This window comes from Choloepus didactylus, chromosome 10, assembly GCF_015220235.1.
Source record: "Choloepus didactylus isolate mChoDid1 chromosome 10, mChoDid1.pri, whole genome shotgun sequence".
NCBI lineage: Eukaryota > Metazoa > Chordata > Mammalia > Pilosa > Megalonychidae > Choloepus > Choloepus didactylus.
This window is the reverse complement of record NC_051316.1, coordinates 21,862,327-22,006,505: the sequence shown is the minus strand read 5'-3', so window position 1 is coordinate 22,006,505 and position 144,179 is coordinate 21,862,327. Positions and strand designations below refer to the sequence as shown.

The window sequence follows — 144,179 nt, the reverse complement described above, 5'->3', positions numbered from 1 at the left end:
TCTGGTCTTTTGATTTGGGTGCTTGGGCTTGGGTTATCCATATCATCTGCTTTTTTCATATGCTTTATAATTTTCTGTTGTTTTTGGCCTCTTGGCATTTGTTGAACTTGATAGGGTTCTTTTAGGATGTGTAGACGAACTGAAGTCCTTATCTCTAATTTATCAGATCTACAGCTTCGTGGAGTACACTTTCTCTAACTAACCAGCAGGTGGCGTCCACGAGGCACCTGTTCTCCACAAGCCAGTTCTCCCCTGCTTAGCCTTTTTGGTGAGTGGGGGAGTGAGTCTTGTGGGGTCCAATTGGTGTACCAAGCTTGCGTGTGTAGTTGGTGTTGCCTGCCCTGTATATGGGGCGTGTTTCTGGGCAGTCAGGGAGGGGGGGTGGCTCTAACAATCAAATGTCCCTGGTGATCCTGGAGTTTTAAAGCTGCTGCAATAGTCTAATCCTTCAGTTCAGTCCTGCCACAGTTTGTCTCTGCCACTGACCCACAAGTCCTTGATATTGGCGTATGGCTCCTGAGACTTGCAAGTGGGCCCCTCTTCCAGGCCGTGCACCCCCTGGTCCTCTGTTGAGGGATGACTGTGCTATGTCACAGGTGAGTGCCGTCCCCCCAGGGCGGTTCTGGGCTGCTGGGCTGTGTAGGGAGGCTCCCAGTCTGCTGAAATTATGGCTGAATGGGGCTTTGTTAATTCACACTGCTCCACCTTCCCAACTCTGGGACAATCAGCTGAGATTGCTGGGAAGGCTAATGTCCACGCCCAGTTTTGTGGTGTGTGCCTGTTATTTTAAGCACTTCGTCACACTGTTGTCTGGGGCAGCTCTGGGCTATGGGGCTGGCGATGGGCAGGAGTGTTTCCTGTCCACTAGGATGATGTCTGTGAGCGGACACCCACCTTTTCTTGGGAAGTTGTGGTGTTTAGTGAATTTTCTCAGCAACTGGATTATTGCCTTTTGTCTCAGAGCTCTCTTAGTTCTGCTCTTGTCTTGACCTGCCCAAATTGCAAGTCTTTGAAGCTTTCTGTATCAGGCTTCTTAGAGTAATTGTTTTAGAAAAAGAAAAAAAGGATTAAAAAAAAGTGGGGGGCCCTCCTCCGAGATCTAATGGGTTATTGAAATGCTAAGAGACAAAGCAATTAGGGCCATTAAGGGAAGGTCCACAGGGCAGAGAGATCAGCTTTTCTTCGGGATTTGCATATGAGCCTCGGCCTGAGCTCTGCCCTTCCCCTTTCTGTGTTCACCAGAACTCCAAAAATCCTCCGCTTTTATTTTGGAATTTTTCGTGCTGTTTTTTTCTATGCCTGTCTCCTCTCTGCTGGGCTGGGTGCTCTCAGATTCTCTGGTGTCTGGTCTCAGTCTATCTATGGTTGGAGTTTGGATCAGTAGAATGAGTTTCCGATAAGGGCTGACACTGCAGTTCTCCCTTCTCCTTCCCGGAGCTGATGGCCCCTCCTCCCACGGGACTGAGTTTGGCAGTGAGGGGTGCGGGTCCCCTGGCCGCAAAAACTTACAGATTTCGCTGATCTCAGCAGGTCCATGTTTCCATGAGTGTTGTATGAAGTATGCCCAAAGTCAGATTTCTCTGTGGTGTCCAGTCCACGCAGTTCCTGGCTTTCTACGTACTTTCGTGGAGGAGTAACTAAAACAAACAGCTCACCAGTCCGCCATCTTGTCCCGCCTCCTCCTCTTACCGTTTTTATTCTTTATTTCTTGTGTGGCCTTGTTTTATTCCTAAATGTTTGATTCTTTTGGTGGCTATTGTAAGTAGGGATTTTTCTTGATTTTCTCCTCCTGTTCGACATTACTTGTGTATAGGAACACTTGTAGCATGCCACTTTGCTGTGTTCATTGATTAGTTGTAATTTACTGTGTATTTTTCTGACGTTTCTGCACATAAGATCATGTCATCTGCAAACAGTGAAAGTTTTACTTCTTCATCTCCAGTTTGGATGCCTTTTATTTTTTCACTGATTGCTCTAGCTAGAACTTCCAGTACAGTGTTGCATATCACTGGTGACAGTGGGAATCCCTGTCTTGTTCCTGATCCTAGAGGGAAAGTTTTCAGTCTTTCCCCATTTAGTTGATGTTAGCAGTGGTTTTTGATTTCTTGCCTTTGTTATATTGAGAAAGTTCCCTCCTGTTCCTATTCTTTGGAGTGTTTTCATCAAGGATGCATGTTGAATTTTGTCAAATGCCTTTTCTACATCGATCGAGATGATCATGTGGTTCTTCCACTTTGATTCATTGATGTGATGTATTACATTAATTGACTGTCTTGCAGTGAGCCACCCTTGCATAACTGGAATAAATCCCACATGGTCATGGTGTATAATTCTTTTAATGTCCTGCTGGATTTGTTCTGTGAGTGTTTTGTTGAGGATTTTTGCATCTGTGTTCATTAAAGATATTGGTCTATAATTTTCTTTTTTTGAAGAACCTTTGCCTGACTTTGTTATTATGGTGATGTTGGCTTCCTAGAATGAGTTAGGTAGCTTTCCCTCCTTTTCAATTTTTTTGAAGAGTTTGAGCAGGACTGGTAGTAATTCTTTCTTGAGTGCTTGGTAGAATGCACATATGAAGCCATCTGGTCCTGGGCTTTCCTATTTGGGGAGCTTTTTTATGACTGATTCAATCTCTTTAATTGATCAAAGAATAAATTTGATCAAAGAATAAATAAAAATCTATATTTTTCGATATCCAGATAGATACAAAAATCAAAATCATGGAAATTAGACCCTTTGAATAATAAGTAATGGAGAACTAAGAAGAAAATTTTTGACTAACATACTTACATTAAAAAGCGAGAAAGTTTTAAATGATAACTAAGCAAAATGAAGTAATCAAGATAAACTATGATATTATAAATTCCGAGACCAAAAGCAATTCTCAGAATCAAAATAATTATATAAAATAACTATCCTAAACTAGAAAAGGGAAAGTACTATGTTAGAAAAAAGTGTGATACATCTAGCAATACAGTGGTGAAAATATTTTGAAATAGGTATAATGAAAGACATATATCTAAATAATTTTTCTAAAAGTGTTTGAGAGGCATGAAACTAAACTGAAATAGAAGAATATAGCACATTCACAGATTGGGATATTGTATTTTAAAACTCACAGTTCTCTCTGATGTGTTTATATATTCAATATAATAGTAAACAAAATTCCAAAGGGACCTTGTAAGCATGAAAGAAGTTTTACGCAGGAAGGAAAACCTGGGATTTCTCTAGCCATTTTCCCTTTGTTCACCTGAATGGTGATTACAAGTTGTTAACCCTCTGCCATTTGTTGAAATGCATTTAAGAGTTTTATGCACATTTGTATTATTTTTGCTCATTTTTAAAAAGTTAGAATGACACAAACCAATAAGAGAGAGATATTTACTATAAGTATCCACAACTGTTTGCTACTATAATAGATAAAATGAATTTGATCTTGTCACAAGTGTCTTCTTCTCCGCTTGGCCTCCCATGACCACCTTGTTTAAAACAACACCCTCATCTCAGGCCATCTAGTTATCCCCCTTCCTCTGTTCTGTGCTTTTTCCAAAGTACTTATCAGCTCTTCTTCGCATCTAGCAAACCTTGTTTAAAGTGTTTTCTCCAGTGCCTGGAATGCAATAGCGTGCATTATAGGCTTCCACTGAATATTTCTTGAGGAAGTGAATTTATACCCACAGGCTCTTTCTTTTCCTGTGGTGTCTGTGTCTGAATGCCCTGTCCTCTGTGTTCTGCTCCTCTTATATGGTAAGTCTGTCTTTGCTTCATCCATCTTCAGACTTATGCTTTTTTGCTTTATCCTATACCACTACATTGTTACTTCCATATACTTTTCCCTATGTCAGCTCTCAAATGCAACATTTCCGTGCCTTTAGGGATCTCTTTTGGAGTATTATCATTATTTTTTTTCAGTATGGTAAAAACCACAAGTAAAATTTCTCTCATGAATCAAAATCTTCTGTCTTTCCTACTACCTCTTTAATTATTTTCCCTTACTGACTTTCTCCTCCAGTAATGGACAACCATGAAGTCATTTAAAATTTTTTTTAAGTCTTTTTTCTCTGTTATAATCTCTTACTGGTGTTTCAGTGCTTCCTGATGTTAGTTCCCTTTGTTACAAGATCTTTTCGTGTTCTCATTTCTCATGTTCTCACTGTCTAGTTATATTATCCAAAACTGTAGCTTTCTCTTCTTTCTCTAATTCCTAATTCATATTATGTTTTTACATGAAGTAACTATTTATCTTGCTATAGGCTGACAAATAAACCCATGTTTACCCCTTATAACTTAACATATGGTCTTGAGGTTTCCTATGTTTCAGTTATCACCATATTGTAAGCCTATCTTATATTATCAGATTTATTTCTTTCCCTTGCCTCTGTTCATGGCAAACCGCCTATCACCCAATCTCTTAAAAGTGATATATGACCTTTTACCTATATCATAACTTTTATCAATGTATGTTTCCCTGTATATAAATTGTGAAATGCTTCACTTCATTAAATTGCTTCATGTGCCTGGCATGTGGGGGAAGCTTCTTTTTTTGCTGTTTTTATTATTATGTACTTCACATTTTGGCTCAGATTCCCACTTATTCTAAAAAATTATATTAGAAGACTTGACCGATATTTTACTCTCCTTTTTAAACTCTGAACCCACTTAATAAGTGTGTCAGAATAAAATGAGACTTAATCACACAGTCTCTGCCACATAGCATGCAGTTATTAAATGAACTCCTTTCCCCCCAAAAGAATGGTCTCTTTTATTCTTCCATTCTGTGATATGTAATATATAATAAATATTTTTTAATTACATTGTGCATTACCCATAGTTAGGTGGGGAGAAGGATTTCATATTGACTCATTCAGGAACACTTTCCCTACCTGCAAATGCCAAAGTCACATTTCTAGACCTTTTGAAGCATTAGGTGTTGGTTTGTACTAGGTTTGAGCCATTATGTGTGAAAGAGCTCTGGGTCATTATATGGTTCATTGTTTTCTAAAGGTTGCTGGTTTAATTTATATTATATGCAAATGCAATTAAATCAGCATGAGGGTTGCATTTAGGAAAGGAGAGCAAAGCTGTGTAAAATACATTTTATCATATAAGTTGCTGTTGATTAAAAGGTAAACTGTTATTTAAGATACAGCCAAGGGAAAATGCTGCCCCATTTAACTGTGGACATGCCGTCATGTTTAAGATACATGTTGATTTCAGTGATGGTTATTTTGCTTAAAAATCTTGTATCTCAGATACACGAGTTCTCTCCTGATTCCATTACTACAAATGAACAACACAGATAGTAACTACTTTCATGTTTTAAAACAAATGGTGGTTAAATTACTAGGAACATACAAGAAGCTTTGAAAAAAAGTATTGTTAAACCTTTGGGAAAATAGCTTTGCTCTGAAGGGCATCTAGATTTAAGTAGTGCCCAAACTGAAAATGGATACCTAGAGAAAGAATATGAATGTAAGATAATTGTTGGAAATGAATTAGTGGGGACCAATAGCCTGTCGAAACTAGAGCAGAAAATACTGTGGACTAGTGGAACAGAAGTTAGAACACATAATGAACATGTAGTTAGTGGAAAGCTATTTTTCAGAATCATGTCTCTTCTGTCTTTCATCTGCTGGTACCTATGGAGTAGACTCAAGACCTGAAAATGTTTTTAGCATAGGCTTGACACTTTATCTCATGGAATGTGTGTTGCAGCAGGGTAATTGCAGTAAAATGTATACAAGATATTTATGATAAAGAAATATGGAGATACTTTTTAAGTTTCTAGAATCAGGTTGAAACATATGATCCTTAAGGTTCTCACAGTCAGTGAAAACTAGATATGTTGAAAAGTAGACGGAAAGCAGAATTAAGGATTAGACCGGAACAAAACTGGTTTTGGGGAAATGAGTGGGCAAATTAAAAGAAGGAATGTTAAGATTTGATGATCAAGACCAGTTCATTGATCCTTTATTTTTCAGAGAATTGCATTTTAAAATGCCAATACATTAAGTTTGAGAGTTATATTTAGAAGTGCCAAATAAATGTCAAATTTGGAGACTCATATTTTAAAATGCCAAATACATATGACCTTCATTTCCCTTCTCCTTTCCCTTTTTCCACTACATAAAGGTGTCCTTGGGCATGTTTCCTTTTTAAGAATAAACTGGAATATAAAGAATAAACATTTGGTATTTTTTTTGTTGGGTGATTGAGCCAGAAACCAAGGAGTCAAATAGATAATAGGGCATATGTATATAAACCCCATTCCATGTGAAGTGTGTTAAGCATCACAAAGTATGTTTAATTTTCTGATTTTTCAGAACACTACCAGCATGAGGAACTTAAAGACAAGAGCTCAGAAAACCGAGGCAAACATTGGTGCCAAGTTTTATTCACCAACAAAATGTTGACTCCAGAGCAAGAGAACATCTTGGGAACACCATGTAATCTGGGCATAAACACTTTTCTTTCAAGAATAATACGTTTTAAATGTGACATTCCAGGATCTACTTACCTTGATCTAAGTGCATTGGCCTCACACTGTCAGTATTCAAAAGAGGGTGCTGACGAGTTTAATGTATGTGAGAAGTGGATCCACAGTATTGATGGCAGAACACAAACTAGAGAGGAATATTTTCATTGTAATAAAAATGTGAAAGCCTTCAGTCAAAAAGAGGAAGTTATTCAGAATCAGCCAGTTCAGAGTTTGGGGCACCCTTTTGAAGATGCTGAATGTGGAAAATATTTCCTACAGAAAGCTGCCTTTTTTGCATCTGTGAATGCCCACAGAAATATGAAATCACATAAATACAATGAATGTGGAGAAAAGATGCCTGAAAAATCTGCTCTTCTCTCTCAGAGCATTCCTAAAGAACATAAGATTCACGATGAATTTAATGAATATAAATGTAGTGACAATGGGATAAATTTCAGTAGGATCACTCAACTTCAAAAAATTGATACAGGAGAGAAGACTTTCAACCAAAATTCACACTTTAGAGAACATCACAGAATTCATATAGTAGACGTGAAACCATTTGAATATGGAAAATTTTTCTGCCAGGATTCGGCCCTTCCGGAACTTTTTCAGCGAACTGGAAAAGGGGAAAAACCATATAAATGTGATGAATGTGGAAAACATTTCAAACTAAAGTCATACCTAGGAAAACATCTCAAAAATCACACAATGGAGAAACCGTATGAATGTAATCAATGTGGAAAAGCTTTCAGAGAGAATTCAGTTCTTAGATCACATCAGAGAACTCACACAGGAGAGAAACCCTATAATTGTAATCATTGTGGACAATCTTTTGGCCAGTATTCAAGTGTGAAAAGGCATGAGAGAATTCACACTGGTGAGAAACCCTATAAATGTGATGAATGTGGGAAATCTTTTAGGCGGAAATCACATGTCACAGCACATCAGAGAACTCACACAGGTGAGAGACCCTATGAATGTAATGAATGTGGAAAATGTTTCAGTCAAAGTTCAGGCCTAGTAAATCATAAGAGAACTCACACAGGAGAGAAACCCTATAATTGTAATCACTGTGGACAATGTTACAGACAGAGTTCAAGTCTCAAAACACACCAGAAAACTCACACTGGGGAGAAACCCCTTAAATTTCGGAAATATTTGGGCAGAAATTGAAAGGTACCCCAATTGCCAGAGACGAGAGACAACTGAGCGGTTCAGGCAAAAGCATTTATTCTGAGAGTGGAAAGGAGGCTGCCTGGGCAGTGCACAAAATGGCAACTGCCCTGACTGAGTGGATGAAACACATATTTATGCAGACCTGAGAGCAAGTTAGCTTTCCCTGGCAAGGAAGTTAGTTTTTGTGGGCTTTTTGTGGGCAGGGTTTCTGATGTTTAAGTTTCAGGCTCTTCATTTCCGTCTTTTTGGTTAGGGTAGGGAGGCGGTGGTGGTGGGACCAGGGGTGTTTTTTTTTTCTGTAGCTTCTTCCTGCTGGCAGGGGGCATAGGCATCTTCCGTTGCAAGGGGTTGATAGGGTAATAGTTGTGGCATAAGGATGAGCTGGGTGGTGATGGAGGTGGATATTCTTTTAGCACCATTTTCAGCTAGGTTGGTGTATTAGGGTTCTCTAGGTAAACAGAATCAGTGAGAAGTATCTATGAATATAAGATGGAAGTGACTCATGCAACTGTGGGTATGCATGAGTCCAGATTCTGTAGGGCAGTCAGCAAACTGTCAACTCCAATGAAGATGTCCGACGAGCTTCTCAGGAAACGAACTAGCAACTTCCACAAACTCCTCAGGAAATGAAGTGGGATCTTCAACAAACATGTTCAGTGAACTCCTCAGGAAACTAACTGGCAGCTTCGACGAACTCCTCAGGAAACACTTCGCTGGTCAGCCAAAGAAGAAGTGAAGGTCCTCTATCTGTCTCGCTCATACGTCTTCAGCTGATTAATTGGATTAAATCCAGCCAACTGCATTCTCTCACTGTGGAAGACGCCCTTTGGTGAGTCGTCAGTCACGGCTGCAGCCAGTTGACTGATAATTTAATAAAACAGCCTGTTGGTTTATTAACCAGCCACAAACGTCCTCACTGCAATTGTTAGGCCAGGGCTTGCTTGACCAAACACCTGGGTACCATCACCTGGCCAAGTTGGCACATGAACCTAACCATCACGGTCCACCCCTTATCCATTTAAAAAGCCGTTCCAGAGAAACTAAGATGGTGGCTAGGTTAGACAGGGCAAAGGGACACCTCCGTGAGAAACACTAGATAAGGACCAGAGAGTGACCCAGAATACCGGTTACAGCGATGCGCCAGCTGGACGAGATCTTCTAGTTCCCAGGGGCTGTATACTTGGTGAAACTGGGAGTCTGCATTCTGAAACAAGTGAGTAAGCTGGCTGGAAGTCCCGCAGCCGCGCGGCGATCTGGGTAAGCCAGGGTTTGGCATCTGGAGACCGACGGGCTCTTTTAATAAAAGAAATAATAATAATAAAAGGGAAAAACCCAGGAGCGGCTGCAGCTGCGATTCTGGGAACCATGCAGTAAAACACAGCAAGAGGGGGCTGGGCCAGCCTCTCGGTGTCTGGCCTGCCTGGCAGATAGCCCACTGCAGATATCTCTGGGGTTGGGGGAACGGAAGGGAGAGCCAGAAGCCAAAAGAAACCCCGCGGCTAGCAGCTCGCTCCCGGGAGGGCTGACATAGCACAGCATTCCCTCGACAGAATGCGTGGGCGTGGGGACCCACTCGGGAACCCAGGGACACTACGCCAGGTCTGGTGGTTTGTGGGACAGCGAGAGAGGGTCTGGGGCTGAAATTAAATGAAGGCTAGAACTCTTGCGACGGCCTTGAATCTCCGGGAACCAGGGGGATTTGAATATTGAGGCTGTCCTTCCTCCCTGGCCACCCGTACAAACACTTTGCATTCAGGGTGGAGGGCTCCAGCAACACACCCAGGGTGAGTTCTCCGGCTGGACCCCACAAGATTCATATCCCCACACACCACGGGGACAAGGTGGAGAACTGACTTGAGAGGTATATGTGACTCACAGACACCATCTGCTGGTTAGTTAGAGAAAGTGTACATCACCAAACTGCGTTTCTGAAAAATTAGATAGGATTTTTTTTACAAATTGAAAGAACCCTGTCGAGCAGAGCAAATGCCAAGAGGCCAAAAACAACAGAAAATCTCAGTGCATATGATAAAACCAGACGATATGGAGAATCCAACTTCAAACACACAAATTAACTTATCAGAAGAAACAAAGTTCCTCACAGAATTAATCAAAGAAACACAATCGAGGAATGAAAACATGGCAAAGGATTTAAAGGACATCAAGAAGACCATGGCTGAAGATATAAACTACATAAAGACGACCCTAGAAGAGCATAAAGCAGACATTGCAAGAGTAAATAAAAAAAAATAGGAGATCTTCTGGAAATAAAAGAAACTGTTGGCCAAATTAAAGAGACTCTGGATATTCACAATACAAGACTAGAGGAAGCTGAACAATGTCTCAGTGTCCTAGAAGTCCACAGAACAGAAAATGAAAGAAAGAAAGAATGAATGGAGAAAAAAATCGAAAAAATCGAAATGGATCTCAGGGAAAAAATAAAATAAAGTGTCCAGACTTAAGACTCATTGGTGTCCCAGAAGGGGAAGAGAAGTGTAAAGGTCTAGAAAGAGTATTCAAAGAAACTATTGGGGAAAACTTCCCCAACCTTCTACACAATATAAACACACAAAGTATAAATGCCCAGCGAACTCCAAATAGAATAAATCCAAATAAACCCACTCCAAGACATATTCTGATCAGAGTCTCAAATACCGAAGAGAAGGAGCAAGTTCTGAAAGCAGCAAGAGAAAAGCAATTCACCACATACAAAGGAGACAACATAAGACTAAGTAGTGACTACTCAGCGGCCACTATGGAGGTGAGAAGGCAGTGGCATGACATATTTAAAATTCTGAGTGAGAAAAATTTCCAACCAAGAATACTTTATCCAGCAAAGCTCTCCTTCAAATTTGAGGGAGAGCTTAGATTTTTCACAGACAGACAAATGCTGAGAGACTTTGCCAATAAAAGACCTGCCCTACTTCAGATACTAAAGGGAGCCTTATCAACAGAGAAACAACAGAAAGGAGAAAGAGATATAGACAGTTTTAACAGAAATATATAGTAGCTTACATCCCAAAGCACCAGGACACTCATTTTTCTCTAGTGATCACAGACCTTTCTCCAGAAGGGACCATAAGCTGGGACATAAAACAAGCCTCAAGAAATTTAAAAAAAAAAAAAAAAAAAAAAAAATTGAATATACTCAAAGCACATTCTCCAACCAAAATGGAATACAAATAGAAGTCAATAATTTTTGTACTGTAACTCCACTATTTACTTCCTACATGATATGAAGTACACAAGCTCTAATGACAAATCAGTGGTTTTGAACTCAATGTAAAATATTTTAGACAACTATATAAAGGTAGGGGAGTGGAGGAGTATAGGAACATAGGTTATGTGTCCTATTGAAGTGAAGGTGGTATCAAAGAAAAACAAGAATATAACCATAGAGATGAAATGTAGAGTTTGGGCTAAGAGAAATGGGGGAAGGGGCAATGGGGAGTTAAGAAATGAGGGTGGAATTGCTGTTTGAGGTGAAGGGAAATTTCTAGTAATGGATGGTGAGAAAAAGCGTTACAACATTCTAAATGTGATTAATCCCACTAATGGAAGGCTAGGGAGGGGGTGGAATGAGAAGATTTAGGCTGTATATATGTTCCCACAACTGAAAAATAAAAATAAAAATAAAAAAAAGACAGTCTAAATAGATGATGATTGAATGCCAAGGATGAACTTGGTGGGGATTGGAGGATAGAGGACAGGTGGCTCAGAGGAACACAGTTGAGACATAAGGTAAAAGAAATATAGAATGTAAGCTTTGTATCATTGTTGAATCTCTTGTACTTTTTAGCTGTGCTTAATGGGATTGCGTAAAAGAATGTTGTTCACAGAAAGTGTATACGTGAATTATAGTGTATGTTTAAGGATGTGTGCAGCTAGCTCTCCTGTTCAGAAGACAGAGCAATAGATGATGGATGTTAGGGAGGGAGGGAAAGAAATAGCGATGTGACAGAATGTTAAGGTTGGTGGATTGAGCTATCGGGGGGGGGGGGTCAGGGTATGATGGAATTCTTTGTATGGGGTTAGTATTGTTTTTGCAACTGTTCCTATAACTTTGAATTTATTTCAAAATAAAAAAAAATAAAAAAACATTCCAACATGTTTGGTATTTGCAAACTCAGCAGCGGAAGCACCCCACTCACTCCTGGTGCCAAAATCCGTTCTAGTTTGCTAATGCTGCTGGAATACAAAACACCAGAAATGGATTAGCTTTTATACAAGGGGGTTTTTTTGGTTACACAATTACAGTTTTAAGGCCATAAAGTGTCGAAGATAATGCATCAGCAATTGGGTACCTTCAGTGGAGGATGGCCAATGGCATCCAGAAAACCACTTTTAGCTGGGAAGGCATGTGGCCAGCGTCTGCTCCAGAGTTCTGCTTTCAAAATGGCTTTCTCCCAGGATGTTCCTCTCTTGGCTTCAGCTCCTCAAAGATGTCACTTTTAGTTGCACTTGGGGCATTTGTTCTCTCTCAGCTTCTCTGGAGCAAAAGTCTGCTTTCAAAAGCCATCTCCAAAATGTCTCTGTAAGCTGAAGCTCTTCTCTCAGTTTCCTGTACTTTCTTCAAAGTGTCCCTCTTGGCTGTAGCTCCTCTTTAAAATGCCACTCTCAGCTGCACTGAATTCCTTCTGTTTGTCAGTTCATTTATATGGCTTCAGTCACTTAGGTTAGACCCACCCTGAATGGGTGGGGCACACCTCCATGGAAATTATCCAATCAGAGGCATCACCCACAGTTGGGTGGGGCACATTTCCATGCAGACAACATAATCCAAACGTTCCAACTGAATCCCCACTAATAGGTCTGCCCCACAAGATTGCATCAAAGAATATGGCTTTTTCTGGGGGACATAATACATTCAAACCAGCACAGATGGTAAGCTTAATAAGACTGGGCAAATAGGAGAGCTAGGCTTTGTAGGATTATCGGGATTATGAAGGGGTGAATTCATTCTTGCCATTAAATAGAAAATGGGGAGCTGGTGCTCTCCTGGAGGTGGGTAGATTGCTCATGGAGTTTTGAGATGACTGTTATGATGAATACCGATTGGTTTGTGAAGAAGCAGCATTGTTCCTGTAATAGAGCACAAATGCCTCCACGGGCAGCTGTTAGAAGGTCCAGGCCTTGTCTGTTTTGGAGGACTGTTGAAGCCATGGAATCTAGTTGGTCTTGGAGGCATTCTAGGGCATTGGATACCTCTTTTAGCCCAAATACGAGTTCTTTTGAGAGGGCAGCTACTTGGTGTAGAAAGACTCCAATACCAGCAGCTCTGGTACTGGCTCCAGAGAGAATTCCCAGTGTGGGCAATAGGGGGATGAATTGGACTGCCCAGGGTACTTGGAGGTGAGTAGTTAGGGGTATGAGAATGGGGGTGTCAGGTGGAGCGATGGAGATTGAGGGGGTTATGTAGGTTAGGGTTCATGTTCCACTCCAGTTGGTGGAGAGCTGTAGGTCAGTGGGAGGTCCATAGCGCCAGAAAAACGCCGTGGGTGTGATGTAAATGACAGGTGAGGTGTATGGTATATGCTGTTTACACGTGTTGGAGGGGACCGGTGGGGCAGGCAGAGCACTTGAGTGGGGTATATTGGTCAAAGAAATGGAGGGTATGACTGAGGGTGGTGGATCTGAGGGGCTGGAGTGGGGAAGTGTTAGTGGAAACTGGAGGAGTTTCCTTCAGGAAGCGGAGTCGGTAGGTGTCTAGAAAGAACTTGGTGGTGTGATCTGGAACTAATTTGCATGACCGTGAGGGAGTTTCTGGGATCTGGGTGGGGAGGAGGGGGATGGGTGGTTGGTTGCTACGGCCTTGGCAGAATGCTGACGTGGTGCTGGAGCGATTTAGTGTTAGGAATGGTGGGCCAGTTATTTGTAGTTTATAGGGGCAGCGGGGTTTTGGTTGAGGGAAGTGACTGCGGGTATAATAGTTGCTGAGACTGTTGACAGTGATGGTGTTTTTGCAGGCTTGGGGCGGAAGGTGTTCAGTGGAGTTGCTGTTTGGGAATGGTGGTCATTGGATGCCAAGTGGTGCTTGGTAGGCTAGGGTGAGGTGGGTGGCTATGGGTCTGCAGAGGAATCTTTGGGGAGGATTGAGTGAGGTTAGAGAGTTTTTTAGTTGAAGGAAGATAATTTTTCAGGTAAGGGTATTGCCATCTGGCTCTGAGAATGGTAGGACAGGGAGAAAAGTGGTGTGGAGTCCGGTAGGGGTGGTAGTCCAGGGAATGATGGAGGTGGGGACTGCAAGGTTGGCTTCTTGTGAAAGGTGAAGACAGATCCAGCAAAAGGGTACTTGAGACAAGTTGGAGTTATGTAAGAGGGTGGAAGTGAGGTTAAGAGTTTTTTCTAGGTATGATGGAAGGGAGGGGACTTGGGATGGGAGCATTAGAGTGGGTAGGCAGGTTAGGTTTAGGAGGGGAAAGAAACAATTTGGATTTGGTTCCATGTGAAGTCCTGGAAGGTTCCTTGGTATTTTTCCCACAGGAAGATGAAGAGTTGTTCTTTTAGCTGATCCTGGAAGAAAGGGGAGTAGGGAGATGATTTCATTGGTTAGGCTGGAGGGCTGATGAGTTGGAGGTGGGTCCATTTTGTAGCTGGGTTATCTTGATGGTGGTAGGGCTTGATATGGTTTGATACAACTAAGGTGATGCTAAGTGTGTGGGAGCTCAGCTGTTGGACAGCTGTGGGAGTGGCTAGAGTGACAGTGTAGGAGCTGTTCCACTGGGGGTTAGATCTTTGGGAGGGGTGCATTGCTTTAGTAAGACCTGGTTGCTGGTTTGGATGGAGAGGGGGGTTTCAGGATTTGGGGCAGGAAGGACTGCATCAGCATGTGCTCAGAGAATGTTTCTGAGGTTTTTTTAGGAGGGGGAGGTCATTTCCTATTTGGGATGATACAGGGGGTAAATTTCCTAGGACAAATGGTCGCCCATACGTGAGCTTGAAGGGACTTAGGAGAGACAGTTGTCTTGGGAGTGCCCATAGGCATGTTAAGCACTACGGGGAGGAGCTGAGTCCATGGTAGGTGGAGTTCGCTTGAGAGTATGGTGAGGTGGGTTTTAAGGATGTGGTTGGCTTTTTCTACCTTTCCAGATGACTGGGGTAGGTATGGAATATGCAGTTTCCATGTTATTCCTTAGGTCCGGGAGACTTCTTGGGTTATTTGGGAGATAAAGGCAGGGCCCATTGTCTGATTGTAGCCTGTAGGGGGGTCCAAAGCGAGGAATAATGTTGGTTAGAAGTGTGGATACAGTATCTTGTGCCCTTTCTGATGATAAGGGGAGGGCTTCTGTCTACCCTGAGAACGTGTCTATAAGGGTGAGAAGGATTTTTGTGCGCTTGATGGGAGGCATGTGGGTGTAGTCTCTTTGCCAGTTTTTTTCTGGTAGGTGGCCTCGTGCTTGATGGACTCTCTGGCTGCAGCGAGTGCTCCCAGGTTAGAGGTAATGAGGCAGGTGGGACAAGATGAGATTTTTTTTTTTTTTTTTGGAAGGATGGTGAGGTGTGGATGGTGTAAAAGTGGGCAGAGGAAGGCGACTAGAGGTTTTGGGCTGGCATGAAAGAGATTGTGGAGGTCGGTAAGAATATGCTCTGCTTTGAGGCGGGGGAGGATTAGGCGATTGTTGATTGTAAACCAGCTGTGGGCGTTTGGGAGCTGCTGTGTTGTATATTGTTTAACTTCCTCAGGGGAGTATTTGGGGGCTGTGCTAGTTGGTATATTTATGTCCCCCAGAAAAAGCCATATTCTTTAATGCATTCTTGTGGGGGCAGATGTGTAAGTGTGGATTGGGTTGGAACCTATTGGTTCAGTGTCCATGGAGATGTGACCCACCCAACTATAGGTGATAACTCTGATTGGATAATTTCCATAGAGGTGTGGCCCTGCCCATTCAGCGTGGGCCTTGGTTGGTTCACTGGAGCTCTGTAAAATCTCAGACAGAAGGAACTCATAACTAGCTGGAGCTGAGACAGACATTTTGACGATGGCCATTGGAAGCTGATGCAGACATTTTGGAGAAAGCCATTTTGAAACGCAACCTAGGAGCAAGCAGATGCCAGCCATGTGCCTTCCCAGCTAACAGGTTTTCTGGATGCCAGTGTGGCCTTTCTCCAGTGAAGGTACCCTTTGCTGATGGACACTTTATGGCCTTAAGACTGTAACTGTGTAACCAAATAAACCCCCGTTTATAGAAACCAACCATTTCTGGTGTTTTGCATTCCAGCAGCATTAGCAAACTAGAACAGGGGTGATGGAAGGAAAAAGAGAAGCAAGGATTGGGGGAGGTGGGAGGAAAAGGGCGGCTTGAGCTGCTTGTTTTGCTCCTTTGTCCACTATTTTGTTTCCTTGCGTTATGAGGAAGGAGAGTGTTTGGTGGCCCTTGCAGTGTAGAAGAGCTATTTGTGTAGATAGTTGAGCCGCTTGAAGGAGTTTTAGGATGTGGGGCCCATTTATGATGGGGGTTCCATTTGCATTGAGCAGTCCCCTATTCAGCCCAGATGGGAGCATGGTTGTGGATGATGTGGAAGGCATATTTGGACTAAGTATATATATTGGTGGGAGTATTGCCAACCACTTTAAGGGCTTGAGCGAGCAACTAGTTCTGCTTTTTGTGACAAAGAGGGACCCTAAGTGGAGACTCCCTTGTTCAATTATTGTGTTGGGGGCTTGTACTATGGCGTAACTAGCTACTCTGTGACCTTGTGTAATGTAGGAGCTGCTGTCAAAGAAACTTTTGGGCAGGGAAGAGTAGGGGTTTGAGGAGATGTTGGGGAAACGAGTTTGGGTTTGGTTGATGATTTCTTCGCGGTTGTGTGTTACTTGGTTTGTGATGGGAAGGAAGGTGGCCAGGTTGAGCTTGGTTGGGTTACCAAGGCATGTATTTGGTCAGGTAATGAGTGTGAGATGGAATTATTGAGCTCTGGAAGGGGGTAGAAGGTTTAGGATTTTAGGAGAGGTTAGATCTTTAAGGTTATGCGGAGCGTGTACTGTGAGGGGAATGGTGAAGAATTATCTTGTTGGCTTCTTGTATAAGGAGGGCTGCTGCTGCCAGGGTTTTTAAATGCGCAGGCCAGCTGCAAGCGGTGGAGGGTGGAATTTGGGAGAGAAGGGTATATGGGTTGGGGATTATGGGGTGTACGGGGATTACAGCTTGGTTGATGGCCCTGAGGTCTTGGACTAGGCGGTATGTGCCGTTGGGCTTGCAGATGGGTAGAATGGGGTTGTTCAATGGAGAGTGGGTTAATTTTAAGAGGTTTCAGGTGAAAAGCTCTTGTATGATTGGTTTGAGGCCATGAAGGTGTGTGATAGATATGGGGTACTGGGGGATTGCGTGGTACTTATAGGGAGTTTTTAGTGCGATAGGGACAGGGGTGGGATGGATAGCGACGGGTTATCAGCGTCCCAGGCGAGTGGGTTTACAAGATGGTCGGGGAAGGAGAGGGAGCGAGCAGGATGGGAGGGGACTCCTGGAGGGTTAGTATTAGAGTGCTGGCAGGCATAGGAGTTTGAGCAGGCCGAAGGGTGTTAGTGGCCTGGAGGGTATTGAGAATGTCCCTTCCTAGTAATGGAGTGGGGCAATTGGAGATGAGGAGGAATGAGTATGTGAATGTTAGGTTCTCAAATTGGCAGAATAGAGGGGGTGTTTCTCTCGGGCTGAAAGGGGTTCCATTGACCCCCAAGACTTGTATGGAGGATCGGATGGTGTGTCCAGCTCAAGGTGGAGAAAGTGGCCCTGGTATCTAGGATGAATGAGACTGACTTACCGGCAACAGTTAGAATTACCCAGAGCTCCTGGTTGTTGATGGAGATGGGGCCCTCCAGTGTCCCTGGGCTTCATCAGTCCTCACAAGCAAGGTTTAGGAGGTCTGCAGTGGCTGTGGCTTGGGTGGGTGCCTGCGAACCTAGAGAGGTTTGGGGGCAGTCCATGTTCTAATGTCCCTCTTGTCCGCACACAGCATGTGGCTGGGTAGCAGGGCGTGGATTGGGGCACTGCTTGGCCCAGTGGCCAGTGCCTTTATATCTGAGCAGGTCCCCAGGGGGAGACGGGACGATCCTGCTCCTCCCTGTGCAGGTTTTGGGTATTCATGAGCGCTGCAGCTAGCATTTGACTTTTTGCTTGATCTCAGGCTCAGTTTTCCCCTTGGCCACTTCCTCTCTGTTTCTGAATACTTTAAAGGCTGTGGTCGTGAGGTCGCCTTGGGGGGTGAGGGGACCCTCTTTGAATATGTATATATTTTTTAATCTGTGGCTAATATCAGGAGTCGATTGTGAAATAAAGTAGGAATTTAACCATAGCTTGCCCTTGGGGCTTTCAGGGGCTAGGCTGGTGTTAGCTTGAAGGGCTTTAGTGAGGAGAGCCATGAACTGAGTAGGGTTATCGTTTTGTTCCTGAAAAATTTGTTTTAGTTTGTCAAAGTTAACTATTTTGAGGGAAGCTTTTTCAAGGCCTGCTAGGATAAGATGTTTGAAAGTGGTTGCATTTAGCAATGTCCCCGGAGCTGGGTTGGTACTGCCACTCAGGGTCGGACCGGGGGAAAGCCTGCTCTCCTGGGAGTTTGATGGGATCGGTGGCATTGAGGTCATCTGCATGCTGTCATGCTGCCTGCCAGACTCTTTCCTGCTCCTCCCGGAGGTGGGTGGAGGTGAGGGTGACATAGAGGTCTTGCCATGTCTTATTGTAGGACTGGATAAGGTATTTAAACTCTTTAATGTATTGGCCTGGGCTGATGGAGAAGGAGTCGAGTTGTTTTTCGATTTGGGAGATAGTGCCAAGTGAGAAGGGGACATGGACATGGACATGGACTATTCTTTCAGCGCCAGCGACCTCCTGGAGTTGGAGGAGTGGCCGTGCTGTGGGGCAGCGTTGAGGGCGGGTGTTGGCTTTGGAAGGGGTGGGGCTAGGGGATTGGCATCAAGCTCTGGAGGAGCAGGTTTTTTGAAGGTGGGTATTTTGGGGGATTGTGGTGGGGAACTGGGCGGAGGAGACGGTTGGGGTGAGGGAGGGGCCTTTGAGTGCGGATGAACATGTGGGCTGGAAAGGGGGGAGGAACTTGGAGAGCCGGGGCTGGAGGAGAGATTTGTAGGAGGTGGGGTGGTCCAAGGAGGGGCGACTATGTCCGCAGGGTCGAAGGTATCAGAGGGGATTTGATAAGGAAGGGGGGAGCTGAGGAGGTGTCGGTGGAGACAGGAAGAGGAGGAGGTTTGCAAGCCACCATGATGTTGTAGGTGGAGCAAGAGAAACAAAGGGAAGGACAAGCTCGTAAAGAAAAGAAGGCCTGAACGTAGGGAACCTCACCTCACTTGCCATTATGGTGTAAAAAATTGTCTAGGTCGTGCAGGAGATTATAATCGAAGGTGCCATTTTCAGGCCAAAATGAGCCATTGTCGAGTTTATATTGCAGCTAAGCGATATTGCAAAAAAAAAAAAAAAAAAAAATGCTGCAAACAACAGTATCTCCCTCTCTAATTAAGTTTCCATATAATTACGGCATTTGAGTAAACAGACCATACAAGTTAAATTATATATTGTGGTATAGAAAATAAAGATTTTTGCACCATAACCATCTCTTCCTTTGGTCCCACATAGAAGTCAAAGTTTTAAAACACGGTTAGTATCATTCTGAACCCTTTAGTTGGATCTATCCAAATCTCAACCAAGTCCATTTCGTTTATATCTCCAATCAAAGTGTGATCTCCTTTTCAGCCTCTTTAGCAGTTGATTCATGTGGCATTGCCAACATTCACAATTGCCGAAATCTGGCTCTGAGCCCCATGTGCCACACAGACACCCGAAGCTCTGGGGACTGACCACGTCACCCACAAACAGCTCAAAATCTCAAAATTTAGAAATAACTGTTACAACTCATGAATAAATGTGACTGCTGTAAGAGCTTAGAATCTAGGAGCTTTTATATAAGCCTTCACCTTATAGCCAGTGTTCCAACATTCAATTCTCAGAGTTTACACATTGTTAGTATTCTATGTTAGTGAGGCATTATAATGTTTGTCTTTTCATTTCTGGTTTATTTCCATCAACCTACTGTCCTCATGGTCCACTCACAAATTGCAACACAGGAATTTAAAAAAGCAAATAACTTAAAATAAGTTCACTGCTTCCAGCACGTTCCTACCATACCCCAAGAAAATTAACAACCCATAGTCATTCCTGAGCATTCCCGTGTCATTAAGGTTACTCTCAATATGTTATCTGTTCTTGTTATATTATCGTTCCCACCTTCACTAGTTACTGTCTATCTCTAGGTCCCCTACATTCTACAATATAAAATAGGCATTTTACATTTTTCACAGAATTCACATAAGTGGTAACATACAGTATCTCTTTTTGTGTTGGGCTTATGTCATTCAGCATTATGTCTTCAGGGTTCGTCCACGTCATACGTTTCACGACCTCATTCCTTCTTACTGACACTTAGAATTCCATTATTTACATACCACATTTTGTTTATCCACTCATTTATTGAAGGACAGTTGGCTTTGTTTCCATCCCTTGGCAACTGTGGATGATGCTGCTATGATCGTGTCACTCCTTTCAGACCTTTGGTGTATATACCGAAAAATGAAATTGGTGGATTGTAGGGTAAATTGATATCTACTTTTTTAAGGTAGTGTCAGACTGTCTTCAAGAGTTTGCATCTTCCTAGTAGCTAGTTTTTCTGGTTAGCTAATGCTGCCATTATGCAAAACACCAAAAATGGATTGGCTTTTATAAATAGGGTTTATTTGGTTACAAAGTTACAGTCTTAAGTCCATGAAGTATCCGAGGTAAGGCATCAACAACAGGTACCTTCACTGGAGAAAGGCCACTGGCATCCGGAAAATCTCTGTTAGCTTGGAAGGCACGTGGCTGGTGTCCACTTGCTCCCAGGTTGTGTTTCAAAATGGCATTCTCCAAAATATCAGTGTCAGCTTCCAACAGCCATCTTCAAAATATGTCTCTCAGCTGCTGCCAGCCCCTTCTGTCTGAGCTCTTATATAGGGCTCTAGTAAACTAATCAAGGCTCATGCTGAATGGGCAGGGTCACGCCTCCATGGAAATTATCTAATGAAGGGTCTTGCCCGCAGTTGATTGAGTCGTATCTCCATGGAAACACTGAATCAATAGATTCCAACCTAATAAACACTAATAAATCTGCCCCCACAAGATTGCATCAAAGATAATGGTGTTTTGGGAGACATGATATATCCAAACTTGCACATTAGTGAACATGAACATTTTTTCATATGTTTTTTAAACATGTCTATTTCCTCTTCAGAGAAATGCCTTTTCATATCTTTTGCACATTTTATACTTGGGCTGTCTGTACTATTGTCGTTGAGTTGTAAGATTCCTTTATATATGCAAGATAGTCTTTTATCAGATACATGGTTTCATAATATTTTTTTCCCATTGAGTTGGCTGTCTCTTCACATTTTTTGACAAATTCCTTTGAGGTGCAGAAGCTTTTAATTTTGAGGAGTTCCCATTTATCTATTTTTTTCTTCTGTTGCTTATGCTTTTTGTGTAAAGTCTAAGAAGTGACCTCCTAATACAAGGTCTTGAAGATGTTTCCCCACATTATCTTCTAGGAGTTTTATGGTACTGTCTCTTATATTGAGGTCTTTGATCCACTTTGAGTTAATTTTTGTGTAGGGTATGAGGTAGGGTTCCTCTTTCATTCTTTTGGATGTGAATATCCAGCTCTCCCAGCCCCATTTGTTGAAGAGACTGTTATGTCCCAGTTTAGTGGATTTGGGGGACTTATCAAAGATCAGTCAACCATAGATATGGGGGTCTGTTTCTGAATTCTCTATTCAATTCCATTGATTGATATGTCTATCTTTGTGCCAATACCATGCTGTTTTAATTACTGTAGCTATTTAGTAAGCTTCAAAGTCAGGAAGTGTAAGTCCTCCCACTTTGCTTTTCTTTTTTAGAATGTTTTTAGCAGTTAGAGGCATCTTTGCCTTCCAAATAAATTTCATTAGTGGCTTTTCCAAGTCTGTAAAGTAGGTTGTTGGAATTTTGATTGGAATTGCATTGACTCTGTAGAGTTTGGATAGAATTGACATCTTAATGACATTTAGCCTTCGTATCCATGAACATGGAATATTTTAAATCTTTTTAGGTCCCCTACTATTTCTTTTAGTAAAGTTATATAATTTTCTGTGTATAGGTCTTATACAACTTTGGTTAAATTTTTTCCTAGGTACTTGATTTTTTTAGTTGCTATTGGAAATGGAATCTTTTTCCTGAGTGTCTCTTCAGTTAGGTCATTTCTAGTGTATAGGAATGTTACTGAATTATGTGCATTAATGTGTGCTTCATGTTGTCCATCATTTCCCTGAGATCTACTTCATATTTTTTTTATTTTTTTCACCATTTGTTCTTTTGTTTTTCACTTTCTGTTATGCTATCTTCAAGTTCGCTTATTCTTTCCTCTAACTCTTCAAAATCTGGTCTTACATAACTCAATTTTTTTTTCCAGGATTGGAAAGTTACTATTTATTTGAAATAAAACTGAATTTAGGAAAGAAGTAGCAATAACTGCCACATATATTAATTTAAATTTTCAGTAAGCCCCAAGTAGAATAGTCCCCAATCTTTCTACCAGGAACCCCTTATTTTCAAAGATCTGTCTAAAACTTATTTAATCAGTTCAAGTTTTAATCAAGAAATCTAAAGCTGCCATACAGAGTTTCTAATTGTCACGAGATAACCAGGTTAACAACTTTGAAATGATACATGAGTAAAAGTTTTAAAAACTTTGTTTAACCAATGCATTCTAATTGAGGAGATATATTCAGTTTCTTGTTGTTTTGTTTTGTTTTGTTTTTTAGCATCCAAACAGGTGAATAGGTGTTGGTACCTTTGCCAGGGGTTCATTGGCTTCAGGCTGGGAATCACAGGCTTATATGCCAGACACTGTATATACGCAGCCATACAAATGAGTACTAAGGATTAAGTATAACAGGTAAATAATGTATGGTCTTTATATATTCAAAGGGGAATAGGGCATGCTTCTCATGGGCTTCAAAGCAGTAAAGGGTGGAGATACTAATCACTAAACCACGAGGGAGAAGCAAGCAAGGGTAGAATAGAGTTAAAAAGTGCAGAGCCCTGGGAAGGCAGAGAGGAGGGGTTTATGGACTAGGTGCCATCTGAGCCAGACCAGGAACAAGGAATAGGATGTTGTTGGGTGTGGGAAGGTGCCTTCAAGACTGGAGAAAGCAAACAAGCCAAGGTGCCAAATCACAGAAGCATGGGCCATTCAGAAGACAATGAAATGTTTGTTTTGGGTAGAGGGATGTAATTTAATGAGATTATATAAATCAGAGAACCAAAAACATCATCCAGCTAGCATCAGGGACAGTGCTGTTCTGTATTTCTCAATAATTCACCAGGGAACCTGAGAGGGCCTATGAAATAACAAGTGGGTAAGACAGTTCCCAGAGGCTGACTTGGCATGCTTTTTGTGGTGGTTAGAAATCTGAGAGCCACCTTGCTGCCCAACCCCCAGCCTGGGGCCCCAGACCATTGGAGTCAATACCATCCATCAGCAGGAAACTTCTTTAACAGAAATTGCATCTGAGGAGCCTGTCTCACAACCAAAATCCTGTATATGATCATTCAGGCCCAACCACAGGCACTTACAGAGGCTTTAGCAGGCATGCCTCCTGGGGGATGGGATAGGGAGAGAGAGCTTTCCTCCCCACAGTGATTTTGGAGCATAGCTGGAACATACAGCCTCTGAAGAGAGTTGTAGTCAAGGACTCAGTCCCCTGGCAGGCCATGCTTTTAGGCATATCTGCATTCCTTGCCCAGGTGCCTCCTCAGCAGGGAACCATCAGCCACAGCCTTCCCAGGAGTCTCTGCTGAGGCCTTTTTATGGTGGGGGGATGGGGAGTTGAAGATATTTTTCTTCACTGTCAGTATTCAGTACTTTTCCACTCCCAGCACTTGCCCCTCTCCCTCCTTTCTGGGTCCATAAAATGGCAGGAATCTTGTTTGGGGATCCCTCAGCTGTGAGACAACCCTCACATCTGTGTTGATCCACCTGACCCTTGCTCAGTGCCATCTCATGGGGAAAAATGGAACACTGGGGCAGCTGGTGCTCTCTCCTGTCTAGCCTCTTGCTTACACTATCACAGTAAGTGATGAAAGATTTGACTGTTAATTTCACCTTGGCTTCTTATCTTAATCAACTATCTCAATATGGCAGCTGAGCTTTCTCTCCTCAGCTCAGCTCTTGACAAACTGGCACACTGAGCAGGTTGGTGGGCTACACACAGTGCCATTGTGGATGAACAGAAGGTCTGAAATTCTGTGGGGGACTTCACTAAGGGGTACTGGTGGAGTCCCTGAGGTCTTCTACATGATGCTGGTGGATCCTTTGCAAGAGTCTGAGTGTCTGGTCAGGCACTTTGCCAGTTGGACTTGGGATGTGCTAATGGCAGCCGCAGGTCATTCTTGGAGAAACTAGCAGACTGTTTACAAAGCTATTTGGTTCCGAGGGTGACTACTGGTCCTTCTCTTTATCCCTGACTCCCCAGCCAAGTTCACCCAAGGGGCCAGATTAGAGATCCAACAGATGGGTCAAAAGAAAGCTGGAGAATCAGTTCCCTATACACTGCTTAAGGCCCTCCAACAATGGGACCAGGGGCGGGGAGGGGAAAATAGGGGTTTAAGAACCACCACCACCCCCCCCCCCCAAAAAAAAAAAAAAGAGTGTAAAGCAAAGCCCTTCAGGACCCAAGCCTGACAGGAACTGTTGCAGTTAGGGCCATTTTAGCAGGGCACATGGAAGACCATGAATCAACCTAGCTATGTTTTTGGTGACTCATAGACTGTGGCTAATAGGCTGCCCTTTTGGTCAGGCCACTGGCAAGCTTCAAACTGATATAAACCAAGCCTGCTTGTGGGGACAAAACATTTGGATAAAAGTCAGTTCTGCTCCTATGCATCCATGTGGATGCTTACCAGAAGGTAAGCTGACCAAGTGAAACATAACCAATGAGCAGACTGCACCTGTTCCTTAAAAGTGTAGACTGACTTGTCCTCTTCCCCAAAGCAAGCAGATGTGCAACCAGTCACCTCCTGGATCCACAAGATGGCCCATGGAAATTCAGAACCATCCTCAGCAGACCCACACACACATCATTGCCATTAGAAGATGCCAAAACAACATGGCAAAGCTGTCCCACGTGCCAGACCCTGGACCATGCTAAAAATACTGCCCAGGAACAGATTTCCTGAGCCAACTGGCTTGACTGATAATTTTCATTTTAGCTCATCATCTTAATCAACTACTTCAATATGTGGCAGCTCAACTCTCTCAGCTCAGGTCTGGACAGCTTGTACTCCAAAAAAGCAAAAATTAAACTAAACTGGACTAGCACAGCAACTTCAATCTATCACAATCACATGCCCCAACTGTCATCCAATGAGAGAACAGGGTTTGCCACATAACTTAATAACTGATTCATTTAGCATAACAAGATTTAGCATATCACCTCTTTTACTACTTTCCCCCTCCACCCAAACTTAAACACCACACAGAATAAACTCATCCCAAATAAAATGATCAACTTAAGGATCCTACTGTAAATCTACTACACTAACCTAGGATATTATAATACTCCTTCTACCTATTTATAAAATAGCTTCATTATGAGAGCTCCAGAAATATTGCAAACACTGCTAGATTCCTCTATTTGAGGTAGTTCAAAGTGCCAAAACAGCAAATTTACAGATTTTTTTGTACTACCACTGAGGACTATTATAAAAGGAAAATTCTCAGCTCCTGATTCCCAAGCTAGTTTTTTCTCCCTCATATTATACAAACTAATCTAAAAACCAGAAATACACACAAAAGATAAAAAATTTTCACAGAAAACCCAGAAAGCAATAAAAGCATAAAAGGAAATCTGTGTCTTCACACTGTGTAAACTTAGCTAAAGACAAAAAAAATTTTTTACTTGGTTTACTAAAGCATTTTAGAAAGTTCTGAAGAAATTAACAGCTTATAAAAATAGAGTAAAAATTTTACATAGAAGCATAAAACTGAAATCATCTCATTCCCAGTCAGAGTTCTTCCAAAATGCCATGCCCACAAGAACTCATGCTTTGCAAAACTGTTTTTAAGTTGAGTCAAACGTGAGATAATTTTTAGGCTTTCTTCTTTGCTCTTTTGATCAGGTTTGCTTCATAGGTGCATGGATATTAGCAGATGCCTGCTTGAGGTAGGTCAAGGACCCTTGAGAGATTTCAGCAGGCTTTTTGTGCTGCACATCGATGTCATCCAGCACCTGCTGCCAATGCCTCAGTTTCGTCAAATGTTTCTGGATCAGGGCATCCTTCCACTGTAATTCATTCCTTAGTTCTGAGACATCCTCTTTGATGACTTGTTCTGATTTCTGGACAGATAATTATAATCTTTTCTACAGGAAAAAACATTCTGTCTGTCTTGCAATATCCAGAAATTTCTGGATACACTGAATTTCCTCCTGATCAGTGCCATTGACATAGTCCTGACTCACCAGAGAAGAAAACAAGCCTCGAAAGATGACTCCAATTCATCTATCAAAGTACTGTTAGAGATTCTCAGAGCCCCTGGCATGGCCTGAAGAAGCAAAGCCTGGCCCGGGAGTCCCAGCGGGGGTGCCCGGGACCCCAGTGGCTGCCTAGAGAACATGCCTCCCAGCAGAGCCACCAGTCTGGAAAGGCTGGCTCAACAATCTTTTAAATTTGTTCGACAGAATCTTTTATTTCCATAAGATCCACTATTTTTTTTTCTTTACTCTTGCAAACTCTTCTTTATGCTCTTCTAGGGTCTTCATATCCTTTTATATCCTGAGCCATGATACTGATGTTGGTGAGTACTTCTTTGGCTCATTGCTCCAAATTCTGTGTCTCCTTTGGCTTTTTAACTTGTGTATTTGGATAATCTGTATCTTCTGGTTTCTTCATACGCATTATAATTTTCTGTTGTTTTTGGCCTCTTGGCATTTGTTTATCTTGATAGCATTCTTTTGGTATATGTAGGCCTATTGAACACTTATCTATAATTTGACAGAGCCTGGTGGAGTGCACTTTCCCTGAGTTATCAGATGTCCCTCCTCAGCCACCTCTTACCCTCTAGCCACTTGTCCCCAACTTCATCTGTGTACTAAGTGGGGGTCCAAACCTTATGGAAGTCCTATCAGTGCACTGATTTTCCGTGTGCAGTGGGGACCACCAGCCCTGTGGGCGGGGACTTGCCCAAAGCTGATTGGCAGGGAGACCTCTTCAGTACACCATGATCCCAGCCTTTCCCAGGGTTGCAGGTGGCGTACACTGGGGCTGCAGAACTGTGCGTCTCCCTCTCCAGTTCAAATGCCCCACAGTTCCTCTCTGTGAGGCACCCATGGAATTGGGGGAATGCTCCTGGCACTTCCGTGCAGCACCCTTGCCTCTAGGCTGTGCACACTGTGGGGTTCTGTGAAGGAAGGGTGGATGCCGTCACAAGCCCACTGAATCCTGAATTCCCTTAAGGAGGCTTTTCGCTCTGGTGCTGTGAAGGGGTGTCACCCAGCCACCTACAAAGATGGCTACATGAGGCATGGAGAGCTACCTTCTTCTGCTCTTCTTTGCCTTCTGCAATGGCCTGTCCCTGCCACGGGGGTTCTAGGTTGGGGGTCTGCTCATCTACAGCTTGGCTCCCTGCTCTTGCTCCCCATTGGCTTCCTGGCTGCTTTCTGGGGTGAACTCACCCACTTGTCTGCGGCCGGCTCAGCTCCCTGCTCCCTGGAGGTTTCCCGACAGCTTCCCAGTAGCTTTCTGTGCAAGCTCACCCACTTGTCTGTGGTGCAGCTGGGCTCTCTGCTCCCCACCAGCTTCCTGGTAGCTTCCTGGCAGCTTTCCAGGGTGAGCTAACCTGCTCATCAGCATGGCATGGCTTGGCTCCCCATTCCCTGCTCCCCGGGTGCTTTCTGGGCCTGACACTCACTTTTCTGCCTACTGATATTTCTTCTCTTTCTCTAACTTGGCTTTGGCAGGGTCTTTCTCAAGTCTGTATTTTAAAATATAGTCTAGAGTTTAAAACTATTCAGAATTGTCCTTTTTTTGGTTGAATCTCTGGAGAGAAGTTTTCAGCAGCTGTTTGTGTCACCATGTTGATGATGTCACCCTCCTTACATACGTTCTTAAGGATATTTATTTTGGTTTGTTTTTATGTGGTTCATTTTTTTTTCCTTTTTTAAACTTTATCTATCAAAAAATTAAAAAACAAAAAAATGTTTTGAACAAAGCCAAATCAGAGCAATAAGAAAAACAAATAACCTAAAATAACTGCATTGCTTCCAAAATGTTCCTACCCTACCCCAAGAAAATTAGAAAACCGTAACCAAACAAATAAGAAAAACAAATAACCTAAAATAACTACATTGCTTCCAACATGTTCCTACCAAACCCCCCAAAAATTAAAAAACCATAGTCATTCGTCAGCATTCCCATAACATTAAGATTACCCTCCATAACTTACCTGTTCTTGTTGGATTATTGTTCCCACTTTTGAGCTGGGAAAGGACAGCTTTGAAGTGTTTTAAAAGAATAACTCTGATTGAGACTGGAAGAGTGGTAGTGAGGCATTGGTGGTCATAATGGAAGCATGAGCAATATAGGAGGCTAATTCAGAAATTCTAGCAAGAAATGATGCTCTTAGGAGTGTTACCAGTTGTGTTAGTGTGAAATGGCAACACATCCCAAAGTAATTGGGGAAGAAAATAAAAATATATGTGCCGGGACCCCCTGAGGAGCTGGAGGAAAGTGCAGAAGTGTTGGGCTTCCTCACCTGGATTGTTGCTGATGTTCTCATGAACATTGAGGACTGGTGGTTTGATGTGCTGAGCCTTCTATGTTGGGCTTGCCCTTATGAAGCTCATTACTGCAAAGGAAAGGCTAAACCTGCTTATAATTGTGCCTAAGAGTCTTCCCCCTGAGTACCTCTTTGTTGCTCAGATGTAGCCCTCTCTCTCTAGCTAACTCAGTTCAGCAGGTGAACTCATTTCCCTGCCCCCTACATGGGATCTAAATCCCAGAGGTGTAAATCTCCCTGGAAACACAGGATATGACTCCCAAGGATGAATCAACCTGGCATCATGGGATTAAGAACATCTTCTTGATCAAAAAGGGGATGCAAAATGAAACAAAGTAAAGTTTCAGTGGCTGAGAGATATCAAATGGAGTTGAGAGGTCATTTTGGTAGGCACTCTTACACACTATATAGATAACCCTTTTTAGGTTTTAGTATATTGGAATGGTTAAAGGTAAATGCCTGAAAATGTCAAACTGCAACCCAGTGGCCTTGACTCTAGAAGACAATTGTATAACAATAACTTACAGAGGGTGATGGTAGGATTGTGAAAGCCTTGTGGATTGCACTCCTTTTATCCAGTGTATGGATGGATGAGTAGAAAAATGTAGACAAAAACTAAATGAAGGAGAACCTAAGATGGCGACTGGGAGAGAGGGCAAAAAAACACCTCTGTGAAAAATACTAGATAAAAGCCAGAAAGTGACCCAGACCACCAGTTCCAGTGATGCACCAGCTGGACAAGGTCTGCTAAACCCACAGGGACCATACACTTGGTGAAACCAGGAGTCTGCATTCTGCAATGAGTGAGTAAGCCGGCTGAATGTCCGGCAGCCATGCTGCAGTTTGGGGAAACCATGGGTTGGTGTTTGGAGGCAGACTAGTTCTTTTTTTAAAAAAAGAAAAAAAAAGCAGCTGCAGATACGGCAGTGAGAACTGCACAGTGAAGCATGGCAGGAATGGGCTGTGTGAACGCCTCAATATCTGGCATGGAAGATAGCCTTTTGCACACCAGCTGCTAACTGTCTCAGAGTGAGGCAGGCAGAGGTGAGCCAAAAGGGGAAAATAACCATGCCTCTTGCAGCCATCTTCCCAGTGGGCTGGCAACACTCCTGCCCGGTGCCAGAGCCACAGCTCAGAGCTGCACCAAAAAACCCAGTGCAGTGGGAAGTGTTTCCAGCAACACACACATGCCACAATATTGGCTGTGGACAGTAACCTTTTGTGCACCCACAGTTAATTGTCCCAGAGCTGGGAAGGCAGAGCTGTGCAAAAAGGGGGAAATTAATGTGCCCCATACAGCCATCCTTACAGCAGGTTGGGAACACACCTACATGGCCTGGCAGCCCAGAACTTCCCTTGAGGGACAGCGCACACTTGAGATGTAACACAACCTTCCCTCAATAGAGGCCATAGAAGGGCACAGCTTGGAAGAGGGACCCACTTGGAAATCCCAGGGACCATATACCAATACCAAGGATTTTTGGGTCAGCAGCAGAGACAATCTGTGGTGAGACTAAATGAAGGTTTAGACTCTTAGAACAGCTTTAAATCTCTTGGAACATCTGGGAGGTTTGATTATTAAAGCTGCCCTCCCTCCCTAACCACCCAGACACATGCCCCACATTCAGGGTTGACAGCACCAACAAACACCCAAACTTGGTGCACCAATTGGATCCCACAAGAATCAGACCCCCACACCCCACAAAGACAAAGCCGGGGAGAACTGACTTGAGGGGAATGGGTGACGTGCAGATGCCATCAGCTGGTTAGTTAGAGAAAGTGTACTCCACCAAGCTGTAGATCTGACAAATTAGAGATTAGGCTTTGAATAATCCTACATATCCTAAAAGAACCCTATCAAGTAAAGCAAATGCCAAGAGGCCAAAAACAACAGAAAATTTTAAAGCATATGAAAAAAACCAGATGATATGGATAACTCAAACCCAAACACCCAAATCAAAAGATAGAGGAGACACAGTATTTGGAGCAATTAATCAAAGAACTAAAGATAAACAATGAGAGCATAGCATAGGATATAAAGGACATGAAGAAGACCCATGGCACAGGATATAAAGGACATGAAGAAGACCCTAGAAGAGCATAAAGAAGAACTTGCAAGAGTAAATAAAAAATAGATGATCTTATGGAAATAAAAGAAGCTGTTGACCAAATTATAAAGATTCTGGATACTTTATAGTCCAATACTAGAGGAAGCTGAACAACAAATTAGCAACCTTGAGGGCCACAAAATGGAAAAGGAAAGAACAAAAGAAAGAATGGGGAAAAAAATCAAACAAATTGAAATGAATCTCAGGGATATGATAGATAAAATAAAATGAACAAATATAAGACTCATTGGTGTCCCAGAAGGAGAAGAGAATGGTAAATGTCTAGAAACAATATTCAAAGAAATTGTTGGGGAAAACTTCCCAAACCTTCTACACAATGTAAATACACAAAGTATAAATGCCCAGCAAACTCCAAATAGAATAAATCCAAATAAACCCACTCCAAGACATGTTCTTATCACACTGTCAAATACTGAAGAGAAGGAGCAAGTTCTGAAAGCAACAAGAGAAAAGCAATTCACCACATACAAAAGAAACAACATAAGACTAAGTAGTGACTACTCAGTGGCCACCATGGAGGCTAAAAGGCAGTAGCATGACATATTTAAAATTCTGAGAGAGAAAAATTTCCAACCAAGAATACTTTATCCAGCAAAACTCTCCTTCAGATTTGAGGGAGAGCTGAAATTTTTCACAAACGAATGTTGAGAGATTTTGCTAATAAAAGACCTGCCCTACTTCAGATACTAAAGGGGGCCCTATGAACAGAAACAGAAAGGAGAGAGAGATATGGAGAAAGGTTCAGTAATAAAGAGATTCAATACTGGTTCATTAAAGGACAATAAGAGAGAGGGAAAAAATATATCTGACAAACATAAACCAAAGGATAGGATGGCTGATTCAAGAAATGCCTTCACAGTAATAACATTGAACGTAAATGGATTAAACTCCCCAATTAAAAGATATAGATTGGCAGAATGGATCAAAAAATATGAAACATTAGTATGTTTCATACAAGAGACTCATCTTAGACACAGGGACACAAAGAAATTGAAAGTGAAAGGATGGAAAAAATATTTCATGCAAGCTACAGCCAAAAGAAAGCAGAGTAGCAATATTAATCTCAGATAAAATAGACTTTAAATGCAAGGATGTTATGAGAGACAAAGGAGGCCACTACATACTAATAAAAGGGGCAATTCAACAAGAAGAAATAACAATCATAAATGTTTATGCACCGAATCATGGTGCCACAAAATACGTGAGACAAACACTGGCAAAACTAAAGGAAGCAATGGATGTTTCCACAATAATTGTGGGAGACTTCAAGACATCACTCTCTCCTATAGATAGATCAACCAGACAGAAGACCAATAAGGAAATTGAAAACCCAATCTCATAAATGAATTGGATTTAACAGACATATATAGAACATTACATCACAAATCACCTGGATACACTTTCTTCTCTACTGACCATGGAACTTTCTCCAGAATAGGCCATATGCTGGGACATAAAACAAGCCTCAATAAATTTAAAAAACTTGAAATTATTCAAAGCACATTCTCTGACCACAGTGGAATACAATTAGAAGTCAATAACCATCAGAGACTTAGAAAATTCACAGACACCTGGAGGTTAAACACACTCCTAAACAATCAGTGGGCTAAAGAAGAAATAGCAAGAGAAATTGCTAAATATATAGAGGTGAATGACAATGAGAACACAACATATCAAAACCTATAGGATGCAGCAAAAGTAGTACTGAGGGGGAAATGTATAGCACTAAATGCATAGATCAAAAAGGCAGAAAGAGCTAAAATCAAAGAACTAATGGAGCAACTGAAGAAGGTAGAAAATGAACAACAACTAATCATAAACCAAGTAAAAGAAAAGAAATAACAAGGATTAAAGCAGAAATAATTGACATAGAGAACAAAAAAAAAAAAAGAAAAAAAAAAAAAAGAGGGAGAGAGAGAGAAGAAATAACACCAAAAGTTGGTTCTTTGGAAAGATCAACAAGACTGACAAGCCCCTAGCTACATTGACAAAATCAAAAAGAGAGGAGACCCATATAAACAAAGTAATGAATGAGAAAAGTGACATTACTGTGGATCTTGAAGAAATTTAAAGAATTATAAGAGGATACTATGAACAACTGTTTGCCAACAAACTGGATAATATAGAGGAAATGGACAATTTCCTGGAAACATGTGAACAACCTAGACTGACCAGAGAAGAAGTAGAAGACCTCAACCAACCAATCATAAGCAAAGAGATCCAGTCATCAAAAAACTTCCCACAAATATATGCCCAGGGCCACATGGCTTCACAGGGGAATTCTATCAAACTTTCTGAAAAGAATGGACACCAATCTTACTTAAACCCTTTCAAAACATTTAAGAAAATGGAACACTACCTAACACATTTTATGAAGCTAACATCAATCTAATACCAAAACCAGGCAAAGATGCTACAGAAAAGGAAAACTACAGGCCAATCTCCCTAATGAATATAGATGCAAAAATTCTCAAAAAAATACTTGCAAATTGTATACAAAGACATTAAAAAAAATCATACACCATGACCAAGTGGGGTTCATTCCAGGCATGCAAGGAGGTTAAACATAAGAAAATCAATGTATTACAATGATTAACAGATAAAAGAGAAAAATCAAAGGATCATCTCAGTAGATGCTGAAAAAGCATTCAACAAAATCCAACCTCCTTTTTTGATAAAAACACTTCAAAAGGTAGGAAATGAAGGAAACTTCCTCAATATGATAAAGAGCATATATGAAAACCACACAGCCAGCATAGTAGTCAATGGTGAGAGTCTGAAAGACTTTCTTCTAAGATCAGGAATGAGACAAGGATGCCCGTGTCACCACTGTTATTCAACATTGTGCTAGAAGTGCTAGCCAGGTCAACTCAGCAAGACAAAGAAATAAAAGGCATCCAAATTGGAAAGAAAGAAGTAAAACTGTAATTATTTATAGATGATATGATCTTATATCCGAAAACCCTGATAATTTGATGATACAGCTAGTAGAGCTAATAAACAAATTTAGGACAGTAGCAGGATACAAGATTAATGTACATAAGTCAGCGATGTTTCTATATGCTTGAAATGAACAGTGAAGAGACACTCAAGAAAAAGATACCATTTTCAATAGCAACTAAAAATATCAGGTACCTAGGAATAAACTTAACCAAAGATTTAAAAAACCTATACAAAGAAAACTACATAACTCTACTAAAAGAAATAGAAAGGGAACTTAAAAGATGGAAAAATATTCCATGTTGATGGATAAGAAGGCTAGATGTGATTAAGATGGGAATGCTACCCAAACTTATCTACAGATTCAATTCATCCCAATCAAAATTCCAACAACCTACTTTGCAGAGTTGGAAAAGCTAGTTATCAAATTTATTTGGAAAGGGAAGATGCCTTGAATTGCTAAAAACACTCTAAAAAAGAAAAATGAAGTGGGAGGGCTTGCACTCCCTGACTTTGAAACTTATTATAAAGCCACAGTAGTCAAAACAGTATGGTACTGGCACAAAGATAGACATATTGATCAATGGAATTGAATTGAGAATTCGGAGATAGACCCCATGTCTATGGCTGACTGATCTTTGATAAGGCCCCCAAAGCCACTGAACTAAGTCATAATAGTCTTTTCAACAAATGGGGCTGGAAGAGTTGGATATCCATATCCAAAAGAATGAAAGAGGACCCCTACCTCACACCCTACACAAAAATTAACTCAAAGTGGATCAAAGACCTCAATATAAAAGATAGTACCATAAAACTCCTAGAAGATAATGTAGGGGAACATCTTCAAGACCTTGTATTAGGCAGCCACTTCCTAGATCTTACACCCAAATCACAAGCAACAAAATAAAAGATAGATAAATAGGAACTCCTCATACTTAGAAGTTTCTGTACCTCAAAGGAATTTGTCCAAAAGGTGAAGAGACAGCCAACTCAATGAGAAAAAATTTTTGGAAACTATTTATCTGACAAAAGACTGATACCTTGCCTATATAAAGAAATCTTACAAGTTGTTCTGGTTTGCTAATGCTGCAGAATGCAAAACACCAGAGATGGATTGGCTTTTATAAAATGGGGGTTTATTTGGCTATGCAGTTACAGTCTTAAGGCCATAAAGTATCCAAGGTAACACATCAGTAATCGGGTACCTTCACTGGAGGATGGCCAATGGTGTCTGGAAAACCTCTGTTAGCTGGGAAGGCACATGGCTGGCGTCTGCTCCATAGTTCTGGTTTCAAAATGGCTTTCTCCCAGGACATTCCTCTCTAGCAATCTTGCTCCTCTTCAGAATGTCACTCACAGCTGCACTGAGTTCCCTCTCTTTGAGTCAGCTCATCTATATGGCTCCACTGATCAAGGCCCACCCTGAATGGGCGGGGCCATGCCTCCATGGGAATATCCCATCAGAGTCATCACCCACAGCTGGGTGGGGCACATTCCAAGCACATCTAATCAGCACTAAAACGTCAGCCCCACAAGACTACATCAAAGATAATGGCGTTTGGGGGACACAATACATTCAAACTGGCACACAACTCAATGACAATAGTACAGACAGCCCAATTAAAAAAATGGGCAAAAGATATGAAGAGACAGTTCTCTGAAGAGGAAATACAAATGGCCAGAAAACACATGAAAAAATGTTCAGCTTCACTAGCTATTAGAGAGACGCAAATTAAGACCACAACAAGATACCATCTCACACCAATTAGAATGGCTGTCATTAAACAAACAGGAAACTACAAATGCTAGAGAGGATGTGGAGACATTGGAACTCTTATTCATTGTTGGTGGGACTGTGTAATGGTTCAGCCACTCAGGAAGACAGTCTGGCAGTTCCTAAGAAAGCTAGATATAGAGTTACCATTTGATCCAGCAATTGCACTTCTCAGTATATACCTGGAAGATATGAAAGCAGTGACATGAACAGATATCTGCATGCCAATGTTCATAGCAGCATTATTCACAATGGCAAAGAGATGAAAACAACCCAAATGTCCTTCAACAGATGAATGGATAAATAAAATGTGGTATATACATGTGATGGAATACTGCATGGCAATAAGAAGGAACAATGTTGTGAAACATATGACAACATGGATGAACCTTGAAGACATAGTGCTGAGTGAAATAAGCCAGGTATAAAAAGAGAAATATTATATGCTACCACTAATGTGAACATTGAAAAATGTAAAATAAATGGTTTACAATGTAGAATGTAGGGGACCTAGCAATAGAGAGCAATTAGCGTAGGGGGAACAATAACCAATAAGAACAGATAAGCTATCATGGGTAGATTTAACGTTCCAGGAATGCCCATTTGACTATGGTTTGTTAATTTCTGGTGGTTATGGTAGGAATAGGTTCACAGAAATGTTGCTATATTAGGTTATTTTCTTGGAGTAAAATAAGAACATGTTGAAAGTAAAGTAGTTACTTTAGGTTAAAAAAAAAGCCAATCCATTTCTAGTATTTTGCATTTTGGCAGCCTTAGCAACCAGAACAGATTTTGGTACCAGGAGTGGAGTGCTGCTGAGTTTGCAAATAACAAACATATTGGAATGGCTTTTAAAGTGGATAATGGGAATATTCTGGAAGAATTTTGAGGAGCTTGTTACAAAAGGCTTAGACTGTTTAGAGTAGACTGTTGGAAGAAGAATGGACTCTAAATGTACTTTTGGTGAGGACTTAGAAATGATGAATGTGAATGAAACTTGAGGAAAGGTGATCCTTGTTTTATAGTGGCAGAGAATTTGGTAAAATTGAGTCCTGGTGTCTGATGGAATGCAGAATTTGAAAGCAATGAGCTGGGTTACTTAGCTGAACAGATTTTCAAACTAAATAAAAATTGCAGCCTGGCTTCTTGCACATTATAGTAAAATGTGAGAGTAAAGAGACAAGCTGAGAACTGAACACTTGTGTAAAAGGAAAGCAGAAATTCATGGTCTGGAAAATTCTGGGCTTCTAGAAAGTGAGATCCCAGAGGATAGTGCCCCATATGAAATATATATATATATATATATATATATATTTTTTTTTTTTTTTTCTTATTGCGATGGTTCACATACCATACAACTATCCAAGATCCAAAGTGTACAATCAGTTGCCCATGGTACCATCATACAGTTGTGAATCCATAACCACAATCAATTTTTTCAATTTTTAGAACAATTTCATTACTCCAGAGAAGAAATAAAGAGAGAAAAAGGAAACTCAAATCCTCCAATACCGCTAACCATGTCCCCCTCCATTATTGATTCATAGTTTTGGTAAGTGCATTTGTTTCTGTTGATGAAAGAATGTTAAAAGACTATTAACTGTAGTATATAGTTTTCAATAGGTATATATTTCTTTTCCTATATTTCTCTCTATTATTAAGTTCTAGTTATAGTGTCATACATTTCTTCTAGTTCATGAGAGAGATTTCTAATTTTTGTATAGTGAATCATAAACATTGTTCACAAGATTCAGTGTTTTATACATTCCAATCTTTTGACCTCAAACTTTCCTTCTGGTGACATAAGTGACTCTGAGCTTACCCTTTCCACCACCTTCACACACCTTTCAGCACTGTTAGTTATTGTCACAACGTGCTGCCATCACCCTTGTCCATTTCCAAACGTTTAAGTTCACCCTAGTTGAACATTCTGCTCATAATAAGCAACCGCTCCCCATTCTTTAGCCCCATTCTATATCCTGGTAACTTATATTTCATGTCTATGAGTTTACATATTATAATTAGTCCATGTCAGTGAGACCCTGCAATATTTGCCTTTATGTGTCTGTCTGATTTCACTCAATAGAGTGCCCTCAAGATTTCTTCATCAACCCATTTCTTTTAAGATGGTTTTGTTCACACACCATACATTCTGTCCTAAGTAAACAATCATTGGTTCTCTGTATTATCATGTATTTATGTATTCAGCACCATTGCCACTATCTAAATAAGGACATCTCCAGTTCTTCCACAAAGAAGAAGGAAGAGTCAAAGAAGGCATAGAGACAAGAAAACAACAAAAGAGAAAGAAGAGAGAAAAAAACAAGGGGAAAAAAAAAAGAAAACATGACAGCTAGAAAGCAACCGAAGGAAAGATAGCATTAACCCAAAGTAGAATAAAGAGTCAGACAACATCACCAATGCCAGGAGTCCCATACCCTTCCCATATCCCCCACCCATATGCATTTAGCTTTGGTATACTGCCTTTGTTATATTAAAAGAAGCATAATACAATGTTTCCATTAATTGTAGTCTGTAGTTTGCGTTGATTGTATTTTGCCCCCAATCCCACCCTACTTTTAACACCTTGCAATGTTGACATTCATTTATTCTACCTCATGTAAAAACATACTTGTACCTTTTATTACAATTGTTGAGCACCCTAGGTTTCCCTGAGTTACAGAGTCCCAGTCTTTATCCTTCATCTTTTGTTCTTGTGTCCCACATGGTCCCAACCTTCCTCTTTCAACCATACTCACAGTCATCTTTGTTCGGTGTACTTACATTGCTGTGCTACTATCTCCCAAACTTGTTTTCCAAACCTCTTACTCCTGTGTTTTCCTTTCTGTCTGCAGTGCTTTCTTTAGTGTTTCCTGTAGAGCAGGTATCTTGTTCACAAATGCTGTCATTGTCTGTTTGCCAGAGAATATTTTAAGCTCTCCCTCATATTTGAAGGATAGTTTTGCTGGATATAGGTTTCTTCGTGGTTTTTCTCTTTCAGTATCTTAAATATATCATCCCACTTCCTTCTTGCCTCCATGGTGTCTACTGAGAAATCCACACATAGTCTTATCAAGCTTTCTTTGTATGTGGTGGATTGCTTTTCTCTTGCTGTTTTCAGGATTCTCTCTTTGTCTTTGACATTTGATAATCTGATTATTAAGTGTCTTGGTATAGGCCTATTCAGATCTATTCTGATTGGGGTATGCTGTACTTCTTGGATCCGTAGTTTTACGTCTTTCATAAGACATGGGAAGTTTTCATTGATTTTTTCCTCTATTTTTGCTTCTGTCCCTTTCCTTTCTCTTCTCCTTCTCGGACACCAATGACACGTACATTCTTGCTTTTCATTTTATCCTTAAGTTCCTGGAGATGTTGCTCATATTTTTCCATTCTTTTCTCTATCTGTTCTTTTGTGTGTAGGCTTTCAGGTGCCTTGTTCTCCAGTTCCTGAGTGTTTTCTTCTGCCTCTTGAGGTCTGCTGTTGTATGTTTCCATTGTGTCTTTCATCTCTTGTGTTGTGCCTTTCATTTCCATAGATTCTGCCAGTTGGTATTTCAGACTTTCAATTTCTACCTTGTGTACGCCCAGTGTTTTCATTATATGGTTCATCTTTTTTGCCATATCTTCTCTAAACTTTTTGAATTGACTTAGTATTAGTTGTTTAAACTCCTGTATCTCAGTTGACGTATAAGTTTGTTCCTTTGACTGGGCCATAACTTTGTTTTTCTTAGTGTAGGTTGTAGTTGTCTGTTGTCTAGGCATGGTTTCCTTGGTTACCCCAGTCAGGTTTTCCCAGGCCAAAATGGGCTCCAGTCCCAGAAGGAAGAACTATTCAGTATCTAGTTTCCCTAAGGGTGTATCTTAGAAAATTGATACACCCTGTGAGGCCTCAGGTCACTGTGCTTTTCTGCCCAGCAGGTGGTGCCTGTCAGCCTGTAACTCCAGTCTGGTTTAAGGAGGTATGGCCCATGGCTTTTTTCCCCCAGGCTCTGGGGTCTGGTTCTGAATGGAAGGTGAGTGGTAGAGCTGGGCCCCACCTCTTTCCTCTTAGGGAAGATAGACCCTGTAGGGAGAGGTCATTAGCATTTGAATGATCTCTCTCTGCCTGTGCTGTCTCCACCCTTGTCTGGGTCAGAGCACTGGGAACTGAAAACAGCTGAGGCTTTCTCCACTGAGCTGAAACAGGGACAGAAAGCCCCCTTCAAAGCCAGTCCATGGCCACCCTCCAGCTCTCCAAGGTCAGTCATCACCCAAAGCCTCTGTCTTGTTGGGGATTCACAGTTTGTATTGATTCACATTTGTTAATTAAAACCCTAGTTGAGGCTCAGCTGAGCTGTATTCACTTGCCTGAGGAGAGCTGCTCTCTAGCACCATGAGGCTTTGCAGCTCGGGCTGTGGAGGGAGGGGGTCCTGCGTTGGATTTGCAATTTTTACTTACAGATTTTGTGCTGCAATCTCAGGCATTCCTCCCAATTCAGGTTGGTGTATGATGAGTGGACAGTCACATTTATCCCCCCACAGTTATTCCAGATTATTTACTAGTTCCTGGTTTTTTATTAGTTGTTCCAGGGGGACTAACTAGCTTCCACTCTGCTCTATGCTGCCATCTTAGATCAGCCTCCCACATGAAGTTTTAACCACACACAGAACCTGACAGCCAATTCAGTACAAGCCAGGACTGGAGATGAGGTTATCCAGGAAGGATTTGTGGAAAGTCCTATTGTCTTACACTTTTGACCCCTGTGTGCTGTATGCCAAGCCAACAAATTTTTTGCAAGATCTATATAAACAGAGCCACTGCCAATCTGGAGTTAAAGGGACAGAAAAGGGACAGATTGAAGGAAAAAATTCTTCTAAGGTAGAACCATGGAAGCTGAGGTCTGAAGTTAAGAAAGTTCAGGGCAGAACCTTTGACCCACCCATGCATGTGGAGAAGTTGATTTTGCCCCACAGTTTTAAAGAGGATGGAGCACATTTCCCACAGTCTGGTGAGAGTGTCATGGGTTTATCTCCTTACACCTCACACCCACGATCTCTGTTAGAAAAGGCCTGAGCCTAATCAGGTCATGATTTGGTTGGTTTGAGCTTTGTCAAGTAACATCCCACTCAATTAAGAGTATAGTGACAGATAATGGTTTAAAAGTTAAGAGCTCTGAAGACAAGAATTCACCTTTAACACATTTTTAGTAAAGGAGCACTTAAGGTAAAAGGAACAAGTTTACAATATAAAAATTACTTTATACATTGGGGAGGGGCAAGGTGGTGGCATAGAGGGTTGTGGAATTTAGATAGGCTCCTGGAACAACTAATAAACATCCACAAACAACCACTGGGTGACAACTGTGACTGTCCATGCATCATACACTAACCTGGATTAGGTGGAATGGCTGAGATCTAAGCATAAAATCTGTAAGTAAAAACCGTAGAACCGTGCTGGAAGCCCCCTTCCCCCATGGCAGGCTGAGCTGTAAGACCTCGCTGTAGGAGAAAGCAGAATTCCCAGAACAAGTGAATATAACTCAGCCCAGCTCCAAACAGGGTTTTAATTAACAAATATGGACTGCTTAATACAAGCTACAAACATAGAAAAACTCCTGGCAAGCAGCAAAGTAACCTGAGGTAGCTCCCAGTGGAGAGGAAGTGTGGTTAAAGGAAAAAAAAAATATATTTTTTGTTGATTAAAAAAAAGAGAAAGAAAAACGCAGAGGCTTTTAGAGGTGACTGGCCTTAAAGAGCCAGAATACTCTTTAGTATTTAGGAAAGGGAGCCCAGAAGACCAGTCCTCTCCCTGACTGATGGGCAAAACTGGGGGCCATGGACTGGCTCTGAAAGGGGCTTTGTTTCCCTTTTTCTCTCTCTCAACCTGAGTGGCTCAGTGGAGAGAGCCTCAGCTATTGTCAATTTCGAGCACTCTGACCCAGACAGGGATGGAATAACAGAGTCAGAGAGAAAAGGAGTAATTCAAATACAGAAGATAGCTCCCTTCCATAAGAGGATTGAGATGGGGCCCAGCTCTAGTGAGATGGGGCCCAGCTCTAGTGCTTGCCTTCCCTTCAGAACCCAGACCCCAGGGCCTGCAGGAAAACAGCCCAAACAGAAACAACCCAAGCTGAGAACTAAAGGGGTCACACCTCCTTACAGCAGTTGAAAGTGACAGGCTGACAGGTGCCACCTGCTGGGCATGTAAGGAAAAGCACAGGAGCTAGAGGCCTCACAGGAAAGTCTGCCAATCTTCTAAGACACACCCTCAGGGAAACTTGACACTGAATGTAACCCCATTCTGAGACCTGAACCCATTCAGGCATGAGAAAATCTGATTGGAATGACCAAGGAAACCAGATGCCTAGACAACAGAAAACTATAAATTACACTAGGAAAAAATGAAGATATGGCCCAAAGGAACAAACTTACACCTCAATTGAGATACAATTGGGATAGTTTCACTTTAATGAAACAATCAATTAAAGATTTTCAAAGAAATATACTAAATCAATTCAAAAACCAAATCATTGAGTTCAGGGAAGATATGGCAAAAGAGATGAAGGCTATAAAGAAAACACTGGGTGAACATAAGGTAGAAATCAAAAGTTTGAAAAAACAACTGGCAGAATCTATGGATAGGAAAGGCAAAACACAAGAGATGAAAAACACAATGGAGACATACAACAGCAGATTTCAAGAAGCAGAAGAAAAAATTCAGGAACTGGAGAACAAGTCACCTGAAATCCTACACACAAAAGAGCAGATAGGGGAAAGAATGGAAGAATATGAGCAATGTCTCAGGGAACTGAATGAGAACATGAAGCACATGAATGTACATGTCTTGTGTGTCCCAGAAGGAGAAGAGAAGGGAAAACATGCAAAAGCAATAATAGAGGAAATAATCAATGAAAATTTCCCATCTCTTATGAAAGGTATAAAATTACAAATCCAAGAAGTACAGCATACCCCAAACAAAATACATCTGAATAGACCCATGCCAAGGTACTTAATAATCAGATTGTCGAATGTCAAAGATAAAGAGAGAATCCTGAAAGCAGCAAGAGAAAAGTGATACATCGCATGCAAAGGAAGTTTGATAAGACTAAGTGTTTATTTCTCAATGGAAACCATGGAGGCAAGAAGGAAGTGGTGTGATACATTTAAGACACAGAAAGAGAAAAACTGCCCACCAAGTATCCTATATCCAGGAAAACTACCCTTCAAATATGAGCGAGAGTTTAAAATATTCTCTGACAAACCAGCAATGAGAGAGTTTGTGAACAAGATACCTGCTCTGCAGGAAATACTGAAGTGAGCACTACAGACAGATAAGAAGAGACAGGAGTGAGAGATTTGGAACACAGTTTTGGATGATGGTAGCACAGCAATGTAAGTACACTGAAAAAGATGACTGTGAGAGTATGGTTGAAAGAGGAAGGTTAGGAGCATGTGGGACACCAGAAGGAAAGAGGAAAGATAAAGACTGGGACTGTATAACTCAGTGAAACCTAGAGTGCTCAGCAGTTGTGATAAAATGTACAAATATGCTTTTACATGAGGGATAACATGAATATCAACCTTGCAAGGTGTTAAAAATGGGGTGGTATTGGCAGAAAATATAATCAATGCAAACTAGAGTCTATAGTAACAGAAACATTGTATTATACTTCCTTTAATGTATCAAAGGCAATATACCATAGCTAAATGCCTATAAGAGTAGGACATAAGGGAGTGGTATGGGACTCTTGGCATTGGTGATGTTGTCTGACTCTCATTGTACTTTAGTTTAATTCCTCCTTTCCTTTTGTTGTTTTTTAGCTATCACTTTTTCTTTCTTTTTCTTTTTGTTTTTCTTTTGTCTCTCTACCTTCTTTGACTCTTCCTCCTCCTTTGTGGAAGAAATGGAGATGTCCTCATATAGATAGTGGAGATGGGGATGAATGAATAAATATGTGATTATACAGAGAACCACTGATTGTTTATTTAGGATGGAATGAATGGTGGGTGAACAAAACCATCTTACAGAAAATAATGAGTTGATCAAGAAACCTTGAGGGCACTATATTAAGTGAAATAGGTCAGATACATAGAGACAAAGGTTGTATGATCTCACTGATATGAACTAATTATAAGACATGAAATATAAGTTACCAAGATATAGAATGGGGAAGAATGGGGAGCGGTTGCTTATTACGAGCAGAATGTTTAACTAGGTTGAACTTAAGTGTTTGGAAATGGACAGAGGAGATGGTAACACATTATTGTGAGAATAACTAACAGTACTGAATGGTGTGTGAATGTGGTGGAAAGGGGAAGTTTAGAGTCACATATGTCACCAGAAGGAAAGGAAGGAAAGTTGGAGGTTAAAATATGGGAATGTATAAAACATGAATCTTGTGGTGAACAATGTGCATGATTAACTGTACAAATATTAGAAATCTCTTTCATGAACTAGAACAAATGTATGACACTTATAACTAGAAGTTAATAATAGTGGGGTATGTAGGGAAAATATACCTATTGCAAACTATGTACTACAGTTAGTATTGTTTTAACATTATTTCATCAACAGTAACAAATGTACTATACCAATACTATGAGTCAATAATGGATGGGGCATGTTTCAGGCTATGGGAGTATTTCAGTTCCCTTTTTTGTTTTTATTTCTTTTCTAGAGTAATGAAAATGTTCTAAAAATTGAAAAAAATGTTAATTGTGGTGACGGATGCGCAGCTGTATTATGGTGCCATGGGCAATTGATTGTATAATTTGGAGGATTGTATGCTATATGAATATATCTCAATAAAACTGAATTAAAAAATTAGTTGATACATTACCAAGCCTGGGAGCCCCCACTCCTCCAGATGCAGCTGAACATGGGTTCAGAGAGCTCCCCCTTGTTTGAGTTACAGAAAATTTGTAACCTCTTGATTTGCATAACTTTAAGTCATATTCTATTTTTACATTAAATGATGCTTTAAGAACATGAACGTCTCACAAAGTGAAGCATCTCAATCCATGAGTGGTTGGAGATCAAAGGAAGGCATCCACGTTATCAGAGACTTAGCCTTGAATACCTGTAAAACTCTACTGATAATGTTTTTACTAATTAAGCTATGATTTCTGTAACAGCAATGTAACATACTTTTTCTTGTATAAAAATTAGAAAAGATATTACTATTACTTGTCTCTACCTTGTTAATACAGTGTTTTCACTTTGTTCTATTGATTAGTTTAGCCATTAGATCATATTGAAAAACATACATTTGTTTAGGACTGTATTCAACCTTGCTACATTATTTACAGCTTCTCTGTGATTAAAGTAAGAGTTGCAGCCCATCCTATTTTCACAAAGGACTAGGTGATTACATGTTATCTATATCTAAGAAGTATGAGAGGGCATTTCTGCTTTCTTGAAAATATTCACAGTTTTTTTAAACTGTTTATTTTCTCCTTCAGTATAATTTTCTAATATTGGACTTGAAGGGTTTGAAACATCTGTCCCAGTTATTATAGTAATGGCTTTCCACTTTTTATCATTTGGAAATTGTACTTGAGTGTTTTTAGGTAAAAGTTCTGTTAAATATGCTTCTATATCATAAGGAATAACTGGTTCTTCACTATCAGAACCAAACACATCAGGTGGTATATGAGAGCAGCTTGGAGAGAAGGAATCTGCATTCTCATTATCAGATTCCTCAGTAGAGATATTATCCTGTGATGCCCTCTCCTGCTGGTTTCTCTCTTCAAATTCTATATAACTCATTGCATCATTAATTTGATTAATATCTAGCTCTCCTTGTTTTCCTTTGTTTATTCCATAAGGGCTAATCAACTTTGCTCTCTGAAATTCTTGCCCTTTCAGAAATTGGCCATGCCCATGGGTAGGATGTGTTCAATTAGGGTCAGTAGCCAATTTATTTGAAATATAGACTGCATTATCCATATGTTCTGACAATAGAGTTTTATACCTGGATTAAAATCTAAAGGATATTTACAGTATTCTATTACTGGCTTATCCAATTCAAGGTGATTAATATCCAAATACCATATAATTGCTTTTTTCCCCCTCTTTGGGGAAGTTCCAAAACCAGTAAAGAGTGTATACAGCAAAATATTGTTCAGGATTACATTTAGATTTAAACTTTCCACTACACCAAGTTGTGTTTTTATAGCAAAGAAAAATCAAAGTTCCATGTTAGGTCAAAGTCATTACCACATCCCCAAATCCCAGTGAATTGAAGGCTATTGAGATCATTGTCCTGGAAGATCTCCTCCATGGTGATTGCTGTTATTGTATCTCCTAGAGCTCTACGTAGAAGGAAAGGTGACGGCAAGGCAAAGCATATATTATGACAATTTATCAAATGTCTCTTTAACTCTTGAATAGTAATCTGGGTGCTATATCCCATTTTTATTGGAAGGAAGCACTCAGAATTTGGATTGGTGTCATAAAACAAATATATTCTATACAGGAACTCTTCTGCATGTATTTTGCACATATATTTCAGACTAAGTTGGTTAGTCTTAGTTACAATAATGATAATGTCAAAATGATGTATTATATTCCTAACGGTATGAGGAGTATACAGAGTTAATAGAGCACATTGAAGTTTCCACTTACATTTTTCACTTCTAAGGCCTTGTAGTGAGGTTTTATGAAAATGCTATAAAACAGCAGTATTTCCTTGTCCCTCTTCATGGTCACTTATTCTTCCTTCTTTTTCTGAGAATTTGGAAGCCATGTCAGAATCCTGAAAATCAATGTTACAAGTATGGTAATAATTATTATGATGATTATGGCCTTAGCATAAGTTAATATATCAATTATTCCACCAAAGATGTCTTTGTTAGCAGTACTTACAAAACTGGCTGTTTTTGCAGCTGAGACAGCAGCAGGCCAGACATCCTCCAATGCTTCTCCTAATTGCTTGATCCACTCTGGAGCATCCCCTTCATGTAAATCCAGTCTGAGAAGGTCAGACTTTATATCTTCTATCTGCTCTTCAATGCTAACCTATATATCAGTGCCCTTGACTTCAATCTTCTTTAGCTTAGCTAAGATTCCAACCAGGTGTGGTAACCTCAGTTGTATTTTTGGTATATGAAAGTTACCCAAAACAACAGTTTGCTCTTTAGGCAAAGGTTTCTTTAATATTTTTTTCAAAGCATGTTACTGTATCATTGACAGTGACAGTTGAGGATTGATATGGAGGTATATTATAGTCTCTAGTATCTGACATAACTAAATAATTGCCATTCTTTAAAGGAATAAATTCTATGTAAGGAGATGAAATTGCTTTTCCAGTTACTGGACATTTACTCCCAGTTTTATTGCCACAATGTTGATGTAGATTAATTTCTTCACAAGTAAGATAATCTCTTTCTTCACATGTGGCCCTCTCTCTCTAGCTAAGCCAACTTGGCAGTTGAAATCACTGCCCTCCCCCCAACATGGGATCAGACACCCAAGGGAGTGAATCTCCCTGGCAACATGGAATATGACTTCCAGGGAGGAATGTAGACCTGGCATCATGGGATGGAGAATATCTTCTTGACCAAAAGGGGGATGTGAAAGGAAATGAAATAAGCTTCAGTGGCAGAGAGATTCCAAAAGGAGCCAAGAGGTCACTCTGGTGGGCACTCTTATGCACAATATAGACAACCCTTTTTAGGTTCTAGTGAATTGGAGTAGCTAGCAGTAAATACCTGAAACTACCAAACTACAACCCAGAACCCATGAATCTTGAAGATGATTGTATAAAAATGTAGCTTATGAGGGGTGACAATGTGATTGGGAAAGCCATAAGGACCACACTTCCCTTTGTCCGGTGTATGGATGGATGAGTAGAAAAATGGGGGAAGGGAAAAAACAAACAAAAGGCACCCAGTGTTCTTTTTAAATTTAATTGCCATTTTTCACTTTAATTTTTATTCTTGTTATTTTTGTGTGTGTGGTAATGAAGGTGTCAGGGATTGATTTTGGTGATGAATGCACACCTATGTGGTGGTTCTGTGAACAATTGAATGTACACTTTGTTTTGTGTGACTGCATGGTATGTGAATATATCTCAATAAAATGAATAAAAAAATTGACAAAAGGAAAAAAATCTCTTCACATCCTGTAGGCTCTAAATAATATAATTCAGAACCTTCTTGACTAATTGTGTATAAGTTTGATGTATCTTTATTAAAGTTGAGTTCCTGTTTTTACTAAATGTCCAATGTTTAATACTTGCCAGTTAGTATAGAATACTTTGTTGGGTGGAATTATTTGATAATAAATCCCTATTTCCCAGATACTTTTAATTGGAGATGTGTAAATTTTCTTTGTATCATATATAATGCTGCATGCTGTTGCTTAACTATTTGCATACCATGTTGAGGAATATTAAGACCTTCATTGGTTCATGTTCCATTTAATATTCTCCAGTCATTTCTCCCTTCTGTGGAGAGTATTCTGAAACTTTGTGTATAAGATAGTATTAACATGGCTGTAGTTAATTCATCTATATGCTGAGTGCCCTCCATAGTGGCTTTCAGGAGTGTGACCACATGGTCTTTTAACATATGTAATCCATCAGCTAACTGATCATCATTTAAGTCAGAAAGTTTAGATACTGTTGCTATTGAGTTAGCCATCGTAAGGCTAATTTTCTGAAGTCTTAGTGTTCGTGAGGCTTCTTCATCCTTGTTTTAAGGACAAGAATTTACTTCCTTTTGTTTACTCTTAATTTGTATGTTAGATATGTTGACTTCATTAATCCCCATATCTTAACTTCAGTTGGAAGTTCTTTAATATTAATAGTATTATTCTCTATTTGAGTTGTAAAAAGTTCATTTAATGAGTTAACCACGCTCTCTACATGATGTTTTTTTAGCTTCTGCAATGCACTTCTGATATAGTGAGTATACCTTATATTTAGGCTCCATAATTTTCCTTTCCTTTTTACATATTGGTGCAGGGAACATTTTACAATATGCTAATTGTCCCCATTCTGTTTTAATTTCAGAGACAGTCCATTTTGGGTACTAAAGGCAGAATTCACCTGGAGAAGACTGTGATTCACACTGACATTTAACTTGTTATTCGTGTATATTGTTTAGGTCAGGGAGTTGTCTCCAAAATTGACATGCATAAAGATGAATATTCTTAGCTTTAGTAAAGTTAACACATTCAGGTAATATGCTGCTTATATTCTTTTGAAAATAACCACAATCTCCTTTCCATAAGGAATAAGTAGTATATGTTGTATTTAGGAAGTAAATTAACTCTGAGTGATTTCAAAATTGAGTAATAATGGGAGATTTGAATAAACTATCTAAAGGGTCTCCATTAGACCCATCATTCTTTTTCCACTCTGAATGCAGGGCACAATCCTTCAATAGGCCAGTTATACTATTTTCAATCATTGGAAATAATTTCTTATCTAGAACTTGTTCAGTTGTAGTTCTAGCAACCTACCACCAACTGTCATACATATTGGTGGAACAAAAGATAGCCTGTTTATATGTAGCATTGCCTCCAGGCTTACTATATGCACCAGTATGTGCATAATTTTGATCAGCAATAGTCCAATTTCTTGGTCTCATTATTTGTGGTTGAATGTAATACTTCCAGGCATTCAGTCTGGTGGTATCAGAGATGCCCCTAGATGGAGGTATAAGGTAACGATCCTGGATAATTTCAGAAGTTGGCCAAATTCTATTTGAATTGTATTTTACTAAATAGCAATGCCCAAATTCTTGAAAACACCTCTTTTGTTGATATTGTTCCTGAGTGTATGGCTGATCTAGAGGTAAAGTAAAAAGCAAGAAAATTTCTTGCAATTGGGCAAATTCATTATCAATTAACTGAGTCAAGATTTTTTGTCCTTGAGTGGTATATATCTGATTATCTTGTGCAATACTAGAGGTACCTCACAAGAGGATTTGTGAAATACCCAGAGTTCAGTTCTTATGTATAATAGGCTTAGGGAATGTGTGCCGGTTTGAATGTATTATGTCCCCCAAAATGCCATTATCTTTGATGCAGTCTTGTTTGGGCAGGAAACTTATTGGTGTTGATTGGGTTGGAGACTTTTGATTGGTTGTTTCCGTGGAGATATGATGACTAAATTTGAGGGTGAGATCTTTCATTGGATAATTTCCATGGATTAGTTTACATGATTAGTTTACTAGAGCACTATATAAGCTCAGACAGAGGGAGCAAGCTTGCTACAGCCAAGAGGGACACTTTGAAGAAAGCACAGAAGCTGAGAGTAGCTGCAGATGAGAAACAGTTTGAAGACAGCTGTTGAAAGCAGACTCCTGCTCCGAAGAAGCTAAGAGAGGACAAAGACCCCAAGAGCAACTAAGAGTGACATTTTTTGAGGAACTGCAGCCTAGAGAGGAATGTCCTGGGAGAAAGCCATTTTGAAACCAGAATGTTGGAGCAGATGCCAGCCACGTGCCTTCCCAGCTAACAGAGGTTTTCCAGATGCCATTGGCCATCCTCCAGTGAAGGTATTTGATTGCTGATGCATTTCCTTGGACACTTTATGGACTTAAGACTGTAACTGTGTAACCACATAAACCCCCTTTTATAAAAGCCAATCCATTTCTAGTATTTTGCAAAAAGGCAGCATTAGCAAACCAGAACAGATTTCTTCTCTGAAGAATGACTGATAGTTTCCCAGAACACCTCTGTTAGCAGAGAAGTCATGTGGCTTGGGTCTGCTGATATTTGGTCCCAGGTTGCATTTCAAAATGGCATTCTCCTAAATGTCTCTGGGTTTCTGTTAGCTTCTCTCTCTCAGCTCCTGTGTGTTGTTGCTTCTTTCTCCCAGGATGTTTCTCTCTAAGCGTCTTAGCTTCTCCAGTACAAACTCTGAGCATCATCTCTTTGCTTAACATCTCAAAATGTCCTTCTATCTGCATCTCCAAGGATCTCTGAGCATCTCTGTTGGCTCCCAAGCATCTCATGTCTGTGTCAGTTTTTAGATCCTTTATGGACTCCAGTGATCTAATTTAGACCTACCCTGAATGGATGTGGTAACACCTCCAGGGAAATATTCTAATCAAAGTGTCACCTACACTTGGGTGAGTCACATCTCCATGGAAACAACCTAATCAAAAGATTAATAAATCTGCCCCAACAAGATTGTATTAAAGAACATGGTTTTTGTGGGAAACATAATATATCCAAACCAGCACAGCAGTCCAATATTGGGCTCTCAATAGATGGAGATTTACCTCAAGGATTGTGTCATATATGGTTTTGAATAAAAGGCTATCTTTAAGAGAGTCATCATGTCCCAAAACCTTCTATAAAATGATCACTGCACATATGAGAATACTGCCAATTACCACCTTCTCCCCCTTTTGCTGCTAGGAAGGACTCAGTGTGAAGATAAGTTCAAGATGAAGAAACATTTTTCCTTCACCCAGGTAGATTTACAAAGCAGCCAGGAAGCCAAGTGTTATCACCAGAAGCAATGGATATGGTCAAACATTTATCATTGGTTAGTCACAATAAATACTCTCTACTGTAGACACTTTGCCTTGGAAATTAGGCTTTTGAGGTTTACTAAGTAAGTAGGATTCCTTACTGTCGCTTGTCATAGTTCACCATCCCTGCCCATAGTTCGTCAAGAGCCCTTTTAATAAGACTGTTCTCAGTTGTTCCAATTGAGGATGACACCTGTTTCTTTGGGGAGCATGATTAAGGGGAGGGAATTTAATCTTTTATTTCATGTTATAATCCCAGCATCTGGGATGCTGTCTACTGTGTTTTCAATAACTATTCGTTGAATAAATTGACCGTTTTTTCTGTATTAGAGATCTTAATGTTAAGGGTTATTATAATTGACTTAATAAAACTTCACCGGTACTTTTGTAGTTATTATTTGTAATTGGTTAAAATTCTAAACATTGGGGAAAAGCAGGCAAATTTGTCACTATGTGCATGTAAATCCAAGATAATTAACAAAAGTTTGTTAAAACATTAAGAGAATTCAGCAAGAAACAAGGTTAACATATAAAAACCAACAGTTTTCCTATATGTTACCATCAGGAAAATACATTCCTAAACAGTCAGGCCTCCCTGACCCTGCATCAAACATAGAAAGAAGTCTCATAGGGGACTGGTGGTTTGATGGGTTGAGCCCTCTACCATAGGTTTTGCCCTTGGGAAGACGGTTGCTGTAAAGGAGAGGCTAGGCCTCCCTATAATTGTGCCTGAGAGCCTCCTCCCGAATGCCTCTTTGTTGCTCAGATGTGGCCCTGTCTCTCTAGCTAAGCCAACTTGAAAGGTGAAATCACTGCCCTCCCCCCTATGTGGGATCAGACACCCAGGGGAGTGAATCTCCCTGGCAACCTGGAATATGACTTCCGGGGAGGAACATAGACCTGGCATCGTGGGACGGAGAACATCTTCTTGACCAAAAGGGGGATGTGAAAGGAAATGAAATAAGCTTCAGTGGCAGAGAGATTCCAAAAGGAGCCGAGAGGTCACTCTGGTGGGCACTCTTACGCACAATTTAGACAGCCCTTTTTAGGTTCTAAAGAATTGGGGTAACTGGTGGTGGATACCTGAAACTATCAAACTACAACCCAGAACCCATGAATCTCAAAGACAATTGTATAAAAATGTAGCTTATGAGGGGTGACAATGGGATTGGGAAAGCCATAAGGACCACACTCCACTTTGTCTAGTTTATGGATGGATGAGTAGAAAAATAGGGGAAGGGAACAAAGAAACAAACAGACAAAGGCACCCAGTGTTCTTTTTTACTTTAATTGCTCTTTTTCACTTTAATAATTATTCTTGTTATTTTTGTGTGTGTGCTAATGAAGGTGTCAGGGATTGATTTAGGTGATGAATGTACAACTATGTAATGGTGCTGTGAACAATCCAATGTATGATTTGTTTTGTATGACTGCGTGGTATGTGAATATATCTCAATAAAATGAAGATTAAAAAAAAAAAGTCATCTCTTTGTTTTGGTGAGAAGGTGAGTTTATTGGCACTTGAGGAAAGAACTTTCCAAGACTGGTTCAGAGTGAGAAGAGTGGTTTGGGCTTTTATAACCCCAAGCAGACAAAGTAATGGCCAGGATCCAGAAGAAAGCAGAAGTTAAAAATATAGAAGAGAAAAAGCTGTTCAGTCAGATCTCCTGTTATCTTGAAGTCCTTACGTCATTCAGGCTTGTTTTACAAGAAGGCAGTGATTATCAGACCATATTGTGATATCCCTTGCAACCTCCTGCAGGCAATTCTGGGAAAGTGCCTGGAAACAGAGAGTAAGTTTTTTTGTGGTGTGGTTGGGATTAGAGCAACAGCAAGTTATTTTAACAAGGGCTATTTATGCTTAGAATAACTCAAGGCTGCTTGAGTGCAGTGATCTTAATAAATGGGGTTTTTGTTGTTTTTCTTTTGGCTATTGAAGACTACACTAAGCATTTTTCAACTAAAGAATTATATTGAGTATTTTCTATTTGTCCAGCAATCACATACGGTATAACTGCAGCACCAGACTCAGCCCTGGCTTAAAACCCTCAGGCTTGGCTCCCAGGCACCCAGTTCCTGGCTCAGGGGGGTCAATGGGTCCCGGGTTTGTAAAAAGAAAGGATCGAGGTCCCAGAGTGAAAATTTAGAAGTTAGGAAGTAAATATACAGATATAGATAGATATAGATTGTGTGTGTGTGTGTGTGTGTGTGTATACACATATATATACATTATACATCTATAATTTCATTCCTAAATACTCAAGTCACATCTTTAACAAGGCAAGTTTCCCCAATTCTCTCTAAATGTCTTTTAAGAAAAGCGGTTATTTCCATCATGATCTGTTCAGGACCAGCTTTTGTAGAGTTCAAGTTTCACCCTTAATCTCTGCTGGCTGTGCAGGAACTTGGAAGGGGGAGACCTTTAAGAATGTCAGCCCCCAACTTTTTATTACACAGAAACATCCTAAATATCAGTTCAAAGACGTTCGTGGAAACGTAGTCCGGAAGCTTACTCGCTCCCCGCACAGCACTCTGGGAACAAAATTCTGGGCTTCCTCTGCGCATGCGTACCGGGAGCCCCGTTTCCTCAAGACGCGCTCTCAGGCTTCACGGGGACCTTTCTGAGACCTCCCGGGTCTCTGCGGGTTAGAGGGTAAGTACTCGGGGTGAGAGCCGTGGGGAGCAGCCGGGAGAGGCGGGCTTGGGCTCGGGGAGCAGTAAAGGGAGTCCATGGGAACGACCCCGCCGCCTGGAGCCCGTGCGCGCACCCGGCGCGGCCGTCCGCCCCGGAAAGGCCAACGGGGGCGAATCCCCAGCTCCGCGCGCGCTCGGGGCGCCGGGGGTGCTGAGGCCTCCTGAGGGGAAGGTGCTTGGTACCAGCGGAGCTGCGGGAGCTTCTGCCCGTCCCAGGTGTAGCTTGACCGGGAAAAAGTCGACGCCGAAGGCAGGAGGTCAGTGTGTGTTTAAAACGTTGTAACATTAACTGTGAGCGTGGCGGGAAGAGCCGGCCATGGGTCTGTGGACTCGGGAGAGAGAAAGGCCTGAGTAAATTCCAGCGCTGTCACCGGAAACCAGGGGCGAAATGAGGAACTTGGGAAAGGGTTGGTTCGTCCATATGAAAATGAGGTTCTGGACATTGTTTTGAAAGTTAGTTAAGTTTCACACGTAATTATACAAATGCCAGGTATTAAGCACTGAGAAAGTGATAACTGCTTTTATATTTAGAAGACCCGTTGTTCTTTTCATTTAGTGGCTTATCGAAACCTCACAGCGACTTTATGATATCAGTGTAACCATATACACTAAAAATTAAAAACTGAGGTTCAAATTGGGGTGGTGTGCTCAGGTCACAAGCTAGCTGGTGGGGAAGCTTGGATGTAAAGGCAGGTGTGCTTTATCCCCAATCTCAGGTTTTTTCTAATTTCACATCTGCCTAAAACACAGGTTTGTAGCCATCACAGCACTTAACTGAGTGGTCTGTCCGAAAATCTCTGGTGATAATGTGTGAAGTGGATGTGAAGGGCATCCTGCTATGTAGTAAATGCATTCTGGGATCTGTAGTGTCTCTTCAGATTCCTTGGGTAAGACAACATTTCTGGGCCTTCCTGCACTGGCAGGCTATCTGCGTTTTAAGTCTGATACTACAGTGAGTTCCAAGAGTCATATTTTTTGCCCTCAAATGAATTTGCTTCCCAGGGCCCGATCTCTTAGGAAAAAGCACTAGTGAGGTAGGAAGCAGGAGGCCTCTGGGAACTGGGATCTTACCCGGAAGAGAATGATTCTCTTACTTTTCACCTTTCACCAGAGCTTCAGAGAAGAGGCTGAATTGCCCAGAAAGAAGCAGGTCCTGATTTGCTTAGCCAAAAGCACTTCTTGAACTGCCTGCCTAGAATGAAGCAAACTTCGTGATGTCACCACCTCCAGAAGCCACTACAAACTGTCTGACAGTGGAGGGTTTGGACCAGCTTTGAGAAGGGCGAGGTGAGCTGAGGAGGCCCAGAGGCAGGATGCTCAGCAAGGGCCACTTCACAGGAGAGCCTGTATGGGTGTGGTCTGGAGAGAGGGGATAACCTGTAGAACTGAGGGTATTCTGTCTCCACCCATCCCTAAAAGGTTCCTATGGTTTCATTTGCCACTCTATACAAATTATGCACGCTGTGACTCGTGTCTGTTACCACATGTGACAGTACTGACATTTTTCTAGGTTGTAGAATCCTAGAATGATGCTTCATGAAGGGTTTCCATGGATATCTCTCTTGGATTCTTGAAAGCTTTAAAGAAGGGGGTCCTGACGCCTTCAGTTACTTGTCCAGGGACATCTAGTTTGTTTGTGGCAGAGCCAGGAGGAAAACACAGTGCAGTTCTCTCTCACAGATAAGGCACCACAGGCATTTTATCACAAAGGCCTTTTGAGAAACTGCATCATGGTTAAAACAAATAATTAAAAATCCTTGCCATAAATCCCCGTTTCTTTTAGTCTGCTTCATATGGACTTATATGTAAAGTGATAAACACAATATTACTGGGAAAATAGATAAATGATGCATCTTGAGTATTTTTCTGTTAAGTTACCTTTCTTTAAAAACACAAAATAAATTTATTATGCCCTACATATAAAACAAAATATTTAGCTTTCAAAAATGTCACTATCAGGGTTTTAAAAAACATTTTATTTTGAAATAATTACAGATTCATTGGAAGCTGCAAAGAAATGTACAGGGAGGTCTGTGCACCCTTCATCCTGCCTAATCTTATGTTAACATCTTACACAACTAGTACAGTATCAAAATCAGGAAACTGACATTGGTCCAATAAATACAGCTTATTCCAGTTTCATCAGTTATTCATGTACTCGTGTGTGTGTGTGTGCATGTGTTTGTGTAGTTTCTGCTAAGTTACTTTTAATGAAAGAATAGTGTTTTATCCTTTGGTGTACTGTAATTCAACTAATCCTCTTTTGTTTTACTTCTTAGCTTTTTATCAGAGGGCCACAAATATTAGTTTTAAATCAATTGAGAAACATTTATATTTATCCAGTGAAGAACTGCAGGTTTAAGCCCCGGTATTCATTTCAGAGTTATACGTGGACAGATACTGTCATCTCAGCATCGTCTTTCTCATACCTTTTCAAGGCTCAAAGGGCCCTCTTCCCATAGGGAGGCTGCTCTCCAGCTGCAGTGCTAAGATCTGTGGGAGGTAAATCTGGGAGCTGGAAGGCAGGCCAGGTCTCATGACCTTTTTCTGTCCCCCCAGCTGAACTATCACAGGTCTCCACATTCTCCCAGGAGCCGTAGAAAATGAAGAAATCTCAGGTAAGCTCTTTATTCATTTCCCACTTTTCATTGTAATGGATATGTGAGTTTTATAAGGGTCCATGCATTAATTGGAAAAGAAGAACTAGAAATAAATCATGTGAAATTTGAGGGAAGATTGCCTCAATAACTCGGATGTTTGCTGTCAGCTTTTGGTAGGTAACTTATGTCAGCACAGGTAGCTTCCCTGCAATTATCAGTTTGCTGAGATGTCATGTTAGTCATGAATTTGCATTGAAAATTGTATTAAGTACTTTTTTTTGTATATCTGTTGAAAAACATAATTTCTTTAATCTATAAAAATTGTGAATAGCATAATCCATTTTCTAATGTTAATGTATTCTTAAATTCCTGTAGAGACTCTGCTTGCTAATAACTGTTGAGTTTTTCTTTTCTATGTTCCTAAGGGTTTTTATTTTGGTTTGTTTTTATGTGGTTCTTTCCTTCCTTCCTTCCTTCCTTCCTTCCTTCCTTCCTTCCTTCCTTCCTTCCTTCCTATATTCAGGATTTTTATTTCTGCATTAACAAATTAGATTAGACTATAATTTTCTTGTATACCTGTCTCATTATGATGTCAAGTTTAAAATGAAGTGGGACCCTTTCTGTTCTCATTTTCCTTTCTAGTAATTTAGATGCGAAAACTGTTATTTGTAGATTTTTGTGATTTATTTGAAACGGGGACTTTTTGCATGAAGATTTTGATTGAATTGATTTATGAAATAGTCATAAATTTATCCTGGATTTCTATTTTTTCTTGATTTAATTTTTGCCATTATAGTTTCATAGAGAATTATTTTTTTATTTTTTAAAATGTATTTTCATGGGCTTGTTTATAATATTCTCAATATTTTAGAGTCTATTCTGATGTATCAGTAATTCCTTTTTTGGTCTGTTTTAAAATTTTATTTTAGTTTTGCACCTGCTGATCAGAAAAGACAAAATATGTTCTAGTGGTCCAATCTGGAACTTACAGTTTCATGGTTCTGGGTCTTAACATTTTGTGTGCTGGCAGTGTTCTCTAAATATTTCAGTAGAGGGAACATACACTGAGCATATTTGTGCTCTACACCTCTGCACACCTGCCTGTCAGCACTGTTTGTTGACAGGAATATACTTTCTCCATTGAATTGCCTTGACACCTCTCTTTGAGGTACTGTATATAAGTGGTCTATTTCTGGGATCTGTTCATTTGTTTGATCAGGGTTTGTCCTTTGTTAACACCACACTGTCTTTATTAGTGTCTCTTTATAGCAAGTTTTGAAATGACGTGTCTCCTAACTTTGTTCTTATTTTTCAAAATTGTTTTGAATATTCCGGGTCCTTTGCTTCTTTATATCAATTTTTAAAAATAAGCTTGTCTAGCTCATAAAAGCTTGCCAAGATTTTGATTTTGATTTGATTGCATGACATTTGACCATATTGAGTCTGTCTGTTTATTTAAGTGATAGCAGATGGTTTTGAACTGAGAAAGGACAGCTTTGATGTGTTTTAAAAGAACAACTCTGATCGAGAATAGAAGAGGGGTACTCAGGCACTGGTGGTATTTATGGAAGCATGAACAACGTAGGAGTCTGTTTCAGTAATTCTAGTAAGAAATGATGCTCTTAGGGTGTTAGCAGTTATGGTACTTAGACATGGTCAGATTCTGGATATATTTTGAAGATAGAGTCAACTGGATCAGAGTACCTCTTCCCCACAGCCTGACAAATAGAATGTATACTGTGAAGCTTTTTGAGTTTTTACCAATGTGATAAGAACATGATATCTCTGATGAGTTTTATAAGCTTTTATCTTCCCATGATTGAGGTGGAACAGCTTTTTTTATTTGTGATTCCTTTGTATTTCTTTTTATTGAGTTGTCTCTTACCTGTTTTTCTTTTGATGTGCTGATCTTTTCATTATTGTATCCAGTATGTTTTTATAGCCCTATTCTGTGATATAAATTACACAATTTTCCTACAATTTTCCATTTATACTTTTGCCTTGCACGTTTTTTGTTTTTTTTTTTTTTTACCATAAAGTCATTTGATTTTTATGTTGTCAAATTTAAAAGTTTTTCTTTTATGATTCCTGGATTTTGAGTCATAGTTGAGCATTTTCTGTTGTAACATTGTAAAGAATCATCCTCTGTAGTCTTCTAGAATGTGATTGATTTTGTTTTCGATTCAGAGCTTTTATGTATTTGAATTTTGTCTTGCTCTGTGGTCTGGGACTTTTGTGTTCCAGAAGGTGATCTAGTTATCCATATGACATTCACATCCAGCCTTTCTCCACTCATTTTAAGATGTCACCTGCATTTCAGTTAGGAAATGGTGTATATTAGTGTTTATTTCTGAGTTTGTCTTCTGTTCCCTAGGTCAGTCCTTTGCATCATGTACAAAGACCATACTGTTTCAATTATCTAGCCTTTTAAAAAATATGTCTATATCCAGTAGGACAGGTTTATTATATTTGATGTTTTCCAGTCCTTTCTGGCTATATATGCCTGTTTAATTTTCCGTATCCATTTTTTGAGCTGAGATAAGGAAAACAAATTGATACATATTTAAAAAGATTAATATGTGATGTTGAGGTTACTGATGTTTGAGGAATTTAGTTTTGAGTTAATGAAACGTCAGTGTAATTCATGACAGTAGTAGAGTAAAGGAGAGAAATCATATACTCATGATTATATGTAGTTAATGAATTTGAGAATTTTTAATATCTACTCACGATAAGAGTTATATTAACATATTAGGAATAAAAGGGATCATTCTTCATCTGATATATAAAAATAACCTACTATGGTAACATTGTATGTTATACCTTAATACAGAAGACTTTTCTCCTGAGATTGAAAATGTAGTATTGGAAACTTTAAGCAGGGATGTAAAGAAAGAAAAAGTATAAAAGGTACGAGGATTAGAAATGAAGAAATAAAACTCCCATTTTTTAGACATAAAATGATTGTGTAGGTAGAAAATCCAGAACAGTTTGCACATTAACTATATGAATTAATAAAGCGAGTTAGAAAGTAGCTAGATGCAAGGTCAGTGTTTAAAAAAAATGAAAATAATTATATCTCAGCCACAAACAATTAGAAAACAAAAATTCATAGTGTCATATCTACAGAAGCATCATCAAATATTAAACATGAGAATTGCTCTGTGCTTCTCTCTTTGTCTGCTATATCCTTACCCCGAACCCCTGAAGCATTTTCCCTGACCTTGTGTGGAGAGCTCTCCTCATCAAGTTTTCCTGGAGTTAGGAGCATCCTAGGGATCCTTATAGCATTTTGTGTGAAACTGTCAACAGGAAAGATGATAAGAGTTGATTTCCTAAGGTGTTTTCCATGTCACTTGTTTCTGGACCCTTCTGATTGACCAGAAATGTGCTGTTACAGGCATCAGTGTCATTCAAGGACGTGGCTGTGGAGTTCACCCAGGAGGAGTGGCAGCACCTGGGCCCTGCTCAGAGGACCCTGTACAGAGATGTGATGCTGGAGATCTACAGCCACCTCGTCTCAGTGGGTGAGCAGATCCTAACATGTATCTCCCTGTCAAGTGCATTTTTGTTTTTTCTTGAGTTTAAATCATGCCTATTGAGGTGTTTTTAACAGAAAATAAAATTCAGAACTAGTCTGATGAGTTTTGAAAATTAGTTTACAGCTGATTACTACCACTAAATCATGATTTGGAATATTTCTCTCACTTCAGAAAGCTTCCTATAACCCTTTGCAGAAAGTTCTCTTCCTCCCTTCCTACCCCTTTTTCCCCGGCAGCCACTGATTTGCTTCCTATTACAATAATTTTGCCTTTTCTTGAATTTTATGTAAGTGGAATCGTAAGTATACACTTTCTTTTGTCTAACTTTTTTTAACTTAGTGTAATGTTTTGAGATTGATATATGTGTTTGTGTATATCAGTAGTTCATCCTTTTTATCCCAAGTAGTATTCCTTTGTACAAATATACCATAGTTTATCACTTCTCAGTTGATAGAGATATATTTTTTCCCAGTTTTGGGCTATTTATGAATGACGTTGCTGTGAAATTTGCCTACAACTCTTTGTGTGAACATCTTTTAGTAGGCTTGTTGGCTCTTTGTGTATGTATCTTTACAAAAAACTCTAAAATGTTTTCAAACTCGCACTATTTTTATGCCCATTAGCAGTGTCTGAGAGTTCTCATTGTTCTTTGGTTACCAATGTTTGCTTTGGTTCATCTTATTATTTTTAACCACTCTACTTGTATCTTTATTGAGTTTCAGTTTGATGGTTAACAATGTTCAACTTCTTTTCATGTGCTTTTGGTCATTCATAACTCTTTAGTGAAATCAGTCAACTCTTCAGTCCATTTCTTTGTTTAGTTTTTTTTCTATTGTCTTAATTTTGAGTTGAAAGATTTCAGATCTTTATCGTACACATGTTTTGCAAACTTTTTCTCTCCATTTTTGGCATTCCTTTTTTATTTTCTTAAATAGTGGGGCTTTTTTTTTGTAATTAAATTCAGTTTTATTGAAATACATTCACACACCATACAATCATCCATGATATACAATCAGCTGTCCACAGTATGATAACATAGTTATGCGTTCATCACCACAATCTATCTCTGAACATTTTCCTTACATCAAAAAGAACCAGAGGAGGCGGGGCAAGATGGCAGACTGGTGAGCTGTAAGTTTTAGTTACTCCTCCAGGAAAGTAGGTAAAAAGCCAGGAACTGCGTGGACTGGACACCACAGACCAATCTGTCTTTGGGCATACTTCATACAACACTCATGAAAACGTGGAACTGCTGAGATCAGCGAAATCTGTAAGTTTTTGCGGCCAGGGGACCCACGCCCCTCCCTGCCAGGCTCAGTCCCGGGGGAGGAGGGGCTCTCAGCTCCGGGAAGGAGAAGGGAGAACTGCAGTGGCTGCTCTGATCGGAAACTCATTCTACTGATTCAAACTCCAACCATAGATAGACTGAGAACAGACACCAGAGACTCTGAGAGCAGCCAGCCCAGCAGAGAGGAGACAGGCATAGAAAAAAAACAACACGAAAAACTCCAAAATAAAAGCAGAGGATTTTTGGAGTTCTGGTGAACACAGAAAGGGGAAGGGCGGAGCTCAGGCCTTGAGGCGCATATGCAAATCCCGAAGCAAAGCTGATCTCTCTGCCCTGTGGACCTTTCCTTAATGGCCCTGGTAGCTTTGTCTATTAGCATTTCAATAACCCATTAGATCTCTGAGGAGGGCCATTTTTTTTTTTGTTTGTTTGTTTTTTGTTTTTTTTTTATTTTTTTATTTTTTTAAATCCTTTTTTCTTTTTCTAAAACAATTACTCTAAGAAGCCCAATACAGAAAGCTTCAAAGAATTGCAATTTGGGCACGTCAAGTCAAGAGCAGAACTAAGAGAGCTCTGAGACAAAAGGCAATAATCCAGTGGCTGAGAAAATTCACTAAACAACACAACTTCCCAAGAAAAGGGGGGTGTCCGCTCACAGCCACCATCCTGGTGGACAGGAAACACTCCTGCCCATCGCCAGCCCCATAGCCCAGAGCTGCCCCAGACAACCCAGTGTGACGGAAGTGCTTCAAATAACAGGCACACACCACAAAACTGGGCGTGGACATTAGCCTTCACTGCAACCTCAGCTGAATGTCCCAGAGCTGGGAAGGTGGAGCAGTGTGAATTAACAAAGCCCCATTCAGCCATCATTTGAGCAGACTGGGAGCCTCCCTACACAGCCCAGCAGCCCAGAACTGCCCTGGGGGGACGGCACTCACCTGTGACATAGCACAGTCATCCCTCAACAGAGGACCCAGGGTGCACAGCCTGGAAGAGGGGCCCACTTGCAAGTCTCAGGAGCCATACGCCAATACCAAAGACTTGTGGGTCAGTGGCAGAGGCAAACTGTGGCAGGACTGAACTGAAGGATTAGACTATTGCAGCAGCTTTAAAACTCTAGGATCATCAGGGAGATTTGATTGTTAGGGCCACCCCCCCTCCCCGACTGCCCAGAAACACGCCCCACATACAGGGCAGGCAACACCAACTACACACGCAAGCTTGGTACACCAATTGGGCCCCACAAGACTCACTCCCCCACTCACCAAAAAGGCTAAGCAGGGGAGAACTGGCTTGTGGAGAACAGGTAGCTCGTGGACGCCACCTGCTGGTTAGTTAGAGAAAGTGTACTCCACGAAGCTGTAGATCTGATAAATTAGAGATAAGGACTTCAATAGGTCTACAAACCCTAAAAGAACCCTATCAAGTTCAGCAAATGCCACGAGGCCAAAAACAACAAAATTATAAAGCATATGAAAAAACCAGACGATATGGATAACCCAAGCCCAAGCACCCAAATCAAAAGACCAGAAGAGACACAGCCCCTAGAGCAGCTACTCAAAGAACTAAAGATGAACAATGAGACCATAGTACGGGATATGAAGGAAATCAAGAAGACCCTAGAAGAGCATAAAGAAGACATTGCAAGACTAAATAAAAAAATGGATGATCTTATGGAAATTAAAGAAACTGTTGACCAAATTAAAAAGATTCTGGACACTCATAGTACAAGACTAGAGGAAGTTGAACAACGAATCAGTGACCTGGAAGATGACAGAATGGAAAATGAAAGCATAAAAGAAAGAATGGGGAAAAAAATTGAAAAACTCGAAATGGACCTCAGGGATATGATAGATAATATGAAACGTCCGAATATAAGACTCATTGGTGTCCCAGAAGGGGAAGAAAAGGGTAAAGGTCTAGGAAGAGTATTCAAAGAAATTGTTGGGGAAAACTTCCCAAATCTTCTAAACAACATAAATACACAAATCATAAATGCTCAGCGAACTCCAAATAGAATAAATCCAAAAAAACCCACTCCGAGACATATACTGATCACACTGTCAAACATAGAAGAGAAGGAGCAAGTTCTGAAAGCAGCAAGAGAAAAGCAATTCACCACATACAAAGGAAACAGCATAAGACTAAGTAGTGACTACTCAGCAGCCACCATGGAGGCAAGAAGGCAGTGGCACGATATATTTAAAATTCTGAGTGAGAGGAATTTCCAGCCAAGAATACTTTATCCAGCAAAGCTCTCCTTCAAATTTGAGGGAGAGCTTAAATTTTTCACAGACAAAGAAATGCTGAGAGAATTTGCTAACAAGAGACCTGCCCTACTGGAGTTACTAAAGGGAGCCCTACAGACAGAGAAACAAAGACAGGACAGAGAGACTTGGAGAAAGGTTCAGTATTAAAGAGATTCGGTATGGGTACAATAAAGGATATTAATAGAGAGAGGGAAAAATATGGCAAACATAAACCAAAGGATAAGATGGCCGATTCAAGAAATGCCTTCACGGTTTTAACGTTGAATGTAAATGGATTAAACTCCCCAATTAAAAGATATAGATTCGCAGAATGGATCAAAAAAAATGAACCATCAATATGTTGCATACAAGAGACTCATCTTAGACACAGGGACACAAAGAAACTGAAAGTGAAAGGATGGAAAAAAATATTTCATGCAAGCTACAGCCAAAAGAAAGCAGGTGTAGCAATATTAATCTCAGATAAAATAGACTTCAAATGCAGGGATGTTTTGAGAGACAAAGAAGGCCACTACATACTAATAAAAGGGGCAATTCAGCAAGAAGAAATAACAATCGTAAATGTCTATGCACCCAATCAAGGTGCCACAAAATACATGAGAGAAACACTGGCAAAACTAAAGGAAGCAATTGATGTTTCCACAATAATTGTGGGAGACTTCAACACATCACTCTCTCCTATAGATAGATCAACCAGACAGAAGACCAATAAGGAAATTGAAAACCTAAACAATCTGATAAATGAATTAGATTTAACAGACATATACAGGACATTACATCCCAAATCACCAGGATACACATACTTTTCTAGTGCTCACGGAACTTTCTCCAGAATAGATCATATACTGGGACATAAAACAAGCCTCAATAAATTTAAAAAGATTGAAATTATTCAAAGCACATTCTCTGACCACAATGGAATACAATTAGAAGTCAATAACCATCAGAGACTTAGAAAATTCACAAATACCTGGAGGTTAAACAACACACTCCTAAACAATCAGTGGGTTAAAGAAGAAATAGCAAGAGAAATTGCTAATTATATAGAGACGAATGAAAATGAGAACACAACATACCAAAACCTATGGGATGCAGCAAAAGCAGTGCTAAGGGGGAAATTTATAGCACTAAACGCATATATTAAAAAGGAAGAAAGAGCCAAAATCAAAGAACTAATGGATCAACTGAAGAAGCTAGAAAATGAACAGCAAACCAATCCTAAACCAAGTAGAAGAAAAGAAATAACAAGGATTAAAGCAGAAATAAATGACATAGAGAACAAAAAAACAATAGAGAGGATAAATATCACCAAAAGTTGGTTCTTTGAGAAGATCAACAAGATTGACAAGCCCCTAGCTAGACTGACAAAATCAAAAAGAGAGAAGACCCATATAAACAAAATAATGAATGAAAAAGGTGACATAACTGCAGATCCTGAAGAAATTAAAAAAATTATAAGAGGATATTATGAACAACTGTATGGCAACAAGCTGGATAATGTAGAAGAAATGGACAATTTCCTGGAAACATATGAACAACCTAGACTGACCAGAGAAGAAATAGAAGACCTCAACCAACCCATCACAAGCAAAGAGATCCAATCAGTCATCAAAAATCTTCCCACAAATAAATGCCCAGGGCCAGATGGCTTCACAGGGGAATTCTACCAAACTTTCCAGAAAGAACTGACACCAATCTTACTCAAACTCTTTCAAAACATTGAAAAAAATGGAACACTACCTAACTCATTTTATGAAGCTAACATCAATCTAATACCAAAACCAGGCAAAGATGCTACAAAAATGGAAAACTACCGGCCAATCTCCCTAATGAATATAGATGCAAAAATCCTCAACAAAATACTTGCAAATCGAATCCAAAGACACATTAAAAAAATCATACACCATGACCAAGAGGGGTTCATTCCAGGCATGCAAGGATGGTTCAACATAAGAAAAACAATCAATGTATTACAACACATTAACAAGTCAAAAGGGAAAAATCAATTGATCATCTCAATAGATGCTGAAAAAGCATTTGACAAAATCCAACATCCCTTTTTGATAAAAACACTTCAAAAGGTGAGAATTGAAGGAAACTTCCTCAACATGATAAAGAGCATATATGAAAAACCCACAGCCAGCATAGTACTCAATGGTGAGAGACTGAAAGCCTTCCCTCTAAGATCAGGAACAAGACAAGGATGCCCGCTGTCACCACTGTTATTCAACATTGTGCTGGAAGTGCTAGCCAGGGCAATCCGGCAAGACAAAGAAATAAAAGGCATCCAAATTGGAAAAGAAGAAGTAAAACTGTCATTGTTTGCAGATGATATGATGTTATATCTAGAAAACCCTGAAAAATCAACGATACACCTACTAGAGCTAATAAACAAATTTAGCAAAGTAGCGGGATACAAGATTAATGCACATAAGTCAGTAATGTTTCTATATGCTAGAAATGAAGAAACTGAAGAGACACTCAAGAAAAAGATACCATTTTCAATAGCAACTAAAAAAATCAAATACCTAGGAATAAACTTAACCAAAGATGTAAAAGACCTATACAAAGAAAACTACATAACTCTACTAAAAGAAATAGAAGGGGACCTTAAAAGATGGAAAAATATTCCATGTTCATGGATAGGAAGGCTAAATGTCATTAAGATGTCAATTCTACCCAAACTCATCTACAGATTCAATGCAATCCCAATCAAGATTCCAACAACCTACTTTGCAGACTTGGAAAAGCTAGTTATCAAATTTATTTGGAAAGGGAAGATGCCTCGAATTGCTAAAGACACTCTAAAAAAGAAAAACGAAGTGGGAGGACTTACACTCCCTGACTTTGAAGCTTATTATAAAGCCACAGTTGCCAAAACAGCATGGTACTGGCAGAAAGATAGACATATAGATCAATGGAATCGAATTGAGAATTCAGAGATAGACCCTCAGATCTATGGCCGACTGATCTTTGATAAGGCCCCCAAAGTCACCGAACTGAGCCATAATGGTCTTTTCAACAAATGGGGCTGGGAGAGTTGGATATCCATATCCAAAAGAATGAAAGAGGACCCCTACCTCACCCCCTACACAAAAATTAACTCAAAATGGACCAAAGATCTCAATATAAAAGAAAGTACCATAAAACTCCTAGAAGATAATGTAGGAAAACATCTTCAAGACCTTGTATTAGGCGGCCACTTCCTAGACTTTACACCCAAAGCACAAGCAACAAAAGAGAAAATAGATAAATGGGAACTCCTCAAGCTTAGAAGTTTCTGCACCTCAAAGGAATTTCTCAAAAAGGTAAAGAGGCAGCCAACTCAATGGGAAAAAATTTTTGGAAACCATGTATCTGACAAAAGACTGATATCTTGCATATACAAAGAAATCCTACAACTCAATGACAATAGTACAGACAGCCCAATTATAAAATGGGCAAAAGATATGAAAAGACAGTTCTCTGAAGAGGAAATACAAATGGCCAAGAAACACATGAAAAAATGTTCAGCTTCACTAGCTATTAGAGAGATGCAAATTAAGACCACAATGAGATACCATCTAACACCGGTTAGAATGGCTGCCATTAAACAAACAGGAAACTACAAATGCTGGAGGGGATGTGGAGAAATTGGAACTCTTATTCATTGTTGGTGGGACTGTATAATGGTTCAGCCACTCTGGAAGTCAGTCTGGCAGTTCCTTAGAAAACCAGATATAGAGCTACCATTCGATCCAGCAATTGCACTTCTCGGTATATACCCGGAAGATCGGAAAGCAGTGACACAAACAGATATCTGCACGCCAATGTTCATAGCAGCATTATTCACAATTGCCAAGAGATGGAAACAACCCAAATGTCCTTCAACAGATGAGTGGATAAATAAAATGTGGTATATACACACGATGGAATACTACGCGGCAGTAAGAAGGAACGATCTGGTGAAACATATGACAACATGGATGAACCTTGAAGACATAATGCTGAGCGAAATAAGCCAGGCACAAAAAGACAAATATTATATGCTACCACTAATGTGAACTTTGAAAAATGTAAAACAAATGGTTTATAATGTAGAATGTAGGGGAACTAGCAGTAGAGAGCAATTAAGGAAGGGGGAACAATAATCCAAGAAGAACAGATAAGCTATTTAACGTTCTGGGGATGACCAGAAATGACTATGGTTTGTTAATTTCTGATGGATGTAGTAGGAACAAGTTCACTGAAATGTTGCTATATTATGTAACTTTCTTGGGGTAAAGTAGGAACATGTTGGAAGTAAAGCAGTTATCTTAGGTTAGTTGTCTTTTTCTTACTGCCTTGTTATGGTGTCTTTGAAATGTTCTTTTATTGTATGTTTGTTTTCTTTTTAACTTTTTTTTTCATACAGTTGATTTAAAAAAGAAGGGAAAGTTAAAAAAAAAAAAAAGAAAAGAAAAAAGACAAGGAAAAAAAAAAAAAAGATGTAGTGCCCCCTTGAGGAGCCTGTGGAGAATGCAGGGGTATTCGCCTACCCCACCTCCACGGTTGCTAACATGACCACAGACATAGGGGACTGGTGGTTTGATGGGTTGAGCCCTCTACCACAGGTTTTACCCTTGGGAAGACGGTTGCTGCAAAGGAGAGGCTAGGCCTCCCTATGGTTGTGCCTAAGAGCCTCCTCCCGAATGCCTCTTTGTTGCTCAGATGTGGCCCTCTCTCTCTGGCTAAGCCAACTTGAAAGGTGAAATCACTGCCCTCCCCCCTACGTGGGATCAGACACCCAGGGAAGTGAATCTCCCTGGCAACGTGGAATATGACTCCCGGGGAGGAATGTAGACCCGTCATCGTGGGATGGAGAACATCTTCTTGACCAAAAGGGGGATGTGAAAGGAAATGAAATAAGCTTGAGTGGCAGACAGATTCCAAAAGGAGCCGAGAGGTCACTCTGGTGGGCACTCTTACGCACACTTTAGACAACCCTTTTTAGGTTCTAAAGAATTGGGGTAGCTGGTGGTGGATACCTGAAACTATCAAACTACAACCCAGAACCCATGAATCTCGAAGAGAGTTGTATAAAAATGTAGCTTATGAGGGGTGTCAATGGGATTGGGAAAGCCATAAGGACCACACTCCACTTTGTCTAGTTTATGGATGGATGAGTAGAAAAATAGGGGAAGGAAACAAACAGACAAAGGTACCCAGTGTTCTTTTTTACTTCAATTGCTCTTTTTCACTCTAATTATTATTCTTGTTATTTTTGTGTGTGTGCTAATGAAGGTGTCAGGGATTTAGGTGATGAATGTACAACTATGTAATGGTACTGTGAACAATAGAAAGTACAATTTGTTTTGTATGACTGCGTGGTATGTGAATATATCTCAATAAAATGATGATTAAAAAAAAAAAAAAAAAAAAGAACCAGAACAAGAATAAAAAATAAAAGTAAAAAAAGAACACCCAAATCATCCCCCCCATCCCACCCCATTTGTCCTTTAGTTTTTATCCCCATTTTTCTACTCATCCATACACTAGATAAAGGGGGTGTGATCCACAAGGTCTTCACAATCACACTGTCTCCCCTTGTAATCTACATTTTTATATAATTGTCTTCAGGAGTCCAGACTGCTGGGTTGGAGTTTGGTAGTTTCAGGTATTTACTTCTAGCTATTCCAGTACATTAAAACCTAAGAGGTGTTATCTATATAGTGCACAAGAATGTCCACCAGAGCTACGTCTCGACTCCATTTGAAATCTCTCAGCCACTGAATCTATTTCGTCTCATTTTGCATCCCCTTTTTGGTCAAGGTCAAGAAGATACTCTCAGTCCCACGATGTTGGGTCCCACATAGGGGGGAGGGCAGCAAGTTCACCTGTCTAGGTGGCTCAGTTAAAGAGAGAGAGGGCCACATCTGAGCAACAAAGAGGTACTCAGGGGGAGACTCTTAGACACAATTATATGCAAGTTTAGCCTCTCCTTTGCAGTAACAAGCTTCATAAGGGCGTGTCAGTGGGGCTTTTTTGAAGAAGAAAACATTTTCAGGGTTTCTTGGGTTTTCTGCATATACGTTTTCTAAAAATTTTTTGTATTGAAATAATTGTAGACTTACAGGAATTATCCCAGTTTCCTCAGGTAGTTACATCTCATATAAGGATGACACAGCATCATCACCATTAAACTGACATTTGTACAATGTATGTGAATAGTTCTATGCCATTTTATTGCATGTGTAGATTTGTGGAAGCACCACCCCAGTCAAGGTACAGAACTATTCTATCACCACAAAGATTGTTCTCATGCTACCACCTTATAGTCACATCTATCTCCTCTCTCCCTCCAATCCTAATCTCTATCAACTACAAATTTTTTCCTACAATTTTTTCATTTCAAAAAGTTGTATAAATGGAATCATACAGTATATGATGTGTCGAGATCAGCTTTTTTCACTCAGCATAATGGTCTTGAGATTCATCCAAGTTGTTGTTTGTATTAAGTTCATTCCTATTATTACCACATCATTACCCTTGTATGAATTTTGGGCAGTTTGTTTAGTCATTCACCTATTGAAGGACATTTTGTTCATTTCAGTTTTTGGCTATTACAGATAATACTGCTGTGAACATTTATGGTCAGGTTTTCATTTCTGCAGGATGAATACCCAGGAGTGTAATTGATAAATTGTATGGTAAGTGAATATTTAGTTTTTAATGAAATTGACAACAATTATCTAAATTATCTAGTTTGTTGGCAGTTGTTCATATCCTGATGATTTTTTAAATTTCTTCGGGGTCCACAGTAATGACCTCCCTCTCATATATTGTTTTGTTTATTTGGGTCTTCTCTCTTTTTGACTTTGTCAGTCTAGCTAAGGGTTTGTCAATCTTGTTGATCTTCCCAAAGAACCAACTTTTGGTTTTATTTATTCCCTCTGTTGTTTTTTTTTAATTCTCTGTATCATTCTCTAAATCATTTCTGCTTTAATCCTTGTTATTTCTTTTCTTCTACTTGCTTTAGGATTAGTTTGCTGATCATTCTCTAGCTTCTTCAGTTCCATTTGTTCTTTGATTTTAGCTCTTTCTTCCTTTTTAATTTATGCTTTTAGAGCTATAAATTTCCCCCTCATTACTGCCTTTGCTTTGAATAATTTCAATCTTTGTAAATTTGTTGAGGCTTGTTTTATGCCCTAGCATATGATCTATCCTGGAGAAAGTTCGATGGCACTGGAGAAGAATGTATATCCTGATAATTTGGGATGTTATGCTCTATATATGCTTTTTAAGTCTAATTCATTTATCACATTGTGTAGGCTCTCAATTTCCTTATTGGTTCTCTGGTTGGTCTTTCTATAGGAGAGAGTGGTGTACTGAATTCTCTCACAATTAATGTAGAAACATCGATTGCTTCCTTCAGTTTTGCCAATGTTTGTCTCATATACTTTGGAGCATCTTGATTGGGTGCATAAACCTTTATGATTGTTATTTCTTCTTGGTGGATTGTCCTTTTTATTAATATGAGGTGTCCTTTATATCTTATGTTATGTTTGCACTTAAAGTCTATTTTACCTGGAATTAGTATTGCTACTCCTGCTTTCTTTTGGCTGTAGCTTGCATGGAATATTTTTTTCTATCCTTTCGTTTTCAATCTTTTTGCATCACTGAGTCTAAAATTTATCCCTTGTAAATAGCATATTGATGGTTCATATTTTTTAAATCCATTCAGCCTGTCTGTATCTTTTGATTGGGGAGTTTAATCCAGTCACATTCAGTGTTAGTACTCTGAAGGCAGTTTTTGAACCAGCCATCTTATCCTTCAGTTTTAGTTGTCGGATCTATTTTTCCCCCTCTCTTTATTTCCTTTAAGTTACCCTTATTAATATTCTTCAGTTCTGTGCCCTTCTCCAGGCTTCTGTCTCCTTTCTTATATTTGTCTGTGGTATTTCTTACAGGGCAGGTTGCTTATTAACAAATTTCCTCAGCATGTGTTTGTGAAAATTTTGAACTGTCCCTCAATTTTGAAGGAGAGCTTTGCTGGCTAAAGAATTCTTGGTTGGCAATTTTTCTCTTTCAGAATTTTGAATATGTCATACCATTGCCTTTTTGCCTCTATGGTGCCCGCTTAGTAGTCAGTGCTTAGTCTTACGTTGTTTCCCTGTGTGTGGTGAATCTGTTCTCTCTTGCTGTTTTTAGAACTTTCTCCTTCTCTTTAGCATTTGACAGTCTGATCAGAATATGTCTTGGGTTGGGTTTATTTGGATTTATCCTATTTGGAGTTTGGGCATCTTTAATTTGCGTATTTATGTCATTTATAAGGGTTGGGAAGTTTTCCCAAACAATGTCTTTGAATACTCTTCCTAGCCCTCTACCCTTCTCTCTGCCTTCTGGATCACCAATGATCCTTATATTGGTGTGCTCTATGTTGTCTGTCATTTCTTTGAGATGCATTTCAAATTTTTCAATTTTTTTTCACCATCTGTTTTCTTGTACTTTCGCATTCCATTGCCCGATCCTCAGATTGTTAGTTCTTCCCTTTTACTGTTCAAATCTGCTGTTTTGTGTCTCAAGTATATGTTTAATTTGATCCACAGTATCTTTTATTTCCTTCAGATATGGTATTTTTAAATTTACTCTTTCAAATTCTTTTTTATGCCTTCTAGGGTCTTTTTGATGTCCTTTATGTCCTTAGTCATCTCTTTGAAGTTGTTTTCTGATTTTGTTTAATTCTTTCATTAATTACGCCATGTTCTGTGTCTCCTTTGGCTTTTTAATTTGGTCATTTGTGTTGTTCATATCTTCCCATTTCTTCATATGCTTTATAACTTTCTGTTGTTGGCTTTGTGGCATTTGCATAAATTTTAGGATATGCAGGATTGTTTGAACAGTTATCTACAATTTTGTAGGACTGCAGCTTGGTGGAGTGAACTTTCCCTGTCCTACCAGCAGATGTCACTCTTGAGCCATTTATTACCCTCAAGCCAGTTCTCCCTCAACTTCCCTTGTGCACTGAATGGGGTCAAACTGTGTGGAAATCCAATCAGGGCACCAATTTTCCATATGTACTTGGAACTGCCCACCCTGTGGAGTGGGGTGGGTCCTGTGCAGTTTGGCAGGGTGTCTGCTCCAGGGCACGGTGATCCCAGCAATTCCCAGGCCTGTGGGCAGACTACTCTGGGGCTGTGGAGTTGCACATCTCATCTTCAGGCTGGAATACACCGTAGTCCTTGTATGCCGTGCACCCCCAAATCCCTGGGGTTGGGCTGGGGCTCCTGGCACTTCTGTGCAGTACCCTTGCCTCTTGGCTGTACACACCCCGGGCTTCCGTGGAGGAAGAGTGGTTGCAGTCACAAGCTTGCCATATCCCAAGTTCCATCGTAGGAGCTCTCAGGTGTGGGGCTGTGAAGGGTTATCACTCCAGGCAATTGCTGAGATGGGTGCATGGGACATAGAAAGCTGCCCCCTCTCACACCCATCCCCAGCGGCCTTCTAGGCCAACCATCTCTTCCCTTGATTCACATGGAAGTTGAAGTTTTAACACACAGTCAGTTTCAACTTTTACACTTTGGCTTGATTTGCCTTAGTCTTTACCAGATCTGCTTCATTCATATCTCTAAAGTCTGGGCTCTTTTTCAGCCTTTTTTAACAGTTGCTGTATGCATTGATACTGACATTCATATCTGCCAAGTTCTAGCTCTGAGTTTCACATGTCACACATACACCCAGTGTTCCAGGGAACAATCAGGTTATACACAAAGGGATCAGCATCTTAGAGTTGGGAGATAGCCACTACAATTCAGGAATAGATTTGACTGCTGTAAGAGCTTACAATCTAGGGACCATTGCAACAATTGTTTCCTTGTTAGGCTGTGCTCTAAGATTCATTTCTGAGTTTACACATTGTAGTTAGTCCATTTGGTGAGGTATTATAGTGTTTGCCTTTGTTTCTGGCATACTTCACTCAGAATGCTGTCTACAGGATCTGTTCACCTCATGGCATGTTTCACAGCTTCACTCCTTCTCATAGTTGCTTGATATTCCATTGTATGCATACACCACAGTTCACCATTCTGTTCCTCAGTAAGTGTACCTTTTGGCCACCTCCACCCATTGCAGATCTTGAATACTGCCTCCATAAACACCAGTGTGCAAATGTCCATTCATGTCTCTGCTCTCAGTTCTTCCAAGTACATACCCCATAATGAGGTTGCAGGAGCCCGTGACCCCCACAAAGTTAGCTTCTTGTGGAACCACCACACTGACCTCCAAGAAGGCTACACCATTCTGCCTCCTCATCAAGAGTAGATAGGTACATCTCTCTCTCTGTGTTTTCTCTAGCATTTTTACCTGTGTTTATATTTTTTCCTACAATTTTATAGAGATACATTCACATACCATACAACTGTGCACAGTGTACAGTCAGTTCACTTTATCATCATATACTTTATTGTCTTTTGACTTCCATGATTTCTGATAAGAAGTTGGCTTTCATTTTATCTTTGTTCCTCTGTACATATTATGCCTTTTTTCAGTCTGCTTAAGTTTTTCTCTTTTTAGTATATTGTAATATACTCTGGTGTCATTTTCTTCCTGTTTCTTCAGCCTGGTATTCATTTAGCTTCTTAGATCTGTGGGTTTATATGCATCAAAAAAATTGGAACACTTTGGACATTGTTTCTTAGTGGTTTTCTTCTATGCTCCTCCTCTTTTTCCTCTGGAAACCCAGTCATACACATGTTTGACTGCTTGATATTATCCCACAGGTCATAGATGCTGTGTTCATAAAATCGCCAATCTGTCGATGTCACTGATCTTTCCTTATGTTGTGTCTGCTGTTCCTAATCCTGTTCTCTGGTTTCTTGTTTGTTAGTTGGTTTCTTTGCTTTCTCATTTCAGATATTTTATTTTTATATCTAGAATTACAGTTTGGCACTTTTTATACCTTTTTTTTCCTCTTCTCATCATGTTCATGGTTTTCTCCGTCTTCATAAATATATGGAGTATAATAGCTATTTTAATGACCCTGACTGCTGATTTTATCCTATGTGTCATTTCTTATTCTGTTGCAGTTGGTTGATTTTTCTCCTTCTAGAGTCATATATCCTGCTTCTATTCCTACCTGGTAATTTTTGATTCTGTGCTTGATGTTTTTTTACTATTGTTGAGTGCTGGGATATGTGGTATTCTTTTAAATGTTTGGGGACCATTTCTGCAATGTAGTTAAGATACTTGGAATTACTTTGATCCTTTCAAGGTTTCCTTTTAAACTTTTTTGGATTCAGAACTCACTTTAGTTTAGTACTAATTAGACAGTTCCCTTCTGGTATTTGGAGGCCTTTCAACCTTGGCTGGCAAGAAGAGAAATATCCTATCTCTGTGTGTGCTTTAGTGATTTTTCTGCCTACTCCTTTCCAGCAGTTTTTCCCCCAACCTTGGGTAGTTTCCTTACATGCATGAATATTCCGGTTTGCTATTGCTGCCATTATGCAAAATACCAGAAATAGATTGGCTTTTATAACAAGGGTTTATTAGGTTGTAATTTCCAGTCTGGAGGCTATGAAAATGTCCAAATTAAGGCATTAACGAGAGGATACTTTCATTGAAGAACTACCGATGGCGTCATGAAAACCTCTGTTAGCTGCGAAGGCACATGGCTAGCGTCTGATGATCCTTTGCTCTGGGATCTGGTTTTATAATGGCTTTCTTCAAAATTCTCTGGGCTTGTCTCTCTTAGCTTCTCCAGAGCAAACTCTGGTCTAGCATCTCCAAACGTCTCCAAGCATCTCTAAGTGTTGGCGTCAGCTCTTAGCTTCTCTCCAAAATGTCCCTCTCAGCTGCTCTTTTTAAAGGACTCCAGTAAACTAATCAAGACCCACCCTGAATGCACGGGACCACACCTCCATGGAAATATTCTAATCAAAAGTATCCCCTACAGTTGGATGAGGCATATCTCCATGGAAACAGTCTAATCCAAATATCCCACAAGATTGGATGAAAATATGACTTTTAGGGGAACATAATATATCCAAGTTGACACAATGCCCAAGGCATTACCTAACCAAGACTCAAAGAGAACTTTCTGCAGATCTCTAAGATTCACTCTCTCAGTGCAACTCCTCTTCTCTGGTATTTTACCCCACAAATTCACTAAACCTCCAATCCTGTGTCCTCACTTATGGAGTCTGCCATGCTCTATTTTGGTAGTCCTTTATGTACTGTGTGTTAAAAACTTAGCAGTTATCTTTGATAATCATAAATCTCATGTTGTTTCCTAATTTTCAACAGTCCCTGTTTTGTACTGCCTGTTGGCCAGTGTCTAAAAGCTATTTATTCTTAACGTATATTTTGCATGGTTTTCTAGATGTCCATTATAGTGGGTTAAATCCTTCCTTGTCCTTCACCATCGCCAGAAATAGACATTCCCTGGAAATCCCTTCTATGAAACCCAACATGTTATCCTGTATTAAAATTTAGTATTATTTGGGTTTGTGACTCATGGATTTAAGGAGATTGGTCCTTTTGAGCAGAAGAAAACATTTTCTGTTGTCATTCCCTCCTCATTAAGAGTGAAATGAGCCTGTTCAGCGTGCCACTTCTGAACTGTGCTTTCCTTCACATTCAAAGACAGCGAAGCCCATGCAACTCAGTCAAGTTCTCAATCATTTTCAATTTACAGGGTACTGCTTTACAAAACCAGAATTGATCTTCACATTGGAAAAAGGAGAAGACTCATGTTTATTAGAGGAAGGATTTATAAACAGGAGCTATACAGGTGAGTTAGTGCTGACCAAAGGTATCCAAGGAAATTAGACCGAAAGTGATCCATTAGAGGTGGGCAGTTTGAAATACTTTTCAGCACTTTTCTTGTAGAAGCTTTTTTTGGAATGTTAGAAATAAAGTATCCAATAAAACATGGAAGGAAGATTTTACAAAAAGGATGGATGTAATCATGTTGATTTCCCATCTTGAAAATATAGGCATTAAGTTTATCATGTAAAGCTGAAAAATTAAGTGATTGGTTATATTTAAATAAAAATATAAAAACTAATGTTATTAAACCAACTAAATTGGTAGATAAAGACTCAGAAAGAGAAGAAACAATCTTATTATATAATACAGAATTGCTGGATACCACTTAAATGAATAGATGGTTGAGGAATTGCATAATATACTAATTATAAGGATAACTAATGGAGCCAAATCCAGCTTTCCTAATTATTAGAAGATAAATACATAGCAAAGGTACTAAAAATGTTTTTTTAGAAAGCTGTATCATGGTTTCCTAGGACCACACCCAGTTATTTATGATTCACAAGGGGGACTTACAGACTCAACAAATAATCATATTTATTGCTAAGATATATTAAAGAGAAAGGATACAAAGCAAAATCAACAAAAGGAAAAGACACGTGAGATGTAGTCCAGAGGAACCTAGGGAGACTTGAATACTTTCAAAAATAGCCATATGAACAGCAAAGCCTAAAACAATTACTGTCTGAGCCTTTACAGAAAAAGTTTTCTCACCATGGCTCTCAAAGTTATAAATACTGTATTTCAGAAAATGAATCTGATATGTTTCTTTCAAAGCTCTGTACTCTGAAAACAAAAAATAAACCTTCTATTACGTGACATTTGAACAGTCACAAAATGTAAAGGAATTTTAGGCAAACTTCAATAATTTCCACAAAATAAAAATATTATTGTTCAGTAAAACCTATAAATATGAGAAATATCAAAATGTCTGTCTTGAAACCAATATTGACTGTGTATCTTTTAAAAACATATTTGATCAAAGTATAAATAAAAATTAATATTGTAGAATATGCCATTAAAAATGAATATCGTGGGAATTAGATCCTTTGAATAATACATAAAGGAGATGTTAGAAGAAAATTTTTGGTTCACTTACTTGTATTAAAAAGCAAGAACTTTTTTAAAAGAAGACTAAGGAAAGTAAAAGAAATAATCAAGATAAGCTATGATGTTATAAATTGCGAGACCAAAAGTGGTTCTCAGAATAAAAATAATTATGTAAAATAACTATCCTTTGCTAGAAAAGGGAAAGTACTACATTAGAAAAAACTATGAAGATACACCTAGCAATACAGTGGTGAAAATATTTTGAAATAGACATAATGACAGACATGTAATATATCTAAATAATTTTTCTAAAAGTGTTTGGGAGGCATTAAACTAAAGTAAAATAGAAGAATATAGCAGATTCATAGATTGAGATATTGTATTTTAAAACTCACAATTCTAACAAATGTGTTTATATGTTCAGTATAATACTAAACAAAATCCCAGTTAGTTTTTTGAAACCTGAAAAGCTGATTCTAAAATCTATATGGAAATGCAAAGCACTAGTAATTGTTAAAGCACGTTTGAAAAAGAACAAGAGCAAGGTACGAGGATTTTTTCTCCCTCAGTCATTAAAGTATATTGTAAAATTCTTGTAAACAGTACAAAATGGTAGTATGTAGAGATAATTAAATAGACCAGTGAAACAGAATAGAAAGCACAGAGGCAAACATGTGCTTTAATGGCATTTGATGTATGAAAAAGGTGACACTGGAGAGTGCTGCAAAGCCATTAATATAAAAAATGACATTTCGTGCCTTGCTTTACGCTGTACCACAGAAGTCAGTTTGGAGGTCTTAAACGCTGAGTTTTTATGAGGCAAATTGTAAATATTTTGGAAGAAAATATAAGAACATTTTTATTACATTGGATAGGGAACAGTTAAAGACGAGAAAATCATTTATTATATGAGAAAATACATAAAGTGGAGTTTATTAAAATTCAGAATTTCTGTCTCTTCTGAGAACTTCTGGAAATCTATGAGGAAAAAAGTTGGCATCCCAGCATAAACATGGGCAAAAGACTTAACAAGGAGTGTTTCCACTGGAAATAGAGGTGCCCAGTAAACATGGGAAAAGCTGTTAAATCTCATTGTGAAATAATAGCAAAATACAACTGCAGCATATACAACAGCACAGTTGTTTATTCATAATATTGGCAGAAATGAGTCTGACAGAATCAGGAGTTGATGAGGATGTGGAACATCAGAGACTCTCATCACTGCTGTAGAACTGAAACTGGTGCAACCACTTCTGAAATCAGCAAGCCTTATTGAGTAAAGGCAAAGATACCCATACCCCGTATCAGACAGTTCTGGTCCTAGGATATTCTCTTGAGAATAGTGTACTGCTGTGCTACAGGATGTGTGTGAGAATTTTGTTCCAAAATGAAAACAAGCCAAATGCCCATCAATAGCTGAATGGAGAAATCAGTTGTAGTGCATTTATTGAAAGAAAAAATATACAGCAAGTGGTGTGTACCAAATGATGCCTGCAAGAAAACAACTGGATGAATCTCTCAATGTTGAGCACAGAAGTAAGATAACAATGAATATAGTAAGCTAGAGCAGTGATCCAGTCTAGATGGAGAAATGACTCACACACATCAGTTTTAGTCTTCCCCTGTACATTTGTGTTCCTGTGAATAAAATAAAGGAAGAATTAAAGCATGACCTACAGCATGAGGAAGCTGGTGCCATTATAAATTTGTTTTGGTGTTCATGTGTAGAATGGACACAGGGAACTCCAAAGGAAGCATGTGGATTGATTTTGAGAATTATATTTTAAAATGCCAATACATTAATTTTGAGAATTGTATTTTAAAATGCCAAATACATGCCAAAGTTTGAGAATAATATTTTAAAATGCCAAATAAATATGACATTGATTTCCACTTTCCTGTCCCTTTTTCTACTATATAATGGTTTTCTTGGGCATGTTTTCCTTTTAAAAATAAACTGGAATATAGGGAATAAACATTTGGTATTATTTTTTTGCTGGGAGATTGAGGTAGAAACAAAGGAGTCAAATAGATAATAGGGCATATGTATTTAAATGCCAATCCATAAGAAGTGTGTTAAGTATCATAAGTGTTTTTAATTTTCTGATTTTTAGAACACTACCAACATGAGGAACTCATAGAGAAGAATTCAGAAAACCGAGGCGAACACTCGCAGCAAGTTTTATTCACCAACAAAAGATTGACTACAGAGCAACAGAACATCTTGGCAACACCATGTAATCTGGGCATAAACACTTTTCCTTCAAGAATAATGCATTCTAAATGTGACACTGCAGGACTTACTTATCTTGATCTAAGCTTATTGGCCTCGCAGTGTCAGTATTCAAAAGAGAGGGCTGATGAGTTTAATGTGTCTGAGAAGGGAATCCTCAGTATTAACGATGGCGGAAGTAAAACTGGAGGGAAATATTTTCATTATAATGGAAATGTGCAAGTCTTCAGTCATGAGGAGGAAGTTATTGAGAATCAGACAGTTCAGAGTTTGGAACAAGCTTTTGAAGATGCTGAATGTGGAAAAGCTTTCCTAGAGAAAGCTGCCTGTGTTGCATCTAAGAATGCCGACACAAAAGTGGAATTTTATACATGTAATGAATATTGGGAAAACCTGTGTGAAAAATCTATTGTTATTGTCTCTCAGAACATTCCTAAAGAACGTAAGAGTCATGATGAACTTAATGAATATAAATGTAATGAAAAGGGTATAAATTTCAGTAGGATCTTTCAACTTCAAAAAATTGATACAGGAGGGAAAACTTTCAGCCAAAATTCACACTTTAGAGAACATCGCAGAATTCTTATAGAGGCGAAGCCATTTGAATATGGAAAAAAGTTCTGCCATGATTCAGCCCTTCCAGTGCATCAGAGAACTCACACAACAGGGAAAGCCTCTGATAATAACACATGTGGAGAGACATTCAGCTACCAGACAGCTCTTAGTGTTTATCAGAGGACTCACATAAGGGAAAACCCCTATGAGTGCAAGGAATTTGGAAAATCTTGTTCTGTGAATTTATGCACAATTAGGCCTCAGGTAAATTCCCAAGGAGAGAAACCCCATGAATGTGATGAATGTGAAAAAACCTTCAGTGAGAAATCACAGCTAAGGAAACACGTGAGAACTCACACAGGAGAGAAACACTACAAATGTGATGGATGTGAGAAAGCTTTTAGTGCAAAGTTCCATCGTAGAACACGTCAGAGAATTCACACAGGGGAGAGACTCTTTGAATGCAATGAATGTGGGAAATCTTTCAAGTATAAGTCAACCCTCATAGTACACCAAAGAACTCACACAGGGGAGAAACCCTTTGAATGTAATGAATGTGGGAAATCTTTCAAGTATAAGTCAACCCTCATAGTGCATCAAAGAACTCACACAGGGGAGAAACCCTTTGAATGTAATGAATGTGAGAAATCTTTCAGTAATATAGCCAATCTAAGGGATCATCAGCGAACTCACACTGGGGAAAGACCATATAAGTGTAATGAATGTGGGAAAGCTTTCAGACGGAAGTCATGCCTAAGAAACCATCATAGAACTCACACAGGGGAGAAACCCTTTGCTTGTAATGAATGTGAGAAATCTTTCAGTCATATTTCAAATCTAAGGAATCATCAGCGAACTCACAAAGAGGAAAGACCACATAAATGTGATGAATGTGGAAAACGTTTCAGACTGAAGGCGTGCCTAAAAAAACATCATAGAGTTCACACAAGGGAGAAACCCTATGAATGTACTGAATGTGCAAAAACATTCAGTGAGAAATCAGTTCTAAGAACACATCAGAGAATTCACACAGGAGAGAAACCCTATAAATGTGATGAATGTGGGAAATCTTTTAGGCAGAAATCACAACTCACAGGACATCAGAGAACTCACCCCAGTGAGAAACCCAGTGAATGTAATGAACGTGGAAAACTTTCCAGTGAGAATTCATTTCTAGGAATACATCAGAGAATTCACACAGGGGAGGGACTCTTTGAATGCAATGAATGTGGGAAATCTTTCAAATATAAGTCATCCCTCATAGTGCATCAGAGAACTCACACAGGGGAGAAACCCTTTGAATGTAATGAATGTGAGAAATCTTTCAGTCATGTATCAGACTTAAGGAATCATCAGCGAACTCACACAGGGGAAAGACCATATAAATGTGATTACTGTGGAAAAGCTTTCAGACAGAAGTCATGCCAAAGAAAACATCATAGAACTCACACAAGGGAGAAACCCTATGAATGTAATGAATGTGGAAAAGCTTTCAGCGAGATTTCATTTCTAAGAACACATCAGAGAACTCACAGGAGAGAAACCCTGTAATTGTAATCAGTGTGGAGAATCTTTTAGACAAAAATCATATCTCAGAATACATGAGAGAGCTCACACTGGGGAGAAACCCTATAAATGTGATGAATGTGGGAAATGTTTTATGCAGAAATCACATCTCACACTACATCAGGCACTCACACAGGTGAGAAACCCTAAGAGTGTCATGAATGTGGAAAAGCTTTCAGTGAGAGTTCAGTTCTAAGCAAATATCAGAGGACACACACAGAAGAGAAACCCTCTAATTGTAATCAGTGTGGGGAATCCTTTACCGAGGCATTAGGCCTCAGAATACATGAGAGAACTCACACTGGAGACCAACCCTATATAAATTTGATGAATGTGGGAAAACTTTCAGCCAGAAATCAAGTCTTAGAGAACATCAGAAAGCCCACACGGGATTAAACATATGAATGCTAATAATATGGGAAAACTCTGAGCTGGAAATCATACGCCACGAGACACCAGAGAACATGCACAGGAAGGAAATGTTTTGAATACATGAACATTGGAAGTTCCTCTGCAAAACATCAGCCTTCTTTAAATACCAGAAACCTTACATGGGCGAGAACTCCTTGAAATATATTTTCTACAGAATATCTTTCAGTGAGTATAGTCCTCACTGTATAGCAGAGAGTTCATCCAAGAATGAAACCCTGTAAACAATTAAAATGGGAAACATTCAGTTTGAACTCAACCTTCAGGAAAGTCATACTTTGGAAAAATTCTGAGAAAATAATAGTGTGAACACTTTGTGCCAGGATTCATAACTCTTTCATGATAAGAATCATCCAGTGAGAAAACCTAGAAAGTAATAAGTGGATGTTAACCCTATACCAAAAGCCAGCTTTCTGAGTACAGCAGAAAATAGCTTGAGTGTGGACCTCTGCGTGTATCAGAATAACAAGGAGACTCTGAAGTAATGGATATGGAAAAATCTTTCAGTATGTCCATGCTCAATTTGACTTACCCAGGGATGATATAGATGAGTATTGTCTATTAGTAACCATTTCCTCTTTGGCCTTCTGGCACACTAAGTTTCCCAACTTCTCCTTCATCAAAGTGGGATCATGTCACTAAGCTCTAACTAGTGGAATGCAAGAATCGGTGACCAGACCCATTAAACATATCTCTCAGAATTTCATTGTGTTCTCCAATCCTTTGTCAGAATGGAAAGCAGATTATGCAAAGGAAATCATGAGACTCATGCACTTATGAAGGGAAAGTACAAGTTGGAAGGAGCCAGAATCAGAGAGTGACTATGGAACAGTTTTCTCCTCCATGTACACAGGTAGAGTTAGTATGATGAGGAAATAAACTTGTTTCTGATGAATTTCTGCAGGTTTAGATACACTTGATACTGATATGCTCACTGTAGCTTAATAAAATTTACAAATATAACTTTTGGGAAACATGTAAATTCAGTGTATATCAGAAAATTCCACAGGACAAACCCCTGTTGACATTCTAAATATAATCTTAGAATTATCCTTTGCAAATCAGGTAAATATCAGTAGACATATCCAATATTTCAATACATATCAAAAATCTTTTACCAAAAAAATGACATCTTGAATAGCTGTTCATTGAGTTTGGATGTGTGAAAAGTTTCAGCTAATTGTCAAATATCACAGTTCTGAAGGAAAAATCTGTAAATTTGAGAAATATAAGTAAGCCTTATCTAGAGATTGCTCTCAAAACTCTTGTTTTATATGTAATGTCAATACTTCAATGAAATGTAACCATATTGATCCATAGAAATTCAGTAGACTAAGAAACTTCATAGATCAAGAAAAAAGTTGCATTCCCTGAAGAGAATGGCATTGAATGTGAATATTCTCTGCCCTTCAACCTGTTAATAATCTGTGTGAGTATGTCTGTGTATGCCAATAAAAGGTATCTCACATATGCACTGGAACTGAACCTCATCATAATTACATTATATACCCTTTACTTCATAACTGTTCTGACATCAGGTGCAATTTGACACATGTATATTAATAACAAACCTTTACAGGAAGTCTCTGAAAGTTCAAGATGTCATACCACATTCTCTGTCTCCTCCCATCTTCTGGCGTGTGAAGTAACCATTTCCTCTTTTGCCTCCTTTTGTTTCCTACATTTCTGTGTTGTTTCAATGTCACCAGTATATTTTAAATAAGCATATATACATACGTGCATGTACACCCACAGAGATCACATTCACAGTTTGAAAAATAACCTGATTGAATTTTTGATAGTGTCTGTAAGTAATGTTGCTTAGTAAGGAAAATATCCCTGTCTGCCACAGTTTTGATATGGCTCAGTGAGGTTGCTACATAAGATGAATTAGGCAACCTCTAATTCTTCATTAGATACGCATTATATTTGTGACATGGGACACGGATTCCAGGAGTGACCCTGATCCTGGCATTGAGAGATTGAGAATGCCTTTTTGACCAAAAGGGGGAAAAGAAAGGCAACAAAATAAGGTTTCAGTGGCTAAGAGAATTCAGATCGAGTCAAGAGGCTATCCTGGAGGCTATTCCTATACAAGCTTTACCTAGGTACACCAAATGATCACAGTATGTTAAGCCCAAGTCAACAGTAGTCCTGAAAACCTTAAAGAATACCCGGATCCCTATCTGAAACTTGATACAAGTTTCGCTTCCTAAGTTTATTCTTCAAAAACTTAAATCTTTCAGAGGTCTCCTATGGCAGCTAAATCCCAAAACCCAGAGGCAATATCCTCTTCAAGAACATCAACTAGAGGTGTCCCCTTTTCTCATAAATTGATACCCTTTTTAAACAAGTTAGGGTGGTCACTGGCTATGCATCCCTGAAGACTGGGAAAGTGATTAAACTGCAGGAAGGGGTAGCAATAGACATGGTGGAATTTAACAAAGGTTTATGAATACTGAATATATAATTTTCTTTTTCTTTGTTGCTGTGGTATTGGAATAGCTAGAGGGAAAAAATTGAAATGGTGGAACTGTAATACAGTATCGTTTGAAATGTGTTCTGTGGCTGCTTGTTAAATTATAATTTGGAAGATACCACTTCTTCATACTTATGTTATATTTCACAGTGACATGTCAGTTTCTTATGTTTCCAAATCTCTGACTTACCAGTCTGCCATTGGGCATAGAAAAGCTGTACTCTTAAGGGCTAACATGAGTAGATCAAACCCACATGAACAATCTTCTTATTTGAAGTTCAACCACACCGTATAACTTAACCATGGGAGTAATATCCCAACATATTTACATGTTCTAGGGATCAGGACATATTTGAGGCCATTTTAGGTTTCTACCTATCACAATAGTCTGCCCATAAGACCCATTTCACAGCTGCTCCATTCTGCCCTAATGCCATCTTAGAGGGCTGGATTCTGGGGAGAAAGGGCAGATCACAGGCAAAACCCCCATTTTGTGTCCTGTTTTCATACAGGGACTGTACTCCCCATGATTACCTCTCAATGCTTGTGAGGAGTAGGGCTTGTTCAAGTTCTTCCAGTGACAGTCTCAGGTATGTCTGCTGGCCCAATTCTTGCTGAAGGCTTCCTTTGCCATTGACTGAAAGATTGTATTTAGCTGGCTTCATGGCAGAAGCTATTACTATCAGGATATAAAGACCTTGATACAGAATCATCCTGCTTGTAGCTATGGAAATTTCTCCATTCTATATCATCAGTTAGAGGGTTATGTAGGCACATATGGCTCTATTTCCTTTAATTTTAACCATTAGAATGCTCAGTATAATTGATACAGGTATGATCCACTGATGAATGCTAGAATTACTGGATGACACTTTGGGAGAACTGAATATTTCAAAGTATCTCTGCAAATATTTATTAGTTAGTGTGATGGTTTTAACATAGGTCCCAAAATTCATTTGATCTTCCTCCCTTTTGGAGGTGATATTAACACACTGTCATCAACACCGAGTGTGTGGACTTGCTTTTAACAAATGTAGTGTAGAAAGGGAAAAATAGTAAGTTTACTGAGTAGAAACCTGGCAGACACCACTTTAACCAAGCGACTGAGGTTCCATCACCAGAAATAATCTATGTTAACGTGTACTCCCAACATAATGCTATGAGGAGGGTACATCACTCCTGAAATATTCTTCCCCAAACCTATAGCTGTTCTCACATGAGAAAACATCAGAGAAACCCAAATTGAGGGGCACACTCAGTTTTAGAAATCTAAAATGGCCTCAAATATGTCCTGATCCCTAGAACATGTGTGGAGAGTACATGGACCAGTACTTGCCAAAGTTCTTGAAAGATTATGAAAGACTGTAAAACTGTCACAGATTGGAGGAGACCAAGGAGTCATAACTAAACGCAATTAGTCCTGGGTTGGGTCCTGGAACGGTTAAGGGACATTAGTGGAAAAATTGGGGAAATTAAAATGAATTCTCTAGTTTTGATAATAGTATCCTACTGATGTTAATTTCGTAGTTTTGATATATGTACCATGGTTATGTAAATTAACATTAAAAAATTGTTCAAGACACCACAGAAACTTTGCACAACTTTTGCAACTTTCTGTAAATCTAGAATTGTTTCAAAGTAGGTTTTTAAAATAAAAATGTTAGATACAGTATACAAAATAAAGGACAATTAACTGTCTCAAATGTTCAGGAATATTAGTGTTTGTTTAATAGCCATAGTCGGCACAAAAGTGAAGTGGGTGGAAAAACCTAGCTGCAAATCTTATTCATGAAGCTGCTAAGGCTGCTCGATGAGAAAGACCATCCTACTTGCAGAAAACAAATGAATGTGATGGGATGACAGCTCAGCTTTAGCTTTAGAACTTCAAGGTTTTTCTTTAGAAAACTGTTTTTAATCAAAAAGAAGGCTACTTACTATGTAATTGCCTGTTTAAGGGGAAAAAGTTTCTTTTTTCTTCTCAGAGTAAGTCCATATGATAACTGAGTAGGTCCATTCTTGCCAACCCTGAAATGCACATTGATTAAGAGGACAAATGCACAAGACCTTCGGAAATCCAATGACTTGGAAGACTCAGTTCCTGCCTTTAGTTTCCCCATCCCTGCCTGTGATCCCCACACAGCCTTGTGTCCCCTGTACCATAGGGAGAGCTTAGTAGCAGCTCCTGACCCTGCCTCCTTGTTCCACTGTTCTATTCTCTTCTCTTCTTTCCTTCTCCCTTCCTCAGCTCCTCCTGTCCTCTGAATCTTCTGCTGCCCCTACCACTGCATCCCCAGGGCTCATCCCTGTGGCCCCTGCGTTTTTAATAGCAGAGGACTAGCCAGAAATAAAGTGCAGCTTGGGTCTGCAGCCTTTCTCTGCACCCCTGGGCTGGACTCCTAGAGCACCAGACCATGCTCAGGATCTGGGTCTCAGGCATATTTAACAGTGAAGAAGGGCGAGCCTTTCCTAGAAAGGTGCATAGTGATTTAAGAACTTAGAACTTGTCTTTAAATGTTTACAGCTTGAATCACTCTAAGAGTTAATTACTGTTATGGGAGCTTCATGGATAAGTCCTTGCTTTGTTCCAGTAGTTACTAAATGTTCTCTTTCCCACTGCTTTAAGCCCAACTCTGAAACACTGTACCTTCTCACTTTTTCTTCTTCACCTTCAACTGGTTTATTAAATCATCAGTCAATTGACTGCACCTGTGATGGATTACATCAATGAAGGGCATGTCTTCCTCAATGAGAGAATTCAGTCAGATGGATTTAATCCAATCACCTTCTTCTCCAACTGGTAAGCAAAGTGTTTCCTGAGGAGTTCATCAAACACCTTCATCGGAGTTGCCAGTTCGCTGCCTGCCCTATGGAATTTGGACTCGTGCATCCCAACAGTTGTATGAGACCCTGTTATAAAATCTTATATTTATATACATCTCTTGTTGATTCTGTTTCCCTAGAGAACCCTAACACAGCTTGGTACTGGGAGTGGTTCTTGACAAACAGAATCTTAAAATGGGATTTTACAATTAGTTTCTACTTTGATTAGATTCAAGGCACTAATCACTCCATTTCCAATAATTATGATGGCACTGACAGTCCATGGAGTGAGTTGGCAGTGGAGATATGCAAAATATCACCACTTACTACTCCTGATCATAACCTTGTACAAAGCAAGGCCCTGGGTGACAGTGTTTTTGACACCTTGACAGAGTTTTGCAGAGTTAAGAGGTATAATGATGTTGGCTGGTTGCCCTTAGATAAGCTGGATAAAGTTATAAGAAAAAGGGATGAGCTGAAGGCTTCAAATTAGAATCTTAAGCACCATATGACAGATATAAAGGTTTCTATGTGTGGCTGAAAGAAAATCATATGTTCTGTGTCCGCAGACTTGAGATTTCTGAAAACCAGACTTAGGGTTGATTGTGTGAGTACTAGATTTACAGCATAAACAAATCTCAACCTCGCAGGGTGCCTCCTGTTAAACTAAACACATTGATAGGAGAAGAATGGGATCCTGAAACTTGGGATGGGGACATATGGATTGATTATAATGGCAGTGAGGACATTACAACCCTGGATTCTGCTGAGTCTTGGCTATATATACCTGTCATGGTCTGCCCTGAGGAAACAGCCCCCCCACCTCCATTTTGCCCTGAGGAGACAGCTACCCATACTCCAGCCTGCTTTGAGGAAACAGCTTCCTCACCTCCAGTCTACCCTAAGGTGCTTGCCATCCAACATCCACCTATAGAAATTAACCCATCAGTGCCCGCTAAAGCTGTAATCACCTCCCCTGAGGAAGCAGCCCTCACTCCGCGATCTAGAGAGATTAATCCTGTTTCACGAGATGGAACTGCAATGGAATGCCTGAGGTAAATGGCTTGCAGGATACTTCTAATGCTTTTCATGGCCCACCCCCACCACCAGTCTTTTCTTCAAGACCTATAACTAGATTAAAGTCCCAGAAGGCCCCACAGGATGAGGTACAAACTGTGACCCATGAGGAAGTATGCTATACTCCAAAAGAACTGCAAGAATTTTCCTATTTATGTAGAAATTGATGGTCTGGAAAATTCTGGGCTTTCAGAAAGTGAGACCCCGGAGGACAGTGCCTCACATGAGGATTTAATGAAACCTGGAAGGAGGCAGCCATTTCAGTACAAGCCAGGATTGGAGATAGAGTTATCCAGGAAGGATTTGTGGAAAGTTTTGTTGTCAAATTGTTTTGACTCCTGTATGCAGCATACCAAGGCAACAAATTTTTTTTGTGAGATTGTAGGAATGTAACCACTGCCAGTCTGGAATAAAATGTTCAGAGAGGGGACAGATTGAGGAAAAAGTTTTTCAAAAGCACAACCATGGAAGCTGAGATCTGGAGTCAAGAAAACTTGGGCCAGGAGAGCAGACTCATCCATGCATGTGGAGAGGGTGATTTCTCTCCAGATTTCAAAAAGGATGGAGCACATTACTAAGGGAGAATGTGTGGAGACCCTGGCCGTCACTACACCATTCAGAGAGAGGAGAGCCTGGGCCCTGGAGATGGCAGAGAACGGATGCTGCCCTGATGCTTGAGGAGGTTGGGGCCAAGAACAAGGTGGTATCGCCAATGTGTGGATATGTTGTAGCAGTCACCCCAACATTTGGAGAACAGGGCCACTGCGCAAGCCTTTGGAAAAGGTGGGACCCATACTCTGTTAAGCCCAGAGGAAAAAACATCTTTTTATAAATGACTCTCAGACTCTCAAATCTAGTGGAGTTTGCCCTGCAGGTTTTAGGAACTGTTTGGGTCCCAGGGCCCCTGTTTTCCTTTCAGTTTCTCCCTATGCCAAGGGGACTGTTTATCCTATGAGTGGCCATTCTTTGTATATTGGAAGCAGATAACTTGTTCTAAATTTCACATGTCCATAACCGTTAGGGAATTGTGCCTTAGGATAAATTATGCCTGTAACTGATATTGATAAGACTTTGTACTTAATACTGTACTGAAATGATTTAATGGTTGTGCTGGTTTGGATGTATTATGTCCCCCAAAACACCATTATCTTTTATGCAGTCTTGCGGAGGCAGATGTATTAGTGTTGATTAGGTTAGGATCTTTGAATTAGGCTGTTTCCATGTAAATGTGACCCACCCAACTGTGGGTAATACCTTTGATTAGATTATTTCCATGGAGTTGTAGCCCTGCCCATTCAGCCTGGGTCTTGATTAAATCACTGGAGCCATACAAAAGAGCTGCAGCTTACAGAGACACTTCGGAGAACCCCATTTTGAAACAACATGGGAGCAAGCAGATGCCAGCCATGTGCCTTTCCAGCTGACAGAGGTTTTCTGGATGTCATCAGCCTTTCTTCAGTGAAGGTACCCTATTGTTGATGCCTGTGGTTGGATGCTTTTATGGCTTTAGGACTATAACTTTGTAAACAAATAAACTCCTTTATAAAAGTCAATCCATTTCTGGTGTTTTTGCAAAATGGCAGCATTAGCAAACTGGAATAAGGTTTTGGGATATTGTGATGGAATTAATGTATTTTGCTTTATGGAAATAACATGTCTTTTTTAGGGTCTAGAGGGTGGAATGTGCTGATTTGAATCTATTATGGACCTGAGAAAAGCCATTTTCTTTTATTCCAATCTTGTGGGTGCATACTTACTGTGAGTGGGATCATTTGATTAGGTTGTTTCCATGGTGATGTGACACTGTCCATACATGGTGGGTCTTAGTTTACTGGAGTCCTTAAATAGGCTCAGGGAGAGAGAGAGTTCAGAGCTGACCCAGACACAGACTCTTACAGATGCAGAGAGAAAGATGTGTGGAGATGCTAAGGTAAGAGACACTTAGAGAAAACACCCAGAGACATTCTGGAGACGGCCATTGAAATCAGAACCAGGAGAAACACTAAGAGAGGAAATCCAGAGTTAGCCCCCAAGAAGGTAAGAGAGGTCTCCCAGATGCTTAGAGAGAAACACCCTGGAAGAAACAATCAGGGATGCAGAGGAGCTGAGAGAGAAAAGCTAAGACAGAATCCCAGAAACATTCTGGAGAAAGCAATGGAAATGAGAAGGTAACCCCGGGAGAGGCACAGCACATTCCAGCCAGGTGCCTTCCCATGTGACAGAGATATCCCAGATGCCATCAGTCTTTCTTCAGAGAAGGTACTGTCCTGTTGATACCTTAACTGGGACATTTTTATGGCCTTAGAACTGTAAATTTGTGAACTAATAAACCCCTGTTGTAAAACCCAATCCATTTCTGGTATTTTGCATTCTGGCAGCTTTAGGAAACCAGAGCAACTGTACAATCATTATCATAAATCAACGTTACTGGGGTGGGACAAGATGGTGGCATAGAGAGGTGTGGAATTTAATAGATTTTAAGTCAGAAAACTGTTACAAAGAGACAAAAAGTTCACTATATACTAATAGATGTGCTGTTAGTCAACAAGAAGACATAACCATTATAAAAAATACACTTAACGTCAGAACCTCAAGATATATGAAGCAAATATTTACAGATTTGAAGAGAGACATAGTTCTATATTAATATCAAAGGACTTTAATTAACCACTTGAATTAATGGATAGAACATCTAGAATATCAGTGTGGAAATAGAAGACTTGAATGGTACTCTAAACCAATGAGACCGAACAGAAATATGCAGGACACTTCATCCAACAGCAGCAGAATATAGATTCTTCTCTAGTGCACATGGGTCATTCTCCAGGATGGACCACATGTTAGGTCACCAAACAAGTCTTAAAAAAAAAAACCTCTTACACGTCTGTTAGATCATTTTGAGGCTTAGACGTTTTTATCCAGGGAATTAGAGGATATTCACTTATAAAAACAAGAGAAAGTCTTTGTACTTCAAATTTGAAGCCTTTTATTAGAGGATATCATTTGGAAGGATGAGGGAGCACTAGTCTTTGAAGCCATCTCCAAAATTCTTTACTTGGCAATACCAAAGTTGGTGGCTTTTAAGGCTCTCCGAGGAACAAACATCTATCACTATGGTCATTTGTCTGCAGCTGTTCCTGACACCAGTCAACATCTTGAAGATGTGAATGTTGAGATGTAACTTTGGTGACGGGACTCAACAACCAGTATCTTGCCAGCAGCTTCTTAGGAATTTGGTTGCAGCATCTAGACTCATGTTCCATTTCTCAGATTCATGGGTGTTAAGAACCGGTTGTGTTGTGGGTGTTTTCTTGGAATGAAAATAAAAGCAAGGCTCTGACCGACTAACTGGCAGTTTGTAAGGTGGGTTGGCTACTAAAGAGGACACTTGGATAGTTCAAGGATAGAAGATGGCAAAATCAAGGTCTTGGCTCAAAACAGTGTCAGAGGACCAGCAAGCTTCTATGTTTGGTCTAAAAAATCCCTTTTCTCATACTCATTGACTGATGTTGAAAATACAAAATGAAGTGTTTGTTTTAGTAGGAAATTGAATTACAATAGCTATTGCACCCACAATTTGAGCTGGTATATTGCATGACATTTGGGAGCATTTATTGGGAAAGTCCAGCAAACTGGGACTTGGAACGGGGACATGTTTTTCTATTCAGAAATAGTTCAAACCCATTATGCACAATGAATGCCTCTTGACATTATCATCTGTTCCTCCCTGTGTGAGGTTGCTCTTGCCTTGCTGTTACTCTGCAAAAAAAGATGAATCTGAAAATCATCCTGAGTGAAAAGCCAAACACAAAAGAGTATACACTATATAATTCCTTTTGCATAAAATTCTAGTAAAGACAACTAATCTATAGTGACAGAAGGCTGGGAGAACAGTGGCCACGTGGAGGTGTCTGGATAGATAAGAAAGTGGTCCAATATATTTTGACTTTCAATGGATGGAGATTTACCTCAAGCATTAAGTCGTATACAGTTGTGAACACAAGGCTATCTTCAAGATGGGCATCATGATCCTGACTCTTCCAAAAAATGATTACTATACTCATGAGCCTAATGCCTAGCAAGTACTACTTTCTCCCCCTATTCCTGCTAGAATGGACTCAATGTGAAGACAAGAACAAGTGAAAACATGTTTGTCCTTCTTGGTGGATTTGCAAAGCAGCCAGGAAGCTCAAAGTTATCACCCGAAGAAAAGGATGCAGTCAGACATCTAGCAGTTGTTGGTCAGGACAGATACTCTCTGTTCTGGATTCCTTGCCTGGGGAAATCAGGCTTTTGAGACTCATGAACTAGTTAGGATTCTTTGTAACTGGCTCACACTCTCCAATTTCAAGACCTTTTAGTTTGTGAAAATCAGCATTTGTGTTGAACTGAGAAAAAGAGTGAGGATTAATTGGCTTCTGACAATGGATTTCTCATTTCTTTCTCCAAATCCCAAGGGGCACTCCTAGTGTAACTCAACCAGAAAGGAGATGTCTACTTTCCTCTGGACCTGTCCCTACAACCTTCCTTATTGACTCCAGTTCCATAATGGGAGTAAAAAACTAGCTATGCGCAGAAGGGAAATTGCAATGTCTAATTCAGATATAAACAGAACACCAAAGGAACTCAAGATCTTGCTCAATAGTAGAAGCAGAACTGAGTATCATATGGTAAGGTGGATACTTAGGATATAAGACCATGACCATTGAAACATATTTGGGTAGCGTCAAAGTTATATAAATATGCTTACCATGGATTCAGGAGAAGCCCATTTATTTCATGCTAATTTTATATATACATATATATATATATATATATATTCTCTTCTGACAAATGTATTTTTAAACTCTCTGGGCATATCTGATGCCATGTTTGGGAATCAGTAATGCATAGGAATTTGTGTGTGTGTGTGAAATTCTAGGTCAGCAGGCAGGAAATTATCATGTCACCATAAGAGGGATTCAAATCCATAAGAGGATTCAAATCCTCTTTCCTAGTTCCCTGATATAACTTAGTTTATAGTCAAGAGTCTTCAAACGAGAAGAGGCTGGTTCTCTTTGAAAAAATCCTTCAATATTTATTCACAGGTATACCAGTATATACCAGAAATCATTCTCAGGCATTCCCAAGGGAAATCTGTAGCCACAGAGAGGTTGAATCTCTTTCAGACGTGACCTTCTATATATGGTGGAATCATCTAGAATGATGGGTCCTGGAATTATAGTCCCACTAATGGGTGGTTCTGAGGGACTGTGTTGAATTGAAATTTCCCCAGTGTGCACAGTTTAACCAGGTGTATTTCTTTGTTCACTTTGTGATGGAGATGTTCTGAGCTGAGATTTATACTGATTTGGGTTCAATGGTTCAATGAGTTAACTTACTCAGAAAAGAGTAAGAGTGGAAAATTGGTGACAAAAAGGTTTGGAGGGACTTCAGGGAAGAAGCATAAAGTGGGGTTTATGTATGCTTTCCAGAGGATAGGACATTAGAGGGTGGAAACAAGTGGATATGGAGTTTATATTCCAATGGCCCTCTGTGCTGACCCATGCTTTGGCCATTACAATGTTCTTATTCCTAAGGCCATTGGTCCTATTAGGGTGGCATTTTGTGCCTGGTTTCAGTAATTCTCCATACTCTCACTTCAGGTCTGGTGGTAATAATGGCTCCTTACCATCACTAGCCACAGGGTAGTTTACCAGGCTGGTCCATGGTTTGTCAAGAGCCCTTTTTAATAGACTCTCTTCAATTGTTCCCTCAATTGTGGGGACCGTGACTCATAGACTCCTCAAACAAGCTGAGCACAAACTCCATTGGGTTATGGAATTTTACCTCTTCTTTTGTGTTCCTTTCCCAGGATCTGGAATGATGTTTATTATATAGTAGGTTTTCTTTCATTTTTTTTTCTTTTTTTTTAATAAGGGAAGTTGTAGGTTTAGAGGAAAAACCATGCATATGATAAAGTTTACGTGTACTATGCTATTATTAACAACTTGGATTAGTGTGGTATATTGGTTACAATTCATGAAAGAACATTTTTATCCTTGTACTCTTAACTATAGTCCATGGTTTACAATAGGAGTCACTGTTTGTGTTGTAGTCTTAGGGTTTTTTAAAAAATTCTTAATTCTAGTAACGTATATACAACAGGTTTACAATAAATGTTTTATTGAATTAACTGACCACTTTTTCTCCCTTAGTGATCCTAAAGTCTATTATGCTTGATTTAATAAAACTCCACAATTTTTTTACTTATTGTTTGTAATTTGTTAATAATTATAAATATTGGGGAAAAGCAGGCAAACTTGTCACTATGTGCATGAAAATCGAAGATAATTAACAAAAGTTTTTTGAAACAGTAAGAGATTTTAGCAAGAAACAACGTTAGTATATAAAAACCAACATTTCCTTAAGTACGACATAATTGCAGCACTAGACTCTGCTCCCGCTGGTATCCGGGTACATCAGTACCCGTTTCAGGGGTCGTGTGTCCCGGATTTGTAAAAAGACAAATCCTTGAGGTCCCAGGATAAATGTTATGAATTATGAAGTAAATTTACAATTATATAATTTCTATCTTAAATACTTCAGTTATGCTTTTTACAAATCAGTTAAATTTCCTACACAATTCCCCAGGTTTTTACTTGAGAAAAGTAACAGTAATTTTCCTTATTATTTTTAATGCTCAGTTCATATGCAAGGTTTCCGATTGTCTTCCAATGTTTATGAAAAAAGATTGCTATTTCCGTTGGGATCTGATCGGTAGAATTCAAGTTTAATCCTTAACCTCTCCAAGCTCTGAGCGAACCTGGATAAATGAGACCTTTAAGAACATCTCCCAACCTGCCGAAAAGCGGAAAAGCGGTGAGAGTCACTTCAAAGAAGGGACGCAAAGGTTTTTGGGAAATGTAGTCTGTACGGGTACTGACATCGCGAACGAAAGTCTCGGTTACTTCTGCGCATGTGCTTTTCGTTACGCCCTCTCAAGCTTCCTGGGAAGCGACTCAAGTTCCAGTTAGCGACTTGAATCACTTCACAGAGTGAAGGCTGCGGCCTTGGGGTAAGAGTGCGTGGGGAGCAGCCGGGAGGGGCGGCCTTCTTTGGGCAGCGAGAATGATAAGTCCAGGGGCAGTCTTCCACCACCCATCAACCGTGTGCGCTCCGGGCCGGGGGAAGGCCGAGGTTGGCGATTCCCGGCCCCGCGGGCTAGTCAGGAGATGGTTCTTGGTGCGAGTATCTGTCACCATGTGCCCTTTCCCAGGTGTAGCTCCACCGCGGAGAAGCCGATGCTGGAGGCGGGAGGTCCCTGTGTGTTTATAACGTTGAGTGTGAACGTGTCAGGAAGAGCGGGCCATGAGTCTGTGGGCTCTGGACGGAGAAAGAACCGAGTAAATTTCAGATCTGTCATCTGTCACCAGGAATAAGAATTAGTTCACTCATCTGAAAATGAGGTTATTAATAATGACTGCTTAAGGACATTTTGAAAGTTTAAGTGTCACCTGTAATTATACAAATGACAGATAGAAGACACAGAGTGGCTGACAATGGCTTTTATATTTAGAAGAGACTTTGCATTTGGTAGCTTATGTAAACTTCACAACCACATTATGAGTCTGTATAATTGTATGCATTAAAAAAGAAATTGAGGCTCATGTAGTGATGTATGTGCTCAGATCATAAACTAGTTGGTGGGGAATTTGGATTCAAAGGCTGGTGTGCCTTACTCCCAATCTCAGGCTCTTCCTAGTATCACACCTATCGGAAGCAAACACTGCAGTCTTCCCATCCCTGAGTCACCTGTCCCTAAGTCCCTAGTGATATGTAAAGTAACTGTAGGTGGCATCCTACCAGTGGTAAATGCATTCTGATATTTCTAGTGTCTTTTCAAATCCCTTGGGTCAAGATTCCTAGCCCTTCCTGCAGTGGCAGGTTATCTGTGGGGTTTTATTCTATTTTATTTTTTTAAGAGACAGACTGTCTATGTTTTGAGACTGATCATGTAGGTAATTCCAAGAGTTAAGGTTTAGGCCCTAAAATTAATTTGTTTCCCAGGCCTAGGTCTCAGATCCCTGGGAAAAAAAGCAGACCTCGTGAGGTAGGAAGCAGGGAGTGTTGGGAGCTACAATCTTTCCTGAAGGTAATGTCCCTCTGACATTTCATTTCTCACCAGAGCTTCAGGGCCAAGGCAGAGGAGTGAAAATGAGCATGTCATGATATGCTTGGCCAGAATGAACCAGACCTGATGATGTTGCCACCTCTAGAAGCCACTATGTGACAGTAGATTGTTAGGATCAGCTTTGAGAAGAGTGAGGTGAGCTAGGGAGACCCAGAAACAGGCTACCCAGGAAAGGCCATTTAATAGGGAAGCTTATAAGGGCAAGGTCTGGAGATAAGGGAAAACCAGCCAGAGGTTAGAAAGTTCTGTTTCCACCCAACCCTAATGGGCTTCTATTGTCTTTGTTCTCCACTCTATGCAAATTATGCCTTACTGTGACTCATGTCTGTTACCTCGTGTGACACTACTGAGACAGCCTAACCTTGGAAAATCCTAGAATGATGGTTCTCGAAGGGTTTCTGTGGTTAACTACTTCAGACTTTTTTGGGCCTGATGAATTTAGTAACTTGTCCGCGGACATCCAGTTTGTTTGTGGCAAAGCCAAAAGAAAAACAATGCACTTCACTCTCTCATGGATAAGTCACCAACTACACCTTATCAAAAGGGCCTTTTGAGAAACTACACCACAGTTAAAACAAATAATTTAAAATCCTTGCCTTAAAGCATACTCATTCCTTTTACTCTGCTTTCTGTGGACTTTCTATGTCAAGAGGTAAACAATATTGCTGAGAAAACAGATACGTGATTCACTAATGAAAGAATACTGTTTTATCCTTTGGTGTATCGTAATTCAACTAATCCTCTTTTGTTTTTATTTATTTGTGTTTTTTGTCAAAAGGACATATGCATTATTGTTACATAGATTGAGGAAATATTATATTCATCCACTGAAGAGCTGCAGGTTTAACGCTCCATGATCATTTCAGAGTTGCGAACGAACGGATAAACCACCCCAACATGGTCCTCCTCATGCCTGTCAATTCCTCAAGTGTCCTCTTTCCATAGGGAGGCTGCTCCCCAGCTGGAGTGTCAGATTTTTAGTGGGGTGAAGGTAGAAGCTGTAAGGCTCACCAGATCTTATGACCCCTCTTCTCTTTCTGTCCCCACAGTTGAATCGACACAGTTTTTTGCACTCTCCTAAAAGCCACAGAAAATGAAAAAATTTCAGGTAAGCTCTGTTCATTTCCCACTTTGTATTGTAATGGACTTATGAGTTTTGTAAGGGTCCATACATTAATTAGAAAAGGTGAGCTAGAAATAGATCAAATCAATCTTTAAGGAACATTCCCCATTAATCCTGATGTTTGCTGTCAGTTTTTGGTTGGTAACCTATGTCAAGACAAGTAGCTTCCTTCAGTTACCAGTTTGCTAAGATATCATATTAGGCATGAATTTGCATTGAATTATATTGAGTAGTTTTTGTATATCTATTGAAAGAAAGACATAGTTTCTTTACTTTTATTAGTAAATACTGTGAATAGCGTAATCTATTTCTAAAGTTAATGTATTCTGAAATTCTTGTATATACCATACTTACTAGTAAGTGGTGAGTTTTTCTTACACATGTTCCTGACATTTTTGTTGTGATTGTTTTGCTAATATTATATTTAGGATTTTTATTTCTATATTCCCAAGTTAGATTAGACTATAATTTTCTTGTATTCCTATCTAATCATGCTATCATGATTACTGTCTCACAAGGAAATAAGGTGCTTTCTGCTCTTTCTTTTCTTTCTATTGAGATATATTCACATACCATGCAGTCATACAAAACAAATCGTACATTCGATTGTTCACAGTACCATTACATAGTTGTACATTCATCACCTAAATCAATCCCTGACACCTTCATTAGCACACACACAAAAATAACAAGAATAATAATTAAAGTGAAAAAGAGCAATTGAAGTAAAAAAGAACACTGGGTACCTTTGTCTGTTTGTTTGTTTGTTTCCTTCCCCTATTTTTCTACTCATCCATCCATAAACTGGACAAAGTGGAGTGTGGTCCTTATGGCTTTCCCAATCCCATTGTCACCCCTCATAAGCTACATTTTTATACAATTGTCTTCGAGATTCATGGGTTCTGGGTTGTAGTTTGATAGTTTCAGGTATCCACCACCAGCTACCCCAATTCTTTAGAACCTAAAAAGGGTTGTCTAAATTGTGCGTAAGAGTGCCCACCAGAGTGACCTCTCAGCTCCTTTTGGAATCTCTCTGCCACTGAAGCTTATTTCATTTCCTTTCACATCCCCCTTTTGGTCAAGAAGATGTTCTCCGTCCCACGATGCCAGGTCTACATTCCTCCCCGGGAGTCATATTCCACGTTGCCAGGGAGTTTCACTACGCTGGTGTCTGATCCCACGTAGGGGGGAGGGCAGTGATTTCACCTTTCAAGTTGGCTTAGCTAGAGAGAGAGGGCCACATCTGAGCAACAAAGAGGCATTCGGGAGGAGGCTTTTAGGCACAACCATAGGGAGGCCTAGCCTCTCCTTTGCAGCAACCGTCTTCCCAAGGGCAAAACCTATGGTAGAGGGCTCAACCCATCAAACCACCAGTCCCCTATGTCTGTGGTCATGTTAGCAACCATCGAAGTGGGGTAGGCGAATACCCCTGCATTCTCCACAGGCTCCTCAAGGGGGCACTACATCTTTTTTTTTCCTTGTTTTTCTTTTTTTTTTTTTTTAACTTTCCCTTCTTTTTTAAATCAACTGTATGAAAAAAAAGTTAAAAAGAAAACAAACATACAATAAAAGAACATTTCAAAGAGACCATAACAAGGGAGTAAGAAAAAGACAACTAACCTAAGATAACTGCTTAACTTCCAACATGTTCCTACTTTACCCCAAGAAAGTTACCTAATATACCAACATTTCTGTGAACTTGCTCCTACTATATCCATCAGAAATTAACAGACCATATTCATTCCTGGGCATCCCCAGAACGTTAAATAGCTTATCTGTTCTTCTTGGATTATTGTTCCCCCTTCCTTAATTGCTCTCTATTGCTAGTTCCTCTACATTCTACATTATAAACCATTTGTTTTACATTTTTCAAAGTTCACATTAGTGGTAGCATATAATATTTCTCTTTTTGTGCCTGGCTTATTTCACTCAGCATTATGTCTTCAAGGTTCATCCATGTTGTCATATGTTTCACGACATCGTTCCTTCTTACTGCCGCGTAGTATTCCATCGTGTGTATATACCACATTTTATTTATCCACTCATCTGTTGAAGGACATTTGGGTTGTTTCCATCTCTTGGCAATTGTGAATAATGCTGCTATGAACATTGGCGTGCAGATATCTGTTCGTGTCACTGCTTTCCGATCTGCCGGGTGTATACCGAGAAGTGCAATCGCTGGATCGAATGGTAGCTCTATATCTAGTTTTCTAAGGAACTGCCAGACTGACTTCCAGAGTGGCTGAACCATTATACAGTCCCACCAACAATGAATAAGAGTTCCAATTTCTCCACATCCCCTCCAGCATTTGTAGTTTCCTGTTTGTTTAATGGCAGCCATTCTAACCGGTGTTAGATGGTATCTCATTGTGGTCTTAATTTGCATCTCTCTAATAGCTAGTGAAGCTGAACATTTTTTCATGTGTTTCTTGGCCATTTGTATTTCCTCTTCCGAGAACTGTCTTTTCATATCTTTTGCCCATTTTATAATTGGGCTGTCTGTACTATTGTCATTGAGTTGTACGATTTCTTTATATATGCATGATATCAGTCTTTTGTCAGATACATGGTTTCCAAAAATTTTTTCCCATTGAGTTGGCTGCCTCTTTACCTTTTTGAGAAATTCCTTTGAGGTGCAGAAACTTCTAAGCTTGAGGCGTTCCCATTTATCTATTTTTTCTTTTGTTGCTTGTGCGTTGGGTGTAAAGTCTAGGAAGTGGCTGCCTAATACAAGGTCTTGAAGATGTTTTCCTACATTATCTTCTAGGAGTTTTATGGTACTTTCTTTTATATTGAGATCTTTGGGCCATTTTGAGTTAATTTTTGTGTAGGGGGTGAGGTAGGGGTCCTCTTTCATTCTTTTGGATATGGATATCCAACTCTCCCAGCCCCATTTGTTGAAAAGACCATTATGGCTCAGTTCAGTGACTTTGGGGGCCTTATCAAAGATCAGTCGGCCATAGATCTGAGGGTCTATCTCTGAATTCTCAATTCGATTCCATTGATCTATATGTCTATCTTTGTGCCAGTACCATGCTGTTTTGGCAACTGTGGCTTTATAATAAGCTTCAAAGTCAGGGAGTGTAAGTCCTCCCACTTCGTTTTTCTTTTTTAGAGTGTCTTTAGCAATTCGAGGCATCTTCCCTTTCCAAATAAATTTGATAACTAGCTTTTCCAAGTCTGCAAAGTAGGTTGTTGGAATTTTGATTGGGATTGCATTGAATCTGTAGATGAGTTTGGGTAGAATTGACATCTTAATGACATTTAGTCTTCCTATCCATGAACATGGAATATTTTTCCATCTTTTAAGGTCCCCTTCTATTTCTTTTAGTAGAGTTATGTAGTTTTCTTTGTATAGGTCTTTTACATCTTTGGTTAAGTTTATTCCTAGGTACTTGATTTATTTAGTTGCTATTGAAAATGGTATCTTTTTCTTGAGTGTCTCTTCAGTTTGTTCATTTCTAGCATATGGAAACATTACTGACTTATGTGCATTAATCTTGTATCCCGCTACTTTGCTAAATTTGTTTATTAGCTCTAGTAGCTGTATCATCGATTTCTCAGGGTTTTCTAGATATAAGATCATATCATCTGGAAACAATGACAGTTTTACTTCTTCTTTTCCAATTTGGATGCCTTTTATTTCTTTGTCTTGCCGGATTGCCCTGGCTAGCACTTCCAGCACAATGTTGAATAACAGTGGTGACAGCGGGCATCCTTGTCTTGTTCCTGATCTTAGAGGGAAGGCTTTCAGTCTCTCACCATTGAGTACTATGCTGGCTGTGGGTTTTTCATATATGCTCTTTATCATGTTGAGGACGTTTCCTTCAACTCCTACCTTTTGAAGTGTTTTTATCAAAAACGGATGTTGGATTTTGTCAAATGCTTTTTCAGCATCTATTGAGATGATCAATTGATTTTTCCCTTTTGACTTGTTAATGTGTTGTAATACATTGATTGATTTTCTTATGTTGAACCATCCTTGCATGCCTGGAATGAACCCCACTTGGTCATGGTGTATGATTTTTTTAATGTGTCTTTGGATTCAATTTGCAAGTATTTTGTTGAGGATTTTTGCATCTATATTCATTAGGGAGATTGGCCGGTAGTTTTCCTGTTTTGTAGCATCTTTGCCTGGTTTTGGTATTAGATTGATGTTAGCTTCATAAAATGAGTTAGGTAGTGTTCCATTTTCTTCAATGTTTTGAAAGAGTTTGAGTAAGATTGGTGTCAGTTCTTTCTGGAAAGTTTGGTAGAGTTCCCCTGTGAAGCCATCTGGCCCTGGGCATTTATTTGTGGGAAGATTTTTGATGACTAATTGGATCTCTTTGCTTGTGATTGGTTGGTTGAGGTCTTCTATTTCTTCTCTGGTCAGTCTAGGTTGTTCATATGTTTCCAGGAAATTGTCCATTTCTTCTACATTATCCAGGTTGTTGCCATACAGTTGTTCATAATATCCTCTTATAATTTTTTTAATTTCTTCAGGATCTGCAGTTATGTCACCTTTTTCATTCATTATTTTGTTTATATGGGTCTTCTCTCTTTTTGATTTTGTCAGTCTAGCTAGGGGTTTGTCAATCTTGTTGATCTTCTCAAAGAACCAACTTTTGGTGATATTTATCCTCTCTATTGTTTTTTTGTTCTCTGTGTTATTTATTTCTACTTTAATCCTTGTTATTTCTTTTCTTGTACTTGGTTTAGGATTGGTTTGCAGTTCATTTTCTAGCTTCTTCAGTTGATCCATTAGTTCTTTGATTTTGGCTCTTTCTTCCTTTTTAATATATGCGTTTAGTGCTATAAATTTCCCCCTTAGCACTGCTTTTGCTGCATCCCATAGGTTTTGGTATGTTGTGTTCTCATTTTCATTCGTCTCTATATATTTAGCAATTTCTCTTGCTATTTCTTCTTTAACCCACTGATTGTTTAGGAGTGTGTTGTTTAACCTCCAGGTATTTGTGAATTTTCTAAGTCTCTGATGGTTATTGACTTCTAATTGTATTCCATTGTGGTCAGAGAATGTGCTTTGAATAATTTCAACCTTTTTAAATTTATTGAGGCTTGTTTTATGTCCCAGCATATGATCTATTCTGGAGAAAGTTCTGTGAGCACTAGAAAAGTATATGTATCCTGGTGATTTGGGATGTAATGTCCTGTTTATGTCTGTTAAATCTAATTCATTTATCAGATTGTTTAGATTTTCAATTTCCTTATTGGTCTTCTGTCTGGTTGATCTATCTATAGGAGAGAGTGATGTGTTGAAGTCTCCCACAATTATTGTGGAAACATCAATTGCTTCCTTTAGTTTTGGCAGTGTTTCTCTCATGTATTTTGTGGCACCTTGGTTGGGTGCATAGACATTTATGATTGTTATTTCTTCTTGCTGAATTGCCCCTTTTATTACTATGTAGTGGCCTTCTTTGTCTCTCAAAACATCCCTGCATTTAATGTCTATTTTATCTGAGATTAATATTGCTACACCTGCTTTCTTTTGGCTGTAGCTTGCATGAAATATTTTTTTCCATCCTTTCACTTTCAATTTCTTTGTGTCCCTGTGTCTAAGATGAGTCTCTTGTATACAACATATTGATGGTTCATTTTTTTTGATCCATTCTGCGAATCTATATCTTTTAATTGGGGAGTTTAATCCATTTACATTCAACGTTATAACCGTGAAGGCATTTCTTGAATCAGCCATCTTATCCTTTGGTTTATGTTTGTCATATTTTTCCCGTCTGTCTATTAATATCCTTTATTGTACCCATACCGAATCTCTTTAGTACTGAACCTTTCTCCAAGTCTCTCTGTCCTTTCTTTGTTTCTCTGTCTGTAGGGCTCCCTTGAGTATCTCCAGTAGGGCAGGTCTCTTGTTAGCAAATTCTCTCAGCATTTGTTTGTCTGTGAAAAATTTAAGCTCTCCCTCAAATTTGAAGGAGAGCTTTGCTGGATAAAGTATTCTTGGCTGGAAATTTTTCTCACTCAGAATTTTAAATATATCGTGCCTCTGCCTTCTTGCCTCCATGGCGGCGGCTGAGTAGTCACTACTTAGTCTTATGCTGTTTCCTTTGTATGTGGTGAATTGCTTTTCTCTTGCTGCTCTCAGAACTTGCTCCTTCTCTTCTGTGTTTGACAGTGTGATCAGTATATGTCTCGGAGTGGGTTTTTTTGGATTTATTCTATTTGGAGTTCGCTGAGCATTTATGATTTGTGTATTTATGTTGTTTAGAAGATTTGGGAAGTTTTCCCCAACAATTTCTTTGAATACTCTTCCTAGACCTTTACCCTTTTCTTCCCCTTCTGGGACACCAGTGAGTCTTATATTTGGACGTTTCATATTATCTATCATATCCCTGAGGTCCATTTCGATTTTTTCAATTTTTTTCCCCATTCTTTCTTTTATGCTTTCATTTTCCATTCTGTCATCTTCGAGGTCACTGATTCGTTGTTCAACTTCCTCTAGTCTTGTACTATGAGTGTCCAGAATCTTTTTAATTTGGTCAACAGTTTCTTTAATTTCCATAAGATCATCCATTTTTTTATTTAGTCTTGCAATGTCTTCTTTATGCTCTTCTAGGGTCTTCTTGATATCCTTTGTATCCCGTACTATGGTCTCATTGTTCATCTTTAATTCTTTGAGTAGCTGCTCTAGGTGCTGTGTCTCTTCTGATTTTTTGATTTGGGTGCTTGGGCTTCGGTTATCCATATCGTCTGGTTTTTCATATGCTTTATAATTTTCTATGGGGCTGGCGATGGGCAGGAGTGTTTCCTGTCCACCAGGATGATGGCTGTGAGCGGACACCCCCCTTTTCTTGGGAAGTTGTGGTGTTTAGTGAATTTTCTCAGCCACTGGATTATTGCCTTTTGTCTCAGAGCTCTCTTAGTTCTGCTCTTGACTTGACCTGCCCAAATTGCAAGTCTTTGAAGCTTTCTGTATTGGGCTTCTTAGAGTAATTGTTTTACAAAAAAAAAAGGATTAAAAAAAGGGCCCTCCTCAGAGATCTAATGGGTTATTGAATTGCTAAGAGACAAAGCAATTAGGGCCATTAAGGAAAGGTCCACAGGGCAGAGAGATCAGCTTTTCTTCGGGATTTGCATATGCGCCTCAGGGCCTTTGCTCTGTCCTTCCCCTTTCTATGTTCACCAGAACTCCAGAAATCCTCCGCTTTTATTTTGGAGTTTTTCGTGCTGTTTTTTCTATGTCTGTCTCCTCTCTGCTGGGCTGGGTGCTCTCAGATTCTCTGGTGTCTGGTCTCAGTCTATCTATGGTTGGAGTTTGGATCAATAGAATGAGTTTCCGATAAGGGCTGCCACTGCAGTTCTCCCTTCTCCTTCCTGGAGCTGACAGCCCCTCCTCCCACAGGACTGAGCCTGGCAGGGAGGGGCGCGGGTCCCCTGGTTGCAAAAACTTACAGATTTCGCTGATCTCAGCAGTTCCACGTTTTCATGAGTGTTGTATGAAGTATGCCCAAAGTCAGATTGCTCTGTGGTGTCCAGTCCACGCAGTTCCTGGCTTTCTACCTACTTTCCTGGAGGAGTAACTAAAACATACAGCTCAGCAGTCCGCCATCTTGCCCCGCCTCTCTCTGCTCTTTCTTTTCCTTCCTAGTAATTTAGGTGACAAAATTGTTACTTGTAGATTTTTGTAAAATCCACCTATAAAAATGTTCCTTGTGGGGACTTTTTGGGTGCAGAGTTTGATTACTGAATCATATTATGAAATAGTCATATATCTATCCTGGATTTCTGTTTTTTCTTCATTCAATTTTTTCCTTCTACATTTTCATAGAAAAGTCTTTATCCTCATGAGCTTGTTCATGGTATTCTTGTAGGATTTTAGAGTTTTTATCTGCCTTTTGTTGTATGAGTAATTCTATTTTTGATCAGTTTTTATATTTTATTTCAGTATTGAGGCTGCCAATCAGAAAAGAAAAATATATCCTAGTTGGTGCAATTTGGAATCTAAAATTTCAGGAGTCAAGGGTCTTGGCATTTTGTGCTGGCAGTATTCTCTAAATAATTGAGTAGAGGGAACATACAGACACCATATTTGTGTTCTCCACCTCTACACACCCACCTGTCAGCACATTTTTTGAGAAGAATATACTTTCTCCACTGTATTGCCTTGGAGTTCAAAGTGCTCTATATCCATGCTCTCTATCTGGAGTCTGTTCACTTGGTTGATCTGTGTTTATCCTTTTACTACTACCACATTGTGTAGATTAGTGTCACTTATAGTAAGTCTTGAAATGAGGTAATGTGTCTTCCAACTTTGTTCTTTTTTTAATGATATTTTTCTATTGTAGAATCTAACATATATACATAGAAGTGATAACTTTCCAAGTGCAATTTAACAAGTAATTAGAGAGCAACTTTCAAAGAATAGTATAGGTTACAATTCCACAGTTCCAGTTAGTTCCCTATTATGAAATATAACATATATACAAAAAGGTAGTATCTTTCAAAGTATGATATAGCAAGTAGATATATAGGAAATTTCCAAAGTTGTTGTGAGTTATAGTACCATAGTTTCAGTTATTTCCTGATTGTGAAATCTAACATCTATGCAAAATTGTGTGTCTTTCAAATTACAATTCAACAAGTAACTATAGAACAAATTTCTAAGGATGCTATGTGTTACAATTCCATGATTTCAGTTCTTTCCTTCTAGCTATTCTACTACCCTAGCAACCAAAAAAAAGAAAATTATATAAAGATTCAGTATTCATAATCCTTTGTTAAATTCCTTCTTGTCTGTTGCCACCCCTACCTCTAGTTTAATCACTTTCCCAATCTTCAGGGATGTCTAGGCAGTGACCATGCTAACCTGTTCATATTGAAAAGTGGTGTCAACTTTATGAGAAAGGGAACACATCTAGTTGATGTCCTTGAAGAGGCTATTACCTCTGGGTTTTGGGACTTACCTGACATAGAAGCACTCTGAAGGATTTATGTTTCTGAAGACAAAACTTAGTCAGTGAAACTTTTATAGAGTCTCATATAGGGATCTGAGTATTCTTTAAGGTTTTCAAGACTACTGTTGACTTGGGCTTATCATATTGTAGTCATTTAGCATATCTAGGTGAAGGTTGCATGGGAGTAACCAACAGGACAGCCTCTTGACTCTATTTGAATTCTCTTCATCACTAAAATCTTATTTTGTTGCCTTTCTTTTCCCCCTTTTGGTCAAAAAGGCATTCTGAATTTCTCAATGCCAGGGTCAGGCTCATTCCCGGAATCCATGTCCCACATCGCCAGGATGCATCTTGGGGGGTCCTATCCCATGTTGGGGGGATGGTGATGAATTTATTCACAGAGTAAGTCTTAGAGAAAGTCCACATTTGAGCAACAAAAGAGGTTCTCTGGAGGTGACTCCTAGGCATAATTACAGGTGAGCTTAGCCTCCCCTTTACAACCATGACTATCACCCAAGCAAGCCCCAATACCGAGGGCTTGCTTTTTAAAGTAGGGGGATCCAAAGTTCACATAGCATATGTTATGTCCATTGTAATCCATCCATATCTCACATTATTATCACTTAGTTGTACAGTCCTCATCACTCTTCATTTTAAACAATTCTTATAACCCAAAACATCTCATAGCTCTTGTCAGCCCTTAATTATTTGTCCCTGGTATTTGTGTAATACTAATATGATATTCCTATTAATTATAGTCCCTAGTATGCAATATGTAGATTTTTCCCATATGCCCTTCTGTTGTCAACTCTCTGTGCTAGTGTCATACCTTAGAAGTATATCATGCAATCACCTATCTATATTTGTGGTGCTGATATGTGGGAAACATGCCTTTAAACAACCCTTATCAATCCTATTCGCCTTCAATACAGCTCTGATACTCATAATCCCGTTAACAAACAATTGTCACCCCTATCCATTAATGTAGCTTTAATCATGAACATATCTGAACATACTAGATTATCATTCCTCCTCAATAGCTGCTGTCTATCACTAGATCCCCAATATTCTATATTATAAGACATTGATTTTACATAAAAGTGGTAACATACAATATCTCTCCTTTTGTTTCTTGAGTTATTTCACTAAGAATTATATCTTCAAGGTTCATCCATGTTGCCGTATCTTTCAGGACCTTGTTGCTTCTTGCTGCTGCATAGTATTCTGTTCTAGTTTGCTAATGCTGCAGAATGCAAAACACCAGAGATGGATTGGCTTTTATAAAAAGGGGGTTTATTTGGCTACACAGTTACAGTCTTAAGGCCCTAAAGTGTCCAAGATAACACATCAGTAATCGGGTACCTTCACTGGAGGATGGCCAATGGCGTCCGGAAAACCTCTGTTAGCTGGGAAGGCACGTGGCTGGTGTCTGCTCCAAAGTTCTGGTTTCAAAATGGCTTTCTCCCAGGATGCTCCTCTCTAGCAAGCTTGCTCCTCTTCAAAACGTCACTCACGGCTGCACTCCGTCCAGTCTCTTTGAGTCAGCATGTTTTATATGGCTCCAGTGATCAAGGCCCACCCTGAATGGGTGAGGTCACACCTCCATGGGAGTATCCCACCAAAGTCACCACCCACAGCTGGGTGAGGCACATTCCAAGCAAATCTAACCAGCACCAAAACGTCTGTCCCACAAGACCACAAAGATAATAGCATTTGGGGGACACAATACATTCAAACCGGCACATATTCCATCGTATGTATATACCACATTTTGTTAATCCACTCAACTGTTGAAGGACACTTGGATTGTTTCCATCTCTCGGCAGTTGTGAGCAGTGCTGCTATGAACATCGATGTACAAATGTCTGTTCATGTCACTGCTTTCAAATCTTCTGCGTATATACTGATAAGTGGAATTGCCAGATCATAGGGTAATTCAATATCTGGTTTTCTGAGAAACTGCCAAACTGCCTTCCAGAGTGGCTGTACCATTAGGCAGTCCCATCAGCAACAAATGAGAGTTCCAATTTCTCCACATCCTCTCCAGCATTTGTAGTTTCCTGTTTGTTTGATGGCAGCCATTCTTATTGATGTGAGAGGATAGCTCATTGTGGTCTTGATTTGCATCTCCCTAATAGCTAATGGAGATGAACAATTTTTCATGTGTTTTTTAGCCATTTGCATTTCCTCTTCAGAGGAATGTCTTTTCATATCTTTTGCCCGTTTTATCATTGGGCTGTTCATACTATTGTTGAGTTGTAGGATTTCTTTATATATGCAAGATATCAGTCTTTTATCGGCTACATGGTTTCCAAATATTTTTTCCCATTGCATTGTCTGCCTCTTCACCTTTTTGACAAAGTCCCTTGAGGTATAGAAGCTTTTGAGTTTCAGGAGTTCCCATTTGATGCAACCTCCTAATACTAGGTCTTGAAGATGTTTCCCTACAATATCTTCTAGAAGTTTTATGATATTATCTCTTATATTGTGGACTTTGATCCATTTTGAGTTAATTTTTTATAGGGTGTAAGGTAGGGGTCCTCTTTCATTATTTTTGTTATGGCTGTCCTATCAGCTCAGCCCTATTTGTTGAAGAGACTGTTCTGTCCCAGTTCAGTGGATTTGGGTGCCTTATCAAAAATCAGTTGACTGTATATCTGGGTTCTATTTCTGAACTCTCAATTCATTTCCATTGATCAATATGTGTATCTTTATGCCAGCACCATGCTGTTTTGAGCAGTGTAGCTTAATACTAGGCTCAAAGTCTGGAAGAGTAAGTCCTGCCCCTTCATTCTTCTTTTTTAGGATGTTTTTGGCAATTCGAGGCCCCTTTTCCTTCCAAATAAATTTGATAACTAGCTTTTCCAAGTTTGCAAAGTAGGTTTTTGGAAATTTTATTGGAATTGCATTGAATCTGTAGATCAGTTTCAGTAGAGTTGGACATCTTAACAATGTTTAGTATTCGTCTGCATGAGCATGGAATATTTTTCCACCTATTTAGTTCCTTTTTTATTTCTTTTAGTAAAATTTTATAATTTTCTGTGCAGAAGTCTTTTACATCCTTGGTTAAGTTTATTACTAGGTACTTGCTTTTTTTAGTTGCTATTGTGAATGAAATTTTTTTTATTACCTCTTCAGTTAGGTCATCACTAGTGTATAGGAACATTACCAACTTATGTGCATTAATCTTATACTCCACCACTCTGCTGAATTTGTTTATTAGCTCAAGTAGCTTTGTGGTTGAATTCTCAGGATTTTTGAAATATAAGATCATATAATCTGCAAATAATGACAGTTTTATTTCTTCCTTTCCAATTTGGTTGCCTTTTATATCTTTGTCTTGGCAAATTGCTCTGGCTAGAACTTGTAGCACAACGTTGAATAATAGAGGCGACAGTGGGCATTCTTGTCTTTTTCCCGATCTTAGGGGGAAGGCTTTCAGCCTCTCACTGTTGAGTACTATGCTGGCATTGGTTTTTCATATATGCCCTTCATCATATTGAGGAAGGTTCCTTCAATTCCTACCTTTTGAAGTGTTTTTATCAAAAAGGAATGTTGAATTTTTGTAAAATGCTTTTTCAGCATCTATCAAGATGCTATCATTTGCTTTTTCCTTTTGATTTGTTAATGTGTTGAATTACTTTAATTGATTTTCTTATGTTGAAACCACCATTGCATGCCAGGGATGAACCCCACTTGGTCATGGTGTATAATTCTTTTAATGTGCCTTTTGATTCAATCAGCAAGTATTTTGTTTAGGATTTTTGCATCTATATTCATTAGGGAGATTGGCCTATGGTTTTCCTTTTTTGTAGTGTCTTTCTCTGGTTAGGGTATCAGAGTGATACTAGCTTCATAAAATGAGTTAGGTAGTGTTCTTGTTTCTTAAATTTTTTGAGAGTTTGAGCAGGAATGGTGTCAATTCTTTTGGAAAAATTGGTAAAATTCCCCTATGAAGCCATCTGGCCCTGGGCTTTTTATTTCTAGGTAGATTTGTGATGACTGATTGGATCTCTTTGCTTGTGATTGGTTTGTTGAGGTCTTCTATTTCTTCTTGGGTCAGTCTAGGCTGTTAATGTGTTTCCAGGAAATTGTCCATTTCGTCTAAATTGTCTAGCTTTTTGGCATGCATTTGTTCATAGTATCCTCTTATGACTTTTTTTTTTTTTTCAGGAGCTGTAGTAATTATCCCCTTCTCATTTCTGATTCTGTTTATTTGGGTCGTTTCTCTTTTGGACTTTGTCAGTCTAGCTAAGGGTCTTTCATCTTATTGCTCTTCTCAAAGAACCAACTTTTGGATTTATTTATTCTCTCTCTTGTTTTTTTGTTCTCCAGCTCATTTATTTCTGCTTTAATCTTTTAATTTTTTCATCTCCTTGCTTTGGGGTTAGTTTGCTAATCATTCTCTAACCTCTTCAGTCATTCAGTTAGGTCTTTAGTTTTATCTCTTTCTTGCTTTTTGATATATGCATTTAGAGCTATAAATTTCCCTCTCAGCACTACCGTCACTGCATCCCAAAGGTTTTGATATGTGTTCTCGTTTTCATCTGTCTAGATATTTACCAATTTCTGTTGCTATTTCTTCTTTGACTCACTGGTTGTTTAGGAGTATCCTTAACTTCTATATATTTGAGAAAGAGCTGATTCTTTTGTGGTTGTTGATTTCTAGTTGCATTACATTGTGGTCAGAGAATGTGCTTTGAATAATTTCAGTCTTTTTAAATTTATTAAGACTGGTTTTGTGCCCCAGCATGTGATCTATCCTGGAAAACGTTCCATGGGCACTAGAGAAGAATGTATATCCTGGTACTTTGGGGTGTAACGATCTATATATGTCTGTTAAGTCTAATTTACTTATCATATTGTTTAGGTTCTCAATTTTCTTATTGATCCTGTGTTTAGTTGTTCTGTCTATGTAAGAGAGTGGTATATTGAAGTCTCCCACTATTGTTGTAGACGTGTGTGTTGCTCCCTTCAGTTTAGCCATGTTTGTCTCATGTATTTTGGAGCTCCTTTATTGGGTGCAAAAACATTTATAATTGTTATTTCTTCTATGTGAATTATCCCTTTCAGTAATATATAGTGTCCTTCTTTATTTCTTATGACTTCTTTGCATTTAAAGTCTATTTCGTATGATATTAGTGTACCTATGCCAGCTTTCTTTTGATTGCAGTTTGCATGGAATATTTTTTTCCATCATTTCACTTTCAGTCTCTGTGTCCAGGGTCTAAGATGAGTCTCTTGTAAACAGCATATCGCTGGGTCATATGTTTTAATCCATTTTACCAGTCTGTATCTTTTAATTGGAGAGTTTAATCCATTTACAAAGTTATTACTGTGATAGGAGTTCTCGAACCAGCCATCTTATCCTTTGGTTTTTAGTTGTTAGATCTATTTTTCCCCCTCTCTCATTTTTTCCTTTAAGTTACCCTTACTGTTGACTCTTCAGTTCTGGGCTCTTCTCCAGACCTCTCTCTCCTTTCTTTTTTTCTCAGCTGGTAGAGCTTCCTTTAGTATTTCTTTCAGGGCAAGTCACTTGTTAACAAATTCTCTCAGCATTTGTTTGTCTGTGAAAATTTTAAACTCTCCCCCAATTTTGAAGGAGAGTTTTGCTGGTTAATAATTCTTGGCTGGCAATTTTTCTCTTTCACAACCTTAAATATGTCATACCACTGCCTTCTCGCTACCATGGTGCCCACTGAGTAGTCAGTACTTAGTCTTATGTTGTTTTCCTTGTATGTGGTGAATTGCTTCTCTCTTGCTGCTTTCAGAAGTTTCTCCTTCTCTTCAGCATTTGTCAGTCAAATCAGTATATGTCTCAGAGTAGGTTTATTTGGATTTATTGTATTTGGAGTTCTTTGGGCATCTTTGGTTTGCAAATTTATGACATTTAGAAGGTTTGGAAAGTTTCCCTCAACTAAGTCTTGAAATACTCTTATTAGCCCTTTGCCCTTGTCTTCTCCTCTGGCACACCAGTGATTCTTACATGTATTTGCTTCATGTTGTCCGTCATTTCTCTGAGATCAATTTCAAATTTTTCTTTATGTTTTTCACAATTGTTCTTTTGTGTGCTCGCATTCAGTTATCTGTCCTCAAGTTCACTTATCCTTTCTTCTGTCTCTTCAAATCTGCTATTGTGTGTCTCTAGTATATTTTTTATTTGAGGCACAGTGTCTTTTATTTCCATAAGGTCTGCTATTTTAAAATTTACCCTTTCAGATTCTCTGTTCTTCTCCTTTTTCAAAATTGTTTGGAAAATTCTGGCACCTTTGCTTCCTTTTATAAATTTTTAAAAATATTTTTGTCTATTTCAGAAAACGCTGCTGAGATTTTGATTTAGGTTGCATGACATCTTGATCATATTGGGTCTTCCAGATCATGACTACAGTATATCCGTCTTCATTTGCATGAAAACAGAGGGTTTTGAGCTAAGAAAGGGCAGCTTTGACATGTATTTTAAAAGAATATGATACTGTTGGAGAACAGAAGAGGGGTAGTCAGGCCCTGGTGGCAGTAATGGAAGCATGAACAATGTTGGGAGCTGTTTCAGTAATTCTAGAAGAAATGCTGCTTTAAAGGGATGTAATTTGAAGGTGGAGCCAATAGGATCAGAATTCCAGTTTACCCACAGCCTGGCAAATAGGCATTGTGGTGTCAAACTTTTTGAGTTTTTACCAATGTTATAAAAACATGATATTTCTGATGAGTTTTATAAGCTTTTGTCTTCTCTTGAGTAAGGTGAAACAGCTTTTTTTTTTTTTTTTTTAATTTGTAGCTCATTTGTTTCTCTTTTTTTAAATGTGGGACAATAATCATTTTATTTGCTTATGTTTGTTTACCTTGAAAATCTTATGAATCTTATGAACAACTATCAGACCTAATAACAGTTCAATGAAGATATACTGATGCAAGAAATATAAACAAAGAGCAATACCTTTATTTATAAAGGCAAAAGCAATTACACAATGCAAGGGAAGAAATGTAGCATTCATGAACCAAAAACAAAAAATGTGCGTTAATTTAATAAAAGTATATAACATCTTTATGAAGTATCAAAGCTTCCAAAAATATAAATGTAGACTTTTAAGAAATGAGAACTTGTGTCATATATATGAATGAGAATCCCAAATATTTTTAAAATATCCATTCTTCATGAAATATTTATCATTTTTTTCCATTCCAATCAAAATGGATTTTGTTAGAGCTTTATTCCTTAACCTTTAAAAGTTTTGGAACAGGTTGTAGTGAAAGGCACGTGCCCTACCAAATATAAAGCTATATTGTAAAAGTAAGGTAAATAACACTGTTGCTAGTGCAGTAATAAAGAAAAAGGTCAATAAAACAGAATATGTTACAGAAATAGTCCATGCATATATGGACAGTTAAACAAATATGACTTTAAAAATCAAAGAGGAAATGAAGGAAGAAATCAATAGTTGTTTAATAAATGGAAACTCAGTACAATTTAAGAATTATGTCCCTATTCCCTACCCCTGCCCTGACCACTGGTAACTTGTGTTCTAGAGTCTGATTCTTTGAGTTTGCATAGTCTAATTATTTCATATAAGTGAGATCATACAATATTTGTCCTTTCACATCTGGCTTATTTCACTCCACATGATGTTTTCAGGGTTCATCCATGTTCTCGCATTTATCAGAACTTCATTTCTTTTTATGACTGAATAATATCCCATTGTATGTATTTACCACATTTTATTTATCCATTCATTGGTTGATGGACACTTGAGTTGCTTCGACCTTTTGGCAGTTGTGAATAATGCCACCATGAACATTGGTGGGCAAATATCTGTTCAATTTCCTGCTTTCAAATCTTTTGGGTATATGCCCTGAAGTTGGATTGCTTGATCATATGGTAATTGTATACCTAACTTTTTGAGGAACTGCCAAACAGTCTTCCATAGTGACTGCACAATTTTTCTTTTGTATTTCTTTTTTTAAAATACAATTTTATCGCAATATATTCATATACCATACAGTCATCAACAGTTGTTGTAGTTTGCTAATGCTGCTGGAATGCAAAACACCAGAGACAGATTGGCTTTTATAAAAGGGGGTTTATTTGGTTACACAGTTACAGCCTTAAGGCCATGAAGTGTCCAAGGTTGCATCAGCAATCGGGTGCCTTCACTGGAGGATGGCCAATGGCATCCAGAAAACCTCTGTTAGCTGGGAAGGCACGTGGCTGGCATCTGCTCCAGAGCTCTGGTTTCAAAATGGCTTTCTCCCAGGTGTTCCTCTCTAGGCTTCAGCTTCTCTCCAGAATGTCACTCTCAGTTGCTCTTGGGGTGTTTGTCCTCTCTTAGCTTCTTGAGAGCAAAAGTCTCCTTTCAAAGGCTGTCTCCAAAATGTCTCTGTAAACTGCATGCAGTTCCTCTCTCAGTTCCTGTGCATTCTTCAAAATGTCCCTCTTGGCTGTAGCAAGCTCACTCCTTCTGTTTCAGCTTATATAATGCTCCAGTAAACTAATCAAGGCCCGTGCTGAATAGCCAGGGCCACATCTCCATGGAAATTATCCAGTGAAAGATCTCGCCCACAGTTGATTGATCGATCACATCTCCACGGAAACATCCAATCAAAAGTCTCCAACCCAATCAACACCAATACATTTCCTGCCCACATAAGACAGCATCAAAGATAATGGTGTTTTGGGGGACATAATACATCCAAACCAGCACAGTGATGTACAATCAGTTGTTCACAGTACCATTATATACTTGTGCATTCATCACCACAATCAATTTTTGAGCATTTTCATTACCACACACAAAAAAGAATAACAAAAGTTAAAGTTAAAAAGAACACCCAGAGAGGAGCTAAGATGGCGGCATAGAGAGGAGTGGAAGACTGTGAGTCCCCCTGGAACAATTCATAAACGACCAAAAAACTAGTAAATAACCTGGAATAACTGCAGGGAGACAAATGTGACTGTCCACTCATCACACACCAACATGAATTGGGAGGAATGCCCGAGATCGCAGCATAAAATCTGTAAGTAGAAACTGTGGACCCATGCCGAGAGCCGAGAGCTGAGAGCTCCTCTGTCATGGAAGCCTTGTGGTGCTAGAGAGCAGCACTCTCTGAACAAGTGAGTGTACCTCAGCCCAGATGCAACTGGGGTTTTAATGTTAACTGCTCAATACAGACAGCGAATCCCCAACAAGCAGACAGAGGCTTTTGGTGACGACTGACCTTGGGACAGTCAGGGGACATCTCTGTCTCAGGACAGGGAGCCCGGAGGATTAGGTGCTATCTCTGGCCGAAGGGTGAATCTGGGAGCTTTCTGTCCCTTTCTCTCTCTCTCAACCTGGGTAGCTCAGCCATTTTCAGCCCACAGCGCTTTGCAGTAAAGAAAGCCTCAGCCATTTTAAAATTGCAGCACTTTGACCAGCAGAGTCAGAGAAACAAAGAACTTATTGATATGCAAGTGACCTCTCTGGAGGGGGCATAGCTTCCCAAGAGGAAAGGGAGGGGCCCAGCTGTTCTACTACCTGCCTTACATTCAGAACCAGACCCCAGAACCTGGGGGAGGAGAACTACAGGCCACACCCTCTTACACCAGCCCATGACAGGCTGACAGGTGCACCTGCCAGGCAGAAAAGCACAGGGTGTGCCAATACTCTAAGAAAAACCATCAGGGAAACCGGATACTGACTGTTTCCTCTTTCTGTGACCTGAGCCTGTTCTCTTTTGGGAAAACCTGACTGGGTGGCCTAGGAGGTCAGATGCCTAGACAACAGAAAACTACAACCTACCCTAAGGAAAATGAAGTTATGGCCCTGTCAAAGGAACAAATGTACACTTCAACTGAGATACAGGAATTTAAACAACTAATGCTAAATCAATTAAAAAAGTTTAGAGAAGATGTGGCAAAAGAGATAAAGGCAGTGTTTTTGAAAACACTGGGCATACATAAGGCAGAAATCGAAAGTTCAAAAAAACAACTAGCAGAATCTATGGAAATGAAAGGCACAACACAAGAGATGAAAGACACAATGAAAACTTACAACAGCAGATCTCAAGAGGCAGAAGAAAACACTCAGGAACTGGAGAACAGAACACCTAAAAGCCTACATGCAAAGGAGCAGATTGAGAACAGTATGAAAAAATATGAGCAACGTCTCTGGGAACTTAAGAATGAAACAAAGTACAAGCATGTACATATTACTGGTGTCCCAGAAGGAGAAGAGAAGGGAGAAGGGGAAGAAGCAATAATAGAGGAAATAATAAGTGAAAATTTCCCATCTCTTATGAAAAACATAAAATTAAAGATCCAAGAAGCACAGCATACTCCAAACAGAATAGATCTGAATAGGCCTGCGCCAAGACACTTAATAATCAGATTGTCAAACATCAAAGACAAAGAGAGAATCCTGGAAGCAGCAAAAGAAAAGAGATCTATCACATACAAAGGAAGCTTAATAAGACTATGTGCGGATCTCTCAGCAGAAACCATGGAGGCAAGAAGGAAGTGGTGTGATATATTTAAGATACTGAAAGGGACAAACCACCAACCAAGAATCCTATATTCAGCAAAACTGTCCTTCAAATATGAGGGAGAGCTCAAAATATTTTCCAACAAATAGACAATGAGAGACTTGGTGAACAAGACACCCACCCTACAGGAAATACTAAAGGGAGCACTACAGAGTGATAGGAGAAGACAGGAGTGAGAGGTGTGGAACACAGTTTTGTGAGATGGTAGCACAGCAATGTAAGTACATTGAACATGGTATGAATATGGTTGAGAGAGGAAGGTTGGGAGCATGTGAGACACCAGAAGAAAGAAGGAAAGATAAAGACTGGGACTGTGTAACTCGGTGAAATCTAGAGTGTTGAACAAATGTGGTAAAACGTACAAATACGTTATTTCATGAGGGAGAACAAGCAAATATCAACCTTGCAAGTTGTTAAAAATGGGGAGGCATTGGGGGAGGGATGCAGTCAATGTAAACTAGAGACTGTAATTAAAGGAATCTTTGTATTATGCTTCCTTTAATGTAACAAAGGTGATATACCAAGGTAAATGCAGATAAGGGGGGGGAGGGGAGGCTTGTGAGACACTTGACATTGGTGGTGTTGTCTGACTCTTTATTCTACTTTGATTTAAGATTATCTTTTTTGCTGCTTCCTAGCTGTCATTTTTTTTCCTCTTTCTGTTTTCTTTTTCTTTTGCCTCTCTACATTCTTTGACTCTCCCTCCTGCCTTGTGGAAGAAATGTAGACAACTTTATATAGATAGTGGTGAAGGTGGTGAACAGATAAATATGTGACTATACAGGGAACCATTGATTGTTTACTTAGGATGGAATGTATGGCATGTGAACAAAACCATCTTAAAAAAAAAAATGGCTTGATGACAAAACCTCAAGGGCAATATACTGAGTGAAATAAGCCAGACACATAAGAACAAATATTGCAGGGTCTTACTGATAGGAACTAATTATAATATGTAAACTCATAGACATGAAATATAAGGTACCAAGATATAGGATGAAGCTAAAGAATGGGGAGTGGTTGCTTAGTATGAGCAGAATGTTCAACTAGGATGAACTTAAATGTTTGGATATTGTGCCAGTTTGAATGTGTTATGTCCCCCAAGCGCCATTATCTTTGATGTAATCTTGTATGGGCAGACATTATCAGGGTTGATCAGATTGTAATTCTTTGAGTGTTTCTTTGGAATGCACCCCATCCAGCTGTGGGTGATGACTCTGACTGGATAATTTCCATGGAGGTGTTGCTCCACCCATCCAGGGTGGGTTTAAGTTGATCAGTGGAGCCATATAAATGAGCTGACATAACAGAAGGAACTCAGTGCAGCTGTGAGTGACATTTTGAAGAGGAGCAAGCTTGCTAGAGAGGAGCATCCTGGGAGAAAGCCGTTTTGAAACCAGAACTTTGAAGCAGACCCCAGCTACGTGCCTTCCCAGCCAACAGAGGTTTTCCGGATGCCATTGGCCATCCTCCAGTGAAGGTACCCGATTACTGATGTGTTACTTGGACACTTTATGGCCTTAAGACTGTAACTGTGTAGCCAAATAAACCCCCTTTTTATAAAAGCCAATCCGTCTCTGGTGTTTTGCATTCCACAGCATTAGCAAACTAGAACAGATATGAACAGAGGTGTCAGTAGCAAGATGTGAGAATAACTAACAGTGCTGAATGGTGTGTGAAAGTGGTGGAAAGGGGAAGCTCAGAGTCGTATATGTCACCAGAAGGAAAGTTGGAGGTCAAAAGATGGGAATGTATAAAACTGAATCCTATGGTGGGCAGTGTCCATGATTAACTGTACAGATATTAGAAATCTCTTCCATGAACCAGAACAAATGTATGACAATACAGCTAGATGTTAATAATAGAGGGGCATATAGGAAAAAAATATATACCTATCGCAAACTATATACTACTGTCAGTAGTATTTCAACATTCTTTCGTAAACAGTAACAAATGTACTATACCAATACTACAAGTCAATGATGGAGGGGGGTTGGTTAGGGATATGGGAGGATTTGAGTTTCCTTTTCTTTCTCTCTTTTTTCTTTCATCTTTCACTTTATTTCTTGTCTGGAGTAATGAAAAGTTTCTAAAAATTGATCAAAAATTAAGTGTGGTGATGGATGCACAGTTGTATGAGGGTACGGGGAGCAACTGATTGTACACTTTGGATCATTGTATGGTATGTGAACAATCTCAATAAAAATTCAAAAAAAAAAAAAAAAAAAAGAACACCCAAAACATCTCTCCCCCATCTCTCCCTATTACTCATTTATTTTTTGTCTTCATTTTTCTATTCATCTGTCCATACACTGTATAAAGGGAACGGGAGCCACAAAGTTTTCACAATCACAGTGTAAGCTATATAGTTATACAGTCGTCTTCAAGAATAAAGGCTACTGGGTTGCATTTTAATAGTTTCAGGTATTTCCTTCTAACAATTCCAATACACTAAAAACTAAAGAGGGATATCTACATAATGCATAAGAATACTGTCCAGAATGACCTCTTGTCTCTATTTGAGATATCTCAGCCACTGAAACTTTATTGTTTTCCTTTCTCTTCCCCCTTTTGGTCCAAGAAGGCTTTCTCAATCCCATGAGGCCAGGGCCTAGCTCATCCCTGCAAGTCATGTCCCATGTTGCCAGGGAAATTTGCATTTATCTTTTTAATGAACTATTTATCCTTTATACATTTTTCTATTGATATGCTGATTTTTTAAATTACAGTATCTTGTATGTCTTAGTAGTCCTATTCTGTGTGGGTGATATAAATTGTACAGTATTCCTAGAGTTTGACATTTATATTTTGGCCTTGCTTATGTTTTTTTTTTTCCCCATAAACATTTGATTTTCATGTAGTCAAATTTAGCAGTGTTTTCCTTCATGATTGTGGATTTTGAATCCCAGTTTGGCATTTTCCACTGTATCAATGTAAAGAATCATTCTGTGTAATCTTCTAGAAAGTGATGGATTTTATTTTTTGCATTCAGATCTTTTTATACATTTGAATTTTGTTTTACTGTAAGGTATAGATTTAACTTTCGTGTCCCAGAAGGCCATCTAGTTATCCCTATGACACTGAAAACCAGCCTTTCTCCACTCATTTGCAATGGCGCCTGCATTGTAATTAGGAAATCATATATATTTGTGCCTATTTCTGACTTTTTCTTTTCTTCTGTAGGTCAATCTATTTCATCATGTAAAATGACCACACTTTTAATTATTGAGCCATTTTAAAAGATTTCAGTATCAGGTCCATGATATTTGATATTTAATGCTCTGGTTATCTATGCCTGTTTAGTTTTGTATATCCATTTTTTGAGCCAAGAGAAGCAAAATGAATCAATACATATTTAAAAAGGATAACATTTCATGACTTAGTTACTTATAAGATTGTATGTAGTAAATGATTTTGAGAATGTATAATGACTCACTCATGATAAGAGTTTTTAACATAAGAGGAATAAAAAGGATCTTTCTTTACCTTATGTATGGTGTATTAGTTAGGGTTCTCTAGGGAAACAGAATCAATGAGAGGTGTCTCTGACTATCAAATTTGTAAAAGTGACTCACGCAACTGTGGGTATGCACAAGTCCAAATTCTGTAGAGCAGTCAGCAAACTGTCAACTCCAAGGAAGATGTTTGATGAACTCCTCAGGAAACAAACTGGCAACTTTGACGAACTCCTCAGGAAATGAACGGGGATCTTCGACGAATGTGTTCGATGAACTCCTCAGGAAACAAACCGGCGACTTCAACGAACTCCTCAGGAAACGCTTCACTGGGCTCATCGTCTCACTCTATCTGTCTCAATTATAAGTCTTCAACTGATTAATTGGATTAAATCCAGCCAGTTGCATTCTGTCATTGTAGAAGACATGCCCTTTGGTGAGGCATCAGTCACAGCTGCAGTCAGTTGACTATGCTTTAATAAAGCAGCCTGTTGGTTTATTAACCAGCCACAGACGTCCTCATAGCAATTGTTAGGCCAGTGTTTGCTTGACCAGACAGCTGCGTACTATCACCTGGCCAAGTTGACACTTGAACCTAACCATCACATATGGTATCTAAAAATAGTCTACTATGGTAACATTATACATTATAACTTCATACAGAAGACTCTTCTCTGAGTTCAAAAATATACTATTGGAGAGAGAGAACCTAAGATGGTGGCTAGGTGAGACAGGGCAAAAAAACACCTCCGTGAAAAATACTAGATAAAAACCAGAAAGTGACCCAGAACACCAGTTCCAGTGATGCATCAGCTGGACAAGTTCTGCTAAAACCACGGGGACCATGCACTTGGTGAAACTGGGAGTCTGCATTCGCAACGAGTTGAGTAAGCCGGCTGAAAGTCCCATGGCCGCACTGTGGTATGGGGAAACTGGATGTTGGCATTTGGAGATGGACTAGTTCTTTGAAAAAAAAAATACAAAAAAACCCAGGAGCGGCTGCAGTTACGATGGTGAGAACTGCACAGTGAAGCACAGTAGGAGCGGGCTGTGCCAACCTCTCGGTGTCTGGCGTGGAGGAAAGCCCGCTGCTGATTGCCTCAGGGCAGGGGGGCAGAGGGAAGAGCCAAAAGGAGAAAGAAACTGCACTGCTTGCAGCTGGCTTCTTGGCAGGCTGGAGACACTCCTCCCCGGGGCCGGACCCACAGCCCAGAGCTGCACTCGGTAACCCAGTGTGACGGGGAGTGTATCCCATGGCACTGTGCACACACCACAATATTGGCAGTGGACAGTGGCCTTGGATGCACCCACAGCTAGTTGTCCCAGAACTGGGAAGGCAGAGCTGTGCGAAAAGGGAGGGGGGCTGAGACACCCCATTTAGCCATCTTTGCATCAAGCTGGGGGCGCCCCTGCACAGCCTGGCAGCCCGGGGCTTCCCTTGAGGGACGGCGCACACTTGTGATGTAGCACAGCCTTCCCTCAGCAGAGGTCCTGGAGAGCACGGCTGAGAAGGGGGGCCTGCTCAGAAATCCCAGGGACCCTACATCAATGCCGGGGACTTGTGGGTCAGCGGCAGAGACAATCTGTGGCAAGACTGAAATGAAGGCTTAGACTCTTGCAACAGCCTTGAATATCTGGGAATACCTGGGAGGTTTGAATATTAAAGCTTCCCTGCCACCCTAACCACCCAGACACACGCCCCTCATTCAGGGTGGATAGCACCAACAACACACCCAAACTGAGCGCACCAATTGAACCCCACAAGAATCATTTCCCCACACACCACAAAGACAAAGTTGAGGAGAACTGACTTGAGGGGAACAGGTGACTCGCAGATGCCATCTGCTTGTTAGTTAGAGAAAGTGTACGCCACCAAGTTGTAGATCTGACAAATTAGATTGGTATTTTTTATAACTTGAAAGAACCCCATCAAGTAAAGCAAATGCCAAAAGGCCAAAAACAACAGAAAATCTTAAAGTGTATTATAAAACAGGACAATATGGAGAACCTAATCCCAAACACCCAAATGAAAATATCAGACGGGACACAGTACTTGGCGCAATTAATCAAAGAACTACAGTCAAAGAATGAGAGCATGGCACAGGATATAAAGGACATGAAGAAGAACATGGCACAGGATATAAAGGACATAAAGAAGACCCTAGAAGAGCATAAAGAAGACATTGCAAGAGTAAATAAAAAAATAGAAGATCTTATGGAAATAAAAGAAACTGTTGGCCAAATTAAAAAGACTCTGGATACTCATAATACAAGATAAGAGGAAGTTGAATGACAGCTCAGTGTCTTAGAGGACCACAGAACAGAAGATGAAAGAACAAAAGAAAGAATGGAGAAAAAAATAAAAAAAATCGAAATGGATCTCAGGGACATGATAGATAAAATGTCCAAATTTAAGACTCATTGGTGTCCCAGAAGGGGAAGAGAAGGGTAAAGGTCTAGAAAGAGTATTCAAAGAAATTGTTGGGGAAAACTTCCCAAACCTTCTACACAATATAAATACACAAAGCATAAATGCCCAGCGAACTCCAAATAGAATAAATCCAAAGAAACCCACTCCAAGACATATTCTGATCACACTGTCAAATACTGAAGAGAAGGAGCAAGTTCTGAAAGCAACAAGAGAAAAGCGATTCACCACATACAAAGGAAACAACATAAGACTAAGTTGTGACTACTCAGTGGCCACCATGGAGGCGAGAAGGCAGTGGCGTGACATATTTAAAATTCTGAGAGAGAAAAATTTCCAACCAAGAATACTTTATCCAGCAAAACTCTCCTTCAGATTTGAGGGAGAGCTTAAATTTTTCACAGACAAACAAATGCTGAGAGATTTTGCTAATAAAAGACCTGCCTTACTTCAGATACTAAAGGCAGCCCTACCAACAGAGAAACAAAGAAAAGAGAGAGATATAGAGAATTTTAACAGACATATATAGAACATTACATTCCAAGTCACCAGGACATGCATTTTTCTCTAGTGATCACGAATCTTTTTCCAGAATAGACCATATGCTGGGACATAAAACAAACCTCAATAAATTAAAAAAAAAACAAAAACAATTGAATATATTTAAAGCACATTCTCTAACCACAATGGAATACAAACAGAAGTCAATAATTTTTGATTTGTAACTCCACTATTTACTTCCTACAGGATATAAAATACATAAACTTTAATGACAAATCAGTGGTTTTGGACTCAATGTAAAATATGTAATTTTTGAAGAACTATATAAAGGTGGGGAAATGGAGGAGTATAGGAACATAGTTTATGTGTCCTATTGAAGTTAAGTTGGTATCAAAGAAAAACAAGAATGTTATAGATTTAAGAGGTTAAATTTAAGCCCCACAGTAAACACAAAGAAATTATCAGAGAATATGACCATAGAGATGAAAAGTCGAGTATGGGTTAAGAGAAGTAGGGGTAGGGGCAATGGTGAGTTAAGAAATCAATGTAGGGTTGCTGTTTGAGGTGAAGGGAAATTTCTAGTAATGGATGGTGGGAAGGTGATAGCATTACAACATTCTAAATGTGATTAATCCCACTAATGGAATGCTAGGTAGGGGTTGGAATGGGAAGATTTAGGCTGTGTATATGTTTCCACAATTGAAAAAAAAAAAAAAGTCTAAATAGATGACAATTGAATGCCAAGGATGATCATGGATGTGATCTGAGGATGGAGGACAGGAGGCTCAAAGGGGCACAGTTGGGACATAAGAAAAAAAAAAAGAAGGAAATATAAAAATGTAAGCTTTGTATCAATGTTGAATTTCTTGAGTTCTTAGCTGCGCTTAATGGGGTTGCATAAAAGAATGTTCTTGTTCATGGGAATTGTATATGTAAATTACAGTGTTTGTTCCAGGATCTGTGCAGTTTGCTCTCATATGTTTAGAAGACAGAGCAATAGATGATGGTTGATAGGGAGGGAGGGAAAGAAAGAAATGGCGGTGTGGCAGGATGTTAAAATTGGTGGATTGGGGTATCAGGGGAGGGGCATCAGGGTATGCTGGAGTTCTGTGTATGGGCTTTGTATTGTTTTTGCAACTGATCCTGTAACTTTGAATTTATTTGAAAATAAAATTTAAAAAATATATATATACTATTGGAAATTTTAACCAAGGATTTAAAGAAAGATAAGGAAATAAAAGGTGCAAGGTTTAGAAGGAAGAAATAAAACTCCCATTTTTAGATATAACATAATTGTGTTCATAGAAAATCCAGAAGAATTTACATCTAAGCTATTAGAATTAATGTGAGGTTAACAAGTGGCATCATACATGGTCAGTATTTTTAAAAATCGAAAACATTATCTATATCCTAGCAACAAACTCTTAGAAAATGACAGTTTATTCTGTGATATCTACAGAAATGTCATCAAATATTAAATATGGAATTGCTCTATGCTTCTCTCTTGATCTTCCTCATCCATACCTAGAGCCCCTGAAGCTTTTTGTCCAACTTTGTATATAGAAGTCTGTTCATTAAGATTTCCTGCAATTAGGACTATCATAGGCATCTGTTTTAGTTTCCTGGGCTGTTCAAAGCAATATCATGGAATGGGTTCAGGTTAAACAATGGGAATTTATTTGCTTATGGTTAGAGTCTCGGCAAATGTCCAAATCAAAGAATCATCAAGATGATGCTTTCTTCCTGAAGACTGGATGTCAGCAATCCTTGGCTCTTCTGCTACATGGCAAGACACATGGTGGTGTCTGGTGTTCTCTCCCTTCTCTTCCGGGTTTCATTGATTTCAGCTTCTTGTTTCCATGGTTTTCTCTCCTCTCTCTGTATTCCTTCACTTTATTTAGGACTCCCGTAGTAGTATTAAGTCCCATCCGGAATGAGGTGGGTTACACTTTAACTGAAGTAGCCTCATCAAAAGCACTTACTTAAAAAAGGTTTACACTCACATTAAAAGATTAGATTTAAGAACATGTTCTGGGGTACATACAGCTTCAAACCACCACAGCATCCTTTATAGCAAACATGTTATGAGAGTCAATTTCCTAAGGTGTTTTCCATGTCAGCTGTTTCTGCACCCTTCAGATTGACCAGAAATGTGCTGTTACAGGCATCAGTGTCATTCAAGGACGTGGCTGTGGAGTTCACCCAGGAGGAGTGGCAGCAACTGGGCCCTGCTCAGAGGACCCTGTACAGAGATGTGATGCTGGAGAACTACAGCCACCTCGTCTCAGTGGGTGAGTGCATCCTAACCCTCTGTGGAGTACATTTCTCTTTTTTCTCTTTTTTATTTTTTTAATATTACTCACATATATGTAACAGAAAATAAAATGCAGTACTTTTCAGTGTACAACTCTGATGAGTTTTGAGTAATGTATGCAGTTCATTACTACCAATAAAACCATAATTTGGAATATTTCCATCACCTCAAAAAGTTTTCTTGTAGCCCTATGCATGGGATCCTCTTACTCCATCCCTACCCCTCTGCCCCTGGCAACCACTGATTTGCTTTCTATATAATTTTGCCTTTTCTTGAATTCTGTATAAGTTGAATCATTAAGTGTATACCCTCTTTTGTCTGGCTTTTTTTTTAACTGAGTGTAATGCTTTTGAGATTCATATATGTGTATGTGTTTATCAGTTTATTCTTTTTATCCTGAGTAGTGTTCCTTTATATTCATATGCTGTAATTTGTTATCACTTATCAGTTGATGGATATATTTTTTTCCAGTTTGGGCATATGATGAATAATGTTTCTATGAATATTTGCTTACAGATCTTTGCATGAACATCTGTTTTCATTTATCTTGTGTAAATACTGGAGCGTAGGCTTGGTGGATTTTCATATATGTATCTGAACAAAACTGCCAAATGCTCCCGATCTGGCTGTGCTGTTTTTCATTTCCATTAGCAATGTATGAGAATTTTCATTGCTTTTGGTTGCCTATCTTTGGTTTGCTGTATCTTATTATTTTTAAGTATTCTACTTGTATCTCCTTGAGTTTTAATTTGTATTCCCTGATGACTAGCTATGTTGAAGTTCTTTTCATGTGCTTTCTGGCCATTCATAAATCTTTAGTGAAATCTTTAGCCTAATTTTTAATGGAATTGGTCAAATTTTTAGTTCTATCCTTTCGATTTAGTTTAGTTTTTTGTGTTTTTTTCTTTTTTTCTTTTTTCTTGTGCAGTTGAAAGTATTCAGATCTTTATCGTATATGTTTTGCAAACTTTGCCTCCATCATTGGCTTGCTTTTTTATTTTCCTAAATAGTGTTTTTGAGGACAAAAGTATTTTCAGGATTTGTGTTTTTTTGCATCTAATTTTTGAAAAACTATTTTGTGTTAAAATAATTATTGGTTCACAGGAATTAGCAAAAATTGTATTTTTCAGCAAGTTTCTCCCAATGAGTACATCCTCTATAGCCACAATACAATGTAAACACCAGTAAACTGACATTTCTACAATGTGTGAATAGTTCTCTGCCTTTTTAACTCATGGAGTTTTGTGTAAGCACCACCACCTCAAGATACAGAACTAATCTATCAGCACAAAGATCTCTTATCTTGCCACCCATTTACAGTCACACCTACCTCCTATCTCCCACTATTTCTAATCTATTTGAATCACAAATCTGTTTTCCATCTCTATAATTCTGTCATTTTGAGAATGTTGTAGAAATGGAATCAAACAGTATGTGATGTGTTGAGATTAGCTTTTTCATCAGCTCTTGTGATCCATCCAAGTTATAGTTTGTATAAATAGTTCATCCCTTTTATTGCCATTCAGAGTTCATTGTATGAATTTTAACAGATTGTTTAGCCATTTATCTGTTAATGGACATTATATTCTTTTTTGGTTTTTGGCTATTATAGGTAATGTTGCTGTAAACATTCATGTACAGGTTTTCATTTCTGTGGGATAAATATCCTGGAGTGTTATTGTTAGGTCATATTATAAGCATATGTTTAGTTTTTCAAGAAATTGCCAACTATTATCCAGAGTGCCTGCATCATTTTTTATTCCTACCAGCAATGTATGAGAGATCTAGTTATTACTTTTAATGGCAAGTACTTGATATTGTCACTATTTTTTATATTAGTGCTTGTTAGAGGTATGTAGTGTAATTTTACTTTGACTGATATTAATATAGCCACTCAGACTTTCTTTCCCTTAATGTTTGCATGGTGTGTTTTTCTTTCCTTTTACTTTTATTTGTAACTTCTCTGTGTTTTTATATTTAAAGTGGATTTCTTATACTCCTCATGTAGTTGAGTCTTTGACGACACCTTGTAGTTGGATCTTGCTGTCAATCTCTGCCTTTTAAATGGACTGATAAGACATTTGTTCATTTACTTAATGTTAGTATTGACATGGTTGAGTTTAAATGTACTATATGAATATTTGCTAACTCTTCTCCACCTGTTTTAACTTGTCATAATCTACCTTTAAATAATATTTTATCATAACATATAAGAATCTTTTACTACTTCTTCCATTTTCTCTCTTCCATGTTTTTTGCTGTTTTATCATGTATTTTACTTATATGTTATAAACCCCAGAATAAGTATTATCAAACAGGTCACAGATGCTCTATTTATAAAGTCCCCAATCTGCTGGTGTCATTTATTTTTCTTTATGTGGTGTCTACTCTTATTAATCGTATCCAGTGTTTTCTTGTTTGTAGTTTGGTTATTTTGCTCTCTCATTACAGACATTTCATTTTTATATGTAGAGTTTCAATTTGGAACTTCTTGTAGCTTTTATTTCTCTTCTCGTCGTGTTCATTGTTTTCCCTATCTTCTTGAACATACACAGTTTAATAGCTGTTAATGTCCATGACTGTTGATTTTATCCTGTGTGTCATTTCTTATTCTGTTCCTATCGATTTAGTTTTCTCCTTGTTGAGAGTCATATATCCTGCTTCTTTTGCTACCTGATAATTTGTGATTGGATGTTTGAGGCGGATTTAACTACTGGTGAGTGTTGGATTTTGTGCTATTCTTTTAAATATTAGGAAGCCATTTCTGCAGTCCAGTTATGTTACTTTGATTTACTTTGTTCCTTTCATAGTGGGCCTTTAATCCTTGTTTTGTTGGATTCAGAGCTTGTTCAGTCTATTAAACAACCCCCTTCTGGTTTTTTTACCCAAATTTCTGTGTATTAGAAGGCTTTTCAGTGTTGGCTGGTGGGAACAGAAATATCCCATCTCTGTGTGGGCTTTCATGATTTTTCAACCTATGCCTTTTCCAGTATCAACCTTGGATAGTTTCCTTACATACGTGTACATGTCACTACTCAGCCAAAGACTTAAGGAAACCCTTTTGCCATCTCCAAGATTCACTTTCTCAGTACAATTCTTTCTCTGGTATTTACCCCACATGTTCTAGTTGCATTGGTATCTGTAAACCTCCAATTCTGTCTCCTCAACTTCCTGCATCTGTCGGGCTTTATTTTGGTAATTCCTTTCTATGCTGTCTTTTGGAAACTCAGCAGTAATCTGTGATAATCATAGGACTTACTATTTTTGTTTTCCTATTGTCAAGATTCCCTGTTTTGTACTGCCTGTTGTCCAGTGTCTAACAACTATTCTTTCATATATTTTGCATGGTTTTCTAGATGTCTGTTATGGAGTGATAAATCAGTTCCTTTTACTTCATGATGGCCATCATGTTTCCCTTCTTTGAAACCCAACATGTTGACCTCTTAAAGTTAATATTCTTTAGGTTTGTGATTTACGAGTTTAAGGAAATTGGTTCTTTTTAAGTTAAGAAAATGTCTGTTGTCACTTCCCTCCATAATGGGTCAAATGAACATGTTCAATGTGCCACTTCTAAAGGTGTGCCTATCTTTAAATTTAAAACCCATGCAACTCACTCAAGTTCTAAATCATTTCCCATTTACAGGGTACTGCTTTGCAAAACCAGAACTAATCTTTGCGTTGGAACAAGAAGGCCCATGGTTATTAGAGGAAGAAATTCTAAATGGGAGATATACAGGTGAGATATGAAGTGCTGACAGAAGATATTCAAGGAAACTAGATCCAAAATGATCAGTTAGAGATGGGCACTTTGAAATGTTTTCAGCATTCTCCTTGCAGCAGCCTTTACCGTTGGAGTTTTTAAAATAAAATATGTAATAAAATGTGGAAGAAGAAGATCTAACAGAATGAAGGGGATATCAGCATGGTGACTTCCCATTTTGTGAATATGGGGGCTAAGTATATCATTTAAAGCTGAAAAATAAAGTGATGGGTATATATTTAAAGGAAAAAGAACAACTAAGAAATGTTATTAAAGCAACGAAAATTGGGAGACAAAATATTGGAATAGAGACAGGAAACAATCTTACCTTTTTATCATAGAGAAATACTAGATACTATCTAAATAAATAGGTAATCAAGGAATTGCATAATATTATAATTCAAAGGATAACAGCCAGAGCATAAACCTTCCCAATTATATGAAGATAAGTACGCTTAGCAGAACAGTGGTACTGGAAATGTTTTTTAGACAGCTGTGTCACAGTTCCCAAGATCACCTTCCATTTGAAAAATGTTTTCATGATACTTGATTTATTAAAAGGTAAAACTAAGGAGTGCTGCCAAGCAATTAATAGGAAAAATGGCATACCCCTGATTAACAGCATGCCACAGAAGTCAATTTGGGTGGATTAAAGGCAAAAATGTGAATATTTTAGCACAAATTATAGGAGATAATTTTTATTATGGTGGGTAGGGAACAATTTAAGACCAAAAAATCATTTAGTATATGAGGAAAGATAGATAAACTTAACTATATTAAACTTAAGAGTGAAAGGACAAGCCAAAACATAGCAGTTTTTTGTAGTATGTAGAACCAAAAAGCAATAGTATTAAGATTATATGAAGGACATCTACAGATCTATGAGAGAAAAGCATGCAACCCAAAGAAAAATGGGCAAAGGACTTAATAAGAGGCTTCTCCAGTGGAAATCCGCATGTCCAGTAAACATAGGGAAAGAAAGGTTTTTTAACCTTTTTGTTAGGAAAAAATGCAAAATGAAACCACAGTGAGGTAACACTGCACATTTGTTTGTTTATGAGACTGGCAGAAATGAAGAGTCTGACAGTATCAGGGATTGATGAGGATGTGGGATATCAGATATAACTGCTGTTGAATTGAAACTGGTGCAATCACTTTGGAAATCAGTAGGCATTAGTGAGTAAAGGCAAAGATATACATACCTCATATCACATAACTTGGTCTCTCTTGAGAAAGGTATGCTTCTGTGCTCCAGGAAGCATGTGAGAATTTTGTTTCAAAATGAAACAAAACCCAATGCTCGCCAACAGATGAATGGAAAAATAAATTGTTGTTCATTTATTGAAAGGAATAATAAGATACAGCAAAGGGAGTACACCAAATTATGGCTGCAAGCAAATACATGGATCAGTCTCACAATGGTCAGCACAGAAGCAGGACAACAATGAATATAGTTAGTAAGCTCTGTGATTCCCTTTATATAAAGCAACTGATAAAAGTTAGTTGTACTGGTTTGTGAGTTGCATAGATAGGTTATAAAGCTATAAAGTAGGGTCAGGAAATTATTACTATAAATTTCACGATAGACATGACCTGTAATTATGATGGAAGTTTTGGTCAAGAAGAAATCCCTGGGATTTTTCATAGCCAGGCATTATCTTTTTCTTGACCTCTATGATAGTTATACAAAGATGTTCACCCTCTGCCGATTGTAGAAGTGCATAGAAGAGTTTTATGCACATTTATATTAGTTTTATGTTTTTAAAATATTAGAAAGAGACAAACCAGTGAGTGAGAGATGATATTTACTACAAATATGCCCCACAAGGAGTTTGCTTCTATAATAGATAAAGAAATCTAATCTTGTCGTTAGTGTTCCCTTCTCAGCATTGCCTTCCATGACCAGTGTTTAAAATGACATGCTGAATTTCAGCCAGTCCCATTATCCCCTTCTTCTGTTTTATGTTTTCTCCAAAGCTCTCATCAGCTCTTCTTTGCATCTAATGAGCCTTGTTTAAAGTTATTTTTCCAGTGTCTGGAATACAATAAGGTGCATAATAGACTTACAGTGAACATTTCTTGAGTGAATGAATTTTGATTCACAGTCTTTTCTCCTCCTCCTTTACTGTGTCCAAATGCTCTGTTCTCTGTACTTTGCTCCTCTCCTTAAGCAGTAAGTCTTTCATTGCCTCATCCATCTTCACAATTTAAGCTTTTTTGCTTTATCCTGATGACTACCAATTTATTACTTGCACGTGTGTTCTCTCATCTCTAATGCAACATTTCCTGTGCCCTCAGGGATCTATACTAAATTTCCCTAAGCCTTTAGATTGCACTAAATTTTCTCGTATGAATCAAAGTCTTTCTGTCTTTCCCACTCCCCCATAATTATTTTTCTCTAGTATCTTTCTTCTCCAATAATGGACAACCATGAAGCAGCTTACAACTTTTAATTCTCTCATAAAGATATTTGTATTTGTCCTCTTACTGATCTTTTAGTGGTTTCTAATGTTAGTTCCCTTTTTCACAAGAGCTCGTTCTTGTCATGTTCTCCCTGTCTACTGATATTACCCAAAACTAGAGCTCTGCTCTCCCTTGCCTTATTTTTCTACTTCCTAATTGGTATTATTTTTAATACCAATTAGGTATTAATTGGTATTAATACCAATTCAGTTTATCTTGAAGTAAGCTGACAAATAAGCATGTAGTCGCTTACAATTTCATATATTTTAGTTAACCCATTGCAAGCCCATCTTATCAGATTTATTTCTTTCCCTTGCATGTGCTCATGCCAAACTCCATATGACCCAGTCTCTAAAATGTCATACATTTTCCCCTACGTTATAGCTTTCATCCATGTAAATTTTCCCTATATAAATTCTTAAGTACTTCACTGCATTAAATTCCCACTGCAAGTGGGAGAAGCTTTTTATTGTTGTTTTTATTACTCATTTTACAATTTGGCTCAGATTTACACTTCTTCTATAAAATTATCCTATAATACTTTAGACTATGTTTTTCTTTCTTTTTTTAATATCTCAGCCCACCTGTTAGATATGTCGGAACATGAGATTTAAACACACACTCTATGCCAGATAGCATACAGTCATTCAGTGAGCTCTACTTTGCCCTAGATCCACCAAATAGAATGGTCTCTTTTTTCCTACCATGTACTGGTATGTAAAATATAATAAATATTTTATAATTACATTGTGTGTTGACCTACCGCCAGGTGGGGAGAGGTAGTTCATATTGATTCATTCAGAAACACTATCCCTAGTTGCAAATACCCAACTCAGATTTCTGGACTTTTCAATCAAAGCTGTAAATTTGGCCCTAAGTCAGAGCCCTTATGTGTAAAAGTGCTCTCTGGTTAATTATGTGGCTCGCTCCTTTTTAAAGGTCACTGATTTAATTTATATTATAGAGGGATACAAAGTAAATCAGAATGATGATTGTACTTTAAGCAAACTCCATAAAATATATTTCATATCATATAAGATGCCATTGATTAAAAGGTGAGCCATTGTTTAAGGTACAACCAAGAGAAAATTCTGCCCATTTTACTGTGGACATGCCATCAGTTTTATGATGCATCTTGATTTCAGTGATGGTAATTTGCAGAAAATTTGTGTCTCAGTTATATGAGTTCTTTCCATGTATCCTTTGTTAAAATGAAGGACATAGACAGTAACTACTTCAGATTCTAAAATAAATGATGCTTAAATTCATTGAAAGAGAGGAGAATCTTTTTTTAAAAAACAATTGTTTAACCTTGGGCTCTAGATTATATGTAAAGCCAATGCTGGAATGCAGGATAACTAGAGAAAGAATAAGAATGTAAGATTATTATTGCAAATGAACTATTTAATAAGAACCAATAGCCTGTTGAGACTAGAGCTGGAAATACTGTGGAGTTGGAGCATGCAATTAATGTAAAACTCTCTTTTCCAGAATCATGTTACTTAAATCTTTTATTCTTTGGTACCTAGGGAAGAGGGCTGAAGGACTTCGTATGTTTTTAGCTTAGGCCTGATATATTATTGCATGAAACATGGCTAATAGAATATATGCAAGAAATTTATGATAGATAAATATAAAAGGTACTTGTAAGGTTTCTGGGATCAGGTTAAAACCTTAAGGTTCTCTCAGTCATAAATAGCTAGATATGATGAAAAGAAGATGGAAGCTGAATTAAGGATTGGATAGGATCAAAACTAGTTTTCAGAAAATGAATGAGCAAAAGTTAAAAGGAGGAAAGTTAAGATTTGATTGTCAATAGAAGTTTATTGAACAGCCCTGATACAATAAACTAAGGTACCTGATGTAGTAGAGCCAGGATAGAGTAATGAATGCAGTCCAGGTACAGTCCACATAGTTTAAGCCTTCCACTTGTATATTTGTGTTTCCATGAATGACACTACAAGAATAATTAAAGCATGACCTACAACGTGAGGAAATTGGTGCCATTATAAATTAATTTGGGGGTTGATGTGTAGAATGGATCAAAGGGACCTCCAAATGAAGCTTGTAGACTAATTTTGAGAATTGTAGTTTAAAATACCAAATATATATGATATTTATTTCCAGTTTCCTCTGCCTTTTTCCACTATGGAAAATTCTGCTTTGTGTTTTGCTTCTAGCAATAAAAAGTACTCTAAGGAAGATACATTTGGAGTTACTTTTTTGTTGGAAGACTGAACCAGAAAGTAACTTGTCATATATGTAGATGGGTATATGTGTATAAACCTCTTACCATAAGAAGTATGTTAAGTGTCATAAAGTATTTTTACTTTTCTGATTTTTAGAAGACTGCCAACATGATGAACTCATAGAGAGGAGCTCAGAAAACCAAGGCAAACAGTGGTGGCAAGTTTTATTCACAAATAAAATATTAATTGAAGAGCAAGAGAACATTTCAGGAACAGCATGTTATATGGACATAAACATTTTTCCTTCAAGAAAAATGCCCTATAAACGTGACACTACAGGACTTCCATATCTTAGTCTAACCTCATCGGCCCCACATTGTCAGTATTTAAGAAAGAAGGCGGATGAGTTTAATGTACATGAGAAATGGTGCCTCAGTATTAAGGAAGGCAGAATTAATACTGGAGAGAAAGATTTTCATTATAATAAAAATGTGAAAGTCCTCAGACGGAAGGAGGTCATTCAGGGTCAGACAGTTCAGATTTTGGGGCAAGCTTTTGAATATAATGAATGTGGAAAAGCTTTCATTGAACAGGTTGCCCTCTTTACAACTAAGAATGCCCACACAAAAGAGAAATCTTATAAACACAATGAGTTTGGGAAAAACCTATGTGATAATTCTACTTTTAGTGGCTCTCAGAACGTTCCTAAAGAAGACAGCAGTCATTATGAATTAAATGAATCTAATTGTAATGAAAATGGGAACAATTTCAGTAGCATTATGCAAATGCCAAGAACTGACATAGGAGAGAATACTTTCAACCCTAAATTGAACTTAACAGAAAATCAAATAATTCATACAGGGGTCAAACCCTGTGATTATGGAAAATGTTTTGGTCCTAATTCACATCCATTTCAGCCTCAGAAAAGTCACACAGAGGAGAGACCCTATGAATGTGGGAAAGCTTTCAGTAAGAAATCATGCCTAAGGAAACATCAGGTAATTCACACTAGAGAGAAACCCTTTGAATGCAATGAATGTGGGAAAATGTTCAATTATAAGTCAATCTTCATGGCACATCAAAGAACCCATACAGGGGAGAAACCCTTTGAATGTAATGAATATGAGAAATCTCTCAGCCATATTTCAGGCCTAAGGACTCATCAGAGAATTCACACAGTGGAAAAGCCATATAAATGTGATGTATGTGGAAAAGCTTTCAGACTGAAATCAGCCTTAAGAAAGCATCATAGAACTCACACATGGGAGAAACCCTATAAATGTCATCAGTGTGGAAAAGCTTTCAGTGAGAAATCACAACTCAGAGGACATCATAGAATTCACACAGGGGAGAAACCCTTTATATGTAATCAGTGTGGAAAAGCTTTCAGCCATAAATCAAATCTCAGAGAACATCAGAGAACTCATACCGGGGAGAAACCCTATAAGTGTGCTGAATGTGGAAAATCTTTCAGGCATAAATCAACTCTCAGAGGACATGAGAGAACTCACACAGGAGAGAAACCATATGAATGTAATGAATGTGGAAAAGCTTTCAGTGAGAAGTCAGTCCTAAGAAGACATCAGAGAACTCATACAGGAGAGAAACCATATAAATGTGATGGATGTGAGAAAGCTTTCAGTACTAAGTCAGGTCTAAGAATACATCAGAAGAGTCACACAGGGGAGAAACCCTTTGAATGCAATGAATGTGGGGAATCTTTTGACTATAAGTCATTCCTCATAATACATCAAAGAACTCACAAAGGAGAGAAACCATTTGAATGCAATGAATGTGGGAAATCTTTCGACTACAAGTCAACCCTCATGATACATCAGTCAATTCATACAGGAGAGAAACCTTTTGAATGTACTGAATGTGAGAAATCTTTCAGCCATATTTCAGGCCTAAGGAAACATCAAAAAACTCACACAGGGGAAAGACCATATAAATGTGTTGAATGTGGGAAAGCTTTCAAACTGAAGTCAGGCCTAAGAAAGCATCACAGGACTCACACAGGGGAGAAACCGTATACATGTAATCAGTGTGGAAAAGCATTTGGTCAGAAATCACAACTCAGAGGACATTATAGAATTCACACAGGGGAGAAACCTTATAAATGTAATCAGTGTGGAAAATCATTCAGCCAGAAATCATGTCTCAGAGAACATCAGAAGACTCACACTGGGGAGAAACCCTATAAATGTGATGAATGTGGAAAATCTTTCAGGAAGAAATCTAGTCTCAGAGGACATCATAGAACTCACACAGGAGAGAAACCCTATGCATGTAATGAATGTGGAAAAGCTTTCAGTGAGAAGTCAGTCCTAAAAAGACATAAGAGAACTCACACAGGAGAGAAACCGTATGATTGTAATCAGTGTGGAGAATCTTTCAGCCAGAAATCAAATCTCATAGTACATCAGAGAATTCACACAGGGGAGAAGCCCTTTGTATGCAGTGAATGTGGGAAATCATTTGACTATAAATCAAACCTCATAATACATCAGAGAACTCACACAGGGGAGAAACCTTTCATATGTAATGAATGTAAGAAATCTTTCAGTCAGATTTCAGTTCTAAGAAATCATCAGAGAATTCACACAGGGGAAAGACCATATAAATGTGATGAGTGTGAGAAAGCTTTCAAAGTGAAGTCAGGCCTAAGAAAGCATCATAGGACACACACACGTGAGAAAACCTGTAAATGTAAACTCAGTGTGGAGAATCTTTCAGCCAGAAATCAAATTTCAGAGTTTATCAGAGACCTCATACCAGTAGGAAACCCTATAAATGTAATTAGTGTGGAAAATCTTTCAGACAGAAATCATATGTCAGAGGACATCAGAGAAATCACACAGCAGAGAAACCCTATGAATGTAATGAATGTGGAAAGCTTTCGGTGAGGAATAAGTTAGCAGAGAACTTACAGGAGAGAAGTGGTACAATTGTTTATAGTATGGAGACTCTTTCAGCCAGATATCAAACTTTAGAGTATCTCAGAATACTCATATGGGAGAAACCATAGAAATGTGATGAATGTGGGAAAACATTCGGCCAAAAATCAAGCCTTTGAGAATATCAGAAATCTCACACATAGGATTAAACCTGTGAACATAAAGAATGTGGGAAATTCTGGGCTGGAAATCCAGACTTGGAAAACAGCCAAGAACATGTACAGGCTAGAAACCCTGCAAAGAAATGAAGAATTGAAATTCCTGTGCAAGAATGATCCTTCTTAAAATGTCAGAGAACTTACACAAGAAATTCTTGAAACATATTTTATTATGGAAAGTTTTCAACTAGATTTCAGTCCTCATTGGATATCAGAGAATTCAACCAAGAAAGAAATCCTGTACAGATATTTAATATGGGAAATATACTGTGTGAAATCAACCTTAAAGAAACATAGCAGACAAGCTCAGAGTAAGTAAAAATGGGAACACTTTGTGCAAGCAGTCATAACTCATTCATGATCAGAGAAATCACCCAGCAATAAAACAAGAATGTAATAAATGTATAGTAACTACAAACAATAAGCCTCCTTCCTCAGTAGAGAAGTAATTACGTTGAGGGTGAAGAACTCATATCAAACACAAAGAAAGAGACTTCATAAAGGTAGTGAATGTAGGAAATCTTCAGTAGGTCATCCCTCAATTTGACTTACATGTAGTTAATCTCCGTATATCAAATACTGACTACAGTTCAACAATAACCATTGCATCTTTTCCCTTGTAACACATGACTATGTTTCCAAAGCACTCCTTCATCCAAGTGGGATCATAAAACCGACCTCTGATTAGCGGAATGTAGGAGTCAGTAACAAATCTCATTAGAGGTATCCCTCAAAATCTTGGCGTTGTCTCCTGCCTCTCATCAAAAAGGAGAGATTATCACCATGGAAGCCATGGAACTCGTGCACTGATGATGGAGAGTACCAGATTGAAGGAGCCAGGTTGAAAGAGTGACCATGAAATAGAGTTTCTCTTCCATGTACACAGTTGGACTTTCTGTGACAAGGAAATAAACTTGTCTTCTGCTGACCTTCTGTAGGTTTAGGTGTACTTGATACTGAAGTATACTGACCATAGGTCAATAAAACTTAAAAATATGACTTCTGCGTGACATACAAATTCAATGTGTATCAGAAAATTCATACAGAAGAAACCACTGATGACATTCTAAATGATCATGAGCACTTATCCTGAATTATTCTTCATTACTAAAAAGGTAAGTATCAGAGGAGATAGCCAACATTTTAACATATATAAGAAATACTTTACCAAAAGATAGCTCCTTAAATATCTCTGAATATTTATCAAAATCAAGAAATTAACGTTGATATAATGCTAGGATTTAATCTGTGGAGCTTGTTCATATTTTACCAGTTTTCCAAATGATGCCCATTACAGCAAAAAACAAAACAAAACAAATACAAAAACCTAGTATCATGCATTACATTGTGTCGTTGTGTCTATTTAGTCTCCATTAATCTTGAACAGGTCCTTACCATTTCTTTGTATTTCACAGCAGTGTCATATTTGAAGAGTATGGGGCATATCATTTGGAGTTTTCCTCTGTTTCCTTATGATTAGGCTCAATAGTGCACCTTTAACAGCAGTACCACAGAAGGGATGCTGAGTTCTTCTGAGGACATTAGACTAGGAACTACATGATTGCATTTGGTCTCATTGCTAGTGATGTTAACTTTTTTCTTAAGGTGGTGACTTCTAAGTTTCTGTACCTCAGGGTCATCTTTTTACCTTCTATATTGATAAATAATGATGAGATACTTTTGGGCTTAGACATCCTGTTAACTCTCAAACTTTCATCTGCAGATCTACCGTATATTTATAACCTTCATGTATATCAGTTGTTATCATGGTTGCCTAATATTGATTTTTTAAGTCTCATCTTCCTTCTGCAGTTATCAGTTGGCATTCTGTTGTAAGGAAGAGTTCTCATTTATTTATTTATTTACACTGCTTTGGACTCCTGGATACTGCTGTTATCCACAGGGCTCTAAGCAATATCAATATTTTTCGTGGTCAGATTGTCTCAGGTTTGTTCATTGGGAACCCCTTCATTTGGCCCTTCTGTCTCTTTATCATGTTTCTGCTGCTCTTTTTGTTTTTTTTTCCAAACTGTTTGTATTATTTATGATCATGATGCTTTTTCTGCCTTTATACTGGAAATTCTTCATTCTTCCCCCAAAATTTTGTTGTTTTCTTAGAGATAAAATTTGGTAACTTAATCCCCCTTCAACAAATCTTTTGAGATTATGATTGGTTTGCATTAAATTTACTCTCAGTCAGGTACCCAGAAGGTGAAATCAGTTTATCCAGAGGACCTGGGGTCATTTATTGGAATTCAGGACCACACAGGCTAGTGATTGGGATTACAGAGTTTACCTGCTCTCCCTCTGTGCTCTGGACATATTCAGAGGACTCCACAGCACCACTTCATCCACAGGGTAATGTTATCGATAGTCATTAATCTTTTTTTCCCTACCTGTTGGAATTTTCTTCTCCTTGCCTGGTGATCTCTTATGAGTTTCTTTAGTTTTGTTCTAATGAATGGTCGGTAACCTCATTTGGAGACTGAGGAAGAGTTAGATTATCTGTATTCTTGCTTACTAAAGGTCTTCATGCTGCGGAAGCTTAAAAAGTAGCCTGTTTTCAGAGGCTTTTCACACTATTGCATGTTGTGACACATATGATGAGAAGCCTTTTTACATTCTGCCCTAACCCAGATCCCCATATGTTTGCCTGACAGCCTGGTTTTGTGACTGAGTGACCTTGGATCTCCTGCTTGCCTACCCCTGCAAATAACTAAAATTTCTACTGAACAGACTTTACTGGCTGCTTAGTAAATTAAGTGATAAACTCTGGTATCAGCCTTTTCTGACATGATAGCCAGAATGACAGGCAGCCAGGCTGTGTAACCCATTCAGGTGGAAGGAAACAGAGGAATATTGCCAGGGCAAATGGCTCACTGGTTCACATGCTTAGGCCCTCTGCATTGTAGAGCCCTGTTCTTCCCTATTGAGCATACTTAGACTGAAGGATCTTAAAAGTAGAAAATATATATAGTGAGCCACCTCCAGCTTATTCCTATCCTGAGACCCACTAATGAGCTGCAAGGAATTCATTTGTTGTCCAGAAGTATGAAAATTTATGGCTGTATGTAGATCTGTACATGTTTGTGCAGTGAGGGTACACTGCTTCCATTAGATATTCAAAAGGGTTACAAACATAATGGTTCAAAATTGTCAAGAACCACTACTCAGCAGAGATTCCAGGAAGCTCATAAATGTCATGATTGTATTTGTTTCTGTCTGCAACTTCCTAGAGGCATCTTGTTTGATTGAAAGGATTTGTGAGTTACATCCTTAATTTCTTGCAAATGGTTACTCTAATCTTTAATATTTCCATTGTTTCAGCAGAGGGTTATACAGTCACACACTTAACTTCTCTGTGCCAGTTTTGGAAGCAATGTCTTAATTTTAGCTTCTTTTGCCATCTGGATAGGGTGAGATTTTCCCAAATCACAAAGTCCTGATATCTTTAACAGTTCTTTCCTTACTTTCTCTCTCTCCTTTCATATTTTACTATAGGCAGCAAAAAGAAATGCCTTCAACACTTTGTTGTGAAATCTCCTCACCTTAAATGTGCAAATTCATTGTTTACAAGTTCTACTATCTACATAACTTCAGAAGAAAATTATCCTAAGTTTTTTTCAAATATGTGGTAAGAATCTCCCTTCCTTCAGTTTCAAATAATGTGTTTCTCATTTCCTTCTGAGTTCTTTCCAGCAGTGTTCTCAATGGCCATATGTCTACTACTAACATTTTGTTCAGGGCTCTTTCGACTTTTCTGTCATGTTCCTCAAAATTCTCAGACTTTTTCCAGCTGCTTTCCACTGCTTGGTTCTATAGCCATTTACAAATTTTTAGGTATATTTGTAATGCAGCACCAAGGTTGTGGTACCGAAATATTTATTAGCTTTCTGTAGTGGCATAAGAGATTGCCACACACTTATTGGACTAAAATGTCACCCATTACTTTTTTTTTTTAAGTGTTAGATATTTTAAGTTAACATTCCATAAGGTCATACTCATAAAATTAAACTGCAAAAAATTCCAAGCAAATCAACTATCATCTGTGTTAAATGTGCTGTATTTCTTCTCCACATGTCCAAAATGTACTTGTTTTAATGATAGAAAAAGTTTTTAAAAAGTCAAATCCACTTTTCATTTGCGTTGGGCAATAAACCTATATCTTCATTTCATGGAGTCATTAAAAGAACTGTATTATGACAGTATTCTACATTAACCGTTTTCCTCAATTCTCCATAGTGGACTGCCATCTTGATTTCTCAGTGATAGGGTCCATTTGAAACTCTTCAAGTTGACTCGGTGAAAATGCTTCCACCGTTACTTTGTATAGGTCCTTTTGAGAATTCAGTGTAAAGATTCACATTTCTGCAATATGAAATACACACTTTTCCAAAGATGTTTTTCATCCTCAAGGATAAAACTCCATTCTCAGCCTTCAAAATGGCATACATAATGGTATACCTCAAATACAAGGGCTGTTTTCTTCAGAACCATCAGCAAATTAATTTTAATCTTGTAAGTTACCAGGTCCAGACATGACTGTGGGCATCTCGTGGCCTTCCACACCAGAGCACCTGGTCAGGCTGAGCCGCTGAGACCTGAGGTAGCCTCAGCAGCCGCTGCCAGTGTCACTTTCAGCCCTGGGCACCACTGCCAAGGGCTCCAACTTCTGAGAGCTTGGGTGTCGCTGCCTCTCTGGCCATTTTGTGCTGTATATGTGGTGTCTCTCTCCATTCTTTTCTCTTGGCTTTCCTCCCTCCTCCTGCTCCACCCAACCCTCACACCACACAACATGGCCTTTCACGGCAGAAGGGCATCACCCATTTTATATCTCAGTTTTGTAGGTCAGAAGTCCTTGGCTTTGCCAAGCTTTCTACTCAGTGGTTCACACTCAAAGGAACACCTGGGCTGGGCTGGGTACTCATCTGGAAGTTCTGGGGAACAATCTGCTTCCAAGTTAATTATGTTGTTCACAGAATCTAGTTCCTTGCAGCTTTAGGTTTGAAAAACATATTACCTTGCTGGCTGTCAATTGGTAGCTGCCGTCAGCTACTTAAGACCACCTGAGTTCCTTATGTGAATATCCCATTTTCAATACAGCATTGTCATTTCAGGTTCTTATGCTTCAAATACCTCTGATTTACACTTCTGTCATCAGGAATAGAAAAGGTTCATGTGATTAGATCAAGCCCACATGGAAAATCTTATGTTAGTGAACTGTGCCTTACAACGTAGCATAATAATGTGACTGATATCCCATCATATTCACATGTTCTAGGGATTAGTGCAGGACATTTTTGGGGGCCATTCTAGATATCTACCTACTACAATGGTATCCCCTTAAAATACATTTCACAACCACTCCAGTCTACTCTAATGCCATCATAGACAGCTGGATTCTGGGGAGAATGGGCAGATCTCTGGGTTGACCCCAGACCTATACTTGTATTCCAGTTCTCATGTGGGGACTGCAATTCCTGTATTTACCCCTCAGTGACTCTAAAGAGTAGGGCTAGTTTGAGGTCTTTTAGAGAGTCCAGGGATGTCTGCTGGCCACATTCTTGCTAAAGGCTTTCTTTACAATTGAGTACAGACTGACTTCATCTAGCTCCATGGCTATTATTCCCTGTAAAATAAGATAAATTCCTTGATATAGCACCATCCTGCTTGTAGCTAAGGAAATTTCTCCTTTTTGTTTGATCAGTGAGAGTGTTATTTAGGTACATATGACTCTGTGTCTTTTAGTAAATACATATGTTCACTTATGTGTAAAATTACATTCTATGCGTGCATACGTCTGATGGTCTTGTATAGCAGTGTCTGCATCCCATGGATTTGAGTACAAGTATATAAATGTCCATGAAGTTGTATACAATATAATTGTGAGAACTCTTATGTACATTGAGTGGTTCCTCAAGTCCTTGATAAATGGTCTCTATTATTTTTTAAATGCAGGTTTTTTTTCTGTTAAAAGCATTTATAATTATGTTTATGTGTCTTTATTGGTGGATAGCACTGACATCCCTCAAGATGCTCAAATAAAAACCATAGAATTCAACACTGTCTTTCCTTAACTCCCCCAAACAGTTACTAATTATTTTCTGCTTTGTCTTCTAGATCCCCAAGTTGTCACTTCCCTTGTCTTCATCCCTGTGGCTACCAGGTTCTCTCCCCTGGGCTTATTTCATCAACCTCTTAAATTTTTGTAATCTTAGCACCTTTAGGCACTCTGCACAACAGCTGTAATGATCTTAAGATATTTTTTATTTTCTAGAGTAGTTGTAGGTTTACAGAAAAATCATGCAGAAAGTTCAGAGTTCACATATACCCCTCGCCTCACACACATCGTTTTCCTTATTATTGATGTTTTGCATTAGTGTGTACATTTCTTATTGATGAACCAATATTTTAATAGTTATATTTTAACTATAGTTGATAGTTTACATTAAGTTTCACTCTTTTAATTATAAAGTTCTATGTTTTGTAAAAAATTCCTATTGTGGAAACATGTACAGAATAGCCCCAGCAAACTTTTGGTATGGGGAAATGGGGTCCTACTGTAAGAAATATTTAAAAATGTGGAAATGGCTTTGTAATTTGGTTGTAGGTAGTGGTTAGAAGAATTTTGAAGCACTTGATAGAAAAAGCCTAGATTGATTTTAAGAGACAGTTGATAAAAATATGGACCTTAAAGGTAATTCTAATGTGGCCCTAGAAAAAACCATGAATGTGTATTGGAAACTGGAGAAAAAGCAATCTGTTTTATAAAGTGGAAAAGTACTTGGGGGAATTATAATATTACATGGAAGGCAGAACTTATGATAAACTTAGATATTTTGCTGAGGAGATTTCCAAGAAAAGTGTGGAAGATTTGGCCTGGTTTCTCCTTTCTGCCTATAGTAAAATGAGAGAGAAAAGGTATCAATTGAGGAATGAATTGTTAAGCACAAAGGATCCAGCAGTTGATTTGGAGAATTCTCAGCTCATCTAGATAATGTTCTCTGGAAACAGGGTTGAGGAT

At 39.0% G+C, this 144,179-nt stretch overlaps 3 protein-coding genes and 1 pseudogene across 4 annotated transcripts in view; 3 read left to right on the top strand and 1 right to left on the bottom strand.

Annotated features, from left to right (window-relative positions):
• Positions 1–8,395, top strand: part of LOC119505045 (zinc finger protein 782-like) — a 19,837-nt gene extending 11,442 nt beyond the window's left edge. The window contains exon 4 of the mRNA XM_037797752.1: positions 6,324–8,395. Within this exon, the coding sequence (XP_037653680.1) occupies positions 6,324–7,654 (1,331 nt within the window). The 3' untranslated portion in view covers positions 7,655–8,395. The remainder of the gene's footprint in view (positions 1–6,323) is intronic.
• A 17,449-nt stretch (positions 8,396–25,844) lies between these two features.
• On the bottom strand, positions 25,845–53,386 carry LOC119545123 (annotated as a pseudogene).
• A 95-nt stretch (positions 53,387–53,481) lies between these two features.
• On the top strand, positions 53,482–84,211 carry LOC119505039 (zinc finger protein 782-like). Its single transcript, XM_037797730.1, is given in 9 exon segments — positions 53,482–53,772; positions 54,627–54,802; positions 56,075–56,133; positions 59,516–59,642; positions 75,868–75,963; positions 79,166–81,368; positions 81,370–81,527; positions 81,530–81,720; positions 81,723–84,211. Coding segments are annotated over 7 exon segments (2,877 nt in total). The 5' UTR covers positions 53,482–53,772; positions 54,627–54,802; positions 56,075–56,118; the 3' UTR covers positions 81,810–84,211.
• On the top strand, positions 59,536–138,495 carry LOC119505038 (zinc finger protein 665-like). Of its 2 annotated transcripts, none has more exons than XM_037797728.1 (5): positions 59,536–59,642; positions 97,433–97,491; positions 125,479–125,605; positions 129,272–129,364; positions 134,197–138,495. In XM_037797728.1, exons 2-5 carry the CDS (start codon positions 97,477–97,479, stop codon positions 136,944–136,946), a joined length of 2,985 nt encoding a protein of 994 aa, XP_037653656.1. In that variant the 5' UTR covers positions 59,536–59,642; positions 97,433–97,476; the 3' UTR covers positions 136,947–138,495. The 2 variants fall into 2 exon arrangements, with proteins under 2 accessions (XP_037653656.1, XP_037653655.1); XM_037797727.1 differs by lacking the exon at positions 59,536–59,642 and adding an exon at positions 95,171–95,267.
• The last annotated feature ends 5,684 nt before the right edge of the window (positions 138,496–144,179 follow it).

Coding starts and splice junctions, on each gene's coding strand:
- LOC119505038 (XM_037797728.1), top strand. Junction 125,606..129,271: donor CAGCCACCTCGTCTCAGTGG/GTGAGTGCATCC, acceptor TCCCATTTACAG/GGTACTGCTTTGCAAAACCA. Junction 129,365..134,196: donor TCTAAATGGGAGATATACAG/GTGAGATATGAA, acceptor TCTGATTTTTAG/AAGACTGCCAACATGATGAA.